The sequence below is a fragment of the Psittacula echo genome, assembly GCF_963264785.1.
Source record: "Psittacula echo genome assembly, chromosome: 5".
Classification (NCBI taxonomy): Eukaryota; Metazoa; Chordata; class Aves; order Psittaciformes; family Psittacidae; genus Psittacula; species Psittacula echo.
In genome coordinates this window covers 88863956-88970581 of record NC_137739.1, presented here as the reverse complement: position 1 = coordinate 88970581, position 106626 = coordinate 88863956, and the positions used below count along the sequence as shown (strand labels likewise).

The 106626-nt window shown below is 60.7% G+C and overlaps 14 protein-coding genes across 21 annotated transcripts; 8 read left to right on the top strand and 6 right to left on the bottom strand.

Moving 5' to 3' along the window:
* Nucleotides 1-284: 284 nt before the first annotated feature.
* PLEKHG3 (pleckstrin homology and RhoGEF domain containing G3) lies at nt 285-8060 on the top strand (the record flags this gene model as incomplete). The annotated part of the gene is made up of 16 exons (XM_080618384.1): nt 285-557; nt 653-753; nt 1215-1284; nt 1365-1411; nt 1474-1624; nt 2488-2622; nt 2696-2878; nt 3875-3967; nt 4054-4140; nt 4243-4276; nt 4360-4467; nt 4579-4653; nt 5232-5270; nt 5380-5387; nt 5484-5669; nt 6216-8060. 16 exons carry the CDS (start codon nt 285-287, stop codon nt 8058-8060), a joined length of 3435 nt encoding a protein of 1144 aa, XP_080474510.1.
* Nucleotides 8061-9067: 1007 nt separating this feature from the next.
* SPTB (spectrin beta, erythrocytic) lies at nt 9068-32816 on the bottom strand. Its single transcript, XM_080617369.1, has 36 exons — nt 32683-32816; nt 28335-28523; nt 28110-28261; nt 27744-27917; nt 27550-27641; nt 27387-27467; nt 27129-27244; nt 26821-26933; nt 26553-26740; nt 26350-26467; nt 25274-25432; nt 24900-25202; nt 24418-24568; nt 23466-24327; nt 22891-23028; nt 21555-22314; nt 21270-21472; nt 21078-21168; nt 20860-21006; nt 20524-20787; nt 19980-20195; nt 19803-19892; nt 19410-19685; nt 18412-18542; nt 17949-18153; nt 17500-17874; nt 16603-16847; nt 16000-16138; nt 15841-15925; nt 13714-13910; nt 13523-13632; nt 13118-13202; nt 11286-11443; nt 10533-10706; nt 10367-10409; nt 9068-9676 (listed from the first exon to the last, which is right to left on the bottom strand). The coding sequence occupies exons 2-36, from the start codon at nt 28471-28473 to the stop codon at nt 9512-9514; spliced, it is 6945 nt and encodes a 2314-aa protein (XP_080473495.1). The 5' UTR covers nt 28474-28523; nt 32683-32816; the 3' UTR covers nt 9068-9511.
* A 1605-nt stretch (nt 32817-34421) lies between these two features.
* CHURC1 (churchill domain containing 1) lies at nt 34422-36323 on the top strand. Its single transcript, XM_080618806.1, has 5 exons — nt 34422-34487; nt 34582-34717; nt 35202-35272; nt 35878-35987; nt 36108-36323. The coding sequence occupies exons 1-4, from the start codon at nt 34449-34451 to the stop codon at nt 35968-35970; spliced, it is 339 nt and encodes a 112-aa protein (XP_080474932.1). The 5' UTR covers nt 34422-34448; the 3' UTR covers nt 35971-35987; nt 36108-36323.
* A 1329-nt stretch (nt 36324-37652) lies between these two features.
* GPX2 (glutathione peroxidase 2) lies at nt 37653-38391 on the bottom strand (the record flags this gene model as incomplete). Its single annotated transcript, XM_080618804.1, has 2 exons — nt 37653-38003; nt 38167-38391. The coding sequence occupies 2 exons, from the start codon at nt 38389-38391 to the stop codon at nt 37653-37655; spliced, it is 576 nt and encodes a 191-aa protein (XP_080474930.1).
* Nucleotides 38392-39648: 1257 nt separating this feature from the next.
* Nucleotides 39649-42448, bottom strand: RAB15 (RAB15, member RAS oncogene family; the record flags this gene model as incomplete). The annotated part of the gene is made up of 7 exons (XM_080618805.1): nt 39649-39804; nt 39887-39952; nt 40748-40837; nt 40929-41006; nt 41109-41169; nt 41291-41351; nt 42325-42448. 7 exons carry the CDS (start codon nt 42446-42448, stop codon nt 39649-39651), a joined length of 636 nt encoding a protein of 211 aa, XP_080474931.1.
* A 2543-nt stretch (nt 42449-44991) lies between these two features.
* On the top strand, nt 44992-49600 carry LOC308221643 (protein farnesyltransferase subunit beta-like; the record flags this gene model as incomplete). Of its 2 annotated transcripts, XM_080618802.1 has the most annotated exons (12): nt 44992-45084; nt 46154-46218; nt 46325-46397; nt 46828-46919; nt 47243-47389; nt 47506-47589; nt 47673-47759; nt 48305-48434; nt 48517-48649; nt 48891-49002; nt 49080-49194; nt 49285-49600. In XM_080618802.1, the coding sequence occupies 12 exons, from the start codon at nt 44992-44994 to the stop codon at nt 49381-49383; spliced, it is 1230 nt and encodes a 409-aa protein (XP_080474928.1). In that variant the 3' UTR covers nt 49384-49600. The 2 variants fall into 2 exon arrangements, with proteins under 2 accessions (XP_080474928.1, XP_080474927.1); XM_080618801.1 differs by having other exon boundaries at nt 45003-45084; nt 46154-46397.
* Nucleotides 49601-49765: 165 nt separating this feature from the next.
* Nucleotides 49766-53766, bottom strand: MAX (MYC associated factor X). Of its 2 annotated transcripts, none has more exons than XM_080618733.1 (5): nt 53647-53766; nt 53413-53439; nt 52304-52411; nt 51466-51589; nt 49766-50717 (listed from the first exon to the last, which is right to left on the bottom strand). In XM_080618733.1, exons 1-5 carry the CDS (start codon nt 53680-53682, stop codon nt 50530-50532), a joined length of 483 nt encoding a protein of 160 aa, XP_080474859.1. In that variant the 5' UTR covers nt 53683-53766; the 3' UTR covers nt 49766-50529. The 2 variants fall into 2 exon arrangements, with proteins under 2 accessions (XP_080474859.1, XP_080474858.1); XM_080618732.1 differs by having other exon boundaries at nt 51466-51596; nt 52305-52411.
* Nucleotides 53767-54096: 330 nt separating this feature from the next.
* UNC93B1 (unc-93 homolog B1, TLR signaling regulator) lies at nt 54097-58368 on the bottom strand (the record flags this gene model as incomplete). The annotated part of the gene is made up of 11 exons (XM_080618383.1): nt 54097-54707; nt 54800-54918; nt 55094-55367; nt 55445-55627; nt 57032-57156; nt 57232-57325; nt 57399-57513; nt 57578-57739; nt 57813-57966; nt 58059-58200; nt 58285-58368. The coding sequence occupies 11 exons, from the start codon at nt 58366-58368 to the stop codon at nt 54435-54437; spliced, it is 1725 nt and encodes a 574-aa protein (XP_080474509.1). The 3' UTR covers nt 54097-54434.
* On the top strand, nt 57786-69661 carry LOC308222161 (aldehyde dehydrogenase family 3 member B1-like). Of its 4 annotated transcripts, XM_080619827.1 has the most exons (15): nt 57786-57922; nt 58076-58176; nt 58305-58344; nt 58460-58604; nt 60054-60497; nt 60985-61191; nt 61673-61835; nt 64039-64149; nt 64229-64349; nt 64434-64519; nt 64722-64803; nt 65393-65779; nt 65861-66027; nt 66741-66840; nt 69201-69661. In XM_080619827.1, exons 6-15 carry the CDS (start codon nt 61034-61036, stop codon nt 69392-69394), a joined length of 1569 nt encoding a protein of 522 aa, XP_080475953.1. In that variant the 5' UTR covers nt 57786-57922; nt 58076-58176; nt 58305-58344; nt 58460-58604; nt 60054-60497; nt 60985-61033; the 3' UTR covers nt 69395-69661. The 4 variants fall into 4 exon arrangements, with proteins under 4 accessions (XP_080475953.1, XP_080475954.1, XP_080475955.1 ...); XM_080619828.1 differs by lacking the exons at nt 58076-58176; nt 58305-58344 and having other exon boundaries at nt 57856-57922; XM_080619829.1 differs by lacking the exons at nt 58076-58176; nt 58305-58344; nt 58460-58604 and having other exon boundaries at nt 57856-57922.
* A 1143-nt stretch (nt 69662-70804) lies between these two features.
* Nucleotides 70805-76585, top strand: LOC308221398 (aldehyde dehydrogenase family 3 member B1-like; the record flags this gene model as incomplete). The annotated part of the gene is made up of 10 exons (XM_080618382.1): nt 70805-70929; nt 71233-71395; nt 73292-73402; nt 73523-73643; nt 73730-73815; nt 74013-74094; nt 74665-75051; nt 75264-75430; nt 75639-75738; nt 76392-76585. 10 exons carry the CDS (start codon nt 70805-70807, stop codon nt 76583-76585), a joined length of 1536 nt encoding a protein of 511 aa, XP_080474508.1.
* A 2927-nt stretch (nt 76586-79512) lies between these two features.
* On the top strand, nt 79513-83546 carry NDUFS8 (NADH:ubiquinone oxidoreductase core subunit S8). 3 transcript variants are annotated; one of them, XM_080618463.1, is made up of 7 exons: nt 79513-79560; nt 80550-80597; nt 80718-80780; nt 80861-80950; nt 82533-82705; nt 82790-82918; nt 83326-83546. In XM_080618463.1, the coding sequence occupies exons 2-7, from the start codon at nt 80558-80560 to the stop codon at nt 83455-83457; spliced, it is 627 nt and encodes a 208-aa protein (XP_080474589.1). In that variant the 5' UTR covers nt 79513-79560; nt 80550-80557; the 3' UTR covers nt 83458-83546. The 3 variants fall into 3 exon arrangements, with proteins under 3 accessions (XP_080474589.1, XP_080474590.1, XP_080474591.1); XM_080618464.1 differs by having other exon boundaries at nt 79516-79560; nt 80514-80597; XM_080618465.1 differs by having other exon boundaries at nt 79529-79560; nt 80471-80597.
* Nucleotides 83547-85606: 2060 nt separating this feature from the next.
* Nucleotides 85607-94378, top strand: TCIRG1 (T cell immune regulator 1, ATPase H+ transporting V0 subunit a3; the record flags this gene model as incomplete). The annotated part of the gene is made up of 19 exons (XM_080618381.1): nt 85607-85723; nt 86254-86332; nt 87051-87280; nt 87834-87928; nt 88828-88954; nt 89038-89120; nt 89221-89314; nt 89392-89604; nt 90045-90195; nt 90291-90430; nt 91243-91400; nt 91473-91563; nt 91645-91763; nt 92022-92235; nt 92344-92460; nt 92538-92648; nt 93716-93836; nt 93918-94089; nt 94165-94378. The coding sequence occupies 19 exons, from the start codon at nt 85607-85609 to the stop codon at nt 94244-94246; spliced, it is 2514 nt and encodes an 837-aa protein (XP_080474507.1). The 3' UTR covers nt 94247-94378.
* A 93-nt stretch (nt 94379-94471) lies between these two features.
* Nucleotides 94472-96341, bottom strand: TBX10 (T-box transcription factor 10; the record flags this gene model as incomplete). Its single annotated transcript, XM_080618380.1, has 8 exons — nt 94472-94692; nt 94747-94838; nt 94910-94977; nt 95050-95205; nt 95289-95460; nt 95519-95620; nt 95693-95876; nt 96290-96341. The coding sequence occupies 8 exons, from the start codon at nt 96339-96341 to the stop codon at nt 94472-94474; spliced, it is 1047 nt and encodes a 348-aa protein (XP_080474506.1).
* A 3618-nt stretch (nt 96342-99959) lies between these two features.
* Nucleotides 99960-100886, top strand: LOC308222248 (olfactory receptor 5G9-like; the record flags this gene model as incomplete). Its single annotated transcript, XM_080620022.1, has 1 exon — nt 99960-100886. One exon carries the CDS (start codon nt 99960-99962, stop codon nt 100884-100886), a length of 927 nt encoding a protein of 308 aa, XP_080476148.1.
* Between the last annotated feature and the right edge of the window lie 5740 nt (nt 100887-106626).

Below are 106626 nucleotides of genomic sequence, written 5' to 3'. Positions count from 1 at the left end.
GGGACACCCTCAAATCTCAGTGCTACAGTGGGTGGGAGGCCTCGGCCAGGACCCGGATGGGTTATATCCTGCCTTGGTTGATCCATAACTGAGGAATTTGGGGGTTTGGGGATGCTGGTGCCCAGCCTGGAGGGCTCGGCCATCAGGTCAACCCAAGGGCTCTTTCCAGTGCAGTGCGAACCCCCCTTGACCTGAAACACTGCCCAGACCTTAGGGTGTCTCTGCACCCCATAACCACACCACTCTCCCCCCCCAGACCCCCGCCGGTGCCAGGGGATGCCGGAATGCCGGTACCCGCCTGCCCTGCCCTGAGCGCGGTGCCGCATCCCGGCTGCGCCATGGAGGATCCAAGTGGGAACGGGGCCGAGCCGTGGGCCGAGGGGCAACACAACAGCAACAACAACGCTGCCCCGGGGGGGTGGCCGGGGCCCTGCGCTGGGCACCCGCTGGCACCGTTTGGTGGCCCTGGTGCTGAGCCCAGTTACCTGGGCCGGGTGGTGCTGGAGATCGTGGAGTCGGAGCGGACCTATGCCCGTGACCTGCGCAGCATCGTGGAGGTGAGTGCTGGGGAGTGGGACAGCCCATGGATGGGGCTATGGGGGGGGCTGGCTGGTAGCACCGGTGCCATTGGTGTCACTGTGTTGTCCCTCAGGGTTACCTGGGTAAGATCATCGATGCCGAGGAGCCGGTGCTGCGGCCGGAGCAGGTCAGCGCGCTCTTTGGGAACATCGAGGACATCTATGAGCTCAGCAGGTGGGTGCTGGGGGGGACACGGATGGGGCCACCCCGTGGTGTGGATGGGAGGGGGGGTCAGGCTGAGAACACTGGGGCTGTTCAGCCTGGAGAAGAGAAGCTGCGTGGAGACCTCAGAGCAGCTTCCAGTGTCTGAAGGGGGCTACAAGGATCCTGGAGAGGGACTCTTCATCAGGGACTGCAGGGACAGGACAAGGAGTGATGGGTTCAGACTGAAACAGGGGAAGTGCAGGTTGGGTCTGAGGCAGAAGCTCTTCCCTGTGAGGGTGCTGAGGCGCTGGCCCAGGGTGCCCAGAGAAGCTGTGGCTGCCCCATCCCTGGCAGTGTTCAAGGCCAGGTTGGACACAGGGGCTTGGAGCAAGCTGCTCCAGTGGAAGGGGTTGGGGTTGGAGCTGAAGGAGCTTTAAGCTCCCTTGATCCCACCCCATCCCATGACCGCTCCATCCCCACTGTGCCCCCAGCACCCTGCTGCAGAACCTGGAGAGCTGCGCCAGTGACCCGGTGGCCGTGGCCGTTTGCTTCGTCACCCGGGTAAGGGTGGGCTCGGTGCCGGGCGCCGTGGGGGGCACCGGGACCCTGGCGGGCTCTGACCGTGCTCCTATTGCCCGCAGAGCCAGGAGTTCTCCATCTACACCCAGTACTGCAATAACTACCCCAGGTGAGTGCGGGGCTGGGGCGGGCAGGGAGCGGGCAGGGGCTGAGCCCGCTCCCTGCCCGCAGCTCGGTGGCGGCGCTGGCTGAGTGCATGCGGAGCAAGGCCCAGGCGCGGTTCCTCCGCGAGTGCCAGGAGCGGCTGCGCCACGCGCTGCCCCTCGGAGCCTTCCTGCTCAAACCCGTCCAGAGGATCCTCAAGTACCACCTCCTGCTCCAGGTGAGGCGCGGCCGTGGCACCGGCACCAGTGCGGTGCGGGGACACGGTATGGGGACATGGTGTGGCATGGGGACATGGCATGGGCACACAGTGTGGCATGGGCACCAGTGTGACATGGGGACACGGCATGGGTGCATGGCATGGCATGGGCAACAGTGTGGCATGGGCACCAGTGTGACGTGGGGACATGGTATGGGTGCGTGGCATGGCACAGGCACCAGTGTGGCATGGAGACATGGCACGGGGACATGGCATGGCACAGGCACCCAGTGTGGAATGTGTGCTTAGCATTGAGACCTGGCGCGGTCTGGGTGCCTGGTATAGCAGGGGCACATGGCATAGGCGCCCAGCGTGGCATGGGCACCTGGCACAGCACAGGCACCCAGTATGCCGTGGGTGCATGGCATGGCATGGGCATCCAGCATGGCATGGGCGCTTAGTGTGGCACGGGGGTATGGCATGGTCTGGGTGCATTTCATGGCATGGGTGCATGGTATGGAGACCTGGCATGTCATGGGGGTGTGACATGGGCACCCAGCAGAGTCTGTACGCCTGGCATGGCACAGGGATGTGGCAGAGCAGGGGTTCCCGGCACAGCTGAGGCAGCTGATGTGGTAGGGGTACCCAGCACAGCACATTCCCCTGGCACAGCCTGGACACCAAGCATGGTGTGAGCTGACGGCATGGCACAGGCCCTTGGCACAGTCTGGGGCATGGCATGGCACAGGCACCCAGTGTGGCACATCCTCCTGGTCCCCTGCCATGGCACGGACACCCTGCATGGCACAAACACCCAGCACAGCCCATTTCCCCGGCACCACGCACACATCCAGCACATCCGACACCGTGTCCTGTGCCGGCAGGAGATCGCCAAGCACTTCGAGCACAAGTCCGGTGACGACTACGAGCTGGTGCTGGAGGCCATCGACACCATGACCTGCGTGGCCTGGTACATCAACGACATGAAGCGCAAGCACGAGCACGCCATCCGGCAGCAGGTGGGTGCCGGCGGCACCGGGCGTGCGGCACCGTGGCGCTGGCCGAGCTGGTGATGCCCATGGACCCCTGCAGGAGATCCAGTCCCTGCTGCTGGGCTGGAAGGGGCCGGACCTGACCAGCTATGGGGAGCTGGTGCTGGAGGGGACGTTCCGGGTGCAGCGCGCGCGCCACGAGCGCGCCGTGTTCCTCTTCGACAAGACCCTGCTCATCACCAAGCGCCGCGGGGACCACTACGTCTACAAGAGCCACATCCCGGTGCGTGCCGGATGGGTGCCGGGGATAGGGGTGACTGATGGGTGCCAGGGACAGGGGACCAGGATGGATGCTGGGGATAAGGGTGACTGGTGGGTGCTGGGGATGGAGAACGTAGGGAGTGATGGGGATGGGGGATTGGGATGGGTGCTGGGATGGGAGGGGTTGGTGGGTGCTGGGATAGTGGGGACCAGGATGGGTGCTGGAATGGGGGTGACTTGTGGGTGCTGGGGATGAGGGACCAGAATGGGTGATGGGGGTAATTGGTGGGTGCTGGGGATGGGGAGCCCAATGGGTATTGGGAATGGGGGACCAGGGGGTGATCGTGATGGGGGGGACCGGTGGATGCTGAGGATAGGGATGACGGATGGGTGCTGGGGATGAGGAGAACTGGTGAGTGCTGGGGATAATGGAGACCAGGATAGGTGCTGGGATGGGGACCCCAGAGGGTGACTGGTTGGTGATGGTGATGGTGGGGACTAGGATGCGTGCCAGGGATAAGGGTGACTGGTGAGTGCTGGGGATGGAGAACCTAGGGAGTGATGGGGGTAACTGGTGAGTGCTGGGGATGGGAAGCCTGGGGTGTGTGGGAATGGGAGACCAGGCATGCTGCAATGGGGGCAACTGATGGGTGCTGGGGATGGTGGGGACTGGGGGATGCTGAGGATAGGGATGACTGGTGGGTGCTGGGGATGAGGAGAACTGGTGAATGCTGGGGATGGGGAGCCCAGGGGGGTGATTGGTCGGTGCTGGCAATGGTGGCGACCAGGATGGGTGCTGGGATGGGGGTGACTGGTGAGTGCTGGAATGGGGCCCCTGAGGGATGTTGGGGAACCAGGATGGATGCTGGAGATGGGGACCCAAGGGGGTTAGGGAATGCTGATGAGTGCTGGGATCTAATTGGGTGGTGGGGACCACGATGAGTGCTGGGGACGGAGGTCCCTGGTGTGTGCTGGGTTGGTGGGTGCTGTGCTGGGTCTCTGACGTCCTCTCCGGCAGTGCTCCTCGCTGATGCTGATCGAGAGCACCCGGGACTCGCTCTGCTTCAGCCTGGCTCACTACAAGCACATCAAGCAGCAGCACAGCCTGCAGGTGGGTGCGCGCAGGGCCAGGTGTGGGGACACCCTGGGGACCCCTCTTCCCGACCACACTGCCCTCCCTATGCCCCCCCCCCCCAGGCCAAGAGCGTGGAGGAGAAGCGCGTGTGGACCCACCACATCAAGCGGCTCATCCTGGAGAACCACCACGCCATCATCCCGCAGAAGGTGAGGGGTAGGGGATGCTCCCCATGCTGGGGTCCCCATGGCGCAATGGGGTGGCTCCACCGCATCCTCACCCCATCCCTCTCCATCCTCCCTCCTCCCCAGGCTAAAGAAGCCATCCTGGAGATGGATCTGTTCTGTGAGTGCCGCCAGCGCCCCGCGCTCCCCTCCCTGCCCTTCTCTGTCCCCAATGTCCCCCATTGTCACCCCGTGTCCCCGCAGACCCCCCTCGCCTGCCCCGCTGCAGCCCTGAGCGCCTCAAGAAGAGCTGGTCCTGCCAGCCCCTGGATGAGCCCGCGGCCGAGCCACGCCAGGGCCGGCGCCAGTCGGGTGAGCCCCGTGTCCCCATCATCACCATCACCATTTAGCCATGGGGAAGCCACCGGTCACCACGATGCCCACGGGGTGCCAGCGCTGATGTGGGTGTCCCTGTCCCCACAGAGCCCTTCCAGCACCAGGACCACACCGAGATGCCACCAGAGCAGATGCACGGGCACATGGGGCGCAGGCAGTCGGGTGCGGATGCGGCTGGGAGCGGGGTGGTTGGACTGACAGTGGGGTTTGGGATGCCAATGGGATTCGGGATGGAGTGGGATGCTAATGGGGTTTGGGAGGGTGTAGGGTGCCAATGGGGTTTGGGATGGGGTGGGATGGGATGCCAATGGGATTTGGAATATGGCGGGATGCTAATGGGATTTGGGATGGGGTAGAGTGCCAGTGGAGTTTGGGAGGGGATGCCAGTGGGATTTGGGATGCATTTGAGATGCCAATGGGGCTTGGGATTGGCTGGGATGCAATGGGGTATGGGATGGGATGCCAGTGGGATTTGGGATGTGGTGGGACGCTAATGGGATTTGGGACGGGGTAGGGTTCCAATGGGGTTAGGGATAGAATGCCAATGGGATTTGGGATGGGATTGGATCCAGTGGAATTTGAGATGTGGAGAGATCCAATGGGATTTGGGATGGGGTAGTGTTCCAATGGGGTTGGGATGGAATGCCAATGGTACATGCGATGGGTTGGGGGACTGCTGTTGGGGGACATGGGGACGATGCCACCATCACCCCCTTTGGATGCCCACCCTCTCCCCGCAGAGCCGGCCAAGCAGATCCTGCAGCACCTGGGTGAGCAAGGTGAGCAGCACGGGCGCTGGCACCCCTGGGTGCGGGCAGTGGGGCTGGGGGTGCAGGGGGGCACTCTGGGTGCTGCCCCCCCCAACCTCCCCTTTGCTCTCTCTTGCAGGGCTCAAGGTAAGGCTGCAGCACGCGGTGGTTGGGGTGCGTGGTGCCCCCAAGCCCTGGCACACCAGGGCCTTGGTGCTGAGCCCGCTGCTCGCCCCCTCGTAGCACGCGGGCAGTGATGGGGCTCTGCTGGCAATGGGGGAGCCTCTCCAGCACCCCAGAGCCTGGGCTGCGGCCGAGGGCCTGGTGGAGGAAGAAGAGGAGCAGGAGGAAGAGGAGGAGTTGGGCAGGGACGGTCTCGAGGAGCTGCCTGGGGCCGAGGAGCTGCTGGGGGAGCCCCAGAAGGAGCAGGTACCCCAAAACCCAGGGTGGGCACCCACTGGTAGTGGTACACAGGGCACCCACATCACTCCCAGAGCACCCCACATCACTCCTGGGGCACCCCATATTGTTCTTAGGGCACCCCGCATCAGCCCTGTAGCACCCAGCATCACTCCTGTGGCACCCAGCATGAGTCTTAGGACACCCCACATTGTTCCCAGAGCACCCCACATCCCTCCTGGGCACCCCACATCAGTCCTGGGGCACTCCATACTCTTCCTAGGGCACTGACATCCCTCCTGGAACACTCCATACTGCTCCCAGTGCACCCAGCATCACTCCCAGGGCACCCAGCATCACTCCCAGGGCACCCACATCATTTCTGGGGCATCCCATGTTGGTTGCAGGGCATCCTGTATCACTTCTGGGGTACCCAACATCACTTCCAGAGCACCCTGCATCACTCTTGGGGCACCCGATATTGTTCTTGGGCCCACTCTGGGGTCCTCAGCCATGGGTTGGCTGTGACTGACCTACCCCCGTCCATCTCCTGACCCCCCCATTTGCTGTCCCCAGGCCGGGGGGCACCCACCGGTACCGGAGCCACCCAAGCGGCCGAGCAGCTGGGGCCCGGGGAGCTGTGAGAAGGTCAGTGCAGCCCCACAGCCCCGGCCCGGGGGTCCCGATGGGCCCAGCACCCACCCCGTGCCCCCTCCGCAGGCCGGCAGCGCCGGGGAGCACCCCGAGGTGCCGGGGGCACCCAAAGCCCCGTCCTCGATGGGGACCTCGGCGCTGCCGCCGCGCGGTGCGGAGGATTTGCAGGTGCTGAGCAGCGAGGAAGAGGAGGATGAGGATGAGGATGGGGCCCCGGGCAGCATCCTCCCGCCCTCGGTGCTGGACCAGGCCAGCGTCATCGCCGAGCGCTTCGGAGGCGGCGGGAGCCTGTCCCGGCGGAGCAGCCTGGCCATGGAGGGGCCATTGGCACGGTCGGGCAGCCACGGCGGCAGCGCCCTCAGCCTGGATGGAAGCGGCCTCCCCGTTGAAGCCGGGGAGGCCGGGGGGGGGTCCCCCGGGGCCGTGCCCTCCCCCGAGCCCTTCCCCGGAGCCCGCCGGGGGTCGCTGCTCTCCAACCGGGACCGTTTGCTCCTGGATAAGATCAGGAGTTACTACGGGAACGCCGAGCACCGGGACAGCGGCTTCAGCGTCCGCCGCCGGGAGAGCCTGTCCTTCATCCCCAAGGGGCTGGTGAGGAGCTCCGTGTCCCACTTCAACAGCCTCCCGCGGCCCCCGGGCAGCCCGGAGCCCCCTGCGCAGCCAGCGCCGGTGTGTCCCGTGGTGGGACCGGGTGAGCTGTGCCAGGAGAATGGGGTCCAGAGCCCCAGGAGCGGGATGCAGACCCCTGAGAACAGGATGCTGAGCCACGAAAACAGGATCCAGACCCCTGAGAATGGGGTCCAGAGCCCCAGGAGCGGGATGCAGACCCCTGAGAAGAGGATCCAGAGCCCCAGGAATGGGATCCAAACCCCTGAGAATGGGATGCAGACGCCGGAGGACAGGATCCAAAGCCCCAGGAGCGGGATGCAGACCCCTGAGAACAGGATCCAGACCCCGGAGCCGCTCCTCATCCTGGAGGACGATGACTTGGACCCCGGCCATGAAGACCAACCGGTTGTGCCCCCCCCGCCGCCCCCCGGCACCAAGGTGTACCAGCTCGCTCGGCAGTACAGCCTCCGCATCAAGAGCCACCGCTCCGGTCCCCGCCGCTCCCCGCCGCAGCCGGACCCAGCCGTCCCCTGCGCCGCTCCTCGGCCGGGGCCGCTGCCCGCGTCCCCGTCCCTGCTCGGGGACAGCCCCGGCTCCTCCGAGCCCTTCCCTTGGCCGGACGTGCGGCAGCTCCGCGCCCGCTTCGGCGCCGCGCGGCCGCCGCCGGTCACCCGGAGCCGCTCCGCACCGGAGGGGCCGTGCCGCGGGGGGCGCCCGGCGGCGAAGGAGCGCGGCGGAGGCGGCCGCAGCCGCAGCGCTGAGGCCGGGGGGGGACCCAGCGCGTCCGGCAGCGCCGGGGCGCTGTGGGTGGCAGCGGAGGCGCCGCTCGGGGCCGGGCAGAGGGTGCTGGTGCTGGAGAAGGGGCCGGCCCCCAACCCCGAGCCCCACAGCTACGTGCAGATCCGCTCGCCCACCACGAGGGAGAAGATCTGCTTGAAGGCGGTGGTGGAGCGGTGCAAAGCGTACCAGGGGTCCGAGGAGTACCGGCGGCGCTGCCCCGAGCCCCCCGGTTCATCACAGCCCCCCGGTTCATCACAGCCCCCCGGAGCATCACAGCCCCCCGGTGCCCCGCAGCCCCCCGGTGCCCCGCAGCCCCCCAGGCACGGCCTGGTGAGGGACCTAAGGCAGAAGTTTCAGAGCCTCGACGCTGCCAGCTAGGGGAGGAAAAGGGGAGATGGGGAGAAACCTGGACAGGAGGGAAGAGGCGCCCAGCAATGGATGCTCTGGGGAACCCCATGGACCTGTAACATATGTGGAAGAAGGGGGACCCCATGGAGGTCCAGCTCACCCAGGAGCGGGAGCACCATAGGGGCCCCCAACCTACCTGGAAGAAGGGGCACCCCATGGACCCTCAACTTGTCCGGGAGAAGGGGCACCCCATGGAGCCCAGCTCACCAAGGAAAAGGGACACCCTATGGACCTCCATCCTACCCGGGAAAAGAGGCACCCAATGGATCCCCAACCTGCCCAGGGGAAGGGGGACCCCATGGACCCTGAGCTTACCTAGAGAAGAAACAGCATCCTATGGACCCCCAACCTGCCCAGGAGAAGGGGGATCCTGTGGACCTCCAACTTACGTGGAAAAGGGGGCACCCCATGGATCCCCATCTTGCCCAGGAGAAGGGGCACCCCATGGACCTCCAACCTACCTGGAAAGAGGGACCCCCAGGTTACCCAGGAGAAGGGGCACCCCATGGACCCCCAACCCACTAAGGAGAAGGGACAACCAATGGACCCCCAGGTTGCTTGGGAGAAGCAGCACCCTGGGGACCCCCAAGGAGTGGACTCACCCCATGTCCCCCCCATGTCCCCCCCCAGCGCTGCGCCCTGCTTGCTTTCACATCTTTATTATCAAAAATCCAACAAAAAACCCCAAATCTGAACCAAAAGTTCCTCTCTGGTCACCCCCATCCCCTCGGGGTGCGGGGGTCCCCCCATACCCCAATGGCGGGGGACACGGGGAGGTGGGTGATGGCCAGCGGTGCCCCCCATGCCGATGCTCTTTGGTTGGTGCCCATGGGTGCCCCCTCTGCACCCATGCAGTGGGGGGGGGGGTATGGCTTGAGGGGGCACTCATGGGAGCCCCCGAGTGGGTGCTGGGGGGGGGGGGGGGCACTACAGCCATGGCCGTGGGTGCTCCTGCATGCAGGGACACGCGTGTGTGCATGCAGGGACACATGTGCACGGGGCTGCTGCGCACCCCTGGGGTGTGGATGGGGGGGGCACACGCCTGGAGGGGCACGTTACACACGTACATACACACGTGTGCACACGGGGACATACGTGTACATCCGTGCCCCCTCCACGTGTGCGTGTGTGCATACCGTTAAGCATGTAAATAGATATAGAAATAGAAATATATATATATACACACGGGACACATGGGCGCGTGGACGCGTGTTCCACGCACACGTATGTGCTGCTGTACATAGGGGCGAGCCCGCACACGTGTGTGCCCCGAGGGCCCGGGATGCAGGAGCACATCAGCTGCCCCCATAGACGTGGCTGCAGGGATAACACGTGTGCACACGCGTGTCCCTGTCACACGCGTGTCCGTGTACATGCGTGTCCCTGTCACACGCACGTCCCCCCCCCAGCCCCGGGGGGGGTCATTTCTTCTTGGGGAAGAAGCTGAAGCGTTTCTCCTTGTCCTTGCGGGGCAGGGGGCCCGCGGGGGGGGCCGTGGCCGGGGGCAGGCTCTGAGCCTTGCCCCGCCAGCCCTGGCACTCGCCGATGGCCGCGCTCAGCCCCTGCAGCCAGGCCTGCAGCTCCTCCTGGGGACACGGGCACCGTGTTAACGGGGGATGCCCTGGGACCCTCGCACCGTCCCAGGGTGGTGCCGGCTGCCCCACATCTCCCACAGCCACCCCATGGGTACCAGCAGCCCCACACCATGTCCTGATGGCAGCTATTGACACCTCATGGTCCCCTGGGTACCACCAGCCACCTATGTCCTCCCAAGCATCACCAGCCCCATACCAGGTCCTGATGGCACCCCTGGTCACTGCATGGTCCCCTGGGTACCACCAGCCCCACACCATATCCTGATGGCGTTCTTGGTTACCCCATGGCACTTGAGTACCACCAGCCACCTATGTTCTCCCAAGCATCACCAGCCCCACACCATATCCTGATGGCATTCTTGGTTACCCCACGGCCCCTGGGTACTGCCAGCCCCACACCATATCCTGACGGCATCCCTGGTTACTCCATAGCCCTGCAAGCAGTGGCAGCTGCCCTGTGTGCCACTGGGCACTACAGGTCACCCTCTGTTCCCCTGGGCATCTCTGGCCATCCCCATATCCCCTGGGTACCACCAGTGTCCCCTGGGAACCATCACCCATCCTGTATCCCCCTCTATCTATGTATCCCTGTATGCCCGCTCTATCCCCTGGGCATCTGCAGTCCCCTCTATATGCCCCTGGTCACCACCAACCACCCCGTGTGCCCTGGGTACCCCTCACCTCATCCTTGCCATGAAAGAGCCACTCACTGCCATTGCTGAGCCTGGGGACAGAGCACAGTGAGGCAGGGGCTGTGTGTGCCACCCCACCCCACAGCACCCCATAACAACCTGTAACACCCCACACCACCCCATAACACCGCACCCCACAGCACCGGGGGCTGTACCTGAGCTTGAAGACGTGCTTCTTCTTCTTGTAGCCAGCGGCCACCTCGCAGGAGGCGTCCTGCAGCCCCAGGGGCTCCTCCCCATGGCAGGGCAGCCCCAGCGCCCGGCTCTTGGCATCCTTGAAGAAGGCGAGCTGGCCCCCCCGCAGCACGCAGTACCGTGTGCTCCATGACCTGCGCCACAGCGCTCCGTCACTGTCACCATCATCATCACCATTGCCATCATCACCATCATCATCACCACCATCATCACAACCATCATGACCATCACTACCATCATCACAACCATCATCAACATTGTCACCACCATCACCATCATCATCACCATCATCACCGTCATCGCCACCATCACCATCATCATCACCACCATCACCATTGCCACCATCATCACCATCATAGAATCATAGAATAGTTTGGGTTGGAAAGGACCTGAAGATCATCCAGTTCCATCATCACCACCATCATCATCACCATCACCATCAGCATCCCCTTCATCACCATCCCCATCCCCATCACCATCATCACCATCATAGAATCATAGAACCATAGAAGAGTTGGGGTCTGAAAGGACCTTAAGATCATCTAGTTCCATCATCACCACCATCACCTTCAATACCATCCCCATCCCTATCCTCATCTTCACCACCATCACCATCATAGAACCATAGAATAGTTAGGGTCTGAAAGGACCTTAAGATCATCTAGTTCCACCATCACCATCATCACCATCACCACTATCACCACCATTCCTACCGGTTGGACGCCCGCTTGGTGGCTGCCTCCAGGTCGTGCTTGCGGCCGAGGTACCCCTCCAGCTGGATGTTGCTGGCGCGGGCCGGGAGCGTCGCCGGCTCCTCCGGCTCCTCCCGCCGTGGCGATGCCGGCTCCTCATCGCCCACCGGCCGCGTCAGCTGCCGCCAAGCAACAGCCCCGTCACCACCACCAGGCACGGCCCGAGCGGCTCTGCCTGCCATGGTGGCACCTTGTCCCCAAGGTGATGGGTGCTGGGTATCGGGGATGGTGACCCCATCAGCTCCAGTGCGGGTGCTGGTGGGTGCTGGGGGGACACCAGTGCCATGGGGCATGGTGGAGCCATGGGAGAAGGAGCACCCTGGGGACCCCCGGATGTGCGGTGATGGGGCTGAGCCACTGTGGTGTTGACCCCTACCCGGGGGGCTTGGGCACAGCAGGGGCTGTGGTGGGCAGTGAATGGGGTCCCAGCCCAGGCAGGCGCTGGGTGTCACAGGAGGGGCTCAGTGATGCCGAGGTGCTTGTGCCCTCATGCACCCATGGGTGGGCAGGTGTCTGCCGGCACCGCAGCGCCATGCAGTGCGTCCTGATGGGAGGGATGGGAACAGGGACAATGCCCCCTGGCAGGCAGGCAGGGAAGGATTGTGTCCCCAGGCAGTGAACAGGGCCACGTCCCCAAGCAGGCAGAGGGGACCCTGTCCCCAAGGAGCCAGAGGGTGCCCATGTCCCCAAGCAGGCAGGAGAAGCAGAAGAGGTTCCTGTCCCCAAGCAGGCAGAGCAACCCAAAGCAATGCTGTCCCCAAGCAGGCAGGAGGAGCAGAAGATGCCCATGGCCCCAGGCAGGCAGAGCAGGCAGGAGTGGAGCGGGTGGCAGCAAGCACAAGGTTGGTTGGCACACGGGGGTGACAGTGCCCTGATGGTGGCAATGCCCTGTTGGGTGATGATTCCATGTGGAGTAATGACGCCCTACAGGTTGTTGATGTCTTATAGGGTGACAATGTCCCATGGGGTGACAATGGCTTGCAGGGTGACAATGCCCCATACAGTGACGATGCTCCTTGGTGTGATGATGCCTCATAGGGTGGCATTTCCATGCGGTGACCATGCCCACATACAGTGATGCTGCTCCTTGGGGTGATGATGCCTCACAAGGTGGCATCTCCATGGGGTGACCATGCCCATACAGTGACGATGCTCCTTGGGGTGATGATGGCTCTTAGGGTGATGATGCCTCACAAGGTGACATCCCCATGGGGTGACCATGCCCATACAGGGATGATATCTCTTGGGGTGATGATGCCTCACAGGGTGGCATCCCCATGGCGCGATGATGCCCAAGGAGTGACAACACCCCCGTGCCACCAGCCATGATGTGAGCCAGAAGCTCCATTGCTGTGTGTGCATTGCCTGATGTCCTCCCATGCAGGGACAGAGCCAGGTGCCACAGACCCATGTGGTGTCCCCATGGATCTCCCCAGGGATGCAAACCAACAGCAGGGGATGGTGACCAGGATCTGCCCACCCCATGCAGATAACTCAGCTCTGCCCAGAGCCACCCATGGGTGCCAGCCTTCCACAGCCTGGTCCTGAAGAGGAGTGATTGGGAGGGAAGGGGAAGGTGCAGCACCCATGGGTGCAGCATCCACGGGCCCAGCCGACCTTTTTGGGGTGATTTATAGCATTTATTCAACTCAAGGCAAGGAACAAGGTGAGGACAAGGCGGGTGCAGGAGCCGTCGGAGCGACACGGTGATGGGTTTGCCAGGAGACGATGGGACATGCAGGGAGACCTTTCCATGCTGCCAGGGAAGGAGGAAGCTAAAGGTGAGAACTGACCGGCTCTGGTCCATCGCTGATGGGTGCAGAGGTGTCCTGTGTGCTCCTGCCCTTCCTCTTCTCCTCATCCTCCTCTTCCTCAGACCTGCAGCAGGGAGGAAGAGGCTTGGAGCAGCCTGGTCTAATGGCAATGGGTTGGAACTGGATGGGCTTTAAGGTCCCTTCCAACCCAAACCATTCCATGATTCCATATCCCCATCCCAGCCAGGGCTGGCTGCTCTCCTGCCCCACCAAGGGGTGGAAGCGCTGGAATGGTGGGACTCAACCTTCACCTTTCCCCTTTCCCTGCACTGATTCACTGCTCCCAGACCAAACCCCTTGAGAAGAGGGATGCTGCAGGTGGTACCCATGTGCCTGCCCAAGAAGCCTCCGCATCCACCCAGTGATGATGCCGGCACCTCTTACCCAGGCTCCAGCTCCCCATCCAGATCCAGGCGGTATTCCGGAGCCTCGGAATGCGTCGTCCCGTCCCGCGCCAGCCCCTCACGCAACGTCCGCCCGCCCAGGAGCTCCAGCTGCCGGGGAAGGGGACAAGGGCGTCAGGGGGCGATGGGGACGTGGGATGGGGACTGTGCTCGGTGCCGAGCCGCGCTCACCGTGGTCAGCTTCCGCAGGGCAGCGATGCGCTCCTCCCACGTGGCTGAGGACTTCTCGAAGGCCTCGTGGCGCTTGAGCAGCTTCTCCACTGCGTCCACCGTGTGCCCGTAGTCGCTGCTGGCCAGGTAGGGCTCCTGCGCCATGAGCCACGACTCGGCCACTGAGGCGTCGCGGGAGAACTGGCACACCTCCAACACTGCGGTGGGGATGGGGGCGCTTAGACCCTGCCACCAGCACCATCAGCACCATCAGCACCATCACCCATCATCATCATCAACCATCATCGTCACCAACCATCACCATCACCAACCATCATCACTATGACCCGGGAGAACTGGCACACCTCCAGCAGTGCAGCAAGGATGGGAGCACTTAGACTCTGCCACCACCAGCACCAACCACCACCCATCATCATCACCAACCATCACCACCCATCATCATCACCAACCATCACCATCATCACATCACCACCTAGCATCGTCACCAACCATCACCAACATCATCACCACCATCACCGCCCGTCATCATCACCAACCCTCATCACTATGACCCAGGAGAACTAGCACACCTCCACCAGTGCAGCAAGAATGGGAGTGCTCAGACCCTGCTACCACCAGCACTGACAACCACCAGCATCATCAGCACCATCATTGCCTTCACTACCACCATCATCATCATCACCAACCATCATCATCATCATCACCAACCATCATCATCATCACCACCAACCACCATCATCACCACCACCATGCAGGAGAACTGGCACACCTCCAGCACTGCGGGTGGGGATGGGAGCGCTTAGACCCTGCCACCACCAGCACCAACAACAACCTCCACCAGCATCATCACCATCACAACCACCACCAGAGAACTGGGAGAATTGGCACACCTCCAGCACTGCTGGCAGGTGGAGCCGTTCTCAGACCCTGCCACCACCACCATCATCACCATCAGCATCATAACCATCCTCACCACCATCACTGTCACCATCACCAACCATCATCACCCAGGGGTGCAGCCCTGCACTGCAACAGGGCTGACAATGCTCCGACCCTGCCACCACCATCACATCACCATCACCATCACCATCACCATCATCATCACCATCACCACCTGAGAGCGTGGTGGTGTGAAAGCACAGCGAGCTCCGTGCTCCATCCTTGCTAAACACAGGAACTCTTTTACCTCCCACCATTTCACTCTGTTCATGCACGAGCAGGCTGGAGCCCTGCATGTGACACTCGACACATCACTGGCACAGGGATAGAACCTTTCCTCTCCCAGATTCCAGGGATTCAACAACCGAATTTGCACAATGAAACTTTAAAAAGGCTCATTTTTCATGATGATCCTTCAGTTAAACACATTCACTTGGACCTGTCTCATACAGAGGCTGCCTGAGCAGCCGGCAGATCAGTTTTGCTATGCCCATGGCTGGTTGCTGGATTCTATAAGCAATCTCTTAGTCAAGTTTGGGAGTATTAAAGTGGTTTTGGCACACCTGACAGTGCTCAGCCTCACCATCATCACCATCATCAACCATCATCACTGTCACAACTACCATCACTATATTCCCAACACCACCACATCCCCATCCCCACCACCGCATTCCCATCCCCACCACCCCATCTCCATCACCACCCCATCCCCATCATGTCTCCGTCACCACTGCATCTCTACCACCACCACCATCACATCCCCATCACCACCCCATCTCCATCACCACCACCATCACATCTCCACCACCATCACCACATCTCCATCACACCACCCCATCTCCATCACCACCACATCTCCATCACCACGACATCCCCATCACCACCATCACAGCTCTATCATCACCACATCCCCATCACCAACATATTTCCATCACCACTGCATCTCCATCACCACCACCATCACATCCCCATCACATCCCCATCACAACCACCCCATCCCCATCACCACCCCATCCCCATCACAACCACCCATCCCCATCCCCACCACATCTCCATCACCACGACATCCCCATCACCACCATCACATCTCCATCACCACCGCATCCCCATCATCACCACATGCCCACAACTATCACCACATCTCCATCCCTATCACTGGATCCCCATCACCACCCCACCATGACTCACACAACAGCAGCTGGTCCCGGCGCTGCTCCCACATTTCCATCATGGTTTTCTTCTTCTCCACCAGCTCCACCAGCTTCGCTTTGATCTGTGGGGGGACACAGTCAGGGATGGCCCCAGTGGCACTGACTCTACTGCACCCCCAGCCCCGGTTGCCCTCACCTCGGGTGACTCCTGGTGCTTGCGCTGCAGCAGCTTCTTGCCCAGCTCGATGCAGGTGCTGAAGTTCTTGTCCCGTGCATCCACCTCGGCCTTGATGCCCTGGTGGTATTTAATGAGCAGCTCCACTGAGGAGACGTCCCTGGAGACACAGAGGTGACGGCATTGGTGATGGGTCACAGAGACATGGAATGGTTTGGGATGAAGGAAGCTTAAAGCCCATGCAGTTCCAACCCCAACCCCTTCCACTGGAGCAGCTTGCTCCAAGCCCCTGTGTCCAACCTGGCCTTGAACACTGCCAGGGATGGGGCAGCCACAGCTTCTCTGGGCCCCCTGTGCCAGCGCCTCAGCACCCTCACAGGGAAGAGCTTCTGCCTAAGAGCTCATCTCAGTCTCCCCTCGGGCAGGTTAAAGCCATTCCCCTTGGCCTGTCCCTACAGGCCCTTGTCCCAAGCCCCTCTCCAGGTTTCCTGCAGCCCCTTTAGGCACTGGAGCTGCTCTCAGGTCTCCCCTTCAGGAGCCTTCTCTTGTCCAGGCTGCCCCAGCCCAGCTCTTATCCCATTTTCCCAACCAACATCACTGGGACCGCACCGGGTGCAGCCGCACCTGGGTTTCTCCTGGGTCTCGATCTGCCGTACGATGCTCTCCATCCAGCACAGCAGGTCCCGCGCGGTGCTGAAGAACCGGTGCCTGTCAGCCGTGTCCTCCAGCCGTGCCCGGCGCCCGCTGCACGCCTCCAGCAGGTCCTGCAGCGCTCGGGTCACCTCCTGCTCCTGCTCCTGGATGCTGGTCGCCTTCTCCCCAGCGTAAGCGGTCTGCAGGCGCGCTGCTGTGGCCTGGAACTGCTGCACCTACGCAGGGGAGACAGCGGGGAATCAACCAGGTTGGGAAAGAGCTTCAAGACCATCAGGCCCAACCATTGCCCAGCACTGCCAAGGCCTCCACTAACCCATAGCACCAAGAGCCACATCCACACGTCCTCTAAGCACTCCCAGGGCTCGCGACTGCAGCCCTGCCCTGGGCAGCCTGTGCCAATGCCTGAGCACCCTTTGGGGCAGGAATTGTTCCTCAGCTCCATCTAAACCTGCCCTGGTGCAGCTTGAGGCCGGTTCCTCTTGTCCCATCCCTTGTTCCTTGGGAGCAGAGCCCAGCCCCTCCTGGCTCCATCCTCCTCTCAGGCACTTGTAGGCAGTGATCAGGTCCCCCCTGAGCCTTCTCTTCTCCAGACTGAACCCCCCAGGTCCCTCAGCCCTTCCCCATCACCCTTGGGCTCCAGGCCCTGCACCAGCTCCGCTGCCCTGCTCTGGCCCCGCTCCAGCCCCTCAAGGTCTCTCTTGCAGTGAGGGGCCCAGAGCCGAGCACAGGATTCCAGGTGCAGCCTCCCCAGTGCCCAGCACAGGGGCCCAGTCCCTGCCCTGTTCCCTGCTGCCGCCCTGGTGCTGGTCCTAGAGGATGCTCTTGGCTCATGGTAGCACAGCACCCTCCATCCCCCTGCAGCCTCACCTGCGTCTCCAGCAGCCGGAGGTCGCGCTCGAAGGCGCTGTGCATGCGGTGGAAAGCCTCCACCGAGCTGGTGTCCTCGCCCAGGTCCTGCGGCAGCTCCTGGCGCCGGGCGCCGATGAGGGCCAGCAGCTCAGCACCATCATAGAAGTACTTGTGCAGGTCATAGGAGGCAGCCAGGAGCTGCATGCGGGTGTCGATCAGCTCCAGGAGGTCAGCCCAGCTCTCGTTCAACCCATCCTTCCATTCCGCCATAGTGGCTGCCTCCGTGTGCCCCGCATCAATGAGGTCCTCGATGGTCAGGTTCACCCGGTCCACACGTTCCTGCCCCACGCTGCCCGTGTCCCGGGCGAACTCCCGAAACTTCTCCCTTAGGAGCTGCACGAAAGAGTTGAGTTCATCCCCCATAAAACCTCACATCAGCATCGCCATACCCAGCCCAGCATCCTCACCGTGACGTGGTCCAGGTCCTGCCCCATCTCCTGCGAGGAGGCGACCACGTCGCGCTCGGCGATCCATTGCTCCAGGTCTTCCACCTCCCGCTTCAGCTGGAAGAGGTGGGCCATGTGCTCCAGGCGCCGGCGGCGCTGCTCGCCCGCCTCCTTCAGCCCCGCGTAGTGCTTGTCCACTTGGCCCTGCAGCCGGATGATCTGCTCCCTGCGCGGCCCCGCACACAGACACTGCCGTTCGCACCCGCAGCACACGGCCCCGACCCACCCGGGAGGACAAATGGGGGTGTTTGGGGGGAAGGACCCATTGTGCAACCTCCCCCCGTATCCCTGTGCCACCACCTCCCTGCTGCAGCCACGGCGATGCCACCGTTGGGGTGAGCAATGCCACCGGCGCTCCAGCCCGGTGCTGAGGGCACCCTGGGGACAGCCCAAGGGACAGGGGACAGGCGGTGGTGGCACCTACCCCTCGGGGTGGCCGGCGGAAAGCAGCTGCTGAGCCCTGGCCGCCAGCTCCTTGATGGTGAGGCCGTAGTCCTCGATGGACCGCTGCTGCCGCACGTGCCTCTTGAGCATCACCAAGCTGCTCTCCTCGTCCTGCGGTGCGGTAGAGAGCGGCACCCATCAGTCCAGCCCCAGCACCCAATGCTGTGGGCATGGCCTGCATCTATCCAGTGCGGTGAGGAGCTCAGTAGGGTACGGCATGGTATGGGTTGGTGTGTAATAGCCATGGCTTGGAACAGCCAGGGATGGCAGGTAATGGACTAGCATGGGATAGACGACAATGGCCAACAATGGCATGGCATGGGATGGCCTGTAATGGCATGGGAACACCTGTAATGGAATGGCATAGGGTGGCATGGATGACATGGCATGAGATGCGAGAGCATGGCATGGGATGGATGACATGTAATGGCACAGCATGGCATGGGATGGTGTGTAACAGCATGGCACACTGTGGTACCAGAACAGAATCAGAGTCATGGAATGGTTTGGGTTGGAAGGGGCCTCAAAGCTCCTCCAGCTCCAACCCCTGCCACGGGCAGGGACCCCTTCCACTGGAGCAGCTTGCTCCAAGCCCCTGTGTCCAACCTGGCCTTGAACACTGCCAGGGATGGGGCAGCCACAGCTTCTCTGGGCACCCTGGGCCAGCGCCTCAGCACCCTCACAGGGAAGAGCTTCTGCCTAAGAGCTCATCTCAGTCTCCCCTCGGGCAGGTTAAAGCCATTCCCCTTGGCCTGTCCCTACAGGCCCTTGTCCCAAGCCCCTCTCCAGGTTTCCTGCAGCCCCTTTAGGCACTGGAGCTGCTCTCAGGTCTCCCCTTCAGGAGCCTTCTCTTCTCCAGGCTGCCCCAGCCCAGCTTTCTCAGCACCTCCACAGATGATGGATGCTCATCCCCATGGCACGCTGTGCTCTGGTTTGACACGGGATGCACCGGGAGCACCGCACAGAGCCACCCCTCACCTTGGGCTTCTCCTCGTCTCCCATGAAGAGCTCCTGCTCGCTAATCCAAGCCTCAGCCTCTGCAGCATCCATGTAGTACTGCTGGGCCTCCCCGGCCTCCCGCAGGCGCTGCTGCCGCGCCGACACCTCCTCCTGCAGCTTCTCCCACTGCTCCCGCAGCTCCCGCACCCGCGTCTCCACCTCTGGCCTCGGCTCCTCGCCGCTCGTGGCCGCCTCAGCCCTGCTCAGCACCTCGGCCAGGCGCGGGCCATGGCCCAACAGCTCCTTCTGCAGCGTCTGTGGGGGGGGTGGTGGTGGCGATCCCATGGGGTGAGTGATGAAGGCTCAGCCATGGGATGCGTGATCCCATAGGACCCACCGGGTGATGGGTGCTTTCCCTGCACCCACACTCACCTCGTTCCTCTTGGCCAGGCGCTGCACGCTGGGCAGGTCGGTGCCATGCTCCGTTGACCTCGCCAGAGGCAGCCGCTCTTGCACCCAAAGCTGGAGGTGACAGCACCCAATGAGCACCGCATGGCACCCATGGGTGCCCCCCAGCACGCTGGACCCCTCCATGGTGAGGATGCTCACCGTCTCATCCTCCAGGTCCCTCCCGAGCTGGTACATGGCCTTAGCGGTCTCCAGCTCCTTCCTCCTCCTCTGCAGTGGCTCCAGCAGCTCAAGGCATCGCTGCCGGAGCCTCTGGTCGTGCCTGTCACCATCCGGCACATCCCCGGCAGGGGATGGACCCTGTAATCCCAGCTCCTCCAGCTCCTTCATCCACGTTCCCACTTGCTCTTCCAACCTCTGGTAGAATCATAGAACCGTTTGGGTTGGAAAGGACCTCAACGTCATCCAGTTCCAGCCCCCTGCCATGGGCAGGGACACCTCGCTCTAAACCACATCACCCAAGGCTCCATCCAACCTGGCCTTGAATACAGCCAGGGATGGGGCATGGGGCAGAACGATGTGAGTGTGGGGATCTGAACAAGGATGGGGACCCCCAAAGCACCAACGGGCTCCATACGGAGACATCCCCCATCACCCCATCACCCTCTTTCACCCCATACATGGCACAACACCCCCAGCCCATAGACCACGGTGCGGCACCGCGCCGGCAGTGCCCCCAACCCACCGTCAGCCTCTTGAGCAGCGCGTTGGTGGCAGGGAGGTCCTTGGCGCGCTCGGCGCCGCGCAGCTCCTGCTCGGCGCGGCTCAGCCACGTCTCCAGCTCCCCATAGCTCCGTGCGTACAGCGCCGCGCGGTCGGCCTCGAAGAGCTGCCGGCCCTTGGCCTGGGCAGCCCCGCAGAGCCCGGCCCAGCGCTGCCGCAGCTCCTCCAGGCGCCGCGCCACCACCTCGCCGTGCCGGGGCTTGCGCCGCGCCAGCTCCTGCCCCTCCTGCAACGCCGATGGGTTGGTGTTCAGCACAGGGATGCACAAGGACCTCCCATCCGACCCATCGGCACTCACCGCCTCCGTCTTCTCCAACCAGCCCTTGTTGGCCTCCAGCTCAGCCATGAACGCCTGGTGCTTCTGCCACCGACCGTGGAGCCCGCGGGCTTCACCGTAGGATGTGTCCTGCGCCGTCAGCATCCTCTCGTCCATCCAGGCTTCAAGCTGCGGATAAAGGGTGTCAGGGCTCGGCTGGTGGGACCCCGCCGGCGCCGTCGGCCGTGCCATGTGCCTACCTCGCGGCAGCTCTGCAGGAAGGTCTGCAGCTCATGGTTGTCCTGCAGCAACTCTGCTGCCTCCTCCGCCTTGGCCATGACGGCTCCATGTCTGGCAGGGAAACCAGAGATGGGCATGGGGTCAATGATGTTCATGGCATGATCTCCACCACCCTGAGCCCACGATGCCCACTGACCCCACGCTGGACTCACCGCTCCTGGAGGCCTTGGCACTTCTCAGCGATCTTCTCAGCAAAGATGTTCCCCTCGGCCACCAGCTTGGTGCCACCATTCACCGCCTTGGGGACCTTCTCGGCGTTGCTCTCCATGCCAGCACGGAACTCCTGGAACCGGCGCAGCGCGGTGGCCGAGCCCTCCAGCGTGCCAGGCAGGTCGAGGTGTGCCAACGTGTACTCCTGATGGGGACACACCGTGAGGTCAACACCTCGCCATGCCCACAAGCCAGGAAGCCCCCATAGGACCCGCTTGGTCACGCACCTGGTTGGTGAGGAGGATCTCGGCCTGCTTGGCATCGTGCAGGAACTCTTGGAAGCCGCAGCACTGGGTGAGGAAGCGCTGCCGAGCCTCTGCCATCCTGCCCAGGGCAGCCCAGCCGTCCTCGACGCCGCGCAGGCGCTGCCGCAGCCCCTCGTACTGGGGGTCCGCCTGCTCCCCAACCACCCTCTGCCCGGCCTCCATCAGCGCCCCGAAGGCGGGCGCGTGCTCCTCCGCATCCCTGCGCGCGGCCTCGTGCCGCTGCAGCAGCTCCTCAGCCTCGGACAGCGATGCCGGGACCTCGTCGGTGGCCGCCACGGCTTTCTGAGCCCCAAACAGCCACGCTTGGAAGTCATCCAGGTCCTGCAGGAAGCGCCGGAGCTGCCCCGCTTCCCCCAGGGATGCTGCCTGCTCCCCCAGGGCCGCCTGAAGCTCATCCCAAGCGGCCACTGCCGCTTCCAGCCGCTCCAACACCTCCGGGGCCACCTCGGGCCGCTCCTGGGCTACTTGGTCAGCCTCGGAGCGCAGCGCGGCCAAGCGGTCCTGGGTGAGCGCCAGCTCCCGCTCGATGCCGTAGAGCTTGCGTTGGGTGGCCAAGACGCCAGCCAGGTCCCGGCCCAGCTCGGCGGTGGCCTGCACGACCTGGGTCTTGCTCTGCAGCCATTCCCGGGTCTCCTGGCTCTCCAGGCGGTAGTTGAGGAAGCGCAAGGCTGAGCCCACGGCCCGGCGGCGCTCGGACACCAGCGCCCGGAACCGGTCCCACCTGCGGGGAGATGGTGGTGATGGAGGGGACCGGCCCAAGCACCCCAGGGTCATAGGGACATGGGATGGGTTGGGATGAAGGGACCTTAAAGCTCGTCCAGCTCCAACCCCTGCCACGGGCAGGGACCCCTTCCACTGGAGCAGCTTGCTCCAAGCCCCTGTGTCCAACCTGGCCTTGAACACTGCCAGGGATGGGGCAGCCACAGCTTCTCTGGGCACCCTGGGCCAGCGCCTCAGCACCCTCACAGGGAAGGATTCCTTCCTTATCTCCAACCTGAACTTCCCTGTTCCAGTTTGAACCCATCACCCTGTGTCCTATCACTGCAGTCACTGATGAAGAGCCCCTCTCCAGCATCCGTGTAGCCCCCTTCAGACACTCTGAGGTCTCCCTGAAGCCTTCTCCAGGCTGATCAAGCCCAGCTCTGTCAGCCTGGCTCCATATGGGAGCTGCTTCAGCACCTGATCATCCTTGTGACCTCCTCTTGCCTTGCTCCGACAGCTCCATGTCCTTATACTGAGGACACCAGCATCGCACACAGTTGTCAGCCACTCACCCCAGTGTCACCCATGATCATACCTCTCGTTGAGCTGCTCCTGGCACTGCCGGACCTGGGGGCTGCGTGGGTGACCACTTGCCAGCAAACCATCGGCTGCTTGGTTGACAGCAGCGATTTGGGAAGCCACGGTGGCCATCTCCTGCTCCAGCCCATCCAGCCTGCAGAGACACCATGGAATTGGGTTTGGATTGGAAGAGAACTTAAAGCTCCTCCAGCTCCAACCCCTGCCACGGGCAGGGACCCCTTCCACTGGAGCAGCTTGCTCCAAGCCCCTGTGTCCAACCTGGCCTTGAACACTGCCAGGGATGGGGCAGCCACAGCTTCTCTGGGCACCCTGGGCCAGCGCCTCAGCACCCTCACAGGGAAGAGCTTCTGCCTAAGAGCTCATCTCAGTCTCCCCTCGGGCAGGTTCAAGCCATTCCCCTTGGCCTGGCCCTACAGGCCCTTGTCCCAAGCCCCTCTCCAGGTTTCCTGCAGCCCCTTTAGGCACTGGAGCTGCTCTCAGGTCTTCCCTCAAGAAGCCTTGTCTTGAACACTCCCAGCCCTCCAGGCTGCGAACGGGCAGCAGCTCAGCACCCATCACGGGACCTCTTACCTGTGCTGCGCCACATCCAGGTCCTCCAGCGCCTGAGGCACCTCCAGCTGCCCCAGCCAGGTCTCCTTCGCTCCCATCCAGAGGTGACAGGCATCGCTCTCCCCGAACACCGTGTAGAGGTCGAGCGCATCCCTCAGCTGCCTGCCCCTGCTCTCGGCCAGCGCGGCCGCCTCTGCGTGCAGCTCCCGCAGCGCCAGGAGCCGACTCTGCGCCTCGGGGCCAGCGCGCAGCTCCGCCGGGAACCCCTCCGCTTGCTGGGCCAACTTCTCCAGCTGCTGCCGCGCTCCCTCCAGCTCCTCCAGCAGCTCCTGGTGCTGCCGCAGCAGGACGCGGGTGCGGGATTCCTCCTGCCCCAGCTCCGTGGCGCCCGCCCTGCGCCGCGCATCCCGCAGCGCCTCCGCCAGCTCCTCCGCTTCCACCTGGAACTGGAAGAAGCCCTCGGCCTGGCTCAGCCCCCGCCGTCGGAACGCGGCCAACTCCTCCAGCTGCGCCCACAGCGCCCGCACCGCGGAGCCCCGCTCCCGCAGCCGCCCCGCAGCCGGCCCCGACAGCCCCTCGCCGGCCGCCAGCGCCCGCTCCAGCCGAGCCCCGCGGCTCCGCAGCTCCGCCTCGAAGGCTTCGTGTCGGCGGCGCAGCAGCAGCACCCCCGGCAGGTCCTTGCCGAAGTCCAGCGAGGAGTAAAGCTGCTCCTGCTCCTTGATCCAGCTCTCCGCCTCGTCCAGCTCCCACAGGCACATCCACAGGGAGCGGGATTGCTCCAGTAAGGCTCTGCGGCGGGCTGCCAGCGCCTGCAGCTCCCGACGGCACAGCTCCAAGTGGCTCACGCGGTCACGGATCACTTTGGGGTCACAAGGGCGGTAGCCTGGAAGGAAATGGGGTGGGTGCGCATCAGCAGGGTGCATCCGTCCCGGCTTTCTCGTGCTGCAGTCCCAGAGCATCCCAGTTTTCCTACCCTCGGCGTCGGCAAAGCAGAGGGCGGCTGTGCTGATGGTCCGAGTCTTCTCTGCCTGCAGGGCCATGTCGGTCTCCAGCATCCGGTGGGCCTGCAGCAGCTCCTCGGCCTCCAGAAGGTGCTTCCCAGATTCCGGTGATGCCAACTGCACCTATGGGAGAGCTCGGGGTGTCACTCACTGCCAGTTCCAGCAGCTGCACCCAGCATCTCATCCGCATCCCAGAGTGAGTCCCACCAATGCCCTGCCTGATTGGACCAAGGGATCCATCCCATGGTGGCACTCAACCCATGGTGGCACCCAAACCACGGTGGCACCCAACCCATGGTGGCACTCAATCCATGGTGGCACCCAACCCATCGTGGCACCCAACCCATAGTGGCACCCAATCCACAGTGGCACCCAACCCATGGTGGCATCCAACCTCCAGTGGCACCCATGGTGATACCCAACCCACGGTGGCACCCAACCCTTGGTGCCTCACCTTGACCTCATCCATCCAGTCAATGCAATGGAGCATCTCCTGGAAGAGTTGCTGCAGGGTGAGGTTCATCTCCAGGCGCTGCCGCCGGGCAGCCAGAAGCTCCTGGAGCTGCTCCCAGAGCCGCAGGATGTTGTCCTTGCGCTTGTTGATGCGCTGGATGTCGTGGTACCCTTCCGCCTCCAGCTCCTTGGCCACCGCCTCAATGGCCTGCACCCTCTCCTTGTAGGCGGCTGTATCCGTCTCAATGGCCTCATGCTTCTTCTTGGCTGCCTCCACGGCGGGCAGGTCGTGGCCGAAGTTGTCCTGCCCATCACAAAGCCCGTGGTGAGGCTGCGGTTGGGTGTCCTGCTCCCCGTCCTGGTCCCCAGCCTTACCTGTGCCACCAGGCGCTGGTTCTCGCTCAGCCAGGCCTCCCTCATGGCTGCCTTGCGGTCAAAGCGCCGTGCGAGCTGCTCCAGCTTCTCCTGCCGGATGAGCTCGTTGCGCAGCGCCAGCTCCCGCTCGTGTTCCGCCTTCTCCAGCTGCTCCCAGGCCTGTGGACAGGGATGGCACCAGTGTCCCCCCATGGCCCTACACCGATCCATGTGGCTTGTTCTGCTGGGGAGCCCCAGGGTGGCACATGGGTTGTGGGACCCAACCTGCCCTGGGATGGACAGGATTGCACCAGGATGGACTGAATGGCTCCTAGCATGGACTTGAGTTGCTCTGGGATGGACTCAGCTTGACCCAAGAGATGGACACAAGCTGCCTTGAAACCCATTCTACAATGGACCTGAACTGCTCTGAGATGGACTCAACCTACCCCAAGGAGATGGACCAAAACTGCTTTGGGATCTATCCTAAGATGGACCTGAATTGCTCTGGGATGGACCTAGACTGGCCCAGGAGGTGGATCCAACCTGCGCCGAAGAGGCGGACCCAACCTGCCTTGGGACCCATCCTTGGATGGACCTGAATTGCTCTGGGATGGATCCAAACTGCCCCCAGGAGACGGATCCAAACTGCCCCCAGGAGACAGACCCAAACTGCTTTGCTTTGGGATCCACCCTAAGATGGACCTGAATAGCTCTGGGATGGACCTACATTGGCCCAGGAGGTGGATCCAACCTGCCCCGAAGAGACGGACCCAACCTGCCTTGGGACCCATCCTTGGATGGACCTGAATTGCTCTGGGATGGGCCTGAACTGCTCTAGGAATGACACAGCTTGACCTAGGAGATGGACCTAACAAGCGTTTGGACCCATCCTAAGATGGACTTGAATTGCTCTGGGATGGAGCCAGCTTGACCCAAGAGATGGACCCAACCTGCCCCCAGGAGATGAACCCAACCTGCCCTGGGGTAGCTTGGAGAGCAAAGCCACCATGGACACCAGGGAAAGAACTGTCCCCAGGTCATAGGGTGCTGTGGGAGCAGCCACATGTCCCCATGGCACCAGGATGTCTCCGTACCCGGTTGATGTCGGACACCAGGCGCCCCTCGTGCGGGGTGTAGACGCGCTGGTTGTTGGCTCTCATCCGTGACTGGATGGTGAAAAGCAGCACCTCCAGGTTCCCCTTCTCCTGAAACCTGCCCGGAGCAGAGAGCTGAGCCTGGGGCACCCATGGGTGCTCCACACCGACATACGGGCACGGTGGGGCTGGGGGACACTCACTTGGGGGGCTTCTCCACAGTGCGGTAGGTGCTGAAGGCCTGGAGCTGGTGCTGAACCCCAGCCAATGAGTTGGCGAAGCTGCGGCTGTTGAGGGAGGCAATGGTCTGCTCGATCCAGGTGAGAAGGTCTGAAGCCAGCCCCCCATAGCCCTCAATCATCCTCTCGGTCTCCTTGGCATGCTCAATGACCTGTGGTGGGGATGGTGGTGAGCATGGGTTGGTGCCGATACCATAGAAGAACCCATCCCACCTCAATGCCATCCCTTTACCTTGCCCAGGCGCCTGCCCTCCACTTCCAGCACCTTCATCTTGGAGAAGTAGTGGTAGAAAGCCACCACGTAGGTGATGATGGACTTCTCATCAGGGTTCTCCGTGAATACATCTGCTCGGCAAGGGCGAGAAGCATCATTCCTGACCCAACATCAATGGGCCACCGCAGCCTCATGAGGTCCCTCTTTGCTCCCACACCCTCCTTCCATGGGGTTGGAAACCTCCCTGTCCTTTCCACATGGACCTGGGCATGTCCCCAGGATGTGATGGGGGAACGGAGGCAGGAGGGGTGGCAGCAGGAGCTCACCTTCTGGGTCAAGCAGTGGGGTGATGCCAAGGTGCCGCTCGGCCACGCTGAATGCGTGCTCCAGGTTGTGCCGTGCGTTGGATTTGGTCAGGTTTTGGAAGTCAACCAGCTCAGGCCTGGGGACAAAGGGGGTGGGATAATGGTGAGGCACCCATGGGACACCCTCTGGGCGCCACCACCGCCCTGGGATATCGAATCATAGAATGGGTTGGGTTGGAAAGGACCTTAATCATCTGCTTCCAACATCCTGGTGCCCACCTGTGCTTGTGGATGAGGGCGTTGAAGGCCAGCCCGTCCTTCCAGCTTGAGGTGAAGTTGGTGATGTTCACATGGGGGTACCTGTGATGGGGACAGGACGTCACCATCACCCTCTGGTCACCCCAAGTCCCCAGCACGGGGGAGTGCGTGTCCCACCACTCACCCCACTGTCTTCATCTGGCACCAGAGCAGCAGCGCGTCCCGTGCAGAGCGCGTCTCCCGGCCCTCCTGCGTCTCCACAATGATGTCCTGGATCTGGGGGGCAGAAAAACACCTCAGGGTTGGATGTGGGTGTCCATAGAAGAGGGATCCCACTTAGGAATGATTCGTGGGGTGCTGAGTTGAGATGTGCCTCACCTGGAAGCGCAGGATGATGGTCCAGATGAGGCCAAGGACCAGGCGGTGGTTGCCATCCACGATGTCGTGCGAGCCCATGTTCTCCAAGTGCACCCTCTGCTCCTTCAGGAACTGCAGCGCCTTGTCCACGTTCTCTAGGCAGTGGATCCGCATCCGGCCTTTGGTGGGCTTGGGCTGGGACATGACAGAGCTCAGCACCCTCCCTTCTGTGCTGGGCACTCCATTCCCTACCCAGGGACACCCCTGCGTGCTGGTGACCACCACAGACGTGATGGAATGTTGGTCAAAGCCAAGGTCAACAAGCTTGATGGGGCATGGGATGGGATGGGATGGACCCTGGGGCCTCCATCTGCATAGGATTCCTACCAGAAGCTCTCCTGACAGCACCTCCAGCAGCTTGATGAGCACTCGCCCGTCCCGGAGGTCCATGTAGAGGTCCGAGATGCGGCAGGTCACACGAGCCAAGTGCGAGTTCACCCACTTGGTGAAGGTTTTCTTCTGCACGGCCTCCCTCTCATCTGCAACAAGAACGGAGGCGGTGGCACCGACAGCCAGGAGAACCCACGAGGACCAAGAAGGCCCAGCACAGACCTGCCAGGGCTTTGATGCGGGAGCGCTCGAAGAGGCGCGCGGAGCTGTTGTCGTTGTCCAGCTCGTCATCGGAGGCGTCCCAGCGCACGTTGATGCGGCCGTACTGCTGCTGCAGCTCGTAGTCGTTCACCGACGTCATGGTCCCTCTGTCCCCCGGCCCGGTGGCCGCTGGCTGCCGGCGAGAGGCCCCTGGCACAGAGCAGGAGCAGGGGGCATCACTGTTGGCATTGCCGCGGTGCTGGCGGCTCGCGGGGATTTGTGGCTTAGAAGCTGCTTAAGCTGCTCAAAGGGATTTAACCTCATCCCCATAGAGGTGTTGGGGGCACCTGGGTGCTGCGTGCCTGGGGGGACCAATGATGGATGCATGGTCCTGACCTCACGCTCAGCATCCCAACCCGGGTCCCCATGGGTGTCCCCTCACCCTCGGGTACCCCAGGGACATGGGTGCTGTTGTACCCATCCTGACACTGGGTCATGGAGAAGGTGGCACAAAGTAGGTGAGAAGGGCACCCAAGCATCCCAACCCAGGTCCCTATGGGTGTCCCCTCACCCTTGGGTACCCCAGGGACATGGATGCTGCTTGCACACCAGCACTGTGCCATGAAGGTGGTTCCCCAGCACTGCTGGCACAAAGTAGGTGACAATCACACCCAGTGCCCCAGCCCAGACCCCCATGGGTGTCCTGGCACCCCCAACCACATAGGTGCTGATCACACCCCAACACCAGTGCTATGGAGGGAGTTCACCATCACAGGTGGCACAAAGTGGTGACAATCACTCCCAACACCCAGGTCCCCATGGGTGTCCCCTCAGTCCCTGGGTACCCCAAGGACATAGGTGCTGTTGCACCCACCCCAACACTGCACCATGAAGGCGGTTCACCATCACCGGTGGCACAAAGCTGGTGACAATTGTATGCAGCGCCACAACTTGTGCCCCCATGGGTGTCCCCTCACCCCTGGGTACCCCAAGGACATAGGTGCTCTTGCACCCACTCCAACACTGCACCGTGGAGGGGGTTCACCATCTCCAGTGGCACAAAGCTGGTGACAATGGCCCCAACCCAGGTCCCCATTGGTGTCTCCTCACCCCTGGTGCCCTTCTATGATTCTACTGTTGCACCCACCCCATCGCTACATCATGGAGAGGGTTCACCATCACTGGTAGCACAGAGTGGGTGACAATGGCCACAACCCAGGTCCCCACGGGCATCCCCTCACCCCTGGTACCCCCATGGACATGGGTGCTGCTGCACCAACCCCATCATCGCACCACATAGGGGTCATCACCATCACCGGTGGCACAGAGCGGGTGACAATCACACCCAGCGCCGCAGCCCCGGTACCCCCATGGACACAGATGCTGCTGCACCAACCCAGCACCGCCCCATAGAGGTGCTCATCACCATCACCGGTGGCGCAGAGCGGGTGACAGCTGCCGGGGCCACCCGCCCCGGGGACATTTGAGACACGGACGGGACACGGTTGGTGTCTATAAATGCCCCTGAGCAGCTGGCGGCTGGGGGGGGGCCGCTGGGGCCCCACAGGGGAGCAGGAGCCAGCACCCGGCCGGGATCCCCCCCCTCCGGGGAACCTCGGCCATGGGTGTCCCCGAAGCCCCCGGGCCCGCGGCGCCCGGGACCCCCCGGGGCACCGGCAGGAAGCGTTATCGGGGCCGGCAGCGCTGGGCCGGGACCGGCTCCACTCCGTAATCGTGGCCGCGCAGGCAGGGACTTGGCCCTGGGGCCGGGCTGGGCATGGAGCGGGCAGGGGTTGTATGGGGGAGGAGGGATGTGGATGAGTGTGATAGAGCGTGTGCATGGGGTGAGGATGGGTAAGAGCAGGCACGTGTGAGCAAGCGTGTGCAGGAGCATGGCACAGTGTGCACATGGGAGAAAGGACATGGAAAAGCATGCCAGAGTGTGCACATGGGAGCAAGGACATGCAGGAGTGTGCCAGAGCGTGTACATGTGAGCAAGGACATGGAAAAGCATGCCAGAGTGTGCACATGTAAGCAAGGATGTGTAGAAGCGTGCTAGAGTGTGTAAGAGCATGTATTTATGAGCAAGGGCATGCGAGAACAAGACAGAATGTGCCCACACAAGCAAGGACATGGAGAAGCGTGCCAGAGCATGTAAAAACACACACATGTGAGCAAGGACACGCAGGAGCATGCACATGCAAGCAGCAAGGACCTGTAGAAGCGTGCCAGAGCATGCACATGTGAGCAAGGACATGGAGAAGTGTGCCAGCGTGTTCACATGTGAGCAAGGGCAAGCAGAAGCGTGTAAGAGCACACACATGCAAGCAAGGACACGGGAGTGCACGCAAGGACATGCAATCAGGCCCAGGAAGGTGCTCAAGGCCATGCAAGTGCTCAGGTCCTGCAGCAGAACCCCTGGGGAAGCCCAGAGGTGGGAACATCCCCCCCCAATCCCAACCCCACAGGAGCTGCAGCCTTGGGATGCGATGCCCTGAGTGTGCTGAGTTGTGTCGGGTCTCTGCCGTGCCGGTGGGAGCCCCCGGTCCTGGCTGGGCCTTTCCCACCCCATCATCACCACAGCAGCGAGGGCAAGGCTGCGAGCATCGGAGGAGGAGGAGGAGGAGATGGGACCCAAGGGAGCTGCCAGCGTGCATCAAGCGCGGGCGCTCACACAGCCTTTAAATCTCCCTCTGCTTCCCCAGTGCTTTCCAAACGGCCTCGTTGGCAAAGCCGCCGCCATCCCGGTATTCCCACCCCGGGAATTCCGGGACGCCATCCCCAGCACGAGCATCCTGCGGCCAGAGCCAGGGCAGCGCCGTGAATCAGCACTTCCCGGCAAGGGGCTGGCACCGTGCCGCTGCCAGTGTCCCCCCATCGGGCCTGGGTGACAGGGTGACCCCCCCCTGCACCCCAAGGGTGGCCGGGGCACCCCCGGCTCAGCCCTTACCATCACAATGTGCTGCCAAAACACCGGCGGCTGCTGCCTGAGCGCTCATGGAGACCCCAAAACACCCCCAAATCACCCCAAAATAGCTGCTCCATCACCTCCATCCTGGGACTGGGGAGTCCTGGTGTCACCCAGTGTCACCCCGGCTGCTTCACTTCACCATTAACACTTCAAGCTTCACCTCCATCAACCTCCATCTCCAGCCCCGTTGGGAAGAGGCAGGAATTGAGGGGTATTCCCACATCCCTCCCCCCTCCATCCTCCTGCATCCCAAGCGCATGGGAAAGGCCTGGAGCAGATGGTCCTGCTCGGCACGGCTGCTCGGCACAGCATGGGGTCCTTTGGCACAGCATGGCACAGCGTGGCAAGGCACAGCTCCTCCAGGCAGTGACGGGCCTCGCTCTCCCACCCATTGGGTTTCCCTACGGCTGGAATGGGCGCGGATGCCGGCCGTGCCAGGACTGTCCCATGTCACCTAACCCAGGCGCGGTGACACGCACACATGCTGACGCTCCACACACATTTCTGGCTATAAATAGGCCTCCCCTGGCTCCCTTCTTAGGAGCTGCCCCCCTGCACCTCCTCACCCACCCCAAAAGCACTACGTGGGACCCTAAAATCACCCCATGGCGACAAAACGCACCTCGGGGGGAGGCTGGGCCAGCACCCACTGGCGTAGAGGGGTCTCCTTTCCCTATATCCCCCCCAAACGCTGCTCCACTGGGATAAGCCAGCAGGGAAACGGCTCCACAATTCCCTGACGCCACGAGTGGATTTACAAAGGCAAAAGCTGCCTTGAAACGAGAATCGGGCTTATTGAGGGGGGGGGTCCCCCCATCCCAACACCCATCCCTGAGCATCCTCCTGCCGCCGGGACAAGGGGGGGACAAGGACATGGGAACTGGAAAACTCCTCCCAGTAACTCCAGTTTCCCCCAGTCGCTATGAACAGGCTGGGGGACGTGTCCCACCGTGAGTCACCACCACCGGAGCCCGCTGTCCCACCGTGTCCCACCGCCACGCACCCGGTGCTGCCGGAGCCCCCAGGACCCCGCTTGTTGTTGTTGTTGTGTGTCCCCCCCGTAGGGACCGCGTCCCCGGGGTGTCCCCAGAAAGTCACCGCCGCTCGCCCGCCCCGTCCTTCCCGTCCCCGCGTGTCCCCGCCGCGCCGAGCAGCCCCGGGGGACCTCCGGTGACACCGGCGAGGGGGATAACGGCGAGCGCTGAGCCCCCGCCAAACTTTACCCGGTACCCGCAGCCCCCGCAGCGCTGCACCCGGGGCGGGCACCGCGTCCTGGTATCCCCCCCCCCCCCCACCTTCCCTTCGCTTCGCTCCGGTTCTTCCCGCTTCATCCCTCCCTCCCCATCACCACCATCACCAGCACCGGAGGCGGCGCATCCCGGCGGCCGCGGCTCTCACCTGCGCGGGGCGGCGGGCGGACGAGCGGCGGCGGGCCCGGGGCCGGAGCCGGGACCGGAGCGGGGCGGGAGGAGCGGAGCCGCCCTGTGCCGCGATATAAATAACATTATCTGTGCGCGCAGGGACATTCCTGCCCGGGGCCAGAGCGCTGCCCGGCCCCGATAGCCCCGCTCCCCCCCGGGAGGGCCGGGCGGAGGCGGGCGGGGACGAGCCGCCCGCCCCGCAATGCAGCACAGCGGCCCCCCCCGGCCGCCGCCGCCACCGGCTCCTACCGGGCACGGAGCGGCGCAGCGCCCCGATGAACCCCCCCCTCCCCTCCCCAACCGGTGACTCGGGAACCCCCGCTCCGGGCAGACCCCGCTGTCGGGTACCCCCTTAGGTCGGGGGGGGGAACAGGGACCCGAGTAGCCCTGGGTGGCCCCAGCCACTGCTGGGTACCATGGGGGGCACCCGGGTAGTGCACCCCCGAAAGAGCCCTGGGTCTCCCAGCAAGCCCCAGGCACTCCTGGCCAGCTCTGGGGGCCTCTCAGTTAGCCCCAGGCACCCCTCAGTGGCCCTGGCTCTCCCCCACTAGCCCTGGGGTTCCTCAGTTAGTCCCAGGTACCCTCCAGCTAGCCCTGCGGGTCCCCTAGCTCGTCCCAGCACTTCCTCAGCTAGTCCTAGGGTTCCCCCACTAGCCCTAGAGCACTCCTGGCTAGCCATGGGGGTCACTCAGTCCCAGGCACCCCTCGGCTAGCCCTGGCTGTCCCCCATTAGTTCTGGGCATCCCTCAGTCCCAAGCACCCCCCCTCTCTAGCCCTGGGGAGCCTCCATTATCCCTACTTGTCCCCCAGCTGGTCCCAAGCGCACCCCAGCGAGCCCCAGGTACTCCTGGCCAGCTCTGGGAGGCTCTCAGCTGGTCCCAGCGCTCCCCCAGCTGGCCCGAGGGGTACCCTCGCTAGCCCTGAGCATCCACCGTTAGCTCAGGTGGCCCCCAGCTCGACCCGAGTAGCTCTGCCTGGCTCCGGGCACTGCTGGCTACCCCTGGGGGTCACCCAGGTAGTCCCAAGCCCCCCCGCACTAGCCCTGGGTGTCTCCCACCAGCCCTGGGGCTCCCGTAGCTGGTCCCAGGGATCCCTTACTAGCCCTGGGTGCCCCCAGCCAGCCCTGGGCATCCTCCACTACCCTGGGTGCCCCGCAGCCAGTCCCGACCCCCCCCCAACCAGCCCTGGGTACTCTTGGTCTTTTAGGGGTACCCTGGCTAACCCCAGGCACCCCCATTCAGTCCTGAGGGCCCCCCACTGGCCCTGGGGCTCCCTCAGGTAGCCCCACGCACTCCACAGGTGCTACCGAGCATCCCCAAAGAGCTCAGGTGACCCCCATCTAGCCCTGATCCCCCCCCACCAGCCCAGCTTGTCCCCCAGCCGGCCCCTCTGAGTGCCCCCGGCCAACGGCCGCAGGACCCCGCAGCCCAGCGCTGGCTGCCCAAGCACCGGGGGCAGGGGGGGGAGCTGCAGCCCGCTGGGACCGGCTTCGGTTGGGGGGGTCCGGGAGTCCCGGTCCTGCCCCACAGCCACGCCAGAGGGCAGGGGGTACCACTTGGCCACGCCCCCACCCATAAACCGCACCCAATCCATTCATAATCCACGCCCATTCCCACGCAGACCACGCCCACATATGGTCGCGTCTCTCGAACCCCGCCTTGTAGGCGGGGCTAAGAGCGTTGACCGCGCCCCCTTGTGATAAGCCCCGCCCCTCGACGGAAGTCTCGCGAGAGTTGCGGCGGGATGTGCGGCGGCTGTGTGGGCACCGAGTACCCGGAGCGGGTAGGCCGGGGCCGGGCCGGGATGGACCGGGGTGGGCTGGGGTGTCCCCGGTACCGACCCCGGTACCGACCGTGTGCTGCCGCCGCCGCCGCAGGGCACCACCTGCCTGGAGGGAGGCTCCTTCCTGCTCAACTTCGTGGGGTGCGCGCAGTGCGGCCGCCGGGACCTGGTGCTGCTGAGCAACCGCGCGGCCGGGCTGCACGGCGGGGAGGAGATCGTCACCTACGACCGTGAGCGGGGACGGGGCACGGCGGGGATGGGGGGGACCCTTTGGGGTCTAAGGGTGGGGGAGGCCTTTAGGGCTATGGAGACCCTTTGGGGTCTGGGCCTCGGGGGCGGGGGGGGGAGTTTGAGGCTTATGGAGCTGAGGGAGGGTTCATTTGGGGTCCGGTGCTGGGGGGTACCCGTGGGGTGGGGGTGATGCTTTTGGGGGGTCATGGGCTGGGGAAGTGATGCTTAGGGGGGATCTCAAGGTTTGGGGTTGGGGGGTGTCAGGGAGCTGATGGCTGGGAAGGGGTTTAGGTGCTGGGGGGGGATTTAGGGGTGTGGATGCCTCTGGGCACTGGGGGGGGGGTTAATGCTACAGGGGATGTGGGGAGCATGGGGGGGGGGGCTCATCCCTTTGTCCCCAAGGGGCTGAGGGCACTGGGGGGGGAATACCCGGGGTTGGGAGCAGCCGCATCCCCTTATCCCGGTGTCCTCTCCCCTCCACAGACCTGTGCAGGACCTGCCACCACCTCATTGCGCGCCATGAGTACACCTTCAGCGTGGTGGACGACTACCAGGTACCCCCGGGACCCCACTTTGTGCCCCCCCCAGCTCTGGGGATACCCCAGTGTGAGTGCCTGTGGTCCTGTGGTGTTCCAGATGCCCCCTGCTCTTCTAGAAGCCATCCCTATGCTTGGGGCTACCTGGAGCCGCTGGCACTAGTCCCTGCTTCCCAGCTCACCTCGTGCTTCCCGTGCAGCCCAGTGGGAATGTCAGTGAGGCAAAGCGTGGCTCTTCCCACCTCCTCCCTGGCACATTTCCTATGCAGCAGCGAAAGGCTGGAAAATGGGCTGGGGGGAGCTGGAAACAAGATCCCCCCGGATCTGATTGCAATCAGGGATCGAGTGATGGCTCCGGATTGGGTTTCCCTGCGGGAGAGCAGCAGAGCTGCTGTGGGAGCCCCAGCTCTGTGTCCCACCATGAGTACACCCTCCTGTGCTCATCCCCCTGTGTCCCACCAGGAATACACCCTCCTGTGCTCATCCCTCTGTATCCCACCAGGAATACACCCTTCTGTGCTCATCCCCCTGTGTCCCACCAGGAATACACCCTTCTGTGCTCATCCCCCTGTGTCCCACCAGGAATACACCCGCCTGTGCTCATTCGCTCTGTATCCCATCAGGAATACACGATGCTGTGCCTGCTCTGTGGCCGGGCTGAGGACTCCATCAGCATCCTCCCTGATGACCCCAGGCAGATGACTCCGCTCTTCTGAAACCAGTTTGGATCCCAGTATGAATCCCTGGGTGTCCCAGGATCTCCCTTCCCACTCCCCATCAGCACCAGGAGATCCCTGGCATCGGGATCCCTGTGGATAATGTGGTCCTTTACCTCTCTTCTCCAACCTTCCAGCCTGGATGTGGTGGATGCCAGATGCTTCCATGCTCCCATGGGCACATCCCAGATCCAGGAACAGGCAGGAGCACCACAACCTGAGCCCCCCATGTGCTGAAGACATGAAGGGGGCCCCAGCATGTTGTCACCCCAAAAAGGGGTCCCAAAGGATGCTCCTCCCACCTCAGGAACCCACATGTGTGGGGCAATAAATGTGCCGTGTTGCAGCCTTCACCCCTATGCTTCCCCATAGCTGGTTGGGGGGCAAGGAAGGGATTGGGGGCTTTTCCTTCCTGTGAGGCTATGGAATTCCTTCCCTTTGGGTGGATCCAGCCCTTCCCAGCACCTCAGCACCCATCCTGCTCTCCCAAAACCTGCTGAGAAGCTACATGGGATCCTTTGGGATCACTGCACCCCCCAGGGCCTGTTTCCTTGGGTTGTGTCACCCACTGACACCCAAAATCACTCCCTGGGGTGCGATGCTGCCCTTGGCACCCAATGACACCCAAAATCACTCCCTGGGGTGCGATGCTGCCCTTGGCACCCAGTGACACCCAAAATCACTCCCTGGGGTGCGATGCTGCCCTTGGCACCCAGTGACACCCAAAATCACTCCCTGGGGTGCGATGCTGCCCTTGGCACCCAGTGACACCCAAAATCACTCCCTGGGGGTGACGATGCTGCTCTTGGTACCCAGTGACACCCAAAATCACTCCCTGGGGGTGACGATGCTGGCCTTGGCACCCAATGACACCCAAAATCACTCCTGGGGGTGACAATGCTGCTCTTGGTACCCAGTGACACCCAAAATCACTCCCTGGGGGTGACGATGCTGCCCTTGGCACCCAATGACACCCAAAATCACTCCCTGGGGTGCGATGCTGCCCTTGGCACCCAGTGACACCCAAAATCACTCCCTGGGGGTGACGATGCTGCTCTTGGTACCCAATGACACCCAAAATCACTCCCTGGGGGTGACGATGCTGGCCTTGGCACCCAATGACACCCAAAATCACTCCTGGGGGTGACAATGCTGCTCTTGGTACCCAGTGACACCCAAAATCACTCCCTGGGGGTGACGATGCTGCCCTTGGCACCCAGTGACACCCAAAATCACTCCCTGGGGTGCGATGCTGCCCTTGGCACCCAGTGACACCCAAAATCACTCCCTGGGGTGTGATGCTGCCCTTGGCACCCAGTGACACCCAAAATCACTTCTTGGGGTGCGATGCTGCCCTTGGCACCCAGTGACACCCAAAATCACTCCCTGGGGTGACGATGCTGCTCTCGGCACCCAATGCCACCCGCAGGGAGCCGGACACCGCTCCATCCACCACCACATCCAGCATCCAGGGGCTTTTCCTCCTACTCCCCCCCTGCCCCCCACAAACCACGCACACTTTGGGGTTTGCTCCCTCCTTTATTGCCCCCCCCCCCCAGCACCCCGGTGCCTCCCGCTCTCTGCCCCCATCCAGCCCCCTCCCTGCGGCGCTTTCGGAGGGGACCATCACCCTGCGGAGAGCCGGGAGCATCCCGAGGGATGCGGCGGATGGGCCACGGGATCTATTTGGCCAGCTTGAGGAGGCGCTGGATGTCGGGCTCCAGCTGCGCCGTGGCCGTGCGGGGGCTGTAGCGCCGGAACGGTTCCCCTTCGGGTCCCACCAGGAACTTCTCGAAGTTCCAGGAGATGTCGGAGCGCCGGACGGGGCTCCAGGCCAGGAAGCGCGGCTCCAACATGAGGGTCCCTGCCTCGTCGGCCGGAGCAGGGAGATGGAGCTTCAGGTAGGCAAAGACCGGGTGCGTGTCGGCGCCGTTCACCTGGCACTTCTGGAACAGGGTGAAGTTGGGCTCGAAGCCGCCCCCCGGCCGCACGTGCTTCAGGAGGCTGAGGATCTCCTCGTTGGTGCTGTTCTCCTGGAAGGAGGAATTCCATAAGGAGAATGCTTCCCTATGGAGGTGGGGAGATACCGGCACAGGGATGCGCCAACAGGGTCGGATGGCGCTTGGAGCAACTGGGTCCTGCCCAGGGAACCAGAGGAGCTTTGAGCTCCCTTCCAAGCCATCCCATGGCTCTTACCTGGAAGCCGAACTGGTTGCAGGGGAAGCCCAGCACCACCAGCCGCCGCGGGTAGCGGGCCTGGAGCTGGTTGAGCTGGGTGTAATCCCGCACCGTGGAGCCTCAGAGCGATGCCACGTTCTCGATGAGGACCACGCGGCCCCGGAACACGTTGAAATCCACCCTCTCGCCCTGCAAGGAGGTGGCGCTCAGGTCGTAGAAGGACTTGGCGATGGGGATGCTCATGGCTGCGGGTGCTGCTGCCTTCCCCTTCCCCTGCGGCCGCAGGCAGCCTTAAGGGCTTCCCGGTGCCCACGTGATGGGCTGGATCCGGAGCTCTCCCGCTGGAAACCGGAGCCGTCTCCCCTGGCGCGGGGAGGGAGCGGTGGCGCGGGGCCAGGGCCATGGAGGCTCCAACCCAGCTCAATAATTGATGGCACGGATGCTGTTCCCCGTGCCCAAGGGCTGCAGGGTGGGAACAGGCAGGAAAGGCCGGATATAACGGGATTCTGGGAGGTGGGGATGTGTGGGGTGGAAAGGGGGTGACTCAGACCCACAGGGGGTTGGGAATGGGGGGCACGGTGTGGATCCCACCCCAAGGCTGTCTTGGCATCACCTGTGGTTGCCAGTGTTTGGATCCTGGTGCCTGCTGTCTGCCCACCAGGGCTGGTGCCCACTGGTCCCAGGGCCAGTGTTCACCCTGGCACCCATCTTCTTTGGGCCCAGCATCATCCTGGTGCCCACCAGGATCCCAGTGCCCATCCATGCCGATGCCCACCAGGATCCCTGTGCCCATCACCATCCCAGTGCCCATCCATGCCGATGCCCACCACCATCCAATGCCAACCATGATCCTGCTGCCCACCCATCCCAGTGCCCATCACCGAGCTGTCTGACAGCGATATCCCTGTCCATGCCAGGGCCAGCTCCTGCATCCCTGTGGGGATGCTCCCACAGCTGGGACTGAGCCGGCAGTGGTGATGGACACAGCACCCCATGGACACAGCACCCCATGGATACAACACCCCATGGGCACAGCACCCATAGACCGATCACCCCACGTTCCTGTCCCCTGGCCTGGAAAGGGGACACCACCGCAGCAGCCCCGGCACAGCCTCAATTATTGATACCCGCTCGTGTTGCCGTGCCCCGGCGCTGCCGCATGCACGGTGCCGGGGGCTCCGGTGGGGCACAGCCACCCATGAACCGCCCCCCCCGGCCCCATGGAGCACCCCCAGCAGCACCGAGCCCCGGCCACCTCCAGCATCACCTTTATTGTATGTGTAAAACAGGGGAGGGTCCATGGGCATGGGGTGGGCACCAGCACCCATCACCCCCCACCCACCATGGGCGCAGTCTGGGCTCACCCCATCACATCTGTCCCCATCACCCCCCTCCATGGGGCTGCCCCATCCCGCACCCACGGTCCCCCCCCAGCACAGCCCAGGGACTGGGGGGGATCCAAAGAGGGGTCCATGGGGGGGTCCATGGGGGGTCCATGCTTCAACACCAGCAGGTTTTGGGGGTGTCCTCGCTGCACAGGGGCTGCTGCTCGTCCTCCTCTAAGCGGGCCAAGGTGGGGGCACGGGGGGGGCCCCGCAGCCCCTCCAGCTCCTTGCGATGCGCCTGCAGCACCAGCTCCGTCAGCCGCGTGAAGGACTGCGAACGGGGGGGGGTGTGAGCCTGGGGGACCCCCCCTGAACCCCCTTTTATTGACCCCCCTATACCCCCCCCCCAATACCTCCTTGATGTTGAGGTTGCTGCAGGCGCTGGTCTCATAGAAATCCATCCCGTACTCCCTGGCCAGCTGCAGGCGAGGGGGTTGGGGGGGCACCTGCACCCCCAATGTGTGTGTCCCCCCCCCAGGCACATGGAGGGGCTGTGCTGGCCGGGGGGGCTGTAATAGGGGCACCCAGCGGGACTGGGCAATGGCGCAAGGGGGACTCGGGGGGGTCTGGGTGCTTTGGGGGTGTAGGGGGGTGGTTGGGGTTATGGGGGGGGGGGGACAGGGAGGTGTAAGAGCGGTCCTGGGGGTGTGCAGGCACTGGGGTGGGGGTCCCTGGGTGTGATGGGGGGGGTCTGGTCATGCTGGAGACGGGGAAGTGAACACAAATAGGGGTGCAGGAGGGTTGTTGGGGTCCCTATGGAGTACAGGGGGGCTCATGGGGGACTCTGTCCATGTTGGGGTGCGGGGGGGGGTTTGGGGTCGCACTGATGGGGACACACAGGGAGGTGTCAGAGCAGCCCTGGGGGGTGCACAGGCACTGGGGGGGGGTCCCTGGATGTAATGGAGGGGGGGGCCTGGACACAAATAGGGCTGCAAGAGGGATATTGGGGTCCCTATGGAATGCAGGGGGGGGTTCAAGGGGGGTTCTGGCCATGTTGGGATCCGGGGGGGGAACTGGAGTTACACTGGGGAGGGACACAGGGAGGTGTCAGAGCAGCCCTGGGGGTGCACAGGTAGTGGGGGGGGGGTGTTTCTGGTCATGCTGGGTGGGTATGGACACACACAGGGCTGCAGGAGGGCTGCTGGGGTCCCTGTGGATGCAGGGGGACTCCGTCCATGCCGGGGCGCAGGGGGGGCCCCGCAGCCCCCGCTCACCTGCAGCCCTTGCTCTTTGGCCACTTGCCTCTTGTGCTCCTCGTCCGCCTTGTTCCCAATGAGGATCTTCTGGACACCATCAGGTGCGTACTGATGGGGGGGGGGAGCAGCGTGAGGACCCCCCCATTACATCGAGGGGACCCCCCCCAGGTCTTTGCACACACACCCCCCCCCCCCAGACCTCATCCACGTCGCTGGCCCACTTCACAATGTGCTGGTAGGAGCGCTCGCTGCTGATGTCGTACACCAGGAAGATGCCCTATGGAACAATGGGGGCGGGATTTGGCCATTTAACCCCCCCCCCGTGCCTCAGTTTCCCCTCTCCTCTGTGCTCCAGGCCGGGGTCCCCCCCTCCCCGTACCTGTGCCCGCCGGTAGTACTGCTTGGTGATGGTCTGGTACCGCTCCTGCCCTGCCGTGTCCCTGCACCGGGGACCAGAGCTCAGCCCCTGCACCCATGGCATGAGCTGTGCCCAGGCCTCAGCCCTCCCCGCTTTGAGGGGATAGGATCAGGGTTCAGCCCCCCCCGAGCCCCGGCACTCACCAGATCTGTATCCGCACCTTGATGCCGTCCACCTCGATGGTCTTCATCTTGAAGTCAACGCCTGCGATCGGGGGGGGGGGGGTTATGGGGTGTCTCAGGGTCCCCACACGCACACCGGGAGCTACCGGCACCGGGGTCCCACTACCCCGCTCCTCTCATCCCTTCCTGGTCCCTCTCCAGGCCCCGGTGTGAAGCCAAACCGGGTACCGGGGCTCCCCCGTGCCCACCCCATACCCACACCCGGTACCGGCCCCGGAGGATGCTCCCGGTTCCCGGCTCCCCGATGCTGCAGGTCCCCGATGCCCCCGGTTTTTCCGTTCCCAGGTGCCCCCATCTCCACGTTCCCCGGTGCTGCGGGTACCCAGCGCTCTCGGTGTCCACGGTTTCCCGGTGCTTCCTGCCCTGCACCCCCCGCTGTGTCCCCGGTACATCCCCGGTGCTCACGGCTTTCCCGTTCCCCGCTGCTCCCGGTGCCCACGGCTCCCCGGTGCCCGAGGTTTCCCGTTCCCTGGTGCCTTGGCTCCCCGCTGCTCCAGGTTCCCCAGGCCCGCAGCTCCCCGGTGTCCCCGGTTCCCCCGGTTTCCTGGTGCCTTGGCTCCCCGGTGCTCCCGGTTCCTCGATGCTCCTGGTTCCCCGGTGTCCCCGGTTCCCCGTTCCCCGGTGCCTTGGCTCCCCCGTTGCCCAGTGCTCCCGGTTCCCCGGTGCCTGCGGTTTCCCGGTTCCCCATTCTCTTGTCTCCCCAGCGCTCCCGGTTCCCCGATGCTCCTGGCTTCCCGGTTCCCCGTTCCCTAGCGCCACATCTCTTCCATCACTCCCGGTTCCCCGGTGCCGCTGCTTCCCGGGTCTCCCGGTTTCCCGTTCCAAGGTGCCTTGTCTCCCCGGTTCCCCGTCTCCCCGCTGCTCCCTGTTCTCCGGAGCTTATGGCCCCCCGGTTGAACCCGCTTCCCGTTCCCCGCTTCCCCAGTTCCCTTGCTCCCGCTTCCCCGGTGCCGCCGCTCGCTCTGTCCGGTCGCCGTTGCCGGTGCGGCCGGTACCGATGGTGGAGATGTGCGCGGGGTGGAACTGGTTGTCGGTGAAGCGGCAGAGCAGGCAGGTCTTGCCCACGCCCGAGTCGCCCAGCAGCAGCAGCCGGAACAAGACGTCGTACTGCTTGGCCATGGCCGCCCGGGCCGCGCCGGGGCCGCCGCCGCCGCCGGTACCGGGGCCGGGAGCGCTGCGCCGCCGCCGCCGCCACCGCGCCGGGCTGGCACCGGGGCGGAGCGTGGGCTGGGGGCGGGTACACCGGGGATGGAGCGGGGGATGCAGGGATGGAGCGGGGATGGTGCGGGGATGGACCGGGGATTCAGGGATGGACCGGGGAATGCAGGGATGGAGCTGGGATGGACCGGGGATGCAGGGATGGAGCGGGGGATGCAGGGGATGAAGCACCAGGGATGCAACGGGGGATGCGCTGGGGAATGAGTGACACTGGGGAGGGACCGGGGGGTGTAGAAGAGAAAGCACCGGGGATGGTGTGGGGAATGATGGGGAGAGACACCGGGATGGACCGGGGGAACACTGGGAATGGAGTGGGGAATGATGGGGAGAAAGCACCGGGAATGGACCGGGGAATGCTTTGGAGAACGGGGGAAGCGATACAGGGGGTGGACCGGGGGGAACACCGGGGGACGGACCTGCGAGGAAACCGGGGGATGCACGGAAGGGAGCACCAGGGATGCACGGGGGGATGCTTTAGGGAACGGGAATGGGAAACCGGGAATGGACCAGGGAGGATGCAGGGGATGCACCGTGGGTGCCACACACGGGCGGATGCTGTGGGGAACAAGGCGGGGAAACCGGGGGATCCGAGGGACACCGGGGATGCACCGGGAGATGCTTTGGGGAATGGGGGGGAGCGACAGTGGGGATGGACCGGGGGATACACAGGGGATGGTCTGGGGTACCGGGAGGGGGGTACCGGGGATGGACCGCGGATGCAGGGGAAGGAAACCAGGGATGCTCCGGGGCACCAAGGGGCACAAGGGGGATGCACAAGGGGGGCAGGAGGGGATGCACCTGGAGGTGGCCGGGGGTCAGCAGGAAGAGCAGCGGGGATGCTGTGGGGCACCACGGGTGGGACTCGGGTGTGCAAGGGGGAATGTGGGGAAGGGCCACTCGGAGACCCCCCAGGACCCCCCTGTCCTGGGTTCAGCACCCAGGGAGCAAGGGGAGACAAAGGGGAAGGGCCGGGGGTGCAGGGGGAACACGGGGTGACCCACGGGGCTGCACCGGGGAGAGCCGCGGAGGGACCGTGGGGACAGGGGCGGCACCGGGGGTACCAGGATGGCCTCAGGACACAAGGAGCACTGGGGGGCTGCAGCGGTACTGGGGGGCAGTGATGGGTGCTGGGTGCAGTATTGGGTGGGGGGATGCAGTGTTGGATGAGGTGTTGGGTGCTAGGTGCAGGAAGAGTGCTGGGTGCAGATGGGTGCTGGGTGCAGGATGGGTGTTGGGGTGCAGTGATGGGTGCAGCGATGGGTGCAGCACTGGATGTTGGTGCAGTTTTGGGTCCTGGGTGCAGTGAAGGATGTAGTGATGGGTGCAGTATTGGATGTTAGGTGCAGTGCTGGGTGCAGGTTGGGTGCAGTGTTGGGTGCTGGGTGCAGTGACGGGTGTTGGGTGCAGGATGGGTGTTGGGTGCAGGATAGGTGCTGGGTGCAGTGATGGGTGCAGCATTGGATGTTGGATGCAGTTTTAGGTCCTGGGTGCAGTGATGGATGCAGTGATGGGTGCAGTATTGGATGTTAGGTGCCGTGCTGGGTGCTGGGTGCAGGTTCGGTGCAGTGATGGGTGTTGAGTGTATGACGGGTGTTTGGTACATGCTGGGTGCTGGGTGCAGTGATGGGTGCTGGAGCGCAGTGAGGGGTGCAGTATTGGATGTTGGGTGCAGTTTTGGGTCCTGGGTGCAGTGATGTGTGTTGAGTACTGGGGTGTGGTGATGGGTACTCTGGTGGGTGCAGTGACGGGTGCTGGGTGCAGTGCTGGGTGCTGGGTACTGGGGTGCAGTGCTGGGTGCAGGTTGGGTGCAAGTGACACATCAACCTGCTCCTGGTGGCTGCTGTGGCTCCTGTGTGTGGGTGCTGGATCACCAGCACCCAAGCATTGTGCACTACAGGTTATTGATTGGATCGATATGTACATATATACGTACATACCCAGATTTCCTATCCTATATATTCCCTATATTGGGAATGGCCTCCTTGGGTTAAACACACTGCTCCCTGCTCCCATCTTTGTGTGTCCGAACCCCGCTGACGATGCTCTGGATGTGCGCTGGAGTGATTAGGAATAAACAGCAGGGATGGAATTCCCTTGATGTGCACCGAATAACACAGGAGATTCCTTTTGGGAATGGCGCTGGAGCAGGAACAGCTCTGCCCTGGAGCCAGGCTGAGAGAAGGCTCCTGAAGGGGAGACCTGAGAGCAGCTCCAGTGCCTAAAGGGGCTGCAGGAAACCTGGAGAGGGGCTTGGGACAAGGGCCTGTAGGGACAGGCCAAGGGGAATGGCTTGAACCTGCCAGAGGGGAGACCCCATCCCGAGCCCTTCCAAGCGGGAATGCGGTGACGTCACAGGGCGCGGTGACGCGGCGCGCCCCCTGGCGGCCGGCGCGGCGGGGCGCGGGGCGGGGCGCGGGGCGGGGTCACGTGTCCCCGCCCGCAGCATGGCGGGAGCGGCCCCGGCCCCGCGCGGGTCTCCCGGCGGGAGGAGGCGGCTGCGGGACGATGGGGTCCGGACCGCGACCTCCGCTGAGCAGGTGCGGGGCGGGACGTGGGGCCCTATGGGGAGCCATGGGGCTGGGTGTGGGTGCCATGGGGCTGCCGTGGGGCCGGGCTATGGGGTGCCGTGGGGCTGGCTCTGAGGGTGCCGGGCTGCTGTGGGGCCGGGCTATGGGTGCCCTGGGGCTGGCTTTGAGAGTGCTGTGGTGCCGGCTTTGAAGCTGCCCTGGGGCTGGCCCTGATGCCGCCAGGCTGCCGTATAGCCCGGCTATGGGGTGCTATGGGGCTGGCCCTGGGGGTGCTGTAAGGCTGGGCTGTGGGGCTGGCCCTGAGGGTGCCGTGGGGCCGGGCAATGGGTGCTGTAGGGTCATGGTGCCCTGGGAGTGGCTCTGAAGCTGCCCTGGGGCTGGCTGCTGTAGGGCTGGGCTATGGGGTGCTGTGAAGCTTGCCCTGAGGGTGCCGTGGGGCTGGGCTAGGGGTGCCATGGGGCTGGGTGATCCCTGCCCCACTTCCTCCCCACTCCCCCATGACAGCAGCCGGGGCACTCATGGGGGGCTGTGATGTGTCCCCATTCTCAGCTTGGGGTGGGCGAGGGGCTTCCCTCTGCCCCATGTGGATCTGATCCAGCCCCCGGCGCTGGGATGGGCCCCAACGGTGCAAAAGGCAGTGCTGTGTTTCCCAATCCATGCGGCATTCCCGCTCGTCCTGGCCCAGCAGCACTCGGTGCTCATGGACCGGGGGGGGGGGTCCGGTGCTGCCTGTCCTCACCCTGGTGTTTTCCATAGGGATTATCCCGGTTTGGGACAGCCCCGATGCCGGGCGCTGGGTGTTAAAGTGGGCTCAAAAGCAGTGTCCCAAATCCCGTGTTTTCCATGGGGATGAGCCCAGCTCCATCTTTAAGCCTTGGGAAAGCAGCCCCACAGTGCGTGATTCCCTTCTAATCCCGGCTCAGAGCTGCTCCTCAGCTCCTGTTAAGTCTCCCATAGGCAGAATGGGATCGAGCGTCTTTGGTGGCGTTGGTTTTCCCACTGTTCCTTGCTGGATAAACCCCTGGGAATGGGGCAGGAGCTCACATGGGCTTTGTTTCCACTTCCATGCCGGATGCAGACCAAGGTGGAAGACATCGTGCAGGAGGTGTTTGATGCCTACAAGACGAACCATCACATCCCACAGTGAGTTCCTATGGGAGCCGGTGCCACGCTTGGGGGCTCCAATGGGATGCGGCCACAAGCTTTGGATGCGGTGGCATCAGCTCCTTGTCCCTGCCTCCTGTTCCAGGTTCATCCTGCAGCGGGAGAAGCACTTCCATTACCTGAAGAGAGGCCTCCGGCAGCTCACTGAAGCCTATGAGGTACCGGAGCTGCTGGTCCATGGGATAGGTTGGGATGAAGGGACCTTAAATCCCACCCGCTTCCAACGCCGACACCTTCCCCTTAGAGCAGGATGCTCCAAACCCCATCCAACCCGGCCTTGATCCGCAGGGATGGGGCAGCCACAGCTTCTCTGTGCTCAGCACCCCCATAGAGAAGGATTGCTCCTTACAGCCAATGTGGATCCCCCTTGTTCCAGTTGGAACCCATCACCCCTTGTTTTATGGCTCCGGTCCCTGATGAAGAGTCCGTATGGGAGCTGCTTCAGCTCCCGAGCATCCTTGTGGCCTCCTTTAGACTTCATCAGCTCCATGTCCTTCTTATGCATAAGAAGGAAGGTGTCAGGGAGCAGAATGAAGCAGGATGCTCCCTGCACCCCAAAACCCTCCATGGTCCCCCCTTATCCCGCAGTGCCTGGATGCCAGCCGCCCTTGGCTCTGCTACTGGATCCTGCACAGCTTGGAGCTGCTGGATGAGCCCCTTCCCCACTCGGTTGCCTCTGAGTAAGTACCAGCAGCATCCCAAGAACGGGGGACCCCCCCCCATATCCTGCCCTATGGCGGCAGCTTGGGGACCCCCCCTACTGCATCCTGCCTGCAGCCGCAGCCCCATGTGATGCTGGAGGTGCCACCTCCTGCTGTCCCCGCACCAAAGGAGCTTTGTTCCTGCCTTTGTCACCATCAATGGGGCCTTTCTTGCTGCCAGCGCCTCGTGATGGGGGGGGAAGAGGGATGAGATAACCCCAGCCTTGACCTTATGGGGGGGGCTTTGTGGGTTATGGGGTGTCCCCATCGCTTCAATGGGGTCACTGCCACCTCTCCTTTAGTGTCTGCCAGTTCCTGAGCCGCTGCCAGAGCCCTCAAGGGGGTTTTGGGGGGGGGCCAGGCCAGCACCCCCACCTTGCCCCCACCTATGCTGCGGTCAATGCGCTCTGCATCATCGGCACGGAGGAGGCCTTCGGTGTCATTGACAGGTACGGATGGTGCTGGAGCACGGGGGGGGGTCCCGGGCTGCTGACATGGGGCTGGGGGGCGGGGGGGCACAGGACACGTGTGTGTCCCCCCCTCCACAGCACAATGGCTCTGGCAGGAAGAAGCTGCTGCAGTACCTGCACTCGCTGAAGCAGCCCGATGGCTCCTTCCTCATGCACGTCGGGGGCGAGGTGGATGTGAGGTGGGTGAATGGGGCTGCCCTGGGAACCAGCGCGGGGCTGGGGTCACCTCCCTGACCCCCCCCCTCCATCCCGTATCCCACAGGAGCGCCTATTGTGCTGCATCCGTGGCCTCCCTGACCAACATCCTGACCCCCACGCTCTTCGCTGGCACGGCCGAGTGGATTGCGAGGTGGGAGATGGGAATGGAACAGGCCATGGGATGGGATCATGGGATGGGATGAAGGGAGCTTAAAGCTCCTCCAGCTCCAACCCCTGCCACGGGCAGGGACCCCTTCCACTGGAGCAGCTTGCTCCAAGCCCCTGTGTCCAACCTGGCCTTGAACACTGCCAGGGATGGGGCAGCCACAGCTTCTCTGGGCACCCTGGGCCAGCGCCTCAGCACCCTCCCAGGGAAGAGCTTCTGCCTAAGAGCTCATCTCAGTCTCCCCTCGGGCAGGTTCAAGCCATTGCCCTTGGCCTGTCCCTACAGGCCCTTGTCCCAAGCCCCTCTCCAGGTTTCCTGCAGCCCCTTTAGGCACTGGAGCTGCTCTCAGGTCTCCCCTTCAGGAGCCTTCTCTTCTCCAGGCTGCCCCAGCCCAGCTCTCTCAGCCTGGCTCCAGAGCAGAGCTGCTCCAGCCCTCGCAGCATCCCCATGGCCTCCTCTGGCCTTGCTCCAGTAGCTCCACATCCTTATGTTGGGATATTGGTCCCATCCTGTCCTCTCTTCCCATGCAGGTGCCAGAACTGGGAGGGCGGCATCGGCGGTGTGCCAGGGATGGAAGCTCACGGTGGTTACACCTTCTGTGGCGTGGCAGCCTTGGTCATCCTCAAGCAGGAGCATCTCCTGAACCTCCGGAGCTTGCTGGTGAGCACCTCCAGCCCCTTCCTCACCGGGATGGGGGGGCTCAGAACCCCCCCATGGCCTCACGCTGCTCTGTCCTGCCCAGCACTGGGTGACCAGCCGGCAGATGCGCTTTGAGGGCGGCTTCCAAGGCCGCTGCAACAAGCTGGTGGATGGATGCTATTCCTTCTGGCAAGCTGGGCTCCTGCCCCTGCTGCACCGAGCACTCCACGCCAAGGGTGAGTTGGCTTTTGGAGGGGTCCTGTCTTCCTCTGCCCCCCAAAACAGCATCTGCGTGGGGGGGATGAAGGTGTTATGGGAAGGGAATGGAGCGCAGTGATTTTGTGTCCCTGTTCCAAGTGGGAGCTGCTGCGTCAGGGAGACTTGAGGCTTGGTGGTATGGAGGAAGCCATGAGGAGGGGGGAATTCCCACATTCCTGGTCCCCCCCATGGATTTCACCACCTTCCCTTCCCTTCCAGGCGATCCAGCCCTGAGCATGACCCACTGGATGTTTGACCAGTCGGCGCTGCAGGAATACATCCTCCTGTGCTGCCAGTGCCCAGCCGGGGGGCTGCTGGACAAGCCCGGCAAGTGAGTACCAGGCTTATGGGGGGGCTGCCTGGTGCGCTGGACCCCCAGCACCCCAACATCCCCTTTCCCATCGCCAGATCCCGGGATTTCTACCACACATGCTACTGCCTGAGCGGCCTGGCGATAGCGCAGCACTTTGGCAGTGGTGACCTCCACCACGAAGTGGTCCTGGGTGCCCCTGAGAACCGCCTGGTAGGTGCTGAGCATCACTGCTGAGCTCCGGGTGTCCTCCCCATCAGCACAAGCAGGCTCTGAGCCCCTTCTCCTCTTGCTTCCCCGCAGCAGGCCACGCACCCCGTGTACAACATCACCCCGGAGAAGGTGGTGCGAGCGGTGATGCACTTCCTGCAGCAGCCAGTGCCCAGCCTGGAGCCAGAATAGGGGGTATCCCTGCTGCCCCCCCCAGACTGTGTGGAGCAGCCCTGGCCCGGGTGCTTTGGTGCAGAGCGAGGTCCTCAGGGTGCTAGCAATACCAAAAACCTGCTCCCGTGGGGCCGCCAGCTCCTGCCGCCATTCCCAGTGCTGATCCCGGTGCTGATCCCGGTGGGAGCCGAGCTGGCCCCAGGGCCCCGTTGACAGAGCTGTTTGGAATGAATAAAGCCCCAAGTACGAGCTGCCCCGTGTGGTGTGCGTGCAGTGGGGCAGAGCTGCCACCACCTCTGTGCCACGCTTTGGGGCTGGGAGGTGATGCTTGGCTCCACTCCTGGTGTCCCCTCCTGCTCCGGGAACATCGGGAAGTTAAAATAAGGCTTTTTTTGTCCCATTTTATTCTTTAGAGTCTTATAGTAAAGGGAAGCCTCAACTTGCAAGACAACTCTGGGCAGTATGTACAACATACCTTAGATCCATGGAATGAATTGGCATCAAAATGGGGATTGGGGGGGGGGTACCTATGGGGCAGGGAGGGGATGCTAGAGATCAGAGAATGCCACAGAGGTGAGGAAGGGCGATGGGGAGGGTGACAGAGGACAGGAAGGGGGGGACAGGATGCACACAGAGAGCACCCAGCCTGGCTCTCTGCTGTGGAAAGAGGGGGTGCAGGCGTTGTGTGTGTCCCCCCCCAAAGCTCCCACAGGCATTGGGGGCAGTTGGAATTGCACACGCAGAGAATAAATAGCGAGATCCCCCCCCCTTTCCCTCCAGTGCTTGCCTGATGGGGGGCAGGAGCAGCTCCCCTGTGTGGGGCCTGGCCTTTTGGGGGGCACACACACACACGGGGGGGCTGCACAGCCTCCCCCTTCAGCTCAGGACTGCTGTGGTCCCCGGGTATAAATAGAAATGCTCATATAAAACCAGAAAGGAGGAGGGTGAGGGGCTCGCTGGTTGCTGGGGGGCAATGGGGCCTTCTCCTTGGAGCCCCCCCCAAGTCTGTCGGGGCCCTGCCTGGCCGGCTCCCCCCGGGGCCGGTGCGGTTGGAGCGGGGAAAGGGCCGGGAAGGGCTGTGGGAAGCTGCAGTCCAAGAGCCTCTACGAGAGAAGGGAGAGAGTCCTTACGCGGCCAAGGGCAGTGGGGGGCCCGGGGGGGGGCCTAACTGGCCTCCATGCGCAGCTTCTTCCTGTTCTGAGGCTCCTCGGGCTCCGAGTCGGAGCTGGAATCAGATCCGCCATCAAAGGCGGAGATGGTGCTGCCCTTGGGGTTGGTGTAGAGGCTGTTGTCCGTCGAGGGGTAGTTGGCTTGAAGCTGAGCGCTCGACCTGGCCTTCTCCAGCGCACGCACTGCAAGGCAGAGGCACCACGTGTATCCCCTGTGTGTATCCCACCCTGTATCCCATGGAATTCCCTTCATAGAACCATAGAATAGTTAGGGTTGGAAAGGACCTTGAGATCATCTAGCTCCAACCCCCCCCTGCCATGGGCAGGGACACACCACACTAAACCACGGCACCCAAGGCTTCATCCAACCTGGCCTTGAACACTGCCAGGGATGGAGCATTCACAACCTCCCTGGGCAACCCATTCCAGTGCCTCACCACCCTCACAGTAAAGAATTTCTTCCTTAGATCCAATCTAAACTTCCCCTGTTTCAGTTTGAACCCGTTACCCCTTGTCCTGTCACTACAGTCCCTGATGAAGAGTCCCTCCCCAGCATCCTTGTAGGCCCCCTGCAGATACTGGAAGGCTGCTCTGAGGTCTCCATGCAGCCTTCTCTTCTCCAGGCTGAACAGCCCCAACTTTCTCAGCCTGTCTCCATACAGGAGGTGCTCCAGCCCCTGATCATCCTCGTGGCCTCCTCTGGACTTGTTCCAACAGTTCCATGTCCTTTTGATGTTGAGGACACCAGAACTGCACACAATGCTCCAAGTGAGGTCTCACGAGAGCAGAGCACAGGGGCAGGATCACCTCCTTCGACCTGCTGGTCACGCTCCTCTTGATGCAGCCCAGGATACGGCTGCTTTCTGGGCTGCGAGCGCACACTGCAGCCGGCTCATGTTCATTTTCTCATCGACCAACACCATCTCCTCACCTTGCTGCTCCAGGAGTGCGTTCTGGCGCTTGAGGTCGTCGATGTCCTGCTGGTGCGTGTGGTTTTTCCGGCGCATGTACTGGATGTACTCTGTGGCTTTGTCCAGGATTTGGGCCCGGGATGCCTGTTGCAATAGTGGGAAAAGACAAGAGGCGAGATAAAGACCTAGTCCAAGGAGGATCCAGTGGGATTTTGTTCATGCCATCCCACCCGCAGCACAGCAGGGAGGAGTTTGTTGTGCCGACTGCACCAAAGCACAGCTCTCGTCTTGGGGACCCCCGTGATGAGGGCTGGGAAGGGTGGTTTGTGACCTCCTGATGGTGCTGGATTAGGCTGAGAATTGAAACATGGAATCAGGGAATGGTTTGGGTTGGAAGGGACCTTAAAGCTCCTCCAGCTCCAACCCCTGCCACAGGCAGGGACCCCTTCCACTGGAGCAGCTTGCTCCAAGCCCCTGTGTCCAACCTGGCCTTGAACACTGCCAGGGATGGGGCAGCCACAGCTTCTCTGGGCACCCTGGGCCAGCGCCTCAGCACCCTCACAGGGAAGAGCTTCTGCCTAAGAGCTCATCTCAGTCTCCCCTCTGGCAGTTTCAAGCCATTCCCCTTGGCCTGGCCCTACAGGCCCTTATTCAAAGCTCCTCTCCAGGTTTCCTGCAGCCCATTTAGGAGCTGCTCTAAGGTCTCCACTGCAGCCACACACCCATGGATTCCACAGGCACCTCCAGAGGCTTCACCTGTACCGCTCGGGACACACTTCCTGCCCTCGGGAATGCCGGCAGGAACCCCAGCTCCTCCTCAGTGCCTGCCCAAGCTCCCACCACGCTCCCCAAACTCACCTTCTCTCCCTGCAGGGAGGGGACGGAGTCCCGCAGGCTGTGGAAGCTGTCCTTGATGTGGTCCCTGCGCTTGCGCTCCAGCGCGTTGTGATGGGCGCGTTTGTCAGCCTGGGATGGAGGGGACAAGGGACCATGAGGGTGGCACCATGGAAGCGGGGGGGAATCCATGCCCTGCTCCCCAGTCCTGCTCTGGGACAGCCCTTCGGGGCCCGGGATGGATGGGAAGAGCCTCAGTGGTGTCTCAGCACCCGCTGGGAAGGATGTGGCTCCTGGGGCTTTCGGTTCCTCTTGCTTTCAGTTTCTCCTTTGGAGGTTCCTGCTGCCCACAGAGCACCTCCAGCCCTGGTGCACCCTCTCCAACAGGCACAGCCCCCATGTGTTACACCCCACACCTGCATCTGGCCCCCATAGGAGACGTGAGTCCCAAACCTCAGTGCCCCACACCAAGAGCCCCAGCCCCATCTCCCTATAGATCCACAACCCCAGAAGTGGGCTCCCATCCCCAGCCCCACAGGTTTCCCCCCTGGATGAGGCCCAGCCTCACAGATCCCCTCCTAAGGAGCCCCCCAAGCCCATGAGTGTCCCCTCCCCAGAAGACCCCACCCCCACAGATTTCCCTCCTGCAAGACCCCCACTCCAGAAGACCCAACCCCACAGCTCTCCCCCATTCCAGAAGATCCAACCCCACATGTGCCCCCTCCCAGCCCCACTGGCCCCCCTCAAGACCCCCAGCCCCATGGGCATTCCCATAAGGACCCCATCCCCAAAGGAACCCTTACGAAAACCCCCAGCCTCACAGATCCCCCCCAGGAGACCTCAGCCCCACAGACTGCCCCCTCCCAAGGCATCCCCTGCTCCATGGATGCCCCCCAGAAGCCTCTCAGCCCTACAGGTTCCCCCCTCAAGACGACCCCAAGCCCCACAGGAGCCCCTAAGAAGATCCCCAGCCCCATAAATCCGCCCCCCCGGACACCCCCAGCCCCACAGCTTCCCCCCCCAAAGACCCCATCCCCATTCGACACCCCCAAAAACCCGTTTCCCCCCCAAATCCACCCCCCCTCGGCGCAGGCGCACTCCCCCCCCCCACGTGCTCGGGTCCCGGCGCTTACCGCGGACTGGAACCTCGGCTGCTCCTCCTGATGGGGCCCGGTGGGGGGGGGGCACGAACGGGACGAGGAGGAGGAGGAGGAAGAGGAAGGCACCAGGAAACGGCGCCGCGATGAGGAAGAGGGAACAGAAACCAAACGTTACCGGTGTTAGCCCTTCCCGGTGCCCATAGGGAAGCGATAGTGGTGGGGGGGAAGGTTCCTATCGCGCTGTCGCGACAGCGGGGCCCGACTCACGTCGCTCTCCACCTCGATGTCATCGTTGTCGCTCATCGCTACCGGCCGGGCCGCGCCGCCACAACAACAGCCCGCAGCGCGCAGGCGCGGCCCGAGGAACACGTGACCACAGCCCCTCCCGGCCATCGCGAGGGATTGTGGGGGTTGTAGTTCGCGGGAGGCAAGCGAGTGCAGCGGTGCCGTGAGGCGGGAACTACAGCTCCCGGCTTGCACCGCGCCTAGGGAGCGCTGCACGCCGGGAGCTGTAGTCCCCGCCTCAGAGTGGTGCTGGAGGTTGGTGCCCCTCATGGAGGGAGGAGAGGCTGCGGCGAGGCGAAGGCGAAGAACGGAGGCGGAGATGAGGGAGGCTTTATTGAGGTACAGGGGGGTTAAAAGGGGCTGGGTGGGTTGGTAAGGGGGTGGTAGGGGGCTGTGGGTCTGGGTTGAGGGGCTATGGGTCTGTCTGTGGATGTGGGCCTCCCTGGGGGTCTGTAGGCCTGGCTTGAGGGGCTGTGGGTCCGGCCTGAGGGGCTTTAGGCTTGGTTAGGGGGTCTGCAGGCCTCCCTTGGGGGGGCTGTGGGGCTGGCTGTGGGGCTGCAGGCCTGGCCTGAGGGGTTGTGGATCTCTCTAGGGGCTGCAGGCTTTGCAATGGGGTCTTTAGGCCTGCCTGGGGTTGCTGCAGAGGGACCTATGGAAGCTTGAGCCTGCTCAGGAGTCTCTGGGCAGCTCCAGGGTGGGTTGAGGACCCCCCTTTCTGCTACAGAGAACAAAGTGAGGGCCACCCCGGTACTGGTGCAGGCCAGGCTGCTCTAACCCCGCTGCTCCTCATCCTCTCTGGGTAGCTCCTCGCTGCTGGTGGCCTCTGCTGGGTGCTCCTCCTGCTCTTCCTCCCCGTCTCCATCACCCTCGGAGCCGGTCTGGTCCGAGTTGTCCTCCTCCAGGTAGCGGTACCCGCGCATCTGGTGGCGCGGGCGCGGGATGCGGGGCAGGCGGTACTCCACGTGCTGCCCCAGCTGCTGCTCCATCCGCAGGTACGTCCCCACCGCCACCACCAGCGTCACCAGCAGGATGGAGAGCTTGGCCTGCAGCAGGGCAAAGAGGAGGTCAGCGTGGGGCTGCACCCCCTAAACTGCCAGGTCCTACCATGAGATTCTGCCCAGCCCACTATGGTCACCTTCATGGGTAGCTCTGACCAAAGGTAGACGGTGAAGATGGCCAGGGCTTGCCACCAGTGGTAGATGGTGAAGATGAAGTCTTGGCGCTCCTTGTTCTTGTACAACATGCCCAGGAGGACTGTGATGGAGGAGAGCTGCTGTTAATGTCCCCCTATGGGGACACTGTGGGTCTGTCCTGCTCCTTGACAGCGTGTCCAAGGAGCTGGGGACAAGCAGGTTGTGGTATGAGGAGATGCTGCAGGAAGAAGCTGGGGGACAAGAGAGGCCGTGCTGGGGACCTTTCTGCTACTCACTGCTGATGCTGGTCTTGTTAAGGGCGCTCCCCATGCCCCAGAGCGCAGCGATGGTGTAGAGCAGAGGAGCCTGGCCCTCGAGCCGGGGCTCTGGTGCCCAGCAGAACAGTGTCACCAGGAGGGCAGCGTGGATGAAGGCTCCAGCCAGCAGCGGGATGTGCCGCTGCAGGCACAGCATGCACAGGGCCAGGCTGGAGCAGGCCGAGGCGGACAACCCATAGGCCATGAGGAGATAGGCCAGCTTCTCCAGCCCCAGGGCACACACCCCATAGTTCTGCAAGGAGGACGGGCTCAGCGTCACTTGGGTTGTCCCTGCTTTATCTCCTCCCCTCTGTCCCCATCCATCCCTACCAGGGAGAAGCCAGTGCAGACAAAGAGCACCTCGAAGCCGCTGTAGATGAAGATGGGGAAGAGGTGGCGCAGGCGATAGTCCCTCATGTGCTTGAAGGGCAGCTGGAAGATGTTCCCCCAGCCGATGCTGCGCAGGTCGATCTCCTCCGTGGGTCGATAGGCTGCACCGCAGAGCACCAGGACCTGCGTGTGGGGAAGGTCATGGAGCACATCATCCCAAGTGAGATGGTTTGGGTTGGAAAGGACCTTAGGATCATCTGGTTGCAACCCTTCTGCCATGGATCACAAAGCCCGTGCAGGACAACAGGGGGATCAGGCCAGTCAGGACCAGAAGGGCAGGTCCTGCTTGACCAACCTCATCTCCTTCTACAACAATTGACCTGCCTGGTGAATGAGGGAAAGGCTGTGGACATTGTCTCTTTGGACCTTAGTAAAGCATCGATATGGTGTCCCACAGTGATCTTCTCGAGAAACTGGCTGCTCGTGGCCTGGGTGGGTGGATTCTTTGCTGGGTAAGACTGGCTGGATGGCAGAGCACAGAGAGTGCTGGTGAATGGTGTCACATCTGGATGGTGACACGTTACTGGTGGTGGCCCTCAGGGCTTGGGGTTGAGGCCAGTGACGTTTGATATCTTCATTGATGATCTGGATGAGAGGATCGAGGGCACCCTGAGTCACTTCACATGACACCAAGGGTGGGAGTTGATCTGCTGGAGGACAGGGAGGCTCTGCAAGAAGGGTCTGGCCAGGCTGGATCCATGGGTTGTGGTCAATAGTGTGAATTCAACCAGGCTCAGTGCTGGGTCCTGCACTTGGGCCACAGCAGCCCCATGGAACGCTCCAGGCTTGTGAAGAGCGGCTGGAAACTGCTCATGGAAAAGGAGCTGATGGAGCTGAACATGAGCAGCTTGTGCCCAGGCAACCAAGAAGCCCCCAGCATCCTGGCCTGCACCAGCACCAGGGCGGCAGCAGGGCCAGGGCAGGGACTGGGCCCCTGTGCTGGGCACTGGGGAGGCTGCACCTGGAATCCTGTGCTCGGCTCTGGGCCCCTCACTGCAAGAGAGACCTTGAGGGGCTGGAGCGGGGCCAGAGCAGGGCAGCGGAGCTGGTGCAGGGCCTGGAGCCCAAGGGTGATGGGGAAGGGCTGAGGGACCTGGGGGGTTCAGTCTGGAGAAGAGAAGGCTCAGGGGGGACCTGATGGCTGCCTACAAGTGCCTGAGAGGAGGATGGAGCCAGGAGGGGCTGGGCTCTGCTCCCAAGGAACAAGGGATGGGACAGGAGGAACCGGCCTCAAGCTGCACCAGGGCAGGTTTGGATGGAGCTGAGGAACAATTCCTGCCCCAGAGGGTGCTCAGGCATTGGAACAGGCTGCCCAGGGCAGGGCTGCAGTCACCAGCCCTGGAGGTATTTAGAAGAGATGTAGATGTGGCTCCTGGGGACACGGGTTAGTGGTGGCCTTGGCAGTGCTGGGCAATGGTTGGACTGGATGATCTTAAAGGTCTTTTCCAACCCAGTTGATTCCATGATTCCATAGGGATGATGTTGGCCCTGCTGGAGCCCTGTCCCTGCCTACCCCAGCTCACTCACCACCAGCATGGCGAGGAAGGCGGCCGCCATCAGCACGCTGTCCACCATGATGAGGTTGACGCTGCGGGGCAGGCTCTGCAGCACTGTGGTGTTGAAGCCAGGCAGTGTGCCATGGCTCAGGGTCCCTGTTGGGGGCAGACACTGTGGTTCCTCCCATCAGGAGCTCCCCATGCCACCCCACTGCACCACCCCATCCTCACCGCAGTGCTTGACCCCGAAGAGCGTGTGGTTGAGCTGGTAGAGGTAGTTGTTGAGGAAGAAGAGCATGGGCATCTGGGCGCAGACGAAGCTCAACTGCAACACAGAGAGCAGGAGATGCTCAGCACCACGTTGCCCACCACATCCCATTCCCTGTGCCGCCACTCACATGGAAAAAGGCATAGAAGATGGTCTGGAAGATGATGATGTAGGCATCACTGGCCCCTCGTGGTGCCCGCTGCTCCTCCTTGTAGTTGACGTGCTCGTGGTACTTCTGGGCCATCCTACATGGCACGATGGGTCACTTGGTGTCACCCAGGACCTCAAACCCACCCCACCTCTGCTTACCTGGTGATGTAGTTGCCCATGGAAGCCCAGAGGGGCACGATGGCCACCCCAATGGCCACGGCGGAGGGCACCAACGTGTAGTAGCGCTCCCAGTAGTTGCTGGAGACGAAGAAGGCGTAGATACCCACTGCGAGGAACATGGCCCACTTGATGCCAAAGAACCTGCCAGGGATTGGAGAGGGAAGCATGGATTCCCATTAAGGAATGCTGTTGGGCAGCATGAACAGTGCTGTACCTGATGAGGACGGGGGTATAGAGCAGTGCCGCGATGGGGGTGACGTTGATGCCCATCAACACCTTGCGGTCGATGTCCTCCAGTTGGATGTTGCTGTACTTCACCTCCCGGTACGTCTCATCGTAGTGCAGGATCAGCTGCATCTGCAGCAGGCCTGGGGGGAGGAGGGGGGTCCAGAGCCTGTCACCACCCACCCTGACCCCCCCAAAGCACATTGGGGGTCCCTGAGGAGCAGCAGGACCATACCCAGGTACACCCCATAGGTGAGGGTCCCGGCCAGGCTGGCGGCCAGCACATTCTTGATGACCCCGAGGCGCTTGCGGCGGAAGAACTTGAGCTCCTCCTCCTCCTCGTTGTAGTCGGGGTGAGCACCCACAAAGTCATCCAGCTGGGGGGGGACGACACAATGGCTGTCACCCCTGCGGGGTGGCCACTACTGAGACCCTATGGGGGGCACCCATAGGGACCTCACCTGCTTCTCTGTCCCCTCAGCACCCAGCCTGTCACCCGCCACTGCCGTGCCTGCATCCTGGTACACGCTGGGGTCCTTTTGCATCCTGCCTCCGGGGGGGGGCCTGCATGGGGCAGGGTTGGGGGGTGCTGTTGGCAACCCCCAAGTGCTGCACCCGTGTCTTGTGTGCCCCCAGAGATGAACCCAGCACCCCGAGACCTGCACCCACGGACCCTGCACCCCTGTGCCCAGCACCCCCAACCCGTGCATCTCTACGCCGTGCACCGTGGTGTCCAGCACCCCCAGACCCTGCACTCAGCACCCTCATCCCTTGCACCCATGTGCGTTGCACCCCAGACCTGAACCCAGCACCCTCACACCTGCACCTGTGCACTTTGCCCCCTGCACCCCAGACCCTGCACCCGTGTCTTGCACCCCCAGCCCTTCACCTCTGCACCCAGCACCCCCATACCCCGCACCCATGGGCTTCCCCCCCCGCCCCGGTACCGGCTCCTGCTACCGGAGCCCGGGGCGGGGCGGGTGCTACTTCCTCTTTCGGATGGGGCGGGCGGGATGGGGACGCTTAAAGGGGCCGATCCCGCACCCCCAGCACCCTCACCCCTGCACAGCACCCATTGAACCCCCAGCACCCTGACCCCTGCACAGCACCCATTGAGCCCCCAGCACCCTGACCCCTGCACAGCACCCATTGAACCCCCAGCACCCTCACCCCTGCACAGCACCCATTGAACCCCCAGCACCCTGACCCCTGCACAGCACCCATTGAGCCCCCAGCACCCTGACCCCTGCACAGCACCCATTGAACCCCCCAGCACCCTGACCCCTGCACAGCACCCATTGAGCCCCCAGCACCCTGACCCCTGCACAGCACCCATTGAACCCCCAGCACCCTCACCCCTGCACAGCACCCATTGAATCCCCCAGCACCCTGACCCCTGCACAGCACCCATTGAACCCCCAGCACCCTGACCCCTGCACAGCACCCATTGAACCCCCCAGCACCCTGACCCCTGCACAGCACCCATTGAACCCCCCAGCACCCTGACCCCTGCACAGCACCCATTGAACCCCCTAGCACCCTGACCCCTGCACAGCACCCATTGAACCCCCCAGCACCCTGACCCCTGCACAGGACCCATTGAACCCCCAGCACCCTCATCCCTGCACAGCACCCATTGAGCCCCCCAGCACCCTGACCCCTGCACAGCACCCATTGAACCCCCTAGCACCCTGACCCCTGCACAGGACCCATTGAACCCCCCAGCACTCTGACCCCTGCACAGCACCCATTGAGCCCCCCGGGACCCTGACCCCATCCCCATCACCCCCAGCTCTCCCACCAGGCCACGGTGTGAGTGCTCCAGCCTTGGGTGTTGGGTGCTGCTGGGTCCCTCTGCTCTCACTTCCCCTTCCCAACCCTGGGCTGTTTGTGGGTGCGGGGCCGGTTTGGGGGTAACCGGACACGTGCGGGTCCCTGCTGCACCCAAACCCGGTGCTGGGAGCACCCATGGGTGTGTGGCCAGGCTGGGGTGCCTGGGGGCAGGGAGGGACCGAAGGTGACGTCCCAGCATGGTCATGGGGACCAGGGTAGGATCTGGCCCAGCCGGTACCGGGGGATGCCTGGGGTGAGGAGAAGGAGCCACCAGCACGTGGAGGGGTCAGTGGGTGCTGCGGGGGTTCAATGGGTGCTGGGGAGGGGGGTCAGGGTGCGGTGTAATGGGGGACCCCCATGATCCCATTCCAGTCTCTGATCCATGCTGTCCCTTTAGGTCTCTGGTGACGTGAGGCATCCTCCATGGGGACAGCGGCTGCTTGGAGACAACTGCATCACCCTCCATGGGGCCAGTCTAGGTGCTGCCATCGGAGTGCTGTGGGTGAGCCCCATGGTGCTGGGGATGTGGTGCAGGGGACATGTGGGGTGTCTCTGGGGTCCCCATGGGTCAGGGTGGCCCTGGGTACCAGGTCCATGGGTGTTTATGGGTTCCCCATGGTTCATGGTGGTGCTGGGGACCACAGGAGACCCCCAGGACCACTGTCCATGGAGGGGAGGTCTCATCCCAGGCCTTGGCCCCATTGCCGGCCCCACAGAGGCGGGGCCCAGCCCTGCCCATCACTGGCCATGGGGCCTGGCCACCAGACCCACAGCATTTAGGAGCATCCCCCTGAGCACCAGCAGCACCTCCAGCTCCTCTGGCCACCGCTCAGCCCCGCAGGTGAGCACTTTGGGGTCCCATGGAGGTTGTGGGGCACCCCTCTGGGTGGATTCCCTTGAGGGAAGGTGGGTGCATTGGGCATGGAGAGGGGCAGCTATGGGGCTGCAGCTCTGCCCCACAGCTCCTGGGGTGCTGGTGGACCCAAGCGGGCTGTGGAAGACCACACTGAGGTCCTTGGGGGTCCCTATGGGGCACTGTGGGTCCTTGAGGTCCCCATGGGGTGACCCCACGGCAGCACGGCCAGAGGCTGGTGGTGATCCTGGGAATGCCAGGCATGTGCCGCTGGGCACACCGGAGCTCCTCCGGGATGAGTCAGCCCAGGACAGCCCCAAGCAGCACAGCTTCACCCTCCAGAGGTGCCACAGGCAGCCTGGGACACGGGTGACTCCTTTTGGGATCCAGCCAGCATTCCGGCACTTCCAGCTCCAGCATTCTGGCACTTCCAGCTCCGGCTTTCCGGCACTTCCGTCCCTGTGTCTGTCCCCAGGGCCACCACATTCTTGGTGCAGACCAGCAGCTCCTTCCAAGCCCTTGGCATGCAGCAACCACTTGAGCTCCCTGGGCAGCAGCCACCAGGCTGTGGGAAGTGCATCCCTGTGTGCAGTGATCCCGGGAATGCCGCCGGATGCTGTGGAGGCAGTGGGAGCAGCACCGGGAGCATCGGGAAGGGGCCGGTGATGTGCAGTGCTGGATGGTGAGAGCGAGGGGCTGGGGGGCAGAAGGGAGACACAGAGTGATGGGGTCCCCATGTTGGTGCTGATGGGGGGACAGGTTTGGGGTCCAGGGGCCACTGCATCCCAGCACCTCCCAGGGCTGGGAATGCTCCTGAAGACGATGATGGTGGTGATGGGAATGGAAGCATGAATGGAGATGGGAGAGCGTGAGGCTGGGATGGATGGGAGCAGGAGGGGTCTGGGTGCTCTGCCCTCACCCCAGGGTGCTGGGTGATGCTGGTGTGGGGTGATGCAGAGCTGGGTGCTGATGAAGGGTGCTGGGGGCCAGGTTTGGGATCCATGGGCCAAGGGATGAGAAAAGGGAATGCTGGGATCAGTGCCATGGAGGGGGCACAAGGAGGGCTCCCTGCCCCGTCCCTGGGGTCTCTGAGGCTCCAGTTTGGGGGGCTGTGATGGGGCTGTGATGGGCCCGGGGTCCCTCTGACACCCCCATCCGTGCAGCGGGAACCCCTATGCGGGGCTGGTGGCCCTGCTGCGGGCAGCCTGGCTCTCGGGGAAGACGCGGCCCATGGAGTACCGGGTGGCGCAGCTGGAGGCCCTGGGGCGCTTCCTGGAGGAGAAGAAGCAGGAGATCCTGGAGGCCACGGCCCTGGACGTGGGCAAGGTGAGGGGAAGGGGAGCTGGGTGCTGGGCGCACCTCTGGGACCATTCATACCCCTTCATCTCTGTCTTGCGTGTCTGGAGCTCTGTGGGCATCCTCACTGGGGTCCTGCCTCCCCCTTGCTGTGCTTCAGGGCTGCTGTGATGCACCCATAGGCGCTGCCTCCCCACAGAGCTCTCTGTACATTGGGACCATGCTGCTGGACAGGCTCCATGCCATTAACCCTATCCCTGGAGCATTAAACCAGGCCAGGCTCCTTTTGGCCAATGCAAGGTGGGACCCTCGGTGTCACCACGCTTTGCCCCAGACACGGAGTCAGTGGTGGCTTCAGGTGCCCTCTGCAGAGATGATGTCTTGGGGTGCTTCTCACCAGCATGGTCGCAGCCAGGATTACCGGTGGTGTGGTGCAACGTGCTGGGGTTGCACATTCCTCCCAGGGCTCCTTGCGGGGACTGGTTCCACTGGGATCTGCATCCAGGTTCCCTCCTGGATGTGGCTCTGGGTATTGCAGCACGCTGACACAGCAGGAGCATCCCCGCCATGGCTCTGTCTTGTCGTTTGAGCTCATCTCTTCTCCATCTGGGTGCTTCAGGACCCTTTTCCCCTCCCTCAGATGTGCTGCAGCCCATCCCATGCTTCCCTCATGGATCATCAGGAGATGTTCTCAGAGGGGTAACTGCTCTTATCATGTAGTGGGATCACTCAGACCTAAAGGACTTACATCTATGGGTGTATCAGACCGGCTTTCAACATCGTTACATCTCCCAGGGTTTGTAATTGCCTTGTTTGTGTGAGGGGAGGACCTTCTCCTTTAGCATCAGATGGGCAGCAGAGCTCCAAGTGCGTCCTTCATCTCTCCTAATTGCCTGTAATTAGTTCCTGTTGTCCACTAACATGTTTGTTATGCAGTTGGACCTTCATAGTTCGATGGACAATTCACCTGCTCTTACATATCTGAGGTGGGTGCCTCACCTCCAGCGATGCCACTTGCTCCCCATTGATCTTGGAAGGCACTTGGATGACCTCAGCTTGAATGTCCCATCTTCTAACCTTGATGTCTCCTTGGAACCCTTAATCTGCAGCAGCAGTTTCCTCATCCTTCCAATGATGCAACCCTCAGACAGGGCAGAAAGCGTCCCCGTTGCTTCACCGGACACCTCCTGGGCTTGCTGAGCCCTCCCATGCAGCTCAGCCTCCGGGCAGTGACACATCCGGTGCCATCGGGCACCTGAAGGTCTCCTGAGTGGGGTTTGGTGGTGGAACATCAGAAGTTGCTGCCTCCAAACCCCCCAACCCCAAAGTGCTGTGGTGATGGAGGAAGGCTCCCACCCTTTGGGTGGGTTGGAGGAGTCCGAAGGATGTTGGGATGTGCTCCAGGACTTTGGAAGGGCTTTACTGAGCCTGCTCAGTATCTTCTTGTGTCTTCACACTTTTTCTGCAAGGACATCCTGAGCTGTGCTTCATGCTTACAGCAGCGGAGAGGACCCACCATGGGCAGGATGTGCCTTTGAAGCCACTGTGATCCCAGCTCTGGTGTCCCACCACCATTCCCAGCCACTGTCCATGTGGGCATTATGTCCATTGCCCATTGGGATGGTTTATGTTGGGTTGCATTCCCAAACGGAGGCATCTCACCTCACTTGCCTTTCCTATGTCACTGCAGGAGCACCAGGAGCTATGGGGGGTTCTGTCTGTCCTGGTGGTCAGGACATGGGCACTACAGTGGGAACATGGCCCCATCCGATGTCTGCAGCATGGAGCTTCCTTGGACACCAGCACCAGCTTGTCTGGAGCTCCAAGGGTCCCCCCTTGGCTCAGGGCTCCTGCCCCATAAGCAGGTCACAGATGTCGTCTCAGGAGAAGGATAAATGTTGTGGAGATGTTAAAGGGGCTGAAGGAAACCTGGAGAGGGGCTTTGGACAAGGGCCTGTAGGGCCAGGCCAAGGGGAATGGCTTTAACCTGCCAGAGGGGAGATTGAGATGAGTGGAAGGTGTCCCTGCCCATGGCAGGGGGCTGGAACTGGCTGAGTTTTAAGGTCCCATCCAACACAAACTTTCTGTGGTTCTGTTCAATAGCTTCTACTTGATGTCATCTCCTCCTCTTCATGGGCAGAAGAGGAGGGGAGATGTCTCCTGTGGAAGGGGAGATGACAGGGTCGGTGTTGGGATGATGTCTGTCATGATGATCCATGATGTCTGTCCCCAGCCATCCTTCGAGGCTTATCTCATTGAGATCCTCCTGTGCAAGAATGAGCTCAACAACACGCTGAACAACCTGTGCCACTGGATGAAGGACGAGCACGTGGACAAGAACCTGGTGAGCCAGAAGCTCTAGGTTGGGAAGGGGCAGAGCAGCTCAGGGAGGGGACAGCACTGAAGTCATCGTCTTCTTGCAGATGACACAGCTGGACTCTGTCTTCATCCGCAAGGACCCCTACGGCGTGGTGCTCATCATTGCGCCTTGGAACTACCCCATCCACCTCATCCTGGTGCCTCTCATTGGGGCCATCGCTGCTGGTGAGCTGAGGATCCAGGCTGGGGTGCCCCACGGGCTGGTTGTCACCAGGTCACTGCTCTGACATCCTCTCCATCTCCCCCCAGGTAACTGTGTTGTCATCAAGCCCTCCGAGAAGGCCAAGAACACTGGGAGGCTCCTTGCTGAATCACTGGGCTGCTACCTGGACAGTGTAAGGAGCAATTCCTGGCCTTATCCCTGTGTCTGCCCCAGGGCCATGGTGTTCCCAGCCCTGCCTTGCCCACACCAGCGCTGGTTTGAGGTGCTGCTGTACCTCCTTCCTCTGGTGTCCACATGTCTGGGATGCTGTTGGTGGGAATGGGGACACCATGCCCAGATGCTGACCATGGGGGACCCTTCCTCTTTCATTGCAGGACTGCTTTGCCGTGGTGACCGCTGGTGTTCAGGAGACCACCAGGCTGCTGGAGAACAAGTTTGACTACATCTTCTTCACTGGTATGTCCAGAGCAGAGCCTGCTGTGGGGTTAGTGCAATGTAGGAAGAGAGATTCCCTCTGGAAACCCCACTGTTCCTTACCCTGCCCAGGCAGGCTGCGCTTGTCTGCCCTCTAAGAAGTCAGAGCTCATTGTGCTGGAGATGTGGAGGATCCAGGCTCTGTTGGAGGATCCAGGATGTTGTAACAGGGGAGAACACAAGAGCCCGTAGGGACAGGCCAAGGGGAATGGCTTTAAGCTGCCAGAAGGGAGACTGAGATGAGCTCTTAGGCAGAAGCTCTTCCCTGTGAGGGTGCTGAGGCGCTGGCCCAGGGTGCCCAGAGAAGCTGTGGCTGCCCCATCCCTGGCAGTGTTCAAGGCCAGGTTGGACACAGGGGCTTGGAGCAAGCTGCTCCAGTGGAAGGGGTCCCTGCCTGTGGCAGGGGTTGGAACCGAATGGGCTTTAAGGTCCCTTCCAACCCAAACCATTCCATGACTCTATGCTTGTATCTGAGGTTTGGTGGGACCTGGCTCCCCAGCGCGCTCCATCCCAGAGCCGGGCTGTACCTGGTGTGTTCCCAGCCTTGACTCAGCTCTTCCATTGCCCACAGGCAGCCCCTCCGTGGGGAGGATGGTGATGGCAGCCGCTGCCCAGCACCTCACCCCAGTGACACTGGAGCTGGGGGGCAAGAACCCCTGTTACGTGTCGGACATGTGCGACGTGCGCAGCGTGGCCCGGCGGGTGGCCTGGGGCCGCTTCTTCAACGCAGGGCAGACCTGCGTGGCCCCCGACTACGTGCTCTGCACCCTGGAGATGCAGGAGAAGCTGATGCCTGCCCTGCGCGAGGCCATCACCGAGTTCTATGGCTCCAACCCTCGGGAATCGCCGGACTTCGGCCGCATCATGGGGCAGAAGGAATTCCAGCGCATCCGGGCGCTGCTTTGCAGTGGGAGAGTGGCCATCGGGGGCCAGACGGAGGAGAAGGACCTGTACATCGGTGAGGACCTGGGGCTTGGGGATGTTGGGAGCTCCTTTGCTTGGGCACTGGGTGATGTGGTGCCGTAACCCTTCTCCACAGCTCCCACGGTGCTGGCGGACGTGCTGCCCTCGGATCCCGTCATGCAGGAGGAGATCTTTGGGCCCATCCTGCCCATCGTCGTCGTGGCCAGCATGGATGAAGCCATTGACTTCATCAACGAGAGGCCGCGGCCATTGGCCATCTATGCCTTCTCCAGTGATTGCAAGGTGTGTGTGGGGCATGGAACAGGAAAGAGGCTGAGGAAATAGGGCTTTAGGGCTTGTGTCCACCTCACTGAAGCCCCAGGGCACGCTCTGAGAGGTCTTTTGAGCCCTGCTCTAAGCACATGGGACTGGTGGATGACGTGGGTGATGTTCTTGTGAGACCCCCACTCTGGAGCACTGTGTTCAGCTCTGGGGCAGCAGCACAAGAGGGACGTGGAGCTGTTGGAGCGAGGCCAGAGGAGGCCATGGAGATGCTGCGAGGGCTGGAGCAGCTCTGCTCTGGAGCCAGGCTGAGAGAGCTGGGCTGGGGCAGCCTGGACAAGAGAAGGCTCCTGAAGGGGAGACCTGAGAGCAGCTCCAGTGCCTAAAGGGGCTTCAGGAAACCTGGAGAGGGGCTTGGGACAAGGGCCTGTAGGGCCAGGCCAAGGGGAATGGCTTTAACCTGCCCGAGGGGAGACTGAGATGAGCTCTTAGGCAGAAGCTCTTCCCTGTGAGGGTGCTGAGGCGCTGGCCCAGGGTGCCCAGAGAAGCTGTGGCTGCCCCATCCCTGGCAGTGTTCAAGGCCAGGTTGGACACAGGGGCTTGGAGCAAGCTGCTCTAGAGGAAGGGGTCCCTGCCCGTGGCAGGGGTTGGAGCTGGACGAGCTTTAAGGTCCAAGCGTTGCCGGTGGAACTGAGGTGTGAGACCCACGTCCATCTTCTCTGCTTCCCTTGCAGGTGGTGGCCCAGGTCCTGGAGCGCACAAGCAGCGGTGGCTTCTGTGGCAATGACACCCTGACACACATGACACTGACCTCGTTGCCCTTTGGTGGCATCGGTAGGTGCAAACCCCAACCCGCCTGTCCCTGGCCACCATGAGCCTGAGCCACACCGGCCACGAGTGAGGAAGGGTCCTGGTGGCCCCAGAGCTCCGTGGTGTGTGGGAAAACCCTTCTGCACCTCTAGGACTTCACCAGAAGCCCTTGGCTTCACTGCAGAAGGGCTGAGCTCTGTGGGTTTGCACATATGGAGCACTGTGAGGTTCTCCTCTCCATGTTTGCTGTCCCAACCACCACATTCCCTGTGTGTGTGCAGATGTTCCATATAGAAAGGTGGGAATTCTCTACCCCTTGGTTGTTTCCCTGCTGTTTCTGAGCAGTGTGGGCACTGTGAGTGAGTTTTGTGCCAGGGCTGAGTTCCTGCATTGCTCAAGTGGGAGGTGCTCCAGCATTGCTCCCTTTGGTCTATCCTCACTATGGAGCACATCAACTCATTGTGCTCTTGGATGGGTGATGGATAAGTGGATGGCTTTTCCTCCTCCAGTCATCCTGGTGCTGGATTGGAGCCCTCAGCATCCCTCAGGAGCAGGCTTGTGCCTTCATTCTGCTTTTTAGGACTAAATAGTAGGAGCAAAACTCTTGGAAACATCTGGAGAAGCTGTTTATGGTACCTTGGAGATGGGAATGACAAAGAGTTTCTGGTCTCCAGGGCAACAGCAGTTGTATTCTCAGGTGAAACGTGAGGTCTACTCTGCCCTGGGCTCTGTCTGTTGCATTATCCAGGGAAAACAGCAATCCTGTTCTGATACTTTCCCAATCTCCTGGTCTTCAGAGTGTTCTCTGGAGGAACCACCTCAGTCTCCTGCTGCCTGTGCTCAGCAGCTTGAATCAGACATAATGGGACACCACAAAAGCCAACCACAATTAATTCCTCACCTGCCTGTGGCTCAGGACCAATCCTTGGTGGTTCCCATTCCAGAACTTATCTTTATGGAAGTGATTCAGCCAAACTACCTGGGATGAGGAGGTGAAGCCATTCCATAGCAGGGCCTGAGCTCATCCGGGTGAGATGGCATTTGTCAAAGCTTCCACACCACAGCAGTCATTGGGCTTTTAACCACCGTGTGCAACCTCAGGTTGAAACCAGCCCCAGCAATTGGGAGAACTGGTGGTGGTAATGGGGCTCCCAATTGGAAATACTCTGGGAAGAAGCTGACCTTCATAGGGGCCACACTGGTAGCTCCTAACCATGGGTAGATGGAGGTTGTAGAGGGAAACTGAGCCTTGTAGAATCAGCAAAGCTGGTGCAGATAAATGAAGTAGAAATCATATGGAATCATGGAATGGCTTGGGTTGGAAGGGACCTTAAAGCTCATCTGGTTCCAACCATGGGTAAGACCAGGTTGCTCCAAGCCCATCTAAAATGAGGCCCTTGCACCTCAAACATTGACCTGCAGAAAGATTTGCTGGATTAACCCTGCCAAGTGCAAGGTCCTGCACCTGGTTCAGAGCAACCCCAGGCCCAGCTACAGGTTGGGCAGAGAAGAGATTCAGAGCAGCCCTGCAGAGAAGGACTTGGGGGTGTTGGTCGATGAGAAAATGAACATGAGCCGGCTGCAGTGTGCGCTCACAGCCCAGAAAGCAACCGTATCCTGGGCTGCATCAAGAGGAGCGTGACCAGCAGGTCGAAGGAGGTGATCCTGCCCCTCTGCTCTGCTCTCGTGAGACCTCACTTGGAGCATTGTGTGCAGTTCTGGTGTCCTTAACATAAAAAGGACATGGAACTGTTGGAACAAGTCCAGAGGAGGCCACGAGGATGATCAGGGGCTGGAGCACCTCCTGTATGAAGACAGGCTGAGAAAGTTGGGGCTGTTCAGCCTGGAGAAGAGAAGGCTGCGTGGAGACCTCAGAGCAGCCTTCCAGTATCTGAAGGGGCCTACAAGGATGCTGGGGATGGACTCTTCATCAGGGACTGTAGTGACAGGACAAGGGGTAACGGGTTCAAACTGAAACAGGGGAAGTTTAGATTGGATCTAAGGAAGAAATTCTTTACTAAGAGGGTGGTGAGGCACTGGAATGGGTTGCCCAGGGAGGTTGTGAGTGCTCCATCCTTGGCGGTGTTCAAGGCCAGGTTGGATGAGGCCTTGGGTGCCATGGTTTAGTGTGGGGTGTCCCTGACCATGGCAGGGGGGGGTTGGAACTGGATGATCTTAAGGCCCTTTCCAACCCGAACTATTCTATGTTTCCATGACTGAGGAGCTGTAGAGCTGGAAAAAGCCAAGGGAAAGGTGAGCTCTCCATCACCACCTCCCTGCTCAGCAGCAGGAGCGCTTCCATGAGGAAAGCTTTCCCTGTGTTGCACTTAGAGCAGGCAGGAGCAGAGCCCCAGGGCAGGTTTGGACCTTGCTGTGTGTTACAGGGTGCAGCGGGCTGGGGAAGTACCACGGCAAGTTCACCTTCGACACCTTCAGCCACCAGCGCGGGTGCCTGCACCGCAACATGGGCCTGGAGGCCCTCAACACCCTGCGCTACCCCCCCTACAGCCAGCAGAAGCTGGGCTTCCTCACGGCCACCTTTGAGATCAAGCGCAAGGGCACCTGCACCCTGCTCTGAGGCTGCTCTGCACCCTCATGGACTCAGGATGGGAACAGCTCAGTGCATCGTTGCCCAGTGGCATCATTGGTGTCGTCCTCTCCTCGCTTTCCACCTCCTTTGGTTTGGACAGTGGGATGGACACCTCGTCCTGCCCCCATCGTGCCTCCACAGTGGACTCTGTTCTGCATCCACTGCATGGACACGTAATGGCCAAAAGTTCTTCTTTTCACCCCAAACTTCGCTTCCCAGGAAAGAAATGGTCCCCAGGAGGATGCGGACCAGCAGTTCAGCCCATCTCCTCTTAGATGGGCCTCTCCTTCTGGATGAACCTCGCTCTGCCTTCTCTCAGTGCTGCCTGCGGCTTTTCTCCTCTGTGTAACCTTGCCTGTAGTAAAGACTTTGCATTGAGCTCTGCTGCCTGGCCTCACCTTGCTTCGTCACCCAGCTTTGGGGCAGGAATCCATCAGCTGAGCCCCAGAGATGGGTGCTCAGAGCCCTGATGTCCCCATCCATCACACAGACACCCCCAGCCACAGCATCACACCCTGCTGAGCTCCATCAGCCCCTGTGCTGGGCACTGGGGAGGCTGCACCTGGAATCCTGTGCTCGGCTCTGGGCCCCTCACTGCAAGAGAGACCTTGAGGGGCTGGAGCGGGGCCAGAGCAGGGCAGCGGAGCTGGTGCAGGGCCTGGAGCCCAAGGGTGATGGGGAAGGGCTGAGGGACCTGGGGGGTTCAGTCTGGAGAAGAGAAGGCTCAGGGGGGACCTGATCGCTGCCTACAACTGCCTGAGAGGAGGATGGAGCCAGGAGGGGCTGGGCTCTGCTCCCAAGGAACAAGGGATGGGACAGGAGGAACCGGCCTCAAGCTGCACCAGGGCAGGTTTGGATGGAGCTGAGGAACAATTCCTGCCCCAGAGGGTGCTCAGGCATTGGAACAGGCTGCCCAGGGCAGGGCTGCAGGCACCGGCCCTGCAAGGGTTCGCACCCCGTGGAGACGAGGCCTCAGTGCCATGGGTTAGGGGTGGCCTTGGCAGTGCTGGGCAATGGTTGGACCAGATAAGCTTGAAGGGCTTTCCCAACGTGGCTGATTCCATGATTCCATGATCATCCTGTACCTGGTGGCTGCTGTTGAGGTGCTCCAGGGATGGATTTTGGGGCATGGTTTGCATCCCAAGTGGTTGGGGCTGGAGCAGAGCCAGCGCTGACGTGCGGTGGGGCAGAGGAGGAAGCGGGCAGCCTCCCTGCCCAGGCTGTAACAGCACCCAGGCAGCACCCAGCCTGCCCCACACCTCACCAGGCTCCTGGCACCCCAAAGCCGCCTCCTCCAGGCAGAGCACCCCGTTAGTACCTGCGGTGGGGAACTTGTGGTTTCCATCCTTTGGAATCCTTTGCTGTGAAGCTCCAGCCCTGTGCTGCTCCCTTGGGATCATGGAAACCAGCGGCACCTTCCCAGAGCCTGGCATGCAGCAGCTCCCAGGCAGCAGGGCTGGGAATGCTCCTGAGGATGATGATGGTGGTGATGGGAAGGGGAGCATGGATGGCAATGACATGAGGTAAGAGAATGAGGCTGGGATGGATGGGAGCAGGAGGGGTCTGGGTGCTCTGCCCTCACCCCAGGGTGCTGGGTGATGCTGGTGTGGGGTGATGCAGAGCTGGGTGCTGATGAAGGGTGGTGGGGGCCAGGTTTGGGATCCATGGGCCAAGGGATGAGAAAAGGGAATGCTGGGATCAGTGCCATGGAGGGGGCACAGGGAGGGCTCCCTGCCCCGTCCCTGGGGTCTCTGAGGCTCCAGTTTGGGGGGCTGTGATGGGGCTGTGATGGGCCCGGGGTCCCTCTGACACCCGCATCCGTGCAGCGGGAACCCCTATGCGGGGCTGGTGGCCCTGCTGCGGGCAGCCTGGCTCTCGGGGAAGACGCGGCCCATGGAGTACCGGGTGGCGCAGCTGGAGGCCCTGGGGCGCTTCCTGGAGGAGAAGAAGCAGGAGATCCTGGAGGCCACGGCCCTGGACGTGGGCAAGGTGAGGGGAAGGGGAGCTGGGAATGGGGGACCAGAAGCTGGAGGAGCTGAGGGGCTGCGGGTGTGCAGGGGGTGGATGCAATGCCCTGGGTTGGATGGGGCTTGAAGCAGCCTGGTCCAGTGGAAGGTGTCCCTGTGCATGGCAGGGGTTGGAGCTGGATGAGCTTCAAGATCCCTTCATCCCAAACCTTCTATAGTTCTGTCAATAGCATCCTCCTGCTTGTGGTCCACGCCATTCCTTCTTGAGGGCACACTGGACACCTCCTTCAGCCTCCCTGGTCGCTGGGTCTCTGCTTCCTCTTCTTCCTACCTGTGGTGAGCTCCCAGGCTCCTCTTCTCTGCCCTCACCTTGGAAAGCCCCGTGTGGGCTCTGCCTTGTCTCGGTTGGCATCTCCTGGCCCATCCCACCGCAGCACCACCGCAGGGGTGATGGGTGTCCTTCGGATCAACCTCAGGGCTTCCTCATTGGCCTCAGGTTCCCTCTTCCTTGGAAGAGGCACCAGCGGGGTGTTCTCCTCGTGCTGCCTCCCTTCTCCTTCCCTGGAAGAGCAGCTCAGCTTCTTTGATCTTCCTTCTCCTGGTGTTGCGCCAAGCCATGGTCCTGCTCTGCTCCCAAACTCCTCCATCCTTCAGGTTCCTCCTCTGTAAGGCAGGGGTTGGAGCTGGGTGAGCTTTGAGGTCCCTTCCAACCCAAACCATTCCATGATTCCATGGCCATCCCTCCTCCCACCTTGCACAGGACCTCTGGCATCCTCTGCTTGCTGCTGTCCCTCCTGCAGCCTCAGCAGTGGATCTTCTCCGTGCTTCCTCAGCTCACACTGCCCAAACCCCTACAGAACAGGCTCCAAAAGCTGCATATTCCCTTTTCCACCTGATTTCCTCCCAGATCTTGCCTCCTGGGTGTTGGGTATCCTGCAAGACCGGCTGGTTTGAGCCTTCAAAGGTGTATATAGGGATAAGGAGTATATAAGGAAAAGGTGTATATAGGGATAAGGTATATATATCGGGATAAGTTGTATATAGGGATAAGGTGTATATATATAGGGATAACGAGTATATAGGAGTAAGGTATATATAGGAATAAGGTGTATATAAGGGTAAGGTATATATATAGGGATAAGGTGTATATAGGGATAAAGTATATATATAAGGATAAGGTATATATATAGGGATAAGGTATATATATCAGGATAAGGTGTATATATCGGGATAAGGTGTATATATAAGGATAAGGTGTATATATAGGGATAAGGTATATATATCGGGATAAGGTGCATATAGGGATAAGATATATATATAGGGATAAGGTATATATATAGGGGTAAAGTGTATATAGGGCTAAGGTGTATATATATAGGGCTAAGGTGTATATATAGGGATAAGGTGTATATATAGGGGTAAGGTGTATATATAGGGGTAAGGTGTATATAGGGATAAGGTGTATATATAGGGGTAAGGTGTATATAGGGATAAGGTGTATATATATAGGGATAAGGTGTATATATAGGGATAAGGTGTATATATATAGGGATAAGGTGTATATATAGGGATAAGGTGTATATATATAGGGATAAGGTGTATATATAGGGGTAAGGTGTATATAGGGATAAGGTGTATATATATAGGGATAAGGTGTATATATATAGGGATAAGGTGTATATATAGGGATAAGGTGTATATATATAGGGATAAGGTGTATATATAGGGATAAGGTGTATATATATAGGGATAAGGTGTATATATAGGGGTAAGGTGTATATAGGGATAAGGTGTATATATAGGGATAAGGTGTATATATATAGGGATAAGGTGTATATATAGGGGTAAGCTGTATATAGGGATAAGGTGTGTATATAGGGGTAAGGTGTATATAGGGATAATGGCTCCTTGTCCTCAGCCCCCCTTCGAAGCCGAACTGACCGAGATCCTCCTGTGCAAGAACGAGCTCCATGAGACCCTGAACAACCTCTGCCAGTGGATGAAGGACGAGCCTGTGGAGAGGAACATGGTGAGAGCAGGGAGAGGATGGGGCAAGGACCCGTGCCCTCTGCAGAGCTGGGTGGGACGGGGCATGGGGATGGGACCTGCAGGGAAGAGGGGGGGTCCTCACGAGGTGGGTGTCCTGCAGGCCACGCGGCTGGACTCTGCCTTCATCCGCAAGGACCCCTATGGCGTGGTGCTCATCATGGGGCCGTGGTGCTGCCCCGTCAACCTCCTCCTGGGGCCTCTCGCTGGGGCCATCGCTGCTGGTGAGCTGAGCATCCAGGGGGCTGGGTGCCCCACGGGCTGGTTGTCACCAGGTCACTGCTCTGACGTCCTCTCCATCTCCCCCCAGGTAACTGTGTTGTCATCAAGCCCTCCGAGGTGACCAAGAACGTTGAGAAACTCATGGCTGAAGCGCTGCCCAGTTACCTGGACAGTGTAAGGAGCAATTCCTGGCCTTATCCCTGTGTCTGCCCCAGGGCCATGGTGCTCCCAACCTTGCCCACACCAGCGCTGGTTTGAGGTGCTGCTGTACCTCCTTCCTCTGGTGTCCACATGTCTGGGATGCTGTTGGTGGGGATGGGGACACCATGCCCAGATGCTGACCATGGGGGACACTTCCTCTTTCATTGCAGGACTGCTTTGCCGTGGTGACCGCTGGTGTTCAGGAGACCACCAGGCTGCTGGAGAACAAGTTTGACTACATCTTCTTCACTGGTATGTCCAGAGCAGAGCCTGCTGTGGGGTTAGTGCAATGTGGGATGGAGTTCTCACTGAACCCCTCGCTGTTCCTTACCTCTCCCATCCATGTGAGTTGCTGGGCAGCATCCCCTTACTGGTCTGTTATGAAGATAGGGCTCATTGTGTTTGGGATCTGGTGTCAGGATGTCTGAGCATCTCATAGCCATAACTGGGGTTCATAATGGATGAACTGGGGGATACCATGGCGGGGATGGAGAGGGCTCAGCCTCCACTGAGGTGGGTGCAGGACAGGAGTGGTGCTTAACATGGCTCTCCTGGCTCTCATAGAATGGTTTGGGTTGGAAAGGACCTTAGGATCATCCCATTCCAATGAAGTGAAGGACATGGGTTGAGCTGTAGCATAGAACCATAGAATCCATCAGGTTGGAAAAGACCTTTAAGCTCATCACATCCAACCCTTACCCCAGCACTGCCAAGGCCACCACTAACCCGTGGCACTGAGGACATGGCTTGGGGACACTGGTGGGACCTGGGTTTGTGACCATGGTGGGGTCCTGCCCCTGCTGCATCAATCCTTGCCCTCAGGAAGCCCGTCCATGGGCAGGATGGTGATGGCAGCCGCTGCCCAGCACCTGACCCCGGTGCTGCTGGAGCTGGGGGGCAAGAACCCCTGTTACGTGTCAGACATGTGCGACGTGCGCAGCGTGGCCCGGCGGGTGGCCTGGGGCCGCTTCTTCAATGCGGGGCAGACCTGCGTGGCCCCCGACTACGTGCTCTGCACCCTGGAGATGCGGGAGAAGCTGCTGCCCGCCCTGCAGAAAGTCATCACCGAGTTCTATGGCTCCAACCCTCGGCAATCACCCGATTTCGGGCGCATCGTGGATGAGAAGGAATTCCAGAGGCTGCAGATGCTGCTGCGCAGTGGGAGAGTGGCCATCGGGGGCCAGATGGATCAGAAGGACCTGTACATTGGTGAGGGCTTCATCTGCATCCTTGCACTTGGGTTTTGGGGAGGGTCCTATCAGTGATGGATTGGTTCTGGATGGAGGGGACACTCAGGGAAGCGTCTCATAGGAATCATGGAGCTGGACGCGTTGTCCTACCATAGAGGAGCTATGGGTTTTGAGGAGAGGACCAAGGCATCACCTCCAATCTCTGCTGCCTTTGGGTTGGTTTCTCTGCAGCTCCAACTGTCCTGGTGGATGTGCAGCCCTCGGATTCCATCATGCAGGAGATCATCCTCGGCCCCATCTTGCCCATTGTCATTGTGGCCAATGTGGATGAAGCCATTGACTTCATCAACAACCGGGAGCGGCCACTGGCTGTGTATGTCTTCTCCTCTGATGACAAGGTATGGTCTAGAAGCTGTGCTCGCCCCATGCTTAAAGGTTGGACCTGATGATCCTAAAGGTCTTGTCCCTCCTGGCTGATTCTGTGGTATTAAACCAGGTTCATCCTCCAAAGCTTTGGATCAGAGTAGCCAGGCCTGGTGGTGGGGAAGGATTGGAGCTGGAAGCAGGCTCCAAGCCTCACCTCCACCTTCTCGGCTCCCCTCCCAGGTGGTGGCCCAGGTCCTGGAGCGCACGAGCAGTGGTGGCTTCTGCAGCAATGACACCCTCATGCACATGATCCTGACCTCGCTGCCCTTCGGTGGCATCGGTAGGTGCAAACCCCATCCATTCCTGGTCACTATGAGCTGAGCGTGAGACCATCCCTGGCAGTGTTCTAAGGCCAGGTTGGACACAGGGGCTTGGAGCAAGCTGCTCCAGTGGAAGGGGTCCCTGCTCGTGGCAGGGGATGGAACTGGATGAGCTTTAAGGTCCCTTCCAACCCAAACCATTCCATGATTCCACTTGGGCATCCACGTAGACCACCTCCATGATCCTCTTTAGATCACTTTCTTGGGAAGCTTGGCCATGGCCAGCCCTCCCCATGATGCTGGTGTTAGAAAGCAGCTGGATGAAGATGTGGTGCCAGATTCAAATCTCCATCACCGGCTGCCCTAAGAGGGGAGCTTAAGTATCACAGAATCCCAGAGTGGTTTGGATTGGAAGGGACCTTAAAGCTCCTCCAGCTCCAACCCCTGCCACGGGCAGGGACCCCTTCCACTAGAGCAGCTTGCTCCAAGCCCCTGTGTCCAACCTGGCCTTGAACACTGCCAGGGATGGGGCAGCCACAGCTTCTCTGGGCACCCTGGGCCAGCGCCTCAGCACCCTCACAGAGGGTCTTGTACCAGCTGGTGATGAAGGAAGGGATGATCGATGCTCCCATCCATCCAGCCGCCCCCTGGAGCCCTGTGCTGTGTGTTACAGGGTGCAGCGGGCTGGGGAAGTACCACGGCAAGTTCACCTTCGACACCTTCAGCCACCAGCGCGGGTGCCTGCACCGCAACATGGGCCTGGAGGCCCTCAACACCCTGCGCTACCCCCCCTACAGCAAGCACAGGGTGGGCATCGTCTGCGCTGCCACCGGGGTGAAGCACAAGGGCTCCTGCACCCTGCTCTGAGCATCCCCCATCCGGTCTCCTCTCTCCATGGTGGGACTGGTGCCCGTGGGCAATGAAAGGTGTTGCTTTCCATCCAGTGAGCCCTGTGTGCTTCTGTCACATCCCATCCCATTCCATCCCATGCCATTCCATTCCGTCAGGGTATGGGATGGAGATGGAGGTCTGCAAGAGGGAGGAACTGGGAGGGTGCACTGGGAGCTGGTGGGGCTGCAGGAGGGAATGGAAGGGTCCCACAGGTCCCTGTTTCCTCTCCATCACTGCTGGCCATGGCAGAGGGGTGGGAGGACTCTGGGTGATGTCCTTTGGCAATTCACCCCCTGGGAAGGTCCATTTATTCAGAGCAGCCCTGCAGAGAAGGACTTGGGGGTGTTGGTCGATGAGAAAATGAACATGAGCCGGCTGCAGTGTGCGCTCGCAGCCCAGAAAGCAACCGTATCCTGGGCTGCATCAAGAGGAGCGTGACCAGCAGGTCGAAGGAGGTGATCCTGCCCCTGTGCTCTGCTCTCGTGAGACCTCACTTGGAGCATTGTGTGCAGTTCTGGTGTCCTCAACATCAAAAGGACATGGAACTGTTGGGGAACAAGTCCAGAGGAGGCCACGAGGATGAGCAGGGGCTGGAGCACCTCCGGTATGGAGACAGGCTGAGAAAGTTGGGGCTGTTCAGCCTGGAGAAGAGAAGGCTGCGTGGAGACCTCAGAGCAGCCTTCCAGTATCTGAAGGGGGCCTACAAGGATGCTGGGGATGGACTCTTCATCAGGGACTGTAGTGACAGGACAAGGGGTAACGGGTTCAAACTGAAACAGGGGAAGTTTAGATTGGATCTAAGGAAGAAATTCTTTACTGAGAGGGTGGTGAGGCACTGGAATGGGTTGCCCAGGGAGGTTGTGAATGCTCCATCCCTGGCAGTGTTCAAGGCCAGGTTGGATGAGGCCTTGGGTGCCATGGTTTAGTGTGAGGTGTCCCTGCCCATGGCAGGGGGGTTGGAACTGGATGATCTTAAGGTCCTTTCCAACCCGAACTGTTCTATGATTCTATAGCAACTTTCTCCTCCCAAATCCTGGACCTGGGCTCATCCCAGTTCCCTTTGCCTCTTGTCTCGCATGGGTTGAGCAGGTTAAAGCCATTCTCTTTGTCCTGTCCCTACAGGCCCTTGTCCAAAGCCCCTCTCCAGGTTTCTTGTAGCCCCTTTAGGCACTGGAAGACTGGACCTAAAGGGGCTTCTTTATGAGTACATCCCACAGGGATGCTCCTGTCCCATCCCATCCTTTCCATGGCAGGAACACAGCCACGGGGCTGTCCCTGTGAGCCTGATGTTGATTCATGGGGTGGTTTTGACCATGTTGGGCTCATGCTGCCCTCAGACAGCACCTCTATGGGGAGAATCATGGTGCCAGCTTGCCCAGCAGAGGACAAGAACCCCTGTGATGTGCAGGATATGGCCCAGGTGCTGTTGGAGATGCAATGGGATAACCCCATCATCCGGGAGGAGGGATCTTCAGGCCCATCCTCAGTGTGCAGCACGGATGCTGCCACCACCTCCATCTGCAGCCAGGAGCAGCCGCTGGGTCCTTTCCTCCTGCAGGAGGGTGCAGAGCTGGGCTGGGAGCAGCAGCAGCACCCTCAGGTCCCATCCTGCTGTGAGGGTTTAAGGCTGAACCAAGCACTCCCTTCCCAATGGCGGGATGGGAGGAGAATGGGAAAACCAAGGGATGAGAGAACAGTTTAATGATGAAACACAGTAAATATAAGGATAAAAGGAAATGGAGAAACACACCAAGAGATGCACAGCACAGGAACTGACCAATGCCCAGCCTGTCCCCAAGCAGCTCCCAACCAACCCCCCCCCCAGTTTCTATACTGGGCATGGCATGTATGGAATGTGGAATATCCCCTATGGAATATCCCTTGGGATGGTTCAGGGCAGGTTTTTGCCTCTGCTCCCTCCTCCCTGGCAGAGCTTGAGAGACTGAAACCTCCTTGATCAGGGTAAAATCCTGCTGGGCACCAACCAGTGACAGCTCTGTTATCAGAGCTGTTCTGGGCCTGAAGCCAAAGCCCAGCCCTGATGCTGGGATCATGGAACCATGGAAGGGTTTGGGTTGGAAGGGACCTTAAAGCTCCTCCAGTTCCAGCCCCAACCCCTTCCACTGGAGCAGCTTGCTCCAAGCCCCTGTGTCCAACCTGGCCTTGAACACTGCCAGGGATGGGGCAGCCACAGCTTCTCTGGGCACCCTGTGCCAGCGCCTCAGCACCCTCATAGTGAGGAATTCCTTCCTTACATCCAATCCAGATCCCCCCTGTTTCAGTCTGACCCCATCACCCCTTGTCCTATCACTCCAGCCCCTGATGCAGAGCCCATCCCCAGCATCCTTGTAGCCCCTTCACACACTGGAAGCTGCTCCGAGCTCTCCACGCAGCCCCAGTGTTCCCAGCCTGGCTCCATACAGGAGCGGCTCCAGCCCCTGAGCATCCCCGTGGCTCCTCTGCACTCCCTCCAGCAGCACCGCAGCGATCCGGACCCTGCCCGGGGCCCCGCCGTCTCCCACCGCCCCCTAGGGCCGCTCCCGAACCCTGTCCCGAAGGTGCCGGTGCCACCGACCCGCCTCCTTCGGCTGCACCGGGGGCAGCGCTCGATGCCCTCCTCCGGCACCGCCCCCGGAGCTCCGGTCCCCGGTCTCGAACCCGCGACCCCGGCACCAGCTGCGACCGCCGCCTCCATCAACACCCGCTTCAGGCTTAGCCCCGCCCCTCCTCACCCCCAGCCAATCACCGCCCCGCCCAGCCGCCTCACAGCCCAATCCGCGGCTCCCTCCTCCTACCCTTCCTTTTCCGCGGAAGGGCTCAGCCAATGGGAAGCGAGCTTAGCCCCGCCCTTCCCCCTGAGGCCCCGCCCAATGCCCTTCGCCACCCTCTCTGCGCCTGCGCAGTGCTGCCCAGGGGCGGCCGGGGTCAGGACGGCCGGGTCCTTGCGGGAGGTGAGCGGGGCGGGCCCGGCGGCGACCGGGGCTGGGCCTGGGTATTCGTGGAGCCTCCCGGTACTCTGTGGAGGTCTATGGAGGGCCATGGAGGGTCTCGGAACCCGCTTAGGGCAGGGGGTGGATGGGCCCCCCCGGGGACACACAGACATGGGGCGCATGGGCCTGGTCCCACCGGGGGTGGTGGTTGGGCCTTGGGGTGCTGTGGGGAAGGGGAGGGTGAATGGGGGCATTAAAGGGGTACCGGGAGGGGGGGGGGCAAGGACGTCAGGGGTCCTTTATAGAAGGTGGAGGGGGTCAGGACCCATGGCGGGGGTGCCTCAGTCTATGGTGGGAGGGGAAGACCCCTGGGTCCCTTTGGGGAGGGTGTCGGGATCCTTGGGTCCATTGAGGAGGGTTTGTGGAGGGGTGACAGGGACCCTGAGTCCCTTATGGGAGGTGGGGGGGGGCAGGACCCCGTGTCCCTTGGGGAGGGTTTGTGGGGGGGTGACAGGGCCCTGAGTCCCTTGGGTGGGGGGCAGGATTCCTGGGTCCGTTATGGGGGGGGTGTTGAGACTCTTGGGGGGGGTACCTCAATGTCTTGTATGGGGAGAAGACCCATGGGTTGCCTGGGGGGGTGTTAGGATCCCTGTGTCTTTTGAGGGGGGGTATAGAGCCCCTGGGTCTCTTGGGGGGGTGCCAGGACCCCTGGGGGTGGCTGGTGGGGTACCTCAGTCCCTTATGGGGGGCCAGGACCCCTGGGTCCCTTGGGTGGAGGGTATTGGGACCCCTGGGTGCTATGGGAGGGTGAATATCTTGGTCCCTTATGGGGGCAGAGAACCCCTGCGTGCCATGGGCAGGGTGGGGGGGGGAACAAGACCTCTGGATCTCTTTGAGGGTGGGATAGCCGGTTCTCTTATGGTGGGGGGAGGACCCCTGGGTCGCTTACGGGAACTGGGGGGGATCGCAATCAGTGGTGAGCAGCAGGCCAGGCCCCTCTGTGGCTGCAGGACCGGACATGGCTGCGCTGCGCTTGGTGTCCCGGGCTGCCCGCTCAGGTGAGGCCGCACCGGGATCCCCACCTCCCCATCGTCCCCCCATCGCCCCCCTTTTACTCTCCTATCAACCCCCTTGTCCCTCACCAGCCCCCCCTGACCGTCCTCTCTTCTCCTCCCCAGGCCCTCCAGCCCCCCTGGGCTACCTGCGCCTGCTCGGGACCACCCCCTCCAGGGGCTGCTACAGTGAGTAAGGGACAGGCTGCCCCATCCCTGCCCCACAGCAGCCCCTCCATGGGGTGGGCACAGCTCGCTTCTCCCCACAGAGTACGTCAATGTCCAGGAACCGGCCATGGACATGCGCTCCATCACTGACCGTGCTGCACAGACCCTGCTCTGGACTGAGCTCATCCGAGGTGAGGCCTGGAGCTGCCTCTGTAAGGAACAGACCCCTTGGAGCCTCCTCTTTGTGGAGCGAATCCAGAGAAGGCCACGAGGATGCTCAGGGGCTGGAGCAGCTCCCGCATGGAGCCAGGCTGAGGACACTGGGGCTGTTCAGCCTGGAGAAGAGAAGCTGCGTGGAGGCAATGATCCTATGGAAATTAAGCTTCCATCTCCCCTATAAGGGCAGCTGGTGATGGACATTGTGTCTGCAGCACATCTTCAGCTGCTTTCCTACACCGGCATCAAGGGGAGAGCTGGCCATAGCCAAGCTTCCCAAGAAAGTGCTCTAAAAGGGACCAGAGAGGTGGTCCAAGTGGATGCCCAAATGGAATCATAGAGTCATGGAATGGTTTGGGTTGAAAGGAGCTTAAAGCTCATCCAGTTCCACCACCTGCCATGGGCAGGGACACCTTCCACTGGAGCAGCTTGCTCCAAGCCCCTGTGTCCAACCTGGCCTTGAACACTGCCAGGGATGGGGCAGCCACAGCTTCTCTGGGCACCCTGGGCCAGCGCCTCAGCACCCTCCCAGGGAAGAGCTTCTTCCTAAGAGCTCAGCTCAGTCTCCCCTCGGGCAGGTTAAAGCCATTCCCCTTGGCTTGTCATAGATCATAGAGTAGTTAGGGTTGGAAAGGACCTTGAGATCATCCAGTTCCAACCCCCCTGCCATGGGCAGGGACACCCCACACTAAACCATGGCACCCAAGGCCTCATCCAACCTGGCCTTGAACACTGCCAGGGATGGAGCATTCACAACCTCCCTGGGCAACCCATTCCAGTGCCGCACCACCCTCTCAGTAAAGAATTTCTTCCTTAGATCCAACCTAAACTTCCCCTGTTTCAGTTTGAACCCGTTACCCCTTGTCCTATCACTACAGTCCCTGATGAAGAGTCCATCCCCAGCATCCTTGTAGGCCCCCTTCAGATACTGGAAGGCTGCTCTGAGGTCTCCACGCAGCCTTCTCTTCTCCAGGCTGAACAGCCCCAACTTTCTCAGCCTGTCTCCATACAGGAGGTGCTCCAGCCCCTGATCATCCTCGTGGCCTCCTCTGGACTTGTTCCAACAGTTCCATGTCCTTTTTATGCTGAGGACACCAGAACTGCACACAATGCTCCAAGTGAGGTCTCACAAGAGCAGAGTAGAGGGGCAGGATCACCTCCTTCGACCTGCTGGTCACGCTCCTCTTGATGCAGCCCAGGATACGGTTGCTTTCTGGGCTGTGAGCGCACACTGCAGCCGGCTCATGTTCATTTTGTCATCGACCAACACCCCCAAGTCCTTCTCTGCAGGGCTGCTCTGAATCTCTTCTCTGCCCAACCTGTAGCTGTGCCTGGGATTGCTCTGAACCAGGTGCAGGACCTTGCACTTGGCATGGTTAAACTTCATAAGGTTGGCACTGAAGCTGCTCTCAAGTCTCCCCTTAAGGGGCTTTCTCTTCTCCAGGCTGAACAGATTGTGCTTGAGGGACATTTCTATGGTGCCCTCTGCAGCCCCCAGCCTCTCTATGGGCCACCAGCCCCCCTGTGCATGCCATAACCCATCTCCTCCTCTCCCAGGCCTGTCCATGACTCTGAGTTACCTTTTCCGGGAGCCAGCCACCATCAACTACCCCTTTGAGAAGGGCCCCCTGAGCCCCCGGTTCCGGGGGGAGCATGCTCTGCGCCGTTACCCCTCCGGGGAGGAGAGGTGCATCGCCTGCAAGCTCTGCGAGGCCATCTGCCCTGCACAGGTCCAGCCTTCCTCCTCCTCCCCCTCCCCATGGGCCTCTGGGTCCCCCTTGGAGGTGACTCCGGGTCCCGCTCATCCTCCACAGGCCATCACCATCGAGGCTGAACCCCGCGCTGACGGCAGCCGCCGCACCACCCGCTACGACATTGACATGACCAAGTGCATCTACTGCGGGTTCTGCCAGGAGGCCTGTCCTGTGGATGCCATCGTGGAGGTCAGACCGGGGCTCAGGACCCCCTGCATGGGGTGTGGGGTGTGGGGGGCCATCAGAGCCAGCATTTCCTTAGAGCAGCACCAGTGCCTAAAGGGGCTGCAGGAAACCTGGAGAGGGGCTTGGGACAAGGGCCTGTAGGGCCAGGCCAAGGGGAATGGCTTGAACCTGCCCGAACAGGGGAGACTGAGATGAGCTCTTAGGCAGAAGCTCTTCCCTGTGAGGGTGCTGAGGCGCTGGCCCAGGGTGCCCAGAGAAGCTGTGACTGCCCCATCCCTGGCAGTGTTCAAGGCCAGGTTGGACACAGGGGCTTGGACCAAGCTGCTCCAGTGGAAGGTGTTGGGGCTGGAACTGGATGAGCTTTAAGCTCCCTTCATCCCAACCCATTCCATGATCTCCCACCCTGGCAGGGTCCCAACTTCGAGTTCTCCACGGAGACACACGAGGAGCTGCTCTACAACAAGGAGAAGCTGCTCAACAATGGTGACAAGTGGGAGGCCGAGATCGCTGCCAACATCCAGGCTGATTACCTGTACCGGTGACATCGGAGCCTCCTCCCTGCTCCCCAATAAAGGGTCTGGGGGGGATCTGCCACCCCCCAGCACTGGGGCCACCAGCCCCTCCTAACCCAGAGCTCTGGTTTTCTCCTTTCATTCCCAGCTGGAGCAGGGAATGGGGGGAACCTCTCAGGCACATAAAGGGGATCAGGACCTCCCAGGGGTCCTGGGGATTGTTGCTGGTGCAGGGCCTGGAGCCCAAGGGTGATGGGGAAGGGCTGAGGGACCTGGGGGGTTCAGTCTGGAGAAGAGAAGGCTCAGGGGGCACCTGATGGCTGCCTACAAGTGCCTGAGAGGAGGATGGAGCCAGGAGGGGCTGGGCTCTGCTCCCAAGGAACAAGGGATGGGACAAGAGGAACCGGCCTCAAGCTGCACCAGGGCAGGTTTAGATGGAGCTGAGGAACAATTCCTGCCCCAAAGGGTGCTCAGGCATTGGCACAGGCTGCCCAGGGCAGGGCTGCAGGCACCGGCCCTGGGGGTGTTTCACAGGGAGTGTGGACGTGGCTCTTGGTGCCATGGGTTAACGGTGGCCTTGGCAGGGCTGGACCTGATGACCTTAAAGGCCCTTTCCAACCGGGCTGATTCTGTGGTTCCCCGTCTCGTGGTGGGGATTTAGGGATGGACGGGAGGAAAAGGAGGAACGGGGCTGGTCGGGGCGTGCTCACTGGGAGGGGATGCCCCTGCCTGCACCCGGGGTTGTTCCCAACCTTCTTCCCGGGATAGGCTCGGAGGAGGAGCCCGGTGAGGGTTCCCCTGCTCCGCAGCGGGGTCGGGTTCCTGTTTCCGTGCCCCTCGGGCTCCGGCCTCCGGACGGTCCCGCTGTGGGGAGGTCCCGGGGAGCACCGGGGCCACTTCCTCACCTCCGAGTCCGGTCCCTCCCCACGGCCGGGCCCTTCCTGGGGAAGAGGAAGTGCGGAGCCCGCTGCGGCCCCGCGCTGCCGGGTACGGGTGGGCGACGGCGCCGGGTCCGGGTCCCGGTGAGGGGGGTCCCGGGTCCCGCCTCCCGTCGGGGGAGGGAAGGGGGGGTCCGGAACCCGTGGCCCTGACTCAGAGGGGCGGGGGGGGGGGGGCGGGAATGGGAAAGGTTTTGCAACGCGGGGCCTCGCGTGTCCCAGCGCTTCCCGAGGGATCCGCGCCGGGACGGCTCCGCTCTGCGCCCCTGAACCTGCTGGTACCCCGTTAACATCCAACCCTGCTGATACCCCGTTAACATCCAACCCTGCTGGTACCCCGTTAACATCCAACCCTGCTGGTACCCCGTTAACATCCAACCCTGCTGGTACCCCGTTAACATCCAACCCTGCTGATACCCCGTTAACATCCAACCCTGCTGGTACCCCGTTAACATTGAACCCTGCTGATACCCCGTTAACATCCAACCCTGCTGATACCCCGTTAACATCCAACCCTGCTGATACCCCGTTAACATCCAACCCTGCTGATACCCCGTTAACATCCAACCCTGCTGATACCCCGTTAACATCCAACCCTGCTGATACCCCGTTAACATCCAACCCTGCTGGTACCCCGTTAACATCCAACCCTGCTGGTACCCCGTTAACATCCAACCCTGCTGATACCCCGTTAACATCCAACCCTGCTGGTACCCCGTTAACATCCAACCCTGCTGGTACCCCGTTAACATCCAACCCTGCTGATACCCCGTTAACATCCAACCCTGCTGGTACCCCGTTAACATCCAACCCTGCTGATACCCCGTTAACATCCAACCCTGCTGGTACCCCGTTAACATCCAACCCTGCTGGTACCCCGTTAACATCCAACCCTGCTGATACCCCGTTAACATCCAACCCCTGCTGATACCTCGTTAACATCCAACCCTGCTGGTACCCCGTTAACATCCAACCCTGCTGGTACCCCGTTAACATCCAACCCTGCTGATACCCCGTTAACATCCAACCCTGCTGGTACCCCGTTAACATCCAACCCTGCTGATACCCCATTTGCATCCCACCCCAACTCCATCCCTGCTGTGTGGTCCTCCCTTACACCCCACCCGTCACCCATCTCCATCCCTCTGCACCCCCCCCCGTAGTGCTGACCTCCTGCTGCCCCCTCAGGCGGGAGCCGTGTACGGTCGCAGCGCAGCCCCGCGGCCGGGTGCGGGGCCGCAATGGGGTCCCTGTTCCGCAGCGAGGAGATCTGCCTGGCCCAGCTCTTCCTCCAGTCCGCCTCGGCCTACAGCTGCGTCAGCGAGCTGGGCGAGCGCGGGCTGCTTGAGTTCAGGGATGTGAGTGCGGCAGGGGGGTTCAGGGGGGGTTTTGGGGGTTTGAGTGCTCTGGGTGCAGTGGGTTTGGTTGGGGTGGTTTGGGATGCTCTGGGTGCAGTGGGTTTGGTCTGTGTGGGATGTGGTGCTGTGGGTTTAGAGGGGTTGGGGGGGTGTGTGATTTGGAGTGCCCTCGGTGCAGGGGGTTTGGTTGGGTGCTGTGGGTGCAGGGATGTTGGCCGGGTTGGGTTTGGGGTGCCCTGGGTGCAGTGAGGTTGGGGTGGGTTGTTTGGATGCCATGGATGCAGGGGCATTGGGGTACATGGTTTGGGATACCCTGTGTGCAGTGAGGTTGTGGTGTATGGTTTGGATGCCATGGGTGCAGGGACACCGGGGTCCATACTTTGGGGTGCCCTGTGTGCAAGGGACTATGTTTGGGTGGTCTGGGGTGCCAGATGTACTGCGGGCAGCAGCACAGTGCTGGGCCAGGGGTGCTGGTGCCATCAGCCCCTCTGTGTCCCCTTGGGGCCATGCCATGACCGTGTCCCCCACAGCTGAACCCCCATGTGAGCCCCTTCCAGCGCCGCTTTGTGGGCGAGGTGCGGCGCTGTGAGGAGATGGAGAAGACCTTCAGTGAGTGGTGGGGATGCTACATGGGGGGTGTGTGTGTGTGTGTGCCCCAAACCCCATCCAACCCCATGGGATCATGGAATGGGTTGGGTTGGAAGGGACCTTAAAGCTCCTCCAGCTCCAACCCCTGCCACGGGCAGGGACCCCTTCCACTGGAGCAGCTTGCTCCAAGCCCCTGTGTCCAACCTGGCCTTGAACACTGCCAGGGATGGGGCAGCCACAGCTTCTCTGGGCACCCTGGGCCAGCGCCTCAGCACCCTCACAGGGAAGAGCTTCTGCCTAAGAGCTCATCTCAGTCTCCCCTCGGGCAGGTTAAAGCCATTCCCCTTGGCCTGTCCCTACAGGCCCTTGTCCCAAGCCCCTCTCCAGGTTTCCTGCAGCCCCTTTAGGCACTGGAGCTGCTCTCAGGTCTCCCCTTCAGGAGCCTTCTCTTGTCCAGGCTGCCCCAGCCCAACTCTCTCAGCCCGGCTCCAGAGCAGAGCTGCTCCAGCTCCCTTACATCTCCATGGCCTCCTTCAAACTCCCTCCAACACCTCCATCCACATCCCCCTTGCTTTGGGGATCCCACAGCACCATGGGATGGTTTGGATTGGAAGGGCCCTTAAAGCTCCTCCAGCTCCAGCCTCTGCCACGGGCAGGGACCCCTTCCACTGGAGCAGCTTGCTCCAAGCCCCTGTGTCCAACCTGGCCTTGGCCCTCAGCAGCTCCCCCTGTCCCGCAGCGTTCCTGCGGCAGGAGCTGCACGGCGCGGGCCGGGAGCCGGGCTCGGTGCGGGGCTCCCCGCGGGCGCCGCTGGCGCGGGAGGCGCTGCGGCTGCAGGAGCAGGCGGAGCAGCTGGCGCAGGAGCTGCGCGAGGTCTCCCGCAACCGCGCGTCCCTGCGGGGCCGCCTGCGGGACCTGCGCCGCTTCCTGCACGTGCTGCGGGAGGGGCAGCGCCTCACCTGCCCCGCGGTGCGTCTGGGGGGGGGGGTGCGGGGTCATCGGGGGGTGCTGGGGGGGGGGGGGTTCCTGGGGGTCCTGGGAGTGCTGCAGGGTCCTGGAGGGTCCTGGGTGTCCTGCAGGTGCTGGGGGGTGCTGGGGGGGTCCTGGGAGGTCCTGGGGGGTGCTGCAGAGTCCTGGAGGTTCCTGGGGTGTTCTGCAGGTGCTGTGGGGTCCTGGGGGTGCTGGGGGTTGCTGTGGGGTGCTGGGGGTGTCCTAAGGGGTGCTGGGGGGGTCCTGGGTGTGCTGGGAGTGCTGGGGGGTCCTGGGGTGTCCTGCAGCTGCTGTGGGGTCTTGGGGGTCCTGGGGGTTGGTGTGGGGTGCTAGGGGTGTCCTGGGGGGTGCTGGGCATGCTGGGGGTGCTGGGGGGTCCTGATGGGTCCTGGGGGTGCTGGGGTCTCCTGGTGGGTGCTGGGGGTGCCCTGGGGGGTGCTAGGTGGTGCCGGGGGTACTGGGGGACTATGGCGGGTGCTGTGTTGGGTCTCCCCCCACCACGGGCTGACCTCCCTGGTGTCCATCACCACAGGCAGCCCTGGGCTCGCCGGTGCGGCCACGGGCGCTCTCGGACCATGAGCCCATCCTGGACCCCTCGGTGCATCAGCACCTGGAGCGCAAGATCAGGTAAGAGGGGACGTGGGGCAATGGGCATGGCTGTAGGGTAAGGGTTGGAGATGGGCCATGGGGCAATGGGTATGGCTGTAGGGTAAGGGCTGGAGTTGAGCCATGGGGCAATGGGTATGGCTGTAGGGTAAGGGCTGGAGATGGGCCATGGGGCAATGGGTATGGCTGTAGGGTAAGGGCTGGAGATGGGCCATGGGGCAATGGGCATGGCTGTAGGGTAAGGGCTGGAGATGGGCCATGGGGCAATGGGTATGGCTGTAGGGTAAGGGTTGGAGATGGGCCATGGGGCAATGGGTATGGCTGTAGGGTAAGGGCTGGAGATGGGCCATGGGGCAATGGGCATGGCTGTAGGGTAAGGGCTGGAGATGGGCCATGGGGCAATGGGCATGGCTGTAGGGTAAGTGCTGGAGATGGGCCATGGGGCAATGGGTATGGCTGTAGGGTAAGGGCTGGAGATGGGCCATGGGGCAATGGGTATGGCTGTAGGGTAAGGGCTGGAGATGGGCCATGGGGCAGTGGGCATGGCTGTAGGGTAAGGGCTGGAGATGGGCCATGGGGCAATGGGTATGGCTGTAGGGTAAGGGTTGGAGATGGGCCATGGGGCAATGGGTATGGCTGTAGGGTAAGGGTTGGAGATGAGCCATGGGGCAATGGGTATGGCTGTAGGGTAAGGGTTGGAGATGGGCCATGGGGCAATGGGCATGGCTGTAGGGTAAGGGCTGGAGATGGGCCATGGGGCAATGGGTATGGCTGTAGGGTAAGGGTTGGAGATGGGCCATGGGGCAATGGTTATGGCTGTAGGGTAGGGGCTGGAGATGGGCCATGGGGCACGATCCCGACCATGGGGCAGGAGCCGCAGCAGATCCGTGCCCATCCCAACCCTCCTCGTGTCCCTGCAGCTTCTTGGCCGGTGTCATCCACCCGTGGCGGGTGAGTGCCTTCGAGCGGCTGCTGTGGCGCGCGTGCCGCGGGTACCTGGTGGCCACCTTCGTGGAGATGCCCGAGCCCATGGAGGACCCGGCCACGGTGAAGGGGGGGGGACACACACCGGGTGCTGGGGGTGGCCCGGGCTGGGACAGCAGGGGTGACCAGGCCTGTGCTGTCCCCAGGGCGAGAGCATCACCTGGGTCATCTTCCTCATCTCCTACTGGGGTGAGCAGATCGGGCAGAAGATCCGCAAGATCTCAGACTGGTGAGACAGCATCCGGTCACACACGGGTTTATTCAGCACCGTGGACCCCCCCCGGGGACATGCTGGGCCCCCCCAACACATTGGTGTCCCTCTATCCCAGCTTCCACTGTCACGTGTATCCCTACCCGGAGAGTGAAGCCAGCCGCATGGAAACCATGAGCGGGCTGCAGAGCCAGATCCAGGACCTCAGCGTGGTGAGCTGGGCACTGTGGTGGGTACCGGGGGTACCACGGTGAGACCCCCATGCCTGACCCACACTGGGCACCCATAGGTGCTGGAGGAGACGGAGCAGTACTTGGCGCAGGTGCTGGACAAGGTGGTGCTGGCGTTGCCTACCTGGCAGGTCCAGGTCCAGAAGATGAAGGCCATCTACCTCGTGCTCAACCAGTGCAGCTTCGATGTCACCGAGAAGTGCCTCATTGCTGAGGTCTGGTGCCCCGTGAGGGACCTCACCCAAGTGCAGGATGCGCTGCGCCAGGGATCGGTGCGTTGCTTGGTGTCCCCATGTCCTTGTGTTGGGGTTTGCTTGATGTCCCCATGTCCTTGTGTTGGGGTTTGCTTGATGTCCCCATGTCCTTGTGTTGGGGTTTGCTTGGTGTCCCCATGTCCTTGTGTTGGGGTTTGCTTGGTGTCCCCATGTCCTTGTGTTGGGGTACCTGGCGTCCCCATGTCATTGTGTTGGGGTACGTGGTGTCCCCATGTCCTTGTGTTGGGGTACTTGGTGTCCCCATGTCTCGTGCTGGAGTTTGCTTGGTGTCCCCATGTCCTTGTGTTGGAGTTGTTTGTTGTCCCCATGTCCTCATGCCAAGGGATGCTTGGTGTCCCCATATCTCCATTCCAGAGGTGTCCCCATGTCCCACACTGGTTGGGCTGGGTTCCAGCAGGGGGGTGCCGTGGGTCATGCTCTGGGTGCTCTCCCCGCAGTACAAGAGTGGCTCGAGCGTGGAGTGCTTCGTGCAGCGCATCCCCACCACCGAGAGTCCCCCCACCCTCATCCGCACCAACAAGTTCACCGCCGGCTTCCAGAGCATTGTGGATGCCTATGGGGTGGCCAGTTACCAGGAGGTGAACCCCGGTAAGGCCCCCCCGCCTCCAGACCCCTGCATGGGCCAGGGTTGGATGATGGGGCCCATATGAGGCCCATATGACACGTCCCCTTGTGCCCCACAGCGCCCTACGCCATCATCACCTTCCCCTTCATCTTCGCCATCATGTTTGGGGATGTGGGGCACGGGCTCATCATGTTCCTCTTCGCTCTCTGGATGGTGCTGTACGAGAACAGCCCCAGCCTGCGGCAGGCCAGCAACGAGGTCAGTGGGACCTGAGGGAGGGCCAGGCTTGGAAGTATGGGATGAGCTTGGAGGTGTGGGATGGGCTTGAAGGCATAGGATGGGCTTGGAGGTGTAGGACATGGTTGGGGGCATGGGATGGGATTGGACATACAGGATGGGCTTGGAGATGTAGGACATGGCTGGGGGCATGGGGTGGGATTGGAGATACAGGATGGGCTTGGAGGTGTAGGACATGGCTGGGGGCATGGGGTGGGATTGGAGGTATAGGATGGGCTTGGAGGTGTAGGACATGGTTGGGGGCATGGGGTGGGATTGGACATACAGGATGGGCTTGGAGGTGTAGGACATGGTTGGGGGCATGGGGTGGGATTGGACATACAGGATGGGCTTGGAGGTGTAGGACATGGCTGGGGGCATGGGGTGGGATTGGAGGTATAGGATGGGCTTGGAGGTGTAGGACATGGTTGGAGGCATGAGATGGGCTTGGAGGTGTGGGATGGGCTTGGAAGTGTAGGACATGGGATGGGGTTTGGGGCATCCTATGGGGCTTGGAGGCATGGGGTGGGCTTGGAGGTGTAGGACATGGTTGGGGGCATGGGATGGGATTGGTGGTGTGGGACATGGTGGTATGGGATGGGGTTGGTGGTATGGGACATGCTTGGAGACATGGGATGAAGTTGGTGGTATGGGATGGGGCTTGGATGCATGGGATGGGGTTGAAGGCATAGGATGTGCTCTGGGGGCATGGGATGGGGTGTTGGTGGTATGGGACAGGGACAGCGGGGCAGGGCTGCTGTTACAGGACAGCAGCGCCACGTTTCCCCCACCAGATCTGGCTGACGTTCTTCGAGGGCCGCTACCTCATCCTGCTCATGGGGGCCTTCTCCATCTACACCGGCTTCATCTACAACGAGTGCTTCAGCAAAGCCACCGTCATCTTCCCCTCCGCCTGGAGCGTGGCCACCATGGCCAACCGCTCCTCCTGGAGGTGGGACCCCAAACCCCGCTGTGAGCCCTGCTTGGGTCCTGCCTCCACTGACACCCCCTGCTCTGCCCACAGCTCTGCCTACCTCGCCACCCACCCGCTCCTCACCTTGGACCCCAACGTCACCGGTGTCTTCCAAGGGCCTTATCCCTTTGGGATAGACCCAGTGAGTGTCCCGTGGGGGAGAGGATGTGGTGGGACCCTCGGTGAGGTGGCCCCGGAGTCTCACCCACCTTGTGCATGATAGATCTGGAGCTTGGCCACCAACCACCTCAACTTCCTCAACTCCTTCAAGATGAAGATGTCCGTGGTGCTGGGCATCGTGCACATGGGCTTCGGTGTCCTGCTGGGGGTCTTCAACCATCTGTGAGTCTTCATGGCTGCACCCATGGGTGCTGGCCACCCATGGTCATGCTTAGGGTGCTGGGTGAGTGCATGGGGTCATTGTGGAATGGTTTGAGCTGGAAGGGCCCTTAAAGCTCATCCAGGCTGACCCAGCCCAGCTCTCTCAGCCTGGCTCCAGAAGAGCTGCTCCAGCCTTCACAGCATCTCCATGGTCCTGTATCCCTACACTGGGAGCCCAGGACCCATGATGCTGAGCGTGGTTCGTGTCCCTTTGCCCAGGCACTTCAAGCAGCGGCACCGGCTGGTGCTGGAGCTCCTGCCCGAGATGATTTTCCTCCTGGCTCTCTTTGGCTACCTCGTCTTCCTCATTTTCTACAAGTGGATCAGGTTCAGCGCCGCTGACTCCCTGGTGGCCCCCAGCATCCTCATCCACTTCATCGACATGTTCCTCTTCACCTCCAACACCGAGAACCTCCCGCTCTACCCGGGACAGGTAACAGAGATGGGAGACCACCACCCCATACCCATCCCCTTGCCCAGGCTGGGGGCAATATGGGTCTGGCATGGCTGGGACCCTAAAGCCATGTCCCATGTGCCACAGGTGCCGGTGCAGACCGTGCTGGTGGTGCTGGCGTTGGCCTCGGTGCCCGTCCTGCTCCTGGGAACCCCGCTGTACTTGTGGTGCCGGCGGCGCGCCCCAAGGCCAGGGCACCCCACGGTGAGGCCGGGGCCACGGTGAGGGGCTCAGTGGGGTGGGCGCTGCGGGGTCTCACCACCAGTGATGTCCTGGTGCAGGCGGTGGGCACTGGGGAGCAGGAGCCGCTGCTGGAGGGGCAGGAGGCCGGGAACTCCCTCAATGTCACCAAGGAGGACGTGGAGAGCGGCGGGCACAGCCCTGATGCTGAGGTGATGGGCACCGGACTGGTGGGATCGGGTGGCGGGGTTGGGGTGGCCGCGTCCCTCATTGGTGTCCTGCATCCTCATCATTGTCCCATGTCCTTCACCATTGGTCTGTCATTTGTGCCCTGTGTCACTCACTGCTGTCTTGTCTCCTTCATTGATGCCCTGTGTCCCTTACTGATGCCCAACATCCCTCACTGCTGTCCCATGTCCCTTACCATTGGTCCCTCATTGATGTCCCATGTCCCTCACTGATGTCCTGTGTCCCTCACTGATGTCCCATGTCCCTCCTTGATGTCCCATGTCCCTCACTGCCGTACCGCATCCCTCACCATTGGTCCCTCATCTTTATCCCGCATCCCTCATCTTCATCTTGTTCCCCTCACCGATGTTCCATGCCCCTCAGTTATCCTGTATACCTCCTTGATGTCCTGTGTCCCTCACTGGTGTCCCGTGTCCCTCATTGATGTCCCATGTCCGTCACTGATATCCCGTGTCCCTCACTGATATCCCGTGTCCCTCATTGATGTCCCATGTCCCTCATTGATGTCCCATGTCCCTCACTGATGTCCCATGTCCCTCATTGATGTCCCATGTCCTTCATTGATGTCCTGTGTCCCTCACTGATGTCCCGTGTCCCTCATTGATGTCCCGTGTCCCTCACTGATGTCCCGTGTCCCTCACTGATGTCCCATGTCCCTCATTGATGTCCCGTGTCCCTCACTGATGTCCCGTGTCCCTCACTGATGTCCCGTGTCCCTCACTGATATCCCGTGTCCCTCATTGATGTCCCATGTCCCTCATTGATGTCCCGTGTCCCTCACTGATGTCCCGTGTCCCTCATTGATGTCCCATGTCCCTCATTGATGTCCCGTGTCCCTCACTGATGTCCCGTGTCCCTCACTGATGTCCCGTGTCCCTCATTGATGTCCCATGTCCCTCATTGATGTCCCGTGTCCCTCATTGATGTTCCGTGTCCCTCACTGATGTCCCATGTCCCTCATTGATGTCCCGTGTCCCTCACTGATGTCTCATGTCCTCACCTTTGTCCCGTGTCCCCTCCATCCCTGCAGCACCTGGACTTTGCTGAGATCTTCATGCACCAGGCCATCCACACCATTGAGTACTGCCTGGGCTGCGTCTCCAACACCGCATCCTACCTGCGGCTCTGGGCGCTCAGCCTGGCCCATGCCCGTGAGTGTCCCCGTGTCCCCCGAGGCTCAGGCACATCTTCACCCCCTCTGTGCCCCTCTTCACCCCCTCTGTGCCCCACAGAGCTCTCGGAGGTGCTATGGACCATGGTGATGCGCAATGGCTTCGTGCGCCTGAGCTACGCCGGCGGTGCGGTGCTGGTACCCGTCTTCGCCGCCTTCGCCGTGCTGACCGTGGCCATCCTGCTGGTGATGGAGGGGCTCTCTGCCTTCCTCCATGCCCTGCGCCTGCACTGGTGAGCCCGGTGAGGGGGTGCTGGTGGGATGGGGTCCCTCAATGCTGCTCCTCACCCGGCCCCTCTCCTTGGCAGGGTGGAATTCCAGAACAAGTTCTATGTGGGTGCTGGATACAAGCTCTGTCCCTTCGCCTTCGCTCCTGACTCTTGGGAATAGCCGTGTGGATGCTGGAGGTTTGGAGCCAAAGCCCTGCTCCACTGATGGGAGCTCAGTTGGGGGGGTGCCCCCCAAACCCCCAGGGTTGGGGGGGCAGTTGGAGGTCTGGCTGCAGCCTCCCATCCCTTGCTTGCAGTGAATAAAGCCCCATGGCTTGTCCCCAGCTCGGCATCTCTGTTCCTTCTGCCATGCTGGGGTCCCGAGGGGTTTGGGGGGTGCCCCCCATCACTGCTGCCCATAGCCAAAGGTGGGGGCCACGGAGGTGCTGTAGGTGCTGAGCAAGGGGTAGGGCAGAGCGTGGGGCTTGGACCCCACAAGGACACTTGGGGGGCAGGCGAGGGGCTGGAAGGGGGGCACGGGCAGCTCAGGGAAGCCGGGGGCAGCCACTGTTGGGGCTGGTTGTGGGGGTCCAGCAGCGGCCAGAGCCCCACGGCCGCGGGGAGCCCCTGGAGGGGGCAGAGACAGCACCAGGGGCTCAGCCCCTTCTCTTCCCCCCCTACCTTTATCCTGCTTCTCGGGGTGGGAGGGCAGCGCCGTGGCCCGGGCACGGGGTCCCATTGCACCCAATAGAGACCCTGCTGGCACCCCATACCTGCAAGAGAGATGGGGGGCTCAGGGGGGTGCCATGGAGCCCATCGTGGTGGTGTTGGGTTTGGGTCTTACCATGGCTCAGGGTCCCCATCCCGAAAGCCCTTGGCGAAGGGGTTGCTGGCGATCTTCAACTGGGTGATCTATGGATGGCATTGGGGTTATGGGGTGTCCCTGGGGGGGGTACCCCGATGTCCCCCCGCCCCAGGGCTCACCCGGTGGTTCTGATAAGCTGTCACTGCCATGAACTGGGTTTCGGGGAAGCTGAAGGACTTGAAGTTCTGGTGGGCGAAGCGCTCGCTGTCCCGGCGCGGGTCCACCAGCACCACGTGGAAACGGGGCTGGTAGCGGTGCATGGAGTTGAGGATGATCTGGAGAGGGGGCACAGAGAGGGGAGATGGGCAGGACCCCGCCATGGAGGGGCTCATTCCGCACCCCAGGGCCGGGTCCTCACGTGGCCGTTGTCATCCAAGAGGTTGTTGGTCAGCTTGAGCTTGTCGAAGGAGACGATCTGCCGCATCCATTGCGCGCCCTTGGCTGGGGAGTCGGGGTGGAAGTGGACCCGACCGGGTGCTGCCGGCTCTGCCCGTCCTGCTGCCAGCCAGGAGGAGCTGTGGAAGGCGTATCTGAAGAGATGGGGGGCTCAGACCCAGCCCCGCAGCATCCCCATTGCCCCATCCCCACCTGTATCTCTTGTCATCCAACGGGATGAAGTCCATGAGCAGGACGTAGTCGGAGAGCGGGTCCAGCCCCGACAGCTTCACTTGGAAGGTGGGGAACATCCTCCTGCGAGGACAGGGGATGGGAAGGGGGTGCCCCCGACTGATGCTGCCCCCCTTGCCCCATTGTGGTCCCCACCTCCCTGCCTTGGTGACGATCATCTCGGTGCCCAGGCGGTTGAACTCCTCCCAGAGGCTGCCCATCTCCAGCCGGGCCGTGGCGTGGGACACGCGCCGGTTCTTGCCGCTGCTCCCCGGCCCCTCTGCTGCCCACCCCAGGCTGTGGGTGCACAGGGGCCCCTCGCCCGGACCCCCCAGGAAGGCTGTGGAGGGATAAAGGGGGTGTTGATGCATCCTCATCCTGCACCTCACATACGGGAGCAGACCCCATGCACCATTGGCCCCCCCATCACCATCCATTCCACAGCGGGGTTTATCCCCCTCCCCATTGCTGCCCTGTTATTGTGGGGCTGGAGGACCTCCCCGCACCCCAAAACCACCCTGGGACCCACTTCTGCATGCAGGGGAGCATGGCCACGGGTGGGTTTTACCTGCCGTGGGTGCAGCATCCGCATCTCCATCCCCTGGCATGGTGGCAGTGGGCACCCCAATGGAGCAAGGCAGCTTCAGCTCTGGACTGTCCCCTGCATCCTGCCGGGGGTTTTATGCCCCAGTTTGGGGGTGGAGACAGCGCAGTGGTCCCCAGGGCCTGGAGCACGGCCCCTTCCCAGCCTGCCTGCACGCCTTGATGTGATGGTGATGATGGACGGGAGGTGAGCGGTGGCCATGGGACTGCTGGGACCACTGCTGGTCCCCAGATGGATCTCGGGGTACGTTGGCCTGGGAAGGGTCAACTCTTGGGGTCTCCTTCATGTCTACATCTGATTGAAGGGACATAGGGGTTGCTCTGACTGCCTCCCCTGGTCAAAGCCCCTCTGGGTACCATCAGCTCAGCCATCAACACCTGAAATTGAAAAGCACAAGGAGGTGTTGAAGCATCCACAGTGTTGTGGCTGCTCCTGCAAAGCCTGTATATCTCTGGAATAAGAAAGAGAAATGTGGAAGGTGGACCCCTCTCCCCTTGCACCCATCCCAAATGCTGGTCCTGTCTCTGTGCTGGCACCCAGAGCCTCCCATCTTGTCCCACACCTCCCATCTCCATGTCTATCCCACCCTGACAGCAGGAGATGGATGGGGAGAAGCTGTTGCTGTCAGAACAAGGGATGTGTGCAGTGAGGTCACTGACACAGGGATAAAGGTTGGAGTGGGCAGAGAGCAAAGGGGCTGCCCCACAGACTGCTTCAAAATGCAAACCCCACCCCCTCACTGCACACCATGGGGCAGGATGAAGGATGCTGCGGCTCTGTAGGAAACGTGGGACATTCTCATAGGGATGCTGATGGCTTCTGCCCCTGGTGGTACCCTGGTGATGGAGGCACTGGACAAGGGCTGAAATCCCTCCCTGTTCTGCATGCAGCTGGATCAAACTGTGAATCAGCTTTCACTTCTTTGTGATCAGGGCTTAAATCCTTCTTATGGCCATCATAGTGGAGAGGAGACCCTCTGCCCCCCATGGGCTGCAGGGTGGCCACGGGGGCTGTGTGAGCAGTGCAAGGATTTGGGACCAGGACTGATGCAAAGCAAGGAGGGACCATCTCCGCACGCACCCCCTTGTGTCCATCACATCCCTACACATCCATACACATATCCCATGCCCTGCGGAGCCAGCTCGGTTCCATCCATCTCCCGCTGTCAGCTGGGCTGTGGCTGCAGGGCTGGTATTGAGCAGGGAGATGAGGAGGTGGGAGAGGCAGAGCTGACAGAGGGAGGAGGATGGAGGGGGCTCATCCGCAGCATTGCACCGTGTCCTGCAGCTCCTGTGAATGGTTTTGCTGCTGGACAGAGAAGGAAAGGATAGGATGTGGCTGTGGAAGGGGTTGGAACCCCAAATGATGCCCAGATTGTGGGGGTTTGTTCCCAGTGTGCACTGCCAGGGGATCTGGCTGATCTCTGGTGGGAATCTGTGTGACATGCACTTTCCTTTCATGTTTGGCTGTAGAAGGAGGTTCCCCCTAAAGGCTTTAACCTGCCAAGGGGAGACTGAGATGAGCTCTTAGGCAGAAGCTCTTCCCTGTGAGGGTGCTGAGGCGCTGGCCCAGGGTGCCCAGAGAAGCTGTGGCTGCCCCATCCCTGGCAGTGTTCAAGGCCAGGTTGGACACAGGGGCTTGGAGCAAGCTGCTCCAGTGGAAGGGGTCCCTGCCCGTGGCAGGGGTTGGAGCTGGAGGAGCTTTAAGCTCCCTTCCAACACAAACCAGGCTGGGATTCTGTGATGGGCTTGGGAACATCACTCAGAGCCACCAGTGACAGGGCAATCCTAAAGCATCCCTTCAGAAGGGCCCTTTTCTCCTGTTGCTGCCAATTTCAGTCCTTTACCACACTCCTCACTGTTCCTCCCCATCTCCTTCCTTCCACTTTCGGGCGCTGCTCCCTCAGGCTCTCCTTTCTCTCTTGTGCTTCCAGCACAATGGGTAGAAAAAGGTGAACGTCATCATCAAAGGTGTGGGGCTGCCTCGGTCCCCCATGGGATTAAGATCCAAATCACCCAGAAAGCCCTCTCCAGGCAGAGGAAGGACAGGAGGGTGACCATGAGGAGTCAGCATGGAGGTACCAAGGCCAAGTCACGCCTGACTAAACTGAGTGTCTTGGGTGATGTGACCATTGATGTTTGCATGGACAAGAAGTAGTGGCCAGCATTTACCTCACCGTTAGCAAGGTCACCACGATCTTCTGCTGGCTCTTTGCAGCCAAACTTGTGAGTACAAGGTTTGAGTACAAGGAATTGAAGATGGGGGGAAAGCTGGTTCATTGCCTGTGGTGCCTGACATTGCTGATGGACCCTGGTACCAGCTCCCATGGACAAGGTTCCCCTCTGCTCCCTGCCATGATAATGTCAACCATGGCCCCTGTGGACCTGTAACTGCCTCAGAAATGCTCCAAAAGCCCTATTGCTCGCTCAAGCTGAGGTCATCTCCTCTGGGTACACTTCTCCAAACCAAGCAGCACAGAGAAGGGATAATGAATTCCTTTGGGCTTTGTCACCTCCTGAGGCCCAAAGATTTTCACAGTCCCCACTCCCCACATCCCATGAAATAGGAAGGGGCTTTGCTGATGCTGGTTCATTCCCAGGTTCCCTGCACAGATCCAGGCACGTTCATCTTCACATCCATCGCCGAGGGCATCAGGAGGGCAGCAGAGACAGAGCTGAGATGTAAGTGAGGGGCAGCATCTTTCAGCCCATCTTTCTCCTGTGCTTCTCTCTTGCCAACAAGCAGCAGCTCCTGTCTTCATCTCCTGCCCTAATACAGGGTCCTGGGCTCCAGTTCTTGATGATGCTCCGAACTTCCCAGGGAGCTGCTTGTGCTGTGTCCTCCCCATGCTGGCGCTGAGAAGGCAGGTTTGGAGATCAGCCTGGTGGAGAACACCCTCAGGAGGCTTCCTCTGCTCTGATCACAAAGCTTTCCTGGATGGGCACCAGAAGCTTTCCTGTACAGGACATTCAGGGTGCTCCCCATTGCTGAGATGAGGCAGGTTAAGAAGATGGTTTTCTTCCCACAAAACATGTTCAGGAAAAGATTGCTGAGCTCAGGGGTTCACCAGTTTGTATTGGAGACTCAAGGAACAGGTTAAAGAACCATGAAAAGGTTTTAGATTTGAAAGAGTGTGTCAGGAGGGAGGGGAAACTGATATTAACCACTGTGTAAGGTTGCATAGGGTCATAGTATGCCTTCTGTTGGAAGAGAACTTAAATCTCATTCAGTTCCAATCCCCTGTCACAGGCAGGGACACCTTCCACTAGAGCAGGTTGCCCTGTCCAACCTGCACTTCCCATAGGTCAGGGATTTGTTTCAGTTAGGAAGAAACCCAAGGAGAGAGGGAAGGAGCGGGTGGTTGGCAAATACCCACAAGAGGATGAAGGATTAATTCTGCACTGTGAAAGCACCACATTCCTCTGTGTTCCAGGTTGAGCCGCATGGACTCCAAGCCCCAGGCTGAGCACTAATGCAGGCAATGAAGTGCAGCACTAAGGTAAAGCTACTCGGGTGTGGAACCTTCCCATTGCTTTCCACAGGGGTCATTGCTCTACATCCAGCAGTGAGCCAGAGCAGCATGCACCACGTTGTGCAATGGTGTTCAACAGCTTGAGCACCCCTTTCTTCTACCTGTGCTGGCACAGCACTTTCCCCATCCTGGTCCTGACTGATCTGTGCCTGAACTCTCCCTTTACATCCTGTAGGGCTGTCTCTGAGCAGCTCCCACCACACAGAGGCTTTTCCACCTGGGACATCCCTGCCTCTTCCAGAAGAAGCCTCCAGTGAGGAGCTGACACAGAAAGCACCATCCAGCCCATGGCACAAAGCAATTGCACCCAAGTGACCGAGTTCAGCCTGGCAGGGTTCACAGAGGACCCGGTGACTCAGGTCTACTTGTTCCTGCTCTTCCTGCTCACCTACCTTGTCAGCATCCTGGGCAACCTGGGCATCATCATCTTAATCAGGGCCAGCCCCAACCTCCACTCCCCCATGTATTATTTCCTGGGCAACCTGGCCTTTGTAGACCTCTGTTTCTCCACCATCATCACCCCCAAGATGTTGGTTGACTTCATGTCAGAGAAGAAGAGCATTGCTTATGCTGGGTGTGTGGCTCAGGTCTTCCTCTTCGATCTTTTTGGGATGACCGAGTACTTCCTGCTGGCTTCGATGGCCTATGACCGTTACGTGGCCATTTGCCATCCCCTGCTGTACCCCCTTGTCATGTCCCCAAAGTGCTGTTTCCAGCTGGTGACTGGCTCGTACCTCGTGGGGCTGACCAATGGTGTGGGACAGACCATCAGCATGTCCACCCTGTCCTTCTGCAGCTCCAGCACCATCGACCTCTTCTTCTGTGACATTTCCCCTCTCATCTCGCTCTCCACCTCCGACACCACCCTCAGCCACACCATCCTGACCACTGCAGCATCTCTCTTTGGTGTGTCCAGCATCCTGGTTATCCTGCTCTCCTACGTGGCCATCATCGCCACCATCCTGAGCATCAATTCAGCTGAGGGCAAGCGCAAAGCCTTCTCCACCTGCACCTCCCACCTCACCACTGTCAGCATCTCCTATGGGGCATCCTTTTTTATGTATTTATTCCACAGCTCAGACAGCTCAAGAGGAGCAGATAAATGGGCTGTGGTGCTCTACACCATGGTGACTCCCATGCTGAACCCCGTGATCTACAGCCTGAGGAATAAGGAGGTGAAGGAGGCTTTGAGGAGGCTCTTGAAAATAAAATGATCTTGAATGTTGTAAGCTTAAGGTCAGTTAGAATGGAGATCTGGGGGAGATGCTCAGCTGTTTGTTAACTATGGACAACACGTTGGTGGTCTTCTGCACCCAGACTTACATGATGCACTGATTGATCTGATTGAGAATACAAATAATTTCGCTCTCCAAACTTTGATAAGTATATTTAGTAGTTAATTTCACCTAATTAAGACACAGGGAGACAACTACAAGCATGCACTTCCTTTTGTGTAAGGATGAGGGGGGACCTGATTGCTGCCTACAAGTGCCTGACAGGAGGATGGAGCCAGGAGGGGCTGGGCTCTGCTCCCAAGGAACAAGGGATGGGACAAGAGGAACCGGCCTCAAGCTGCACCAGGGCAGGTTTAGATGGAGCTGAGGAACAATTCCTGCCCCAGAGGGTGCTCAGGCATTGGCACAGGCTGCCCAGGGCAGGGCTGCAGGCACCGACCCTGCAAGTGTTCACACCCCATGGAGACGAGGCCTCAGTGCCATGGGTTAGGGGTGGCCTTGGCAGTGCTGGGCAATGGTTGGACATGGGGAGTTTAAAGAGCTTTGTCTGTTTGCTCTCCCTTTTGCTTGTTGTATCAGAATAAACAGAGAGTGAATTTTACTGTTCCACTTCTAGACAGTGTTGTAAGGTCATGAAGTGCCGTATTAAAAGGATGCCAACACCTTTAGAAAGAAAAATAGAGAAGAGAGCAAATAAATGGCACACTGTGCAGGAAGTGTTTTCAGGTTTTGATACTCAAACTCATTAAATGATTTCCAGAACCATTCAGCTCATTTCATTTAAGATACTTCAGAATTTAAGTTAAATGTGGTACTTGTGTGACCTCTAGTATGAATAATGGTGCTTTGAAAGTGTTTTAAGATGTGGTGGTTATAAATCCCCACCAAAGAGCAGATACTATCAAGGAATCCCCATCCACTGCTCCATACCTTTGCTTTCCAGCTGGTGTCTGATAGCAATAGAAGCCATGATCTGCATGGCAGCCTGACCAGCACAGAGCACAGGAGCTGTGGTGCTGCTCATCAGCCTTCAGACCTCCTACATGGCAGCCCGCACTGATGGCATTGCCTGCCCTGATGTCTCTCTTGTTGCCTTCCTGCACAGAGAGCTGATTGGTGATGGACAAACACTGTATTATACATGAAACACCCCAGAACGCTCCAATGTGTGCATTACTTCAGCCCATAGAGCTGCAGCCTCTGTCATGACCGTGGTGAAACCTGGAACCATGGCTGAGCCTTAAGGCTATACCAAAGACATGCAATAACCTACACTGAAGAGAGAAGCTCCATGGCTGGATTGAACGTAGCCAGGATCAAAGTGGGTTTGTTCAATCCTTAACAACACACAACTAACAGACACCCAGAGTCAATCAGCTGAATCCTGCTTTGTTCCCAAAGCTTCCTGATAATTCCCTGGTTATTATTTAACTCAGCCAATGGTTGTTTTCCTGCTGAGCCTTGGGGACAACCAGGGTCAGAGGTTTCACACCCTCCCTGGCCCCTATTTCAGTGTTTGACTGCTCTTACAGTGCAGTTTTCTCCCTCCCTCTGTTTCTAACTGGAATTTCTCATGCTGCAAATTCACAATAGGAAATCTCAGATTTACCCTCATCTGCAAGATAAAGCACATGGAGAACTTGCTGGTGGCATCAAGTCCAAAAGAATGAGACACCATTAATTCTTGAATGAATCCTTTCTCTGTCCCTGAAATCATAGAATCATGGAGTGGTTTGGGTTGGAAGGGACCTTAAAGCTCACCCAGTTCCAACCCCTGCCACAGGCAGGGACCCTTTCCACTAGAGCAGCTTGCTCCAAGCCCCTGTGTCCAACCTGGCCTTAAACACTGCCAGGGATGGGGCAGCCACAGCTTCTCTGGGCACCCTGTGCCAGCGCCTCAGCACCCTCACAGGGAAGAGCTTCTGCCTAAGAGCTCATCTCAGTCTCCCCTGTTCGGGCAGGTTCAAGCCATTCCCCTTGGCCTGTCCCTACAGGCCTTGGTCCAAAGCCCCTCCACTTTTCTTGTAGCCCCACTTAAGGTATTGAAAGGCCACAATAAGGTCTCTCTGGTGCCTTCCACAACAATATTCGATGGCTTTATGTCCAGCTGGTCTCTCCTTCACCATCACCAAGTGTTTAAACAGGAACATAAGCTCCTAGTGTCTTAAAAACACAAGCCTGTGGCTACAACCCTATTGCTCTGCTCATTGTGGCTTCACATTGGAGCTGCTCTCAAAACCGAAAGCTTTTTGCTCGTTGTTGTGTGTGTTTAAGGAAACCAGTGGTTTGCTGTGTCTAAGGGCTGCCACTGCCTTCAATGGGGTTATCATCTGATCATGAGAGCAGAGGAAACAGCACATGAGGTTCTAGGAAGCAGAAGCAGCAGCCAGCATTGCAATGCACCTTCCTGGTGGGTCATGATGAGCAGGCAATGATGTGGCTGGCTTCTGGCATTGCTGCTGATGAGCTCCTGAGGGCTTTAGCTCTTTACTTTCAGGTGGAGCTGCTTTCATTGTAGTTAAATCTGGTTTAAAGGCAGCTGAGCAAATGCTATATAGGAACTACCTTCCCTTCTTTGGGTACTTAGTGACTGGGTTTAGGAATCACCTCAAACGTCTTTAGGCAAGGACTTATCTCCTTACATTTGAATGCACCATGTCACCTCTATGTGTTTACTGGGTCCATCAGCTCCCTTTATTGTTGAGGGAAATTTGGTGGGGTTCCTGCATCTCACTGCAAGGCACACACCTCCATTGCTCCAGCTGAAGAGATCTGAATGAACCCTGCTGATTGCATTGGCCTGGGTCTCCTTAGCTGTAATGGGACCTTGGCTCATAAATAGGTAAGGAGGGACACTCTTGTTTGGCTTTTAATGTAAGCTGTGTTTAGAGGAGAATGAATGTGGTCTTATTTGCAGGTTTCTGGTATGTCTCCCTATGCTGGTGAGTTAACAAAGGTCATGAAGCAAGGGCAATGTGTTTTTTCCCTTTTGATTGAAAAGGATTTGTAGACTTGGGCTTCAAATGTGTAGGTTCTGCTCTGGGGATGTGATTCCTCTCCAGTGTGTGGAATGTAGATGTATAGGAAGAACTCAGAACGTGGAGTTTCTCTCTGAGCTTTTCTCTCTAGGGTAGCTGGAAACTGAACTACCTTAGCTTCCCTTGGTGTAGAAATAAAAATGAGGAATTCAGTTTGATTTTACTCCCTTTAAAACTGTTGTCCATGTTATCTTTATTTTGTTTTTGAAAGAGAATTGGGGGATATTAGAATGGTTTCTTTTAGATGTTGTTGCTACCCTGGAGCAAAGAACCCTTCTGAGGTTGGGGTGGAAGAAGCTGGGAAATCTTCAGACACTGGTGAGTTCATCTCTGTGTCTGCTTTTAGAGCTATTGATGGCTTGGAAAGACATAGGGGTGGATTGAGATGAGCTCTTAGGCAGAAGCTCTTCCCTGGGAGGATGCTGAGGTGCCCAGAGAAGTTGTGGCTGCCCCATCCCTGAAGCAGACACCACAGGGAAAGGGAAGCTTCTGTGTGTGTTAAGATGTGGGTATTTGATGTGGGGTGGGTCATGTCTTGCACTATTTAGACAAGCAGTGGTATTGAGAATGGTTGGTTTCAGTGGTGTTAGATGCAAGGTGTGTGTTTGAGATGTCTACTCTTTACATATCTATAACTTAGTTATGTAAGTACTATTCAAGGTGAAGGAGATGAATGAGGATGAGGAGATGGCCATTGAGTGTGTGAGCCATTAGCAATGGGAAACAGAAGCTGCCTTCATTCCCTTGCCTGAGGTGGGTGCAGACAACTTCAGCTGGATCTTCTGAACCCATTTAAAGGTGTTAAAGCTTTAGCATAACCCTGTCTGTTGTCAGCTGCTTTTCTCTACAAGGAACATGTCCCGCTCTTGGTTTCTTTTCCTTCTTTTGCAAGCACCAAAGAGTCACCCTGAGGTTATTTAAATTTGGAGGCATATGATGCAAAATGGCTTTTCAAAGGCAAAATTTGGGTCCAAAATGGGCAGATGGAATCACACAGTCTTCAAAGAAGGAAAATGCTGAGTCCTGCCCATGGGGAAGACTTGCTCCAAGCACCAAGACAGGCTGGGGAGGCAGCTTATCTGAGAGGGACAAGGTGGTTGTGGTGTCCACTGTGTTGAAATGAGCCCTCAATGTGTCCTTGCAGCAAAGGCACCCACCAGCACCCTGAGAAGAGCATCGGCAGCAGGTCAAGGGACTTTCTGCAGTGAACATCTGACCACAGGCTGGGGAATGGGGAAGTAAAAGCTGCTTTGGGAAGGGTGGAGGGAGGAGATGAATTGTGCTGAAGAAATGGTCATCTTGCTTGAAAAGGGGCTGATGGAAAGAGGGAAGTGGGAGGGGAAGGAGGAGTAATGCTCATTTCTCAACAGGCAATATGCATATTTTAAGGTCAATGCATATTTAAGGATAACATGAGCAGCAGTCATCTTTTTACATAGGTTTATATGCACACATATTCTTCAAATGTAAGTAAGATCAGAGGAAGAAATCTCTGCAAATATAATTCAGATGAGGAGGGGTTTGTTTTTCCCTTGAAGCTACAAGTACATGGAATTGCAATCAGGGATTGTGGTCTCGCTTTAATTGACCCAAACATCACTGCAGAGTCAGAAAATCACTGCAATGTGACCTCTTATCTATTTAATGCAACACTAATTCATGTGGCAAATTAAGGCATGGTATTATTGTATTTACTTGTCCTTAAATTAGAACACACATTCCGCCCTTCCCCGCCCCCCACCCCCAACAGGAAAGAAATCATCCCAAACTTGCCTCCTTCTTAAAAAGAATTTGGATGCTCATGAGAAGATGCTTATCATTTGCAGGACCAATCCTTTCCATAACAGGCCAGCCAGAGCTTTAGGATTTAAGCTTTAAGATTATTTTTTTCCATACATGAACTATTGACTATTGTTTTATCAAGGTGTTATTTTTCAATGTATTATTAAGGACCTTCAAACATCATAGTTTTATCTCCAAGTAATTGGGTTCATTCATTAAGGAAATCCCAAATCCTGCATTAACCTCATGCACTGTGTGTTCCTATGAGCTGGGAGAAGTGGTTTCACCTCTTCCCATGTTTCTTTGTCTCCTGCTGCCAAGAGAGTGGCTGGAGGAAACCGCTTGAGTGTGACCACGTTTGTCCTCTTGGGCTTCACCAACCTGTAGAAGCTGCTCTTTGTGACTGTTTTACTCATCTCCATCACCATGGTGGTGGAGAACCTTATCAAGACCAGCCCTCAGCTTCATGTGTCCATCTACTTATTTCCTCCATAGGATGTAGCTCGGTGTCTTGCCTTCCTGGATGAGCCTGCTCCATGGAAAGCTCCCACCATGCTGACCTAGGAGCAAGGTGGAATTTCATCCCCTGTGATAAGCAGTCACCCAGCTTGGTTCAGGAACAGCCTGAGCAGTGTTGGCTTTTCCTTGGATGTCATCTGGTGCTGATGACACAGATGCTCCATGCTTCTGGCCGTATGTTGTATCCAGATGTCCCCAACTTGTTTCATGTCTCTAAGACTCTCAACATTGTCCAGAACTCCCCCATCACTTCCTCTTCTCCTTATGTCTGTCCATCCAGGCAAAGCTTATTTTCCATCCCAGCTGCAGCTTACTCATGATTTCTCATTCCAGGTTTTGATGATTGAGTCACATTGGTCCAAGGAGTTATTTTATCTAGT

Coding starts and splice junctions, on each gene's coding strand:
- SPTB (XM_080617369.1), bottom strand. CDS start 28,473: ATGACGTCGGTGAACGACTACGAGCTGCAGCAGCAGTACGGCCGCATC. Junction 20,788..20,859: donor GGTTGGAGAAGACGGAGGCG/GTGAGTGCCGAT, acceptor TCGGCGTTGCAG/GAGGGGCAGGAGCTGGCGCG. Junction 19,686..19,802: donor GCCTGGCCAAGAGGAACGAG/GTGAGTGTGGGT, acceptor CCCCCCCCACAG/ACGCTGCAGAAGGAGCTGTT.
- CHURC1 (XM_080618806.1), top strand. CDS start 34,449: ATGTGCGGCGGCTGTGTGGGCACCGAGTACCCGGAGCGG. Junction 34,488..34,581: donor GCACCGAGTACCCGGAGCGG/GTAGGCCGGGGC, acceptor CCGCCGCCGCAG/GGCACCACCTGCCTGGAGGG. Junction 35,273..35,877: donor GCGTGGTGGACGACTACCAG/GTACCCCCGGGA, acceptor GTATCCCATCAG/GAATACACGATGCTGTGCCT.
- MAX (XM_080618732.1), bottom strand. CDS start 53,682: ATGAGCGACAACGATGACATCGAGGTGGAGAGCGAC. Junction 52,412..53,412: donor AGCCGAGGTTCCAGTCCGCG/GTAAGCGCCGGG, acceptor CCTCCATCCCAG/GCTGACAAACGCGCCCATCA. Junction 50,718..51,465: donor CGCACTCCTGGAGCAGCAAG/GTGAGGAGATGG, acceptor TCTGCCTTGCAG/TGCGTGCGCTGGAGAAGGCC.
- LOC308222161 (XM_080619827.1), top strand. CDS start 61,034: ATGCAGCAACCACTTGAGCTCCCTGGGCAGCAGCCACCAGGCTGTGGG. Junction 66,028..66,740: donor CCTTCTCCAGTGATTGCAAG/GTGTGTGTGGGG, acceptor CTTCCCTTGCAG/GTGGTGGCCCAGGTCCTGGA. Junction 66,841..69,200: donor GTTGCCCTTTGGTGGCATCG/GTAGGTGCAAAC, acceptor TGTGTGTTACAG/GGTGCAGCGGGCTGGGGAAG.
- NDUFS8 (XM_080618463.1), top strand. CDS start 80,558: ATGGCTGCGCTGCGCTTGGTGTCCCGGGCTGCCCGCTCAG. Junction 80,951..82,532: donor CTGGACTGAGCTCATCCGAG/GTGAGGCCTGGA, acceptor CTCCTCTCCCAG/GCCTGTCCATGACTCTGAGT. Junction 82,706..82,789: donor AGGCCATCTGCCCTGCACAG/GTCCAGCCTTCC, acceptor CATCCTCCACAG/GCCATCACCATCGAGGCTGA.